The sequence below is a fragment of the Aegilops tauschii genome, chromosome 3, assembly GCF_002575655.3.
Source record: "Aegilops tauschii subsp. strangulata cultivar AL8/78 chromosome 3, Aet v6.0, whole genome shotgun sequence".
NCBI lineage: Eukaryota > Viridiplantae > Streptophyta > Magnoliopsida > Poales > Poaceae > Aegilops > Aegilops tauschii.
The window spans coordinates 36,578,893-36,723,071 of NC_053037.3; the positions used below are offsets into that span (position 1 = coordinate 36,578,893).

The window sequence follows — 144,179 nt, forward strand, 5'->3', positions numbered from 1 at the left end:
CGGCCAAATGTGTCTTTGGTGTACTGGCAGGCAAGCTCTTGGGCTTTCTGGTGTCTAACAGAGGCATTGAAGCTAACCCGGAGAAAATCAAGGCTATAACTTCTTTGGCTAAACCAAAGTGTATCAATGATGTGCAACGCCTGGCAGGCCGGATTGCCGCCTTGAGCCGGTTTATCAGTCGCCTTGGTGAGAAGGCTATCCCTTTATATCAGATGCTGAAGAAGACGGATGACTTCATCTGGAGTGATGCCACTAATGAAGCATTTGAGGACTTAAAGCGGCAGCTGGCTAATGCGCTGGTCCTTGCTGCTCCTGTTGATAAAGAGCCCCTGTTGTTATATGTGGCTGCTAATGCCCGGGTTGTTAGCGTGGCTATTGTGGTGGAGCGCAAGGAGGCTGGAAAAGAGTATCCGGTTCAACGGCCGGTTTATTATATCAGTGAGGTACTTATTGAGTCCAAGCAAAGGTACCCGCATTGGCAGAAGCTGGTGTATGGAGTTTTTATGGCGAGCCGGAAGCTTAAGCAATATTTCCAGGGTCATCCAATCACTGTGGTCAGCTCTGCTCCTTTGGGGGATATAATCCAGAATAGGGAAGCGACTGGCCAGATAGCCAAGTGGGCTATTGAGCTTGGGCCTCATGGATTAAAGTATATGCCTCGGACGGCGAACAAGTCCCAAGCGTTGGTGGATTTCATCAATGACTGGACAGAGTTACAAGCGCCAGAAGAGAAGTCGGATCATACTTATTGGACTATTCACTTTGATGGGTCCAGGCAATTGGAGGGCTCGGGGGCTGGAGTCGTATTAACTTCCCACGAGGTGATAAGTTTTGTTATGTTCTCCGTTTAATGTTCCCTTGCACTAACAATGCAGCTGAATATGAGGCTTTACTCCATGGTCTTCGGATGGCTAAGGAGATGAATCTAAGCCGAGTTAAGTGCTTCAGTGACTCGGACCTAGTGGCTCAACAAGTGTCTGGTACTTGGGATCCCAAGGACCCACTCATGGCAGCATATCGTCGAGAGGTGGATATTGTTGCAGGTCACTTCAAAGGTTATCAGGTCGATCATGTGGACCGGCGGAAGAACGAAGCGGTGGACGCTTTAAGTCACTTGGGTTCCCAACGTAAACCGGTTCCACCCAACGTCTTTTTGGATGTGCTACATAATCCGTCGGTCAAGCTCCCAACAGAGGAAGATTTGGCTGTTCCTGATCCGGAGGCTCAGTTGGTGGCGGCTATTCATGGCATCCCAGACTGGACGGTCCCATATTTGGCGTATATGAACCGGGGCGAGTTACCGGAGGATGAAACTTTGGCCCGGCAGATAATCCGGCGGTCCAAGTCTATGACTATTATCAATGGAGAGTTGCATCATTGCAGCGTGACAGGGGTGTTTTAGCGTTGCGTATCTCCTGAAGAAGGATGTGAGATTCTATGTGAGATTCACGAAGGGGATTGTGGTCATCACGCCGGTTCAAAATCCCTGGTGGCTAAAGCTTTTCGTCATGGCTTCTATTGGCTGACGGCTCATGTTGATGTAGAAGACTTGGTGAAAAAGTGCGACGGTTGTCAGAAGTTTTCACGCCGAGCTCATGTTTCGGCCCAGGAATTGAGGATGATTCAAATCACTTGGCCGTTTGCAACTTGGGGGCTGGATATGGTTGGGCCCTTTAAGCGATCCAAGGACAAGAAGACCCACCTTTTGGTAGCGGTTGATAAGTTCACTAAGTGGGTGGAGGCAGAGCCAGTCAGTAAGTGTGATGCAGCTACGGCGGTTCAATTCATCAAGAAGGTGATTTTCCGGTTTGGCTTCCCACATAGCATTATAACTGATAATGGTACCAATCTGTCCAAAGGTGCTATGGAGGAGTTCTGTCAACGTGAGCACATCTGGCTTGACGTATCATCAGTGGCTCACCCCCAGTCTAATGGTCAAGCGGAGATAGCCAATCAAGAGATCTTGAGAGGCGTCAAGCCCCGGCTTATGGTTCCTTTGCAATGGACGCCGAGTTGTTGGGTGGAGGAGTTGCCTTCTGTGTTATGGAGCATCAATACCACGCCCAACAGATCCATGGGTTACACGCCTTTTTTCATGGTTTATGGAGTGGAGGCGGTTCTCCCTAGTGACATCCGTCATGACTCGCCTCGTGTGGCGGCGTATGTTGAAGCTGACAATGAGAAGGCGCGACAGGAAGCACTTGACCTATTAGATGAGGAGCGTGACATTGCAGCAGCTCGTTCGACGATTTACCAGCAAGATCTGCGTCATTATCACATCCGCCGGGTTAGAACCGGAACTTTTCAAGAAGGCGATCTGGTGCTCCGACTCATCCAGGATCAGACTGATATGCATAAGTTATCCCCGCCTTGGGAAGGACCCTTTGTGGTCAGCAAGAATCTGCATAACGGGTCATACTACCTTATAGATGTTCGAGAGCACAAAGACTCACGTAAATCGGAGGAGGAGACCCGTCGGCCGTGGAATATCGCTCATCTTCGGCCTTACTATACTTGAGCCACAGGCTCTGCTCATGTACATAGTTATGACAATGTATATATTATGATCAATATAATAAACCGGAGCCTCAGCTAAAGTGGGGTATCTGTTGTTTTTCTTACATCATGTGTGGTTACATGGGGGCTTCTGTTTATAAAGCAGCGTCTGGTTTACCCCTTGATTCAGCTTATAAAGCCTTATATAAAAATCACTTGGGGGTTTGGTCGTACCCGAACCATAGCTACACCTCTTGATCGGCGCAAGGCCACCAGAAAAATCACTTGGGGGCTTGGTCGTGTCCGAACCATAGCTACACCAGAAAACTACTTAGGGGCCAAAGAGAGTGTTGCAAAAGAACAACTCAAACATAGGCACCCACTGAGCACAGCTCAAAATATTGCCTGGGGATTCTTTGCTATCGCAATGAACAAAGAATCTACACTTGTAATAGGCTATCAAGCCACGACTTGGAAGCCTGGTGTATACACCTAAAACCCCGGGTTAGCCTGCCTTTTTTAAGTAATTCACTCCGTCCAGGTAAACCTGGTATGACCCGCCGAACTTTGACAAGTCAACCTCATAAGACCCTGAACTTGTCAAGGTAAAAACGACAATTGGTTAAAGATTGAGGTCCATCTTAAAAGGCTTTGTGAAATGGTTTAACTCAGTGGCCTGGCAGCCCATGAAAAGCCTCGAATTTGGGGCCTGGCAGCCCGTGAAAAGCCTTGACTACAAGTTTTCATATGCTTTTATTTGCCAAGTTTTTTCTCTTTTGATGACATTTATAATGTTTTTGATAAACCGACGTTCATTAACCCGGCTTGGCTTTCAACTACAAGTTGTCAGTTCATGATCAGTTATAATCCGGCGCTTATTAACCCAGTGTGGTTTTGACTATAAGTCACCAGTGTAATATATGAACAATCCGGTGTTTATCACAACTCGGTACGGTTTTATCATAAACTGGCACAATATGGAAGGAGTTATCAGTACTCATGATTCCGGGTATCGCCCTTACTACAAAAGTTGGTCAACCAACGATGTGATTCAATGTCACAGGTATCATTTATTTTCACATTTGATTATCTTTTTACAGCCTGGGTTATAAACCATGGCTATATAGTTGGGCATCATGACCCTTCCGGCGGTAAACCGCCAGGATACTTTCAACTTCTTGTATGCAGGAGCAGCTACGGATTATGAATATCATATATCTTAAGCATAGCGGATTAACAAGTGTCAGGCAAAATAAATATGCACGATGGCATAGCAGACCAAGTGTTTTAACTAGCCTATTACAAGGCGTTTCAGTGCCCAAAAGAATAATTTTTTTTCGGCGAGCATTGCAGTACGCGGAAGGCTAAACCGGCCTCTGGATCATGATTCGTCACCAGGTTGACTTGACGGCTGCGGATCATCTTGCACCGGTTCATCCTCCTCCTCTCTACCCAGTGGATGGAAGTCAATGGTTGCCCAGTCGATCCCAGTTAAGGCTTGGAATACAGCTTCATCGCTTATAAGGGTGGACGGTTCAATGTCAGGGGCATAGGTGTGCTTACAGATTGGCGGGATAAGATTTTGAGCTTCAGGAGTTGGTGCAGCGACCCGTTTGTTGTTGACGTCATAACTCGCCTGGTAATATGAAAAATCATCTTCTTCAGCCAATTGGCAAGCCAGTGGACGTACTTCCTGGTTTATGGCTCGGAGGTCATCATTGCTAAATTCTGATCCGTCTTCTTTTAAGCTTGGATAGCCTTTACCCACATCCACCGGATCAAGATCAGGCACCCATGCTTTTGCCCGGGTTAGTGCGGTCAAAGCACCAGCCCTTGCAGCAGATCTTTAGCTCTTCTACCCGGCCAGGCAGCATCGACAACCTTTCTAAGGTATCTTTGATTAAAGTTGGGGGCGGCTTGTTGTGAGAAGCGGTGCAGATGATCCGTTGTGCGCCGGTATATAACTGCTCTATAAGAGTATAGGCAGCCTTCAGCTTCTTCTGCACATCAGAGCCCAGATGACTAATGCAAGTTCCCGCATCATTACAAACATCAATAAACCGGCAATGTATGGGATGATATGTTGACAATTTAAAGCCAGGATATTTTACCAAACACAGCAGCAGTCATGGCATGTATTTGCCGCTTTACACCAGTCAGCTTGTCTACCACCGGTTTAAGAGCTGCTTTTGCGTCCTCGGCTCTTTTTTGCAATGCGGATTTTTCTGTGGCCCAATCCGCCCGCTCCTTGTTGAAACTCTCCTTCAGCTTTTCCATAGCGGCTAAGGCACTGGTCAGCTCATCTTTGGCTTTGGAGGTTTCTACTTGCTGGGACTTGATGTTTTCTTGCAGATCAGCATTTTGAGTTTCCTTTTTGCTCAGCTCGGCCTATAAGAGACAGACATATATTGAGTTGGCAGTACATATTTGAAGTACCAAGCACATAACAAGTTATGCACCTGATACTTGGGGGCTAATGCATATTTGCTCATTATCAGAAATTTCTACAAGTCCCAAGCGCAATACAAGTATTACTCTTGGCACTTGGGGGCTAATGTATGTTGGCTCCAAGTAAGGTTATGGGTATTCTTCCAAAAAGTCCCGGTTCATCTTCATAAGTTAAACCGGCCCTTGGAGGATAAGCATGCAAAGTTGAGATATTACAAAGTCCCACTTTAGATGAGTATCATAAACCGGCACTTGGGAGCTACTGGAGATGATATTTGAATTGGACACAAGAGAAAAATAGTTATGCAGTTACCTCATATCGCTCCTTCATCAGATTCACTAAACCGGCTTCAAAGTTGCGGCTGGTATACAGACGGTTTAAGAAACCAGAATGGATGTCTTGGGCGTTGAGGTGGGCATAGGTTGACAAATCTGTGCTCCATTTGCCTGTGCTCATAGCAGAAAGCTCGTCTTTGGCACTATGCTTCGATAAAGCAACAGGGTTGCCAGGAGTGGTGTGGCCGACGCCAGTAATCATAATGTCATCCTCTTTATCACCAACAGTTTTCACCGGAGACGATGGTTTATCAGCAGCCTTAGCCGGACTTGCCGGTTTATCATCAGTTTGGACCGGGCTTGTCGGGTTATCAGTGTGGCCTGTGGTGTCCACTTCTACTTGTTCAACAATGAAGTCGTAATCTTGAGGTGGCGGGTCATCATGAATAACATCAGTATTTGTTCCTTCCAGATCTGGAGTCTTCTCCGGTTCGATAACCACATTATCATCAGCCGGTTTAGTTAACCGAGCCTTCTTGCTGGGTCTAGGCTTGGCACTGAGAAGAACAAACATAAAGGTTAATATGACAGGTGAACATAAGGTATTAAGAGTAAATTTAAGGAATAGCTCACCCAGGAACTGTGTTGAGGGTTGGAAGTTGTGTGGCTGTTGACTCGCCAGAGGATGAGTGAGGTGTTCCCTGATAATTCGAATCAGACAGATTAAGAGGCTGTCGGAAACAACCCGCCTTGGGGCAAGAAGTGTCAAGAGTATAAGAGACCTCTGATCGACGTTTCCGAACCGGAGTGTTCAGTAAACCGGCGGAGGTAACTACCTGGCCGCTGTGCCGGGTTGTGCGGCGAGCTTCGTGTTGCTGCTTCTTCAAAAGAAAGTTTGGGTCCAAGTGAGCTAGGGGGCGAGAAAATTCTATTTTCCGGTTTGCTTAACGGATTTTCTGGGTTGGCAGAGGATCTAAACCGTAGGAAAGGATAATTACCTCTACGTCGTTAGCTTGGCTGCCTTCAGCGTCGTCTTGATAATAGTCATTGTCAATGAGGTGTATGAAAAATGAACCAAGAGAGTCAAGTTCTACCTCTGAATCCGGATTAGCCAAGTCAGCATCAGCATTTGGTTTGGAAGACTCAGTGGTCCTCTTCTTGGCAGGTTTTTTGATAACCTTGGTCTTGGGGCGAGGTGTCTTGGCCGGTTTATCCTGTGGTTTCTTCTTCCAGAATGGGTCATCGCCCTGTCAAAGATGGTCAAAGTTTTGAGAGAATATCTAAAAAAGGAGCAAGTTAAAACAAAAAGAGTTGTGATTCTTACAGTTGGCGGTTTATTGAAGACACAGAAAGGACTTAAACCGGTCTGGCTGCAGACAGCTTCCGATTCATTCAGTATTTTCTTGACAGACTTGGTAACTTCATCCTCTGTTAGCTGAATATCAACATGTCGTTGAGGATCTTTCAAGCTCCCTGTGTACTCACACATTAAACCGGGGCGCCGGCTTAAGGGCAAAATGCTCCAGGTTATCCAGCAGCGAGCAAAATCAACACCTGTCAAACCGTTCGCCACAAAGGCTCTGAGCTTTGACATTTGTGGTGCGTAGTTGGATCTTTCCTTCGCAGTTAATCTCTGAGGAAAGGGATGTGTATTGCTAAGACAATGAGGACGGTAACCCGGCAGAGGATTTTCATCAGTTGGAGATGTATCTTTGCAATAAAACCAAGTCTGATTCCAGTCCTTGGGGTGACTGTGAAGCTTGGCGTGAGGGAAGCTGACATCTTTCCTCTTTTGAATCGCCATGCCGCCAAGTTCAGTGTTGGGTCCGTCTGTAAACTCTGTACGACGGTTTAAGTAGAAGAAATCCCTAAACAGTTCAACTGTGGGCTCCTCTTGAAGATAAGCTTCGCAAAATACCTGGGAATGACAAACATTGGACACAGAGTTTGGCCCAATGTCCCGAGGGTGGAGTTGGAAGCTAGCAAGTACATCTCGGAAGAATTTTGGTCCGGGAGGGCTAAACCCTCGACTCAGGTGATCAACAAATACAACTACTTCTCCATCCTTGGGCTCAGGAGGATTTTCTGGACCGGGGACTCTCCACTGAATAACTTCTTTCTTCGCTAAAGCGCCAGTCGCAACACATCCTTCTAGTTGCACTTCCGTAACCCGTGAAGGGACCTAGTTACAAGCATAAAATTGCTTGGCCATTTTCAAGGAAAAGCTGGAAAAAGATCAATGCCGGTTTAAGATTTATGACAGACAAATATAAGGCGATGCAAGGTCAGAAACAGAAACAGAGGCATGTACACTTGTTAATCCGGAGTCTGATATTTGTTAAACCGGAGTCTGATATTGGAGGAGTTACAAAGATAAATGCCTTGGCGGTTTAAGAGGGGACTAATGGTACCCACCGGATTATCACTTTTTACAAAGATAAACCGCATGTATTTGTATGAAAGGTACAGATCTAAAGTAACTAAGTAAAGGGACAAACATTTTTCACAGACTGGTATGGTAAATTCAGATCCGCGGCGTGTCAGAAAATCAAATTATAATCAGACCTAAAGTACAGGTGCTTCAACAGTTCATCAGATTCAGATGAGTTTTTTCTATGCGAAGGGGATGCTATAATGAGGAAAAAGGAGACTATGATTACAGCCGCACAAGAAATATCAGATCCAAACTAGCTACTAAGGAGAGCAGGGAAGAACATCGTCGGAACTTCAACGAACTCCGATGAACACTGAAACCCTAGTGTTGGATCTTGGGCAAGGACAGAAGAAACTTACTGATGCTAATGGAGCAGCGGAGGAGCGCCGCATTTCTCTGGTGCGTTTAGGTTGATGCAGCGGCCGGAGTTGAGGTCGAGGTCGGAGTTTGATGACGGCGGCCGCGCATGAGGGTTAGATCGGCGCGAGGAGGAAGAAGAAGCGAAGAGGCACAGGGGGGAATGGAAAGGACCCCTGGTCTTATTTATAAAGGCGAAGGGATAAGTGGCAGGCGCGAAAATCGAGGAGCCCAAAATTTGGATATGTGACAGAGTTGTCGCCTCGATTGTCGGAGGCTCATTAATAAAGGTGAGTTATATGCAATTTTTAATAACAGGTGACGTCATGGCGGTTTATCATGATACTGGAAGATGACGTCATGGCGGTTTACAAGATTTATGCGAAGATGCCGAAGGAAGAATTTTTCTCAAGTGTTGAAGATTGACATGAACCAGTTCAAATCAATCTGGGGCCTAACGTTGGGGATATTACTACTGGGTATAAACCGGCCAGGAGAGGCCGGGTTATCCCCATGATGAGTTATTCATATGTGAATCCCATGAATACAAGGAGTGTGGCGCTTTACGAAGGCCCAAGGCCTAGAGGCGGGTTATGGCCTGTAGACATAAACCGCCATATCATATGTAACTTGTGTTGTAAGATAAGCAAGGTAGAAACCGAGCCGGACACGTTTATGAGCCGGCCTCGGGATTCTGTAAATCGCCGGGCGCCAACCTGTGTATATAAAGGGACAACCCGATGGCGGTTTAGGGACAACAAAAAATAACTCGAGAGCCAGGCATAGCGAATTCACTCCCTGGTCATCGAAACTCTAGCAATTCCACAACAACTGGATTAGGCCTTTACCTTCACCGCAAGGGGCCGAACCAGTATAAACTCTCTGCGTCCTTTGTCCACTTTAACCCCTTTAAGCTAACCCATCGCGATGGCTCCACGACTAAGTCCTTTCACTAGGACATCTGCCGTGACAAAACCACGACAATGTCTGTACATGCTAGGCTCGTCAAGTTTAACCCAAGTATTCTACATGTGTAAAACTGTCTTACACCCGTTGTATGTGAACCTAGAGTCTATCACACCCGATCATCACGTGATGTCTCAAAACAATGAACTGTATCAACGGTGCATACTCTGGGAGAATACTTTTATCTTGAAATTAAGTGAAGGGATCATCTTATAATGCTACCACCATTCTAAGCAAAATAAGATGCATAAAGGATAAACATCACATGCAATCAAAATATGTGACATGATATGGCCATCATCATCTTGTGCCTTTGATCTCCATCTCCAAAGCATCATCATGATCTCCATCGTCACCGGCTCGACACTTTGATCTCCATCGTATCGTCGTTGCGTCGAGGTCGTCACGCCAACTATTGCTTCTACAACTATCACTAACGCATAGTGATAAAGTAAAGCAATTACATGGCGCTTGCACTTCATACAATAAAGAGAAAACCCTAAGGCTCCTTCCGGTTGTCGATATTACAAAACATGATCATCTCATACATCAACATATATGAAATCATATCTTGACCATATCACATCACAACATGCCCTACAAAAACAAGTTAGACGTCCTCTATTTTGTTGTTGCAAGTTTTACGTGGCTGCTACGGGCTTCTAGCAAGAACCGTTCTTACCTACGCATAAAACCACAACGGTGATTCATCAAGTTTGATGTTTTAACCTTCTTCAAGGACTGGCCACAATCAAATTCGACTCAACTAAAGTAGGAGAAACAGACACCCGCTAGCCACCTTTATGCAAAACTAATTGCATCTCAGTCGGTGGAACCGATCTCATGTGCGTGGGCATGTAAGGTTGGTCCGGGCCGCTTCATCCCACAATACCGCCGAATCAAAATAAGACATTGGTGGTTAGCAGTATGACTATCACCGCCCATAACTCTTTGTGTTCTACTCGTGCATATCATCTACGCATAGACCTTGCTCGAATGCCACTTTTGGGAATCGTTGCATGGAAAACAAAAAATATTTCTACGCACACGTAATGATCTATCCTTGGAGATTCATAGCAACGAGGGGGAGAGTGTGTCTACGTACCCTCGTAGACCGTAAGCGGAAGCGTTTCACAACACGGTTGATGTAGTCGAACTTTCTTCGCGATCCAACCGATCGAGCACCGAACGTACGGCACCTCCACGTGATGTCCGCGTCTTCTAGATACAGCAAGATGGTGAGGTAGTTGATGAGTTCCGACAGCACGATGGCGTGGTGACGGTGATGGTGAAGCTATCTCCGTAGGGCTTCGCCTAAGCACTACGAAAATATGACCAGGGGTGTAAATGGTGGAGGGGGGCACTGCACACGGCTAGGCATTTGTCTGTTGTGTGCTAGGCGCCCTCTCCCACATATATATATAGGTGGGAGGGAGGGAGGGAGGAGCAGCCATTGGAGGCGCCCAAGTAGGAGGAATCCTACTTGGAGTCCCTCCCAAGCCGTGCCCCCCTGCCATATATAACCGAGGGGGAAGGAAAGAGGGAGGGAGAGGGAAGGAAGTGGGAATCCTAATCCACACTTTCCTTTCCCTTCTCCCCTTTCCTTCTCCTCCTTACGCCGGCCCATACGGGGGGTGCACCAGCCCCTTGTGGCTGGTGCGTTTCCCCTCTTGGCCCATAAGGCCCATATCTTTTGCCGGGGGTGCCCGGAATCCCTTCTGGTGACCCGATAAGTACTCGGTACTCCCCGAAACACTTCCGGTGTCCGAATACCATTGTCCTATATATCAATCTTTACCTCTCGACCATTTCAAGACTCCTCGTCACGTCCGTGATCTCATCCGGGACTCCGAACAACATTCCGTCACCAAATCATATAACTCATATAACACTATATCGTCAACGAGCGTTAAGCGTGCGGACCCTACGGGTTCGAGAACTATGTAGACATGACCGAGACACCTCGCAGGTCAATAACCAATAGTGGAACCTGGATGCCCATATTGGCTCCTACATATTCTACGAAGATCTTTATCGGTCGAACCGTTATGACAACATACGCAATTCCCTTTGTCCATCGGTATGTTTCTTGGCCGAGATTCGATCGTCAGTATCTTTATACCTATTTCAATCTCGTTACCGACAAGTCTCTTTACTCGTTCCGTAATACATCATCTCGTAACTAACTCCTTAGTCACTTTGCTTGGAACGCTTCTTATGATGTGTTATTACCGAGAGGGCCCAGAGATACCTCTCCGATACTCGGAGTGACAAATCCTAATCTCGATCTACGCCAACTCAACAAACACCTTCGGAGATACCTGTAGAGCATCTTTATGATCACCCAGCTACGTTGTGACATTTAATAGCACATAAGATATTTCTCCGGTATTCGGGAGTTGCATAATCTCATAGTCGAAGGAATATGTATTTGACATGAAGAAAGCAATAGCAATAAACTGAACGATCATTACGCTAAGCTAATGGGTGGGTCTTGTCCATCACATCATTCTCCTAATGATGTGATCCCGTTATCAAATGACAACACATGTCTATGGTTAGGAAACGTTAACCATCTTTGATCAACGAGCTAGTCTAGTAGAGGCTTACTAGGGACATGGTATTTGTTTATGTATTCACAAATGTAATTAGATTTCCGATCAATACAATTCTAGCATGAATAATAAACCTTTATCATGAATAAGGAAATATAAAATAACAACTTTATTATTGCCTCTAGGGCATATTTCCTTCAGGAGGACATGATCCGTTCCTGAAAATTTTGTTGGACATTCGAGATCTAGTCGAATTTGAGACCTTGTTGTACTAGACTTAATTTGCATGTTATGTGTGGATGATTTGTGCTATTTTCTATCCGAACTTTAATGAGCATTAGCCGGTTTGCATGAATTTCATCTGGTTTCAAATATATGCGGCTAGCGTTGAATGTCTGCCTCTGCATCCATATCCGTGGACTGGTCCATCAGTCTGCGGATACGGATGCGGAAGGTTTTTTGCGGGTTACCATTAGAGATGCCCTGAACGATCTTACGGGAGTAGGTTGTTTTGAAAGTTGAAACATACTACATGCTTCGGCACGAGACTCGACTTCTGAACACGATTCGTGATCTTGTTGGACCGAGGTGTGCACTGCAATTTTGCGCGCGGAAGAGGAATACTGGCGACGCAGGGGTGGAGTCAAATGGGTCACGAAAGGAGACGCAAACACAGGATATTTCCATGCCTACGCGAACGGGAGGAAAAGGAAATGCACCATTCTGCGTCTCCAATCAGACCAAGGTGTCCTGTTGGCGCAGGACCAAATCGTGGCTCATATCTACGAGTTTTTCATAGGCCTTTTGGGGACGGCCGTTGAAAAACCTTTACGCTTGCGCGGTGATTTGTGGGATACCGCGGAGCGTGTCTCGCAGGAAGAGAACGATAGGTTAGCCCTTGCTTTCCTTCCTGAGGAAATAGACCAGGCCTTACACGGCATGAAAACGAGCACGGCGCCTGGGCCGAACGGTTGGCCGGTAGAGTTCTTTAAGAAGTTTTGGCCCTGCCTTAAGCACTTGTTTTACGATATTGTCAATGGCTTCGCTTTAGGCACGACGGACCTTTCCCGGTTGAACTATGGAGCCATTAGCCTAATTCCTAAGGTGAAAGGGGCGGATAACATTAAGCTTTTTAGACCCATTACCTTGATCAACGTCCCGTTCAAAATTTGTGCGAAAGCTTATGCCTCACGCTTGGCTCCGGTCGCTCAACGAGTGATTAGCTCTAGTCAAACGGGTTTCCTCAAACACCACAACATCCTCGAGGGACCAATTGCGTTACAAGAGATCGTTCACGAGTTGAAAAGGACCAAGGCACAGGGAGTGCTACTCAAATTAGATTTCGAGAAAACGTACGATCGCGTTAAGGGAGTTCGTGCGAGAAGTCCTCCTCAAAAAGGGTTTTGAGGCAGGATTCGTACATCGCATCATGCACCTCGTGTGTAGTGGGCACACGGCGGTCAATATCAATGGCACAATGGGCAAGTTCTTTCGTAACAAGCGTGGTCTCCGTCAGGGAGACCCAAGCTCCCCGCTCATCTTTAACTTTGTTGCGGATGCCCTGGCGGCCATGATTAATAAAGCAAGGGCAGCGGGACACATTAAAGGGATCGTAGCTCATCTTATTCCGGGTGGGGTCACGCATCTGCAATACGCAGACGATACGATGCTCTTATTCGAACCCGACGACCACAGCATCGCTACCACCAAGCTACTTCTACTTGCGTTCGAGATCTTATCAGGGCTTAAGATCAACTTTCTGAAGAGCGAAGTGATCACCATTGGGATGGATGATCTAGCTAGCTCGCGGGTTGCGAATCTACTTAATTGCAAGCTAGGGAGCTTTCCGATTAAATACTTGGGCCTCCCGATATCGACCAAGAAACTTACCATAGCGGAATGGGAACCGCTGTATGGGAAGGTCGCTAACAGAGTGAGCCCTTGGAGGGGTAGGTTTATGTCCTCGGCGGCGAGGCTCATCCTAACCAACTCGAGCTTATCTTCCCTTCCTATATTCACAATGGGGATGTTCCTACTGGCGGATGGGGTTCACGCTAGACTCGATACTCCTCGTTCCCGGTTCTTTTGGGAAGGAGCTGGGACCAAGCGCAAGTACCACTTAGTGAAATGGGCAGCGGCGTGTAGGCCAAAAAAATTTGGCGGCCTAGGTATTACAAATTCTAAACTCATGAACGTGGCCCTGCTAACTAAGTGGTGGTGGCGTCTTGCCCAAAACGAGTCGGGGCTCTGGGCAGATATCCTCCGAGCTAAATATTTCCCGGAGGGGAATTTGTTCAAGGCTAAAATCAACGGCTCGGCCTTTTGGAACGGGATCCAAGCGGTTCGACCGGCGTTTTCAGTGGGTGCGCAGTTCCGGGTAAACAACGGCAAGTCCACACATTTCTGGCTCGACCACTGGTGGGGTCAGGAGCCGTTATGGCAATCACATCCGGAACTGTACCAATTGGCAACGGACACCAACATTATGGTGGCCGATGCTTTGCGCGTCCAACCTCCAGCCATCTCTTTCATTAGGAATCTAGAGACTAGGGAGGCCGCTAGCTGGGACGCTTTGTCAACTAACTTGGGAGGGCTGACCCGTAGTAATGGGGCGGACACAATCTCGTGGAAGTTGACCGCTTCAAGAGATTTACGGTCAAGTCCCTATATGACAAGCTATCTGAGGGTACTACGCTAGATATAGCTAGGGGGCTATGGAAGGCTGACATTCCTCTCAAAATCAAGATTTTCCTATGGCAAATGTTTCGCAACCGCTTACCTACGTCGGATAACGTTGCCAAACGAAATGGGCCAGCGGACGGCACGTGCACCACTTGCGGTTTAGGGGAAAACGCGAACCATGTGTTCTTTGGCTGTGTGCTCGCTAGATTTGCGTGGAGTGCGGTGAGAGATGCCTTCAATCAAAATTGGAACCCACAGTCTAGCCACGACATGCTGTCTATCTTAACGTCGCAAAGAGGGGCCAATGCTAGGATTGTTTGGAGATGCGTTGGGGCGCTACTTTGGTCCCTCTGGACGGTTCGAAACAAAATTACGATTGAACACAAATTCCCGGCCCACCCCGCTGATATTATCTTCAAATGTCATATTTTCCTTCAGGTTTGGGCACCGCTGGGGAAGAAGCGTGACATCGAGCACATGAAAGAGACTATGGAGCTGATCAAGACAACCATGGTGAAGGCGCGGCAAGGGATGATGGCTGCACCATGAACCTCCTCGTTTTGCTAGCTTTGGCCTTGATGTTTCGCATTTGTGATATCGAACTTGTGGCTGCGATCTCCTTAGCTATATCTTGAGCCATGTGCTCGTTTGACTGTCTTTATTTGGCTTGTAAGACTCTATGTGGATTCTGCCTGGTGGCTTTATTAAGTTAAAGCCGGACGCTGCTAGCGTCTATGTTCCAAAAAAAAGGTGTGCACTGCATGATTAGGAGGGAATCTATCAGCACATACGCATGCAGGCAAAAGCAAGCGGCAAGAGGTGGGCAGAGAGCAAACACGTATATGACCTGCAACATACTATATACCATTGTCCCTTTGTGCCTGTAGCTAGCATCCCTGCATCTGCATGATCATCATCGATCCATATGTCACGTCGTTTGGCAGGACAGACCCACCCGTCGATAGGCTAGCGTTCGCGCCGTGCGGACCATGCAATGATCATATGGCACACACATGTGCCAGAAAGAGAACATTTGCAACAACGTTTATGCATAGGAGGAAAGGCACAAATCCGACCGATCTTCGGACCAACCAGTACCTTGCTTGGTGAGAACTTTTCAGCAGCAGGTTGCATATGTGGGCAGGCTGCCATGCCATGCATGATAAAAGCATCTTACAATCCTGTACATGCATGCATGCCTTTGCTGGGCTTGCCAGCACAATGCCCTAATTTGTTTGCATGTGCAGCTAGAACCCTAGCAGCACTGTGTACATGTCATGCATGGAAAAACCTACTGTCCGCGAGGCTCTGGTATATAGTGCGTGCGTGCAAACAGTAGTACATACAAGGTGACAATGGAATGTCCAAGAAACAGAATGCTTCCAAGCATGCATCATGTGGACGTGGTAAGAGTAATACTACTCTATACATATACTGCTACAGGTTGGCATGCATATGGTTTTCATATATTTGCAAAGCTTGATTGACATCTAACAGATCCATATGCATAATATACTATAGCATATAAAGTTGTAAACACACGAGCGGCGATCCCATGTTCCTCACCTCTGCGGTTCATCTCCCCTCGCCGCCGCCGTCGAGAAAATATGTTGTACATATAATTACACACACCGATCAAAATAAATTTCTTCCTCAATCATTGCCCTTGTACACTCCTAAATTACGGGTGATTTGTTTGTATGGCATGTATGACTACGACTCTACGAGCGACTTAGGCAGGTTCATGCATATCAGGGAGCATAATTGCTACAGAGAGTATGGATACAAAACGACACACCGACTTGTGGATTAAACTGTGCTCTCATGAGTCACATATCCTGTGACTCATCACAAATTAATTAGTATATAATCCACCATTGGTTGTGTTGTGTGGAACCTATAGCTAGCTGACGCATGTACAAATTAAGGTTTATTGAAAAGTATATGTAGGAACTAGGAAGCATCCTCTGTACATAAATGTATATGTCCCTCCAGATCTGCACGTCACATGCAATCGTATTTTACTCGGAAATATTGAAGGAGAATACACCTTGTCCTTTATGGTCACATGAATAGCCCACCTACCTGCCCAACAAAACAGAAAACCTAAGGGCAACCACCACCTTTAAAAAAAACTAAGGGCACCCACCAGCTCCCCAAAGATTGATCACGCCAAATTTCATGGTCCCACCTGTTCCTCTCTCTCCACCCCCTGTTCTACACACACTGAAAAGTTAGGCATGCATATATGGATCTCATAAATTCTAAAAAATGTAGGAACGTTATGTTTTTCTGTAATTCCCCTAAGATAACTACGATAATTTGTACGAGAAACTAAGAGCGTCCTAATAAACCTAGTAATCACTAAAGATTCGAGTTATGGCGAGAATTTTCCCATCTAGTGTAGAGCACGTAAAGAATAGAAGCATAGCGTTACAAAAATAAGCAAAGAACAAAGACATTGAAAAATTCTTATGATTATAACCCATGTTGAAAATATTTCCAAAATTTACCACTCTCCCGAAATCCTTTGAAGAAATTTTATATCAAAGAGTATAATAATACAAACACAAATGATATGTTGTTCTTGAGTAAATAGGGAACAAATCAATATAATGACATAGGGAGACTAAGGACAATTATGGACCGATAACTTTCTTCAGGAAGTTTATAGCAAGAACGATGTATAGATACAACGAGAAATGAAGATTCAGTTAATAATAAGAAATAGAGCGCATCTTTTATGAAATCAATTGAAAAAGATAATACATTAATTTCTCTGTTTTACCATGTCTTAAGATCACCACTTGCATAGACAAAGGAAGCACTAAATATAAGAAAAATAAATATGGACCAAACATGCGCGACCCTATCACATGTGTTAACCATTCACAAAGCATTATTGTAGAGTTGGAGCAATCCAATTGTTACATTCTTGGTTTTTCGGTAGACAGTGAGTGTATCCAGTAGAGCAGTAGCAAACTAACAATACATTCCATCACGTAGAGCAAAATATGTTTAAGATTATTAGGAAACTACGCTTATCTTTATCTAGTCACTTTTTTTCCCACTGGTTGCTTGGTGACCTAATGATAACATTAGCAAATAAGGCTGATCGTAATGGGAGTATCATAGGTAGTATCCTGTATGCCAATTAGACAAATTTGATGAGGTGACATAGGATTAAATGAAGAAAGAGAGGGTTGAGTATCATATCATGATACCGTATTATATTAAATGTTGTGCTACTATGTGTCATGCATGCTAATAAATGAAGTCATCTATGATACGAACATATGATACTATGCACTACGGATGTAGTATCATAAAATAGTATCGTATGCATGATACTAGTATATGATACGTGCCATTACGACCAGCCTAAAGGCGTGAATCAATGAAAGAGAGTGTCCTCTAGCGAAGTGTAGCTCAATTGGTCAAGTTGCTTGTGGTGGATTTATTTCAGTATTTAATGCCTTTATTCTTTTATTTGTAAGCGAGGTGCCTGTAATAAATTTGTCAATCTCCAAACTTACCGTTTAGAATAGCCACAATGGGTAGTAACATAGACTAGTAATATGCACATGTTACTAGTCTATGTTACTACCTCTATAGTGGGGAGTAACATATGTGTGTTAACATGCAACACTTCATTAGGCTATACTCATTTTGCCTTAATATGTGTGATGTTACTCATACTACTAGTAACTAGCTATGTTACCATTTTCCTCCATTTCTTCATTTATTGCTTGCCACATCATATATTTTATCTAGATATGTGTGATGTTACTACCTATGTTAGACTACGCACAGTGGGAGTAACATAGGTAGTAACATCACACAACATAGGTAGTAACATCACACATATCTAGGTTAAATAGATGATGTGGCATGCAATAAATAAAGAAATAGATGAAAGTGGTAACATAGCTAGTTACTACTAGTATGAGTAACATCACACATATCAAGGCAAGATGTGTCTATAGCCTAATAAATAAAGTGCTCCATGTTACCGTACATATGTTACTGTCCACTATAGAGGTAGTAACATAGACTAGTAACATGCCCATGTTACTAGTCTATGTTACTACCCATTATGACTAGTCTTACTTCCACTGTGGATAGTCTTAAGTCTCTTGATGCTGCTTACAGGAGCAGGGTGTGTGTCTGTATATACGTGTTTGTGAGCTCTGCGTCTGAACTGTATTTATTTAAAAGAAAAAAGAGTAGCCTCTCTAACTTCCAAAAAAAGTGTAGCCTCTAACTATAAGTATACAGGACGCTCCATTTATGCCCCTTCCCCCCTTGGCTTCCCTACCATCAATCCTCGTTTCTCCTTTCAAGAAAACTCTCCCTGGTCAATTATCATAGCTTTGAGAGCATCTCCCAGCTAGCCAACAAGCTAGGTTCTCCATGGACCAGCACAACCACGGCCAAGCTCCCGCACACCGTGGCGGCCGCAGCAGCGAGGGGGGCGAGCCGACCACGGCACGGTCCCGGTGGGCGCCCAAGCCGGAGCAGATCCTGATCCTGGAGTCCATCTTCAACAGCGGTATGGTGAACCCGGCCAAGGACGAGACGGCGCGCATCCGGCTCCTCCTCGAGCGCTTCGGCGCCGTCCGTGATGCCAACGTGTTCTACTGGTTCCAGAACCGCCGCTCCCGCTCCCGCCGCCGTGCACGCCAGCTCCAGCAGTCCTGCGGCGGCAGCGGGGACGCGGACCAGCTCCCCTCCAACGCAGTCGTGGCTGGCCACGGCTGCCACGGCATTGGCACCTCTCCCTACAACACCATGCAGTACGGGCAGCTGTGCGGCGGCGTGTCGGCGGCCGCGGCCGCGGTCACCGGGGCTCCCCGTTTCTCGGTAGACGACGCCGACGGCGGAGACGATCTTTTCGCCATCCCCCGGCAAATGGGCCTCATGTCACGCGGTGGCGAAAACCAGTATGGCTACACGGCTACCGACGCATCGCAACTAAGCTACCAAGCAACTGGTTAGTAGTAGTTTTAGTTGTTGTACATTGCTACTTTGCTAGTATAGCCCGTATCCATCAAACAAAACCATGCATTGCTACCTTGCTAGTATAGCCCGTAGCCACCAAGCAAATACATATAACCGATGATCATATGTGTGCTAAATTGCTTATGCAAATGATGTGTGGGCATGGCTTCCAGTTCCTGGGACGACGATGCCGGTGTTCATCAATGGCACGGTGTACGAGGTGCCGAGCACCGGTGTGTTGGACGTGGCAGGCACATTCGGGAGTGATGTGATTCTGGTGCACTCCTCCGGCGAGATCCTCCCGGTGAACGAGCGCGGCGTCCTCATGAAGAGCCTGCAAATGGGGGAATGTTATTACCTGGTAATTAATCACTTCTTGTCTAACCAAGGTTAATTGGTAATCTTGTATTCGTTCTCTCCAAGTCTCTAAAACGCTTTATATTTATGTAGAGAGGCAGTATTTCATTAAGTAAATCGACATGACTATTTACTCTCGTTCCTCTGTGTGTTTGTAGGTATTCAGGTCGATCTGATTAATCAGCTCCTATCTAGCAGATTAGAAGAATCAAGGTCGCGGTATATGTATGCAAGGAAGATGCTATAATCAAGCTTCAATGAGAGCGATCTTGTTGTCAAGATCGTATCAGGGCGTTTACTAATGTTGTTCTTGCATATCAGTTTATGTTACTATCTCTGTAGAAATGGTTCCCTTGAGAGTTCATTCTTTCAGTGTTGGCGATGTTGTAGCAGCTTAAATTACTGGAAGAAATAAGTTACCAAATAGTTCTGCGAGAATCTGTTTGGTTCTATTGCATTGCATTAGAGCACCTTCAACAGCAGCTCTATAATAGGGCAGCAGCCAAAATACCAGTTTTTTGGGGCATTTTGACCCAAAAACCACATATCCAATAACAACCATATATGTAAATTTTGTCGCAAAATTTTTTGGGCAGCCCAAAAAAAAGGCAGCTGCGGCTGCAAATACATAGCACTCGGGGTTTTTACTTGGAAAAGACAATGTTTCATACTAAAGGATTCGGGTCCATAACCACGAGTTCCACACGACTGCCGGAAAGCCAAAACTAAGCCGCCTGCAGCCGCTTCCCCTCCCGCGCTGCCCCGCCACCGGATCCGGCCACCACCTCCACCGTCACTGGATCCGCCGTCCCGTGTCTTCCAATCGACTGCAACCACCACAACGCCACCGGCCCGCCGCTGCAGCACCCCATTCGGCAACCACCGCCACCGCCGTCACGGCGACCGAATCCGGCCACCACTTCACTACCGCATCGCCCCATCGCCGGATCTGTTGTCCCTCATCTTCCGGCCGAGCGGCAAAGTGGGTAGTCAAGCATCTAATATTGAAATGCATCTCATTACTGAAGTATATGATATTATGTGAAATTCGTAGGGATGTTATTACTGAAATATATGATATATAAAATTGTAAAGCATCTGGTAACAAAGTGCTTTGATAATTGAAGTGCATCCGGTAATTGTGTGTCACATCCCTAGCTTTACCTTGCACTAGGCTAGCACATGTCTGTTGCAGCATGTTTAAATTTTATTTAAAGCTGAAATGGGGATTGATCAAACCCTAGCACCAGAAAGAACTCAAATAGGTTCAAATAAAATCTTTTTCAAAGAACCCAAAATGCCTTTGAAAATGTTCATGATTTCTGATAAAGGTGAAAACCTCTGCCAAAAATGATGAGCATATTTCTTGGCCATTTATGGATTTTTAGTTAAATCATATTGTATTTGAATTGAAGCATTTAATGCCTATAAATATTTTAAATGCTTCAATACTTATGAAAGCAATTGGGGGCAGTTGGAAATAATTCTAATAGTGCCCACAATTATTTTCAGGATTTTACAAAATGAGTTAGTATTTCTACTAATTCAAAACAAATCAAAATAATTAGAAAACAGAAAATAAAAGAGAGGGAGAGAAAGAACTGGGCACTTACCTGGCGGCCCAGCAGAGGCCCAGCCCAGTGGCCTCTGCCAGTCATCACTTACCTCCCGCCAGGAGGACAGCGCGTGTGGCCGCCGCGCGTGAGCACACGCCTCGCCACCTCCTGCTTGCCGCCGAGCCCCTGGACGCGTGGATGAACGCCCCGGTGTCGTCCCGATCCGCCCGACCTCTCTCACTCTCCCCCTGCTCTCTCCATCGCCGTTCCCCACCTCACTGAACGCGTCGCCGCCGTGCTTCGCTCGCGTGGCCGCCGTCGTCCCCAAGCGCCACCGCCCTTCCCAGAGCTCCACCGTCTCGCGCTACCCTCTCTCGTCGACGCACGCAAGGCAGGGAGCAGCAGAACGTCGCCCCCATCGTCCCCATCGCCGCCTCTACTTCGTCCCCGCCATCGTCGATTCGTCGGCCACAGCGCTTCCTCGGCCTCTTCTTCGACTCCACTCGAACTGTGGTGAGCTCGCGAACGAAACCCCTCTCTCGCCCCGGCCTCGCACGTCCTCTAGTCGCCGTTTCCGCAAGCTCCCGAGCTCGCCACCGCTGGCCATGGCGCCGCCGCGGCTAGAGCTGCTGCAACCTGCGTCCGGGCCCGCCAACGAGCTCCGCACCCTCCCAGGAGACGAACACCACCACCAGCTCTTCCTCCCGTACACCACAACGCCATTCCCGAGCGCGCCGTACTCCGGGCACCACCGTTGTGCTCGCCGTCGTCGCCTCCGGGCCCCTCAGGCCCGGCCTCGACCACCAATCGATGCGGACGGGTCCCCTCGTCCCGCATATGGCCTCGGCCATCGTTTTGGTCGCCGGAGAAAGAATCCCGAGCGCCACCGCCGCATATGACATCGCCGGCGTCAAGCCGCCGGCCTGTTTGACCCTGTTGACCAGAGGTTTGACCTCCCCTGGGTCGCTGACAAGTGGGCCCCAGCCCCAGCTAATCCTAGTTTCGTTTTTAATTAAGTTTAATTAACTCCACTGACATTTTTAGTTAGTAGTAGTTTAACACTAATTAACTTACACTATAGGAATCAGCTATTTTGCCGTCTGCCACGGCGGACGGCAAAGACCTTTGCCGTCAGCCGCGGACGGCAAAAGGCTTCGGCAAAGTAGGCTACGGTAAACAGCTACTTTGCCGTCTGCTTCCTGGCGGCTGACGGCAAAGGCCCTTTGCCGTCTGCCGCGGACGGCAAAGAGAGCGGACGGCAATAATTGCGCTGTCAGTCCGTTAAGTGGCTAACGGCAGGCCTTTGCCGTCCGCCGCTGACGGCAATAACAGTTTGTTTGTTTTTTTTTTCAAGCCAAATTACCTAAACAACACTAAAAAAACTACTCGGCGTCACTATCGAGGTCAATCACGGTCGGGCCGTTGCCGCCGTCATCGTCGCTGCTGGACCGGTTCGCGACGTCGTCCCAGTCCACCGGGACGTCGTCCGAATCCTCTTCCTCCTCCGCCATCGCCGCCTGCGGCACCGCCATCGCCTCGGCCGCCTGGATTGCGGCCGCAATCTCGGAGGCTTCCTCGGCCTCCCGCGCCGCCGCGCGGCGGCTTCTTCCGATGAACACGCTAGGGCCGCGAGCAGTCCGGGCGTGTCCTCCGGATCGCCGTCCTGTCGGAGCGCCGCCACCTCCGGCGGGATCACGGCCTCGGCCGGGGCTGGTGGGGCGGGGCCAGGAGGCGGGGCGCGCCCGCGCCCGCGCAGGCTGGAGGGCCCGGCTTCGCCTGTGATGTCGCCGACGGGGAGCCCACGGGCGGCGCGCTTGAAGGCGCCGATAACGTCGTTGAACCGCTTGCCCTTCCAAAATCGGCGGCGGTTCTTACGGTTGAACCGCCCACCGGGGTGCGCGCTCAGCTCGGCATTCGTAGCCGGCGGGCCCTGCGTGGGGTAGCCGTCGGCGGAGATCCTCCATGGCCGCGGCACCTTCGCCGTCGGCGGCACGAACAGCCCGAACCGGAAGAGATCTTCTGTCTGCCCTTGTGTCAGGCTCGAAGGCCAGACGCCGCCCGGTGCCGCGCCGTCGGAGTCCGAGTCGCTGGACGCCATCCCGCGCAGATCGGTGAAGAGAACGCGCGTGTGAAGAGGGAGAGGAGGGATGGACGGGCGGTGTGACCAAACTCGCCGCGCAGGGGCGGGTTTTATAGCGCCGGGAATTAATGCGCGGCAGGTGAGGCGCCGTGGCGGGGCGGAGCGGGGCATTAAACTGCGGCAGGGAGGCGACGTGCGGCAGCGGCGCGGTCTCCGACTGTGGCAGCGGCGCAAGATGGGACGGGGCGGCGCGCGGAAGACGAGATCCCATGCAGTCGCGTTGACCGCGAGCTGCCGCGTTGACTGTGAGCTGCCGCGTTGATCGCGGGCGAGTGGATAGACCACGATGGTAGGCATGTGCGCAGTGGCCGGCCGGGTCGGTTGGACTACTAAATATCTACGCGTGGGCAGGCGGGTTGACCAGACGAAAAAACTAAACTAAAAGTAATCTAAACTAAAAAACAGAAAAAACAGAAAAAAAGGAGAAGAGGGGTGGGGCTCACCTGCGGCAGGGGTGGGGCACTCGCCGACGGAGGGGCACTCGCCGATGGAGGGGCGGCGGGGTGGCGCTCGCCGACGGAGGGGCGGCGGGGTGGCGCTGGCCGGGCGGAGGGGTGGGGGGCGACAGGGCGGAGGGGGCGATGGGGCGGCGCCGGGCGGCGGGTGGGGGGGCGACGGGGCGGAGGAGGCGACGGGGCGGCGGCGGGTGGGGGGGCGACGGGTGGCGGGGCGACGGCGGGCGGCGGCGGCGGCGGTGGGGTGGGATGTGGTGGCGGGGCGCGTCGGGGAGGAGAGAGAGGGAGAGAACAGAGAGTAACGGGCGGGGGGTCCGGGCCGTTAGGTACTCTCCTCTTTGCCGTCCGCCAGTCTTTGCCGTCCGCCTTTTTGCCTCTTTGCCAGACGGCAAAGAGGTGGGGCGTTAAGTTTTTTCCAAATGGGCGGGGGGTGGGGGCCACCTCTCTCTTTGCCGTCTGCCAGCGGACGGCAAAGAGCTCGCAGATGGCAAAGAGCTTCTTTGCCGTCTGCCATTTCTTTGCCGTCTGCTTTTAGGCAGCTGATGGCAAAGAGCTTTTTTGCCGTCAGCTAGCAGACGGCAAAGAGCTGGCAGATGGCAAATTAGCTGATTCCAGTAGTGTTAGATTAGTTAGTTAGTCACTGACGTGTGGACCCCACTCGTCAGGTTTGACCTGGACCGGCCCTGTTGACCACTGACATCATAGTGACGTCATGCTGACGCAGTAATTCCTTTCTGGAATTTAAATAAATCTTAAATAGTTTATTTATTTCAGAAAATGTTATAAACTTCTAAAAATCATAGAAATTAATCTGTAGCTCCAAATGAAAAGATTTATATATGAAAAATGATCAGAAAAATCCAATCTATCCATCTGTACTGGTTTCATGCATGTTTAAACAATTTAACCTTGCTGTTTAGATCAAAACATGATAATGCACTTTATAAGTTCTTAGTTTGAATTTGAATTTGAACCTTTGGTTCAAATCAACTCAAACCCTTCTGTTCTTAGCTGCATTAGCTCAAATCACAGCATATTGACATGTCATGATCATGCATCATATTGTGCATTGCATTGATTGTGTTCTTTCTGTGTTTGCCGGTGTTGTCCCCTCTCGATAGACGTGGTTCCGACGATGAGTTCGATGACACGGATGAAGAGCTATATGATCTTCGGAAGTGCCAGGCAAGCGAAACCCCCTTGCTCATTCCGATACAATCCCACTCTCTCGCTCCTGCTCTCTTTTACTGCATTAGGACAACAACGATTCATCTGTTACTTGCTGCGGTAGCTGAACCCCTTTATCCTCTGCATGACCTGCCATTGCCACAGTAAATAGATGAAACCCACTAGCATGAGTAGGAGTTGTTTGAGCCCTGATGTGCCTACTCATTCATTCCTGTTTGTCATGCCTGCTATTGCTTAGAGTTGTGTCAGGTCTGATTCATCGGGAATGAATTGGAAAGTTGTGAACATGTCCTACTATGTGAGAGCTAAGTGTGTAAACACGATTTGGTAAAGGTAGCGGTGAGAGGCCATGTAGGAGTACATGGTGGGTTGTCTCATTGAAACCATCCTCAGGAACTGAGTTCTGTGTTTGTGATCCATGAACAGTTACTACCACACATTGGGCTCCGGGCGCTCCAAGCTCTCTCGACTTATTAATCAACCTGATCTCTGTCCAGGAGTTGCAACTAGTTTCTGGTGTTTGTAGGTAGTGTTAGTAGTCTACCAAGTGGTACCCGGTACAGGTGGGCTTGGGACAGACTAGGCACCGTGGCACGGTGTACCAAGCGTAGATCCATCCGTCGATGTGGGCTTGGGAACCCTGCACACATCGTTTGAGGCCGTGAGCGACACCCCGGCCGGATCTCCTTGCGGATGGAACCCGAATAGGTGATAAACCTGGACGAGAGACTTGTGTGGTTAGTTAGGTCGTGGCCGACTCCCTCGCCAGGCTTCCGCTTGAAGGTTGCCGAGGTACACGACGTGTACATGGTGGTAAGTGGCGAGAGTGTGTGTGACGAAGTACACCCCTGCAGGGTTAACATCATCTATTCGAATAGCCGTGTCCGCGGTAAAGGACTTCTGGGTTGCCTATACAGTTCATGGACAAGTGAAAGTGGATACTTTAAAATGCGCAAGATAAGCGTGAGTGCTATGGATGACGTTCTCGTAGGGAGACGGGAGCGGATCCAGAGTGGTGTATTGATATGGTGAATATGTGGACTCGTGTGCGCCACCTCAAAAGAGTTTCTTGCTGTCGTAGTTCAGGTTAGCCCCTGAGTCAAAGCTGGCTTGCTGCAGTTAAACTCCACCACCCCTTTTGTTGATACCGATGCATATGTAGATAGTTCTGATGTAAGTCTTGCTGGGTACAATTGTACTCACGTTTGCCTATTTTATGTTTTGCAGAGAGACGTCAGTCTTGCTAGTAGTTCCGTGTGGACTTCGACGTTTAGCTTGATACCTCAGCTACGATCTTGTGCCCTCGGCAGGATCTGGTAGATAGTCAGGCTTCGCAGCCTTTTTCTTTTGTAGATGTCTGTACTCAGACATGTTAAGCTTCCGCATGTGTTTGACTTGTATGCTCTGAATGTTGGGTCATGAGACCCATGTTTGTAATATCTGGCTCTTCGGAGCCTAATGAATAAATACTATGAGTCGTAGAGTCTTGTTGTGATGCCATGTTGTATTTGCACATATCGAGCATATTGTGTGTATGATTGAAATGCTTGGTATGTGCGGGATCTGACAACCTAGTTGTTTATCCTTGGTAGCCTCTCTTATGGGGAAATGTAGTCTTGTGCTTCCATGAGCCATAGTAGTCCGCTACAGCCCGGTTCACACGAGTCCTGCTAGCCCAGCACTACTGCTCCGGAACACTTGAGTGGCCGGCATGTGATTCACTTCGTTCCTGTGTCTGTCCCTTCAGGGAAATGTCACGCGGTGACATCCGGAGTCCTGCCTAGCCTGCTACAGCCCGGGATCCCGGAGTCCTGTTAGCCCAGAGCTTCAGCCCGGATTCGCAAGCTGCTGACCAACATGCGCGATGTTGATTCATGTATGCCTGTCCCCGTAAGTTAGTGCCACTTTGAGTTCACGACTATTCATGTCGGCCCGGGTTCTCTGTCATATGGATGCTAGCGACACTATCATATACGTGAGCCAAAAGGCGCAAACGGTCCCGGGCCATGGTAAGGCGACACCCGTGGGAATACCGTGTGTGAGGCCACAAAGTGATATGAGGTGTTACCGGCTAGATCGATGTGACTTGGAATCGGGGTCCCGACATTGTGTTATTGAAATGTATGACATAAAGTGATATATGGATTTCATTTTAATTTTGATTTTTTTAAATTTGTTACACTCATTTCAATTCCAATCAATTTGTGAAGCAACAATATTTGAATGAGTTTAAAATGTATCCAATACAGGTCTTGTTTGAAAGGTCTTATCATTAGAATTTCAAATATATAAAAAAATAAAAAATGGAATTCTGGTTTAGAAGATGTGAAGCATCTAAGGAAAACACTAAGAAAAGAATGCTAGTATTTTCCATGGGAGATGGGATGGAGAATGGTAGAGCCATGCATGCATGTTGTATCCTTTTCTCAAAAAACTTTGTGGAGCACACGAACCCAATGATGTGACTTAAACTTGCTATACTCGGTGACAAGCAAAGCAAGTACTCCCTCCGTTCTAAATATAAGTATTTTAGAGATCCTATTATATGGACTACATATGGATGCGGAGCACAATTAATGAGTGAATCTATACTCTAAAATATGTCTATATACATCCGTATGTAGTTCATACCGAAATATCTAAAAAGACTTATATTTAGAAAAGAAGGGAGTACATGGAACACCACATGCATGTGAGTCCAAAATGCTCGAATTTTGGCGAAAATGGATGATGGATTCGAGCATGGTACATACATTTCCTGCTAGAAAGAACTTTGGCATCATATTATCCATTCAGCTTTAATCAATGTGTCACAACATTCAAACGTAAGCAAGATGTAAACAAAGCAGGGATACAATTTAATGAACATAACGGGAACACATACAATTGTACGGATATGTAGACCACACACTAAATCTTTCATTTACAAGTTCGGAGACAGCACATTTAAAAAAAAAGGTTCGGAGACAGCAACGATAATTGCATCCAAACAAGCTCCAAATTTATTGCGTGCGTAGTAGTCCCTTTCCTCAGTGGTAGCCGATCGGCGCAGCTACCTCTCGCAGTGCATGCCCCTGGCAATGTATGTCCTGCACACATGCACTCATTTCAGTACAAAGAAGACTGCAATTGATGTCAGCTTGGCAAATTTGACGGAGGCGACGCTTACAGAGGCGTAGTGGTTGACGTCCCGGTGGTGCGCCTCGTCGGCGCGGACAACCCTGACGACATCTTTCAGGGTCGCGCCGGCCGGGAGGCGCCAGTAGTCGATGGCGATGGCCGGCGCGGGCACGTCGTCGATCTTGCCGGCCTCGAGGTCACGGAGGAACTCGGTGTAGGAGTGCACGGCCTCCTCCTCCAGGTACCCCACCATGCGGTGCGCGACCTTTGGGGAGGCGAGGTAGGTGGCGAGGTACGCGTGGAAGAAGACGCCCTGGACGGCGACGACGAGCGCGCGCTCGTACCACCGCGGCTGGGACACCTCCATGAAGGTCATCAGGTGCATGCGCTCGTTCTCGGCCTCCTCCAGCAGTGCACGGATCCACCCGCCGCTCTGTTCGAAGCGCCGGAGCGACCGGAGGTGGAGCACCGCGCCAGCCACCATGCCGGGGACTGCGGCCACCGTCTCCAGCATCATGGCGCGGCAACCGTACCTCCTCTGCGTGCGTGCGTACATAAGCAAAGAAGAACTATGAGCAAGTCAAGTGTACAATTCTTTTTTCTTTTAGCTGTGGCAAGTCGATGGAAAATGTACACAAATTGTTCCGATTGAACATATGTTTTTTTTGCAATCGATCCACTGCAAGTAGCGTAAAAACATGAGTTCTAATCGTCTCACTTCGAATTTGATATGAAAATTCAGGTTGGTCGGTGGAGAGTTGTATCAAATAGGTGGTTAAACCCGCTCCACGCATCACAAGATCACCCACTTAGGTTTAATTTGTTAAAGTTAACAGATTTATGGAAAAATATTAATAAAAGATTAAATAATGGAAGTACTATATATTTGCAAAAAAGGAAAAACTATCATTTAAATAATCGTGTCAAAAAACCAGTTTCAAAAATGGGGAAAACTTATATTGCGTAAAATAACAAAATGTTCACATATTCAGATAAAAATGTTAATATGTACTCCCTTCGTAAAGAAATATAAGAGTGTTTAGATCCCTACTTTAGTGATCTAAACGTTCTTATATTTCTTACGGAGGGGTATGAACTAAAATATTCATTTCATATTTTAAAAAGTATACAAACAATTTTATTCTTGTATTAAATTAGTTATAAAATTCCCAAAAAAATCATCGGCTAAAAAATGTTCATTTATATGAATAAAATATTATTGCATAGCACCAAATTATTCATGTATAAATAAAATTAGTTTCAGTAGAAAAAAATTATATTTTTAAAAAAAATCATGTTTTGTTAATATGTCCTGCATATGAAAAAATATCACATAATTAAAAAACCTCCATATGCAATAATATTTTAAAAAACCTCTATATAATTTTTATGTAATTTTAGAAACATTAATAATTTTTAAAACTGATCATGTATGTGAAATGAAATGTTTAATCGCATATTTAGAAATGTTTCATGCATGCAAAAATTATTACATGCTCAAAAAAGTTTAGCTAACTTTCTATAAATCATAGGAAAAAGACTTAAAGAAAGAAACAAAAAAGGATAAAAAACCAAATAAGAATAAGAATAATGGAAGAAAAATAACAAAGAAAGAAAAATAAAAAAAGATAGAGGACCTGTAGAAACTGAAATGCAAAAGGAAAAAACATAAAATGTCACAAAGGTATTATTATTAAACCAGAAAAAATGAAGAAGAGACAAAAAAACACGAGCTGAGTAGGTCGGCCTGCATGTTTGGTCGTTTGACGCGGTGAGCATCGTATAGGATTTTCTGCTTAGTTAGTCGGAACTCGTCCACCTCAACTCAGTGGACGGTCCAGATCGTCCGCTGCCAAGCGCCCACGGATTCAGGGAATACAGCTTTGACTTGTCAGTATATAATAACCAAATGGAAATACATTTAAGACAGAAAACTGTGCTAATCAAAACGAAGAATGAGGAAGTACTACCTGGAAGAAGAGGTCGGTGGGCCAGCGCATCGCCTTGACCGTCCACAAGGCCACCTTGTCCCCGAGCGTGGCCGGCCGGTGGTGCTTCGTCAGATCGATGGACACGTCAGCCTCGTACGCATCCCACGGCTGCAGATGCGCCATTCACCCATGCATGCAGCTCAGTCGACAAGCCATAATAAGTGACGCCATGAATAATCAGGCAACAAGCTCACGGGCGAGTACGCACCCTGAAGCACGACCACTTCCACTCGGTGCCGTCCTCCTTGACGAGCCTCGCCGGCGCCACGCCCCAGTAGCTCGCCGCCTCCTTCTCCCCTTGCTTTAACGTGGCAGCCGTGCGCGCGGCGCCGACGCCGAGCGCCGCCGGTGAGCGGCCGGCCACGGAGAAGAAGCGCGCCCCACCGCCCTCGCGCCGCGCCGCGCTACCGACTGCACCATGGCCATTTCTTGCCGAGCCTGGACAAGGACACTAGTGTTGGTGTATATTTGGGGCCTATGGGTATGGGTTTTGGTGTAGATCAGAAACGGTGTGTACGGTGATGGGTCTTATATACATACGCGGAGAGGGGAGAGAAGAGACGTAGGTAGTTGCCCTTGTGCTTCCTAGCTGCTGACCCTGCATGCAGTGCATGCCAAGTTGGCAACTTTTTTTTTTTTGAGGTAACTTGAAGAGCATGCATGCATGCATGCGAGCGAGTGTGTACCACGCTGTTTCTCCTTTTGCATGCATGTGCTCGCATCCTCTGTGGACCAGAGATTGTGCGATGTTACTTCGTGTACCAACTCGTCACAGTGCCAAGCTGCATGAGATCGAATGGTGCTCTGAGTTGCGATGAAAATTTGAGATAAAATTGAGTTACATCGCCAGCTTTTAGTTGGCAAGAAAATCGCCATGGCAAACACGTCAAGAATCTCGATCTCTTAAGAGAAAATGAGACGTGGTTTCTTTTTTCTTAGCAGATCCAAGATATAGCTTGCGATGCTGTTATTGCGTGGAAATGCATCTCGTACGGAATGACTTGCCTAATCCTATTGTCTCCCGTCCGATGCGGCTGACATCAGCAATGACAATTGTAAGAGCACTCCGGACAAATTATATATTTCTTTTATAAGGCTCTGTACTGGTATGGTAAGTCCAAATGCAACATGAGACATAAAAAAGCGAACAAGCGGAATGGAATATAAGTTGCACAGTTAAGTTCACACTAGGTGGATGCATGCCAAAGTGGGACGTACTCGCCATCAGTGGGGCATACATCGCATCTCATACACTAGGCTATCTAGTACCCCTGCGTCCTATAATACACGACATTTTTGCAAGCTAAAATAAATTGCAAAAACTTATATTATAAGACAGAGAGAGTAGTGTATACATTTCTGCCAAAACTCTCAAGTTTTCATATTATTTAGACCTTTGCTAAATATATTTTACTGCTTTATATTTAGCGTAGGTGATACATCAGTTAAATCAATATCATGATTAGTAGCATTCATCCTTCAAAATTTACCTTTTTATCATCTACATGCTCGAGGACGAGTATGGATTAAGCTTGGGATGCTAATTCGTCTCAAACGTATCAACATTTTAGTATAATTTCTATTATAGTGCTATCAATTATAAACACTCCATGCATAATTTTTTAAAATTTTATTGAAGTAAGATATTAATCCAGTGCCTAGTGCTAGTTTTTGTTTTAGGTATTTTTGTATTTCAAAAAAATTACCTAAAAAAAATCTGAGGAAAATAAAACAAAAATAGTTTTGGAAGTTTAAAGGAACCAAAAGACCATGGAGGCTTGGCCTCACAACAGGTGGGCCCCACGTTCCTTAGGCGCCCCTAGGAGTCCTAGGGCTGAGGGCACCTAAAGGCTGTGGGGCCCCGTTTGGCCTATGGTGCCCCATGGCTTTTAGACCATTTGCACCTCCAATTCGAGTATTTCCACCGCGGCTACATCATGTTTCCGAGTTGATCTTCGTTTTCATCCATAATCTGAAACTTTGTCGGAGGTTGAAATCATTTTCATCACTACCAACCTCAATTGTCGCGTCTCAAGATGAGTTGTGAGACTGGCCAATAGTAGGGGCCCACATATGTTCACATGGCCGTACGCAAGAAAATGCCTCCATTTTTTAAAAAAAGTCACAATAGTCAATTCTGCCATTGTTGACTTTCAATAAATCTAACAATTGTTGTGCTTCTTATATCTCTCATCTTCTTCCTTCTCCAACCACCCAAACCAGTGCCGGCTGGTCTGCCTGCCCCGTCTCTCGCAGCGTTGGCAGGGCCACCTACTACCGTCTCTCGCAGTCGGCAGCGCTTCCGTGCACACCTCACCGCCCCAATCTACCTTAAACCTCTGGCTCGGCCATCCCTCTAACCCTGCACAACCCCTGTTATTCCCCGGCGGCGACAGCCCCACCCCGCACCGGAATCAGTTAACTCTTTTATTCCCCTCTGCCTAGGATTTCACCGTCGTGTCCTCCCGGGATCCGGTTCGTTACTGTCCAAGGCCTCACCATCCCCTCCTTGATGGCCTCACCATCCCCTCCTTGATGTGCTCGCTACAGCGCCGTCATCTGCCGTTGTCAACGTGGTCAACAAACAAGATCTGTCGGAAAAGGACTGTATATGGAGAGACTGATAGTCGGTATCCACCAGGTTCATGGCCGTATCTAAGCAAGTTTCTCCTTATTACGGACAAAAAAGTGCTTCTTCCCAATGGGATTCTGACATATGGGATCCACAGGGTTCAAGCCTATTTGTCCGGCCAATCGTGTACTTACATAGTCTCGAACGATGAGCCATAGACGAGTTTGGAGCGATACGTGTCATACTAATCGTATAGTGTACACTTGGAAAAATAATGCACACACGAAATATAAAGAGTACGCATTCAACTACTCTCCGTTCCTAAATATTTGTCTTTTTAGAATTCAAATGGACTATCACATACGGATGTATATAGACATATTTTGAAGTGTAGATTCACTCATTTTGCTCCGTATGTAGTCACTTGTTGAATTTTTTAAAAAAAGACAAATATTTAGGAACGGAGGGAGTAGTAATTAACACGGTCAAACCGACCGAGAGAGATCGAGAGACTACTAACACAACTTGTAGAGCCTATCTTGCCATGGATAAGCACGTATATAAGGCTAATGCCATGAGAATAGGGCAAAGGCAACATTTAGTTTAAGAAATTTGCCCCAGACTGAGTCTAAACCATGTACACGTACAACCATGTTGCAAGAAAGAGATGCAGGCCAACTAGTACATACATACGGCCGACTATTATGTGCATATCGGGCTATTGTACATCGGGAGGCAACACTCGGTGGCAAGCAACGGCTGGCCGACTAGGTGGGGGTATGCAGCAACGGAGCACTGTATCGAGAAGCAACATACGGCTGCAGAGGTGGGGGCCGTGCTACGTAGCCAGCAATGGGGAGTCGCCGGCTGGAACTGGGCACTGCACGTCGAGAGTCAACTGCTTTGGGGTGGGGGGTACCCTGCTACATCCAAAACATGGAGGCTGAGATATATGGTGACTCTGAGTTTGCAAGTTGCTTGCCTAGCCTCCAAATGCATATGGAGCATATATGAGAGTAAGTAGTATAAAACTACCACTTTTCGTGTTATGGTTTCAAAAAACTATCGAAAATTTGTTTGTGACTGATAACTACCACTTTTGACGTCGGCTGTTTCAAAAAACCCAAAACGCCTGTTGCTAAAAAATTAAACCGGTTTATGACAGGTCGGGCCCGCACCTAAACTAACCGTCAGTTTGACCGTTAGCTGACATGTGTGGCCCACATGTCAGTGTCTCTTCCTCATTTCCTTCACTCCTCTCTGCCTTCCTTCTCCTTCTTCGACGCTTTCTGGCTCACTCCCCATCGGTGAAAGACCCCGAAGCTCACCGGAGATAGCAACGCGGCCATGGGCACCGGCCACACTGTTGGCCCACGTGCACGACCGCATCCACCCGCACAACGACGTTCTTGCGGACGGCAGCGTCCAGCATGGCGACGGAGCACCAACCGCCTCTCCTTCCACCAGCGCCAGCCGCCCCTTCCTCCACCTCGCCGGCGCCGGCCGGCCACTCCTCCGCCTCCACTACTGCCTCCTCTCCCCGAATCCTCTTCTCCCCCTGTAGTCTGCATCTTGACGCGCCGTCCTCTACGGCCTGGAGCTATGGCGCCAACGCCAGAGGCACTGCCCCGCATTGCCGGCGAGCCCCAGCAGCCACCGCTCGTGCAAGTTCCAGGCGTGGGTGGGGCGCGACTGCGGGTGGCATGGGCGGCTAACTCCGGCGGGAGGCCTCCCTGGATGCGGTTCTCCATGGCGGCGTCCAGAAGGGCGACGGAGCCGTCCACCCACACCCTGCGCGTACTGGACGAGGACGAGCGACGGGAGGGAGCTCCACGGCGGCGCTTTGGTTGCTGGCCGGCGAGCTCCTCACGGCGGCTGCTTGCCGGCGAGCATGGCTGCGGGCACACGGGCATGGAGGGACCCGATTGCTTTTTTCAAAAGATTACATGACCTAATTGCTTTTTTATGAGGAAGAGACACTGACATGTGGGCCACACATGTAGCTAACGGTCAAACTAACGGTTAGTTTAGGTGCGGGCCCGACCTGTCACAAACCGGTTTAATTTCTTAGCAACGGGCGTTTTTTTTTTTAAACAGTCGACGTCAAAAGTGGTAGTTATCAGTCACAAACAAATTTTCGGTAGTTTTTTGAAACCATAACACGAAAAGTGGTAGTTTTACGCTATTCACTCCATATATGACGACCCTACTAGACTTGCTTTTAGCATGTCCAACTCCAAGGTCTTGCGGTCGCCTAAATGTCCCATGAGGTCGCCTCCCTTGATATTCTTGCAAAAGGGGCAAAAATGTAAACGTGAGGACGACTTTGGATGCAGAGAAGTGAATGGATGAACCCGGGTACATAAGAACCCACTTTGAAAAACACATTTCTAAATGCTAAAAAAATCTGAAAAAAAGTTGCACAGGTACGTCTCCATGTTCTATGTGCATGCATAAAGTTTCATGAAAAAATAATTTTTTTACGGCCTGTGCAAAAAAGACAAAAAATTATGTCGTGGAACACTATTTAGAAGAACTGAAATTTTTTGCAGAGACAAAACAAAAATATATTTTTTTCACAAAACTTTGTATCACGTACACACATTTGCTTGCGAACATGTATGCATGATATTTTCTTTTGAATATTTTGACATTTTAAAACGTGCTTAAAATGCATTTTTTTTTTAAAAAAAAGTGGGTGCATATGCCCATGGGTTCAGGGGGTGCCCTCTCTGTGATGCATAGTTAGTTTGTTAGCTCAAAAATAAAACCTTCTTGCACATAATAGTTTTCCCAAACTTTACCTTCTTTATAATGAGAAAAAGGAGTTGCAAACTAAAGATCATGAGAATATAACCTTCCCATGTTCAAGACCCAGCCCATAAATATCAAGTTTGTTTAGAAGCATGACTTTGTGGGAAATAGCATCCACAACAACAGTGGGAGGGCAATGAGCTTAGTTCCTGGCCATGTGGTCGGCTGGTCGCTGTGCCGTTATAGTTCTCTGTTTCCTCTGGTGTTTAACTGCTTTGTATCATGAATTAATCCCACCACTGCATTAAGCAGCAAACTTCCTTTGCGTAATTTGTCTTATGGCTGCAACTTTGTCATTAATTTACTAAATAAGCGGATTAGGTTTCATCGAACGCTTAGGGGCAAGACTCTGGACATCCAGTTAAACAAACGTTCGGTATTCTTTTAAGAGATAACACCTCAGCTTTGAATCGATCTGTGATAGACTCCCAACTTTTTGCTCAAGGCGATTCAGAGCACTAGGTAGGGTTCAGGCGACATACAAACAGATCCAGCAGCTCACATGATCTTGAATACCTGGAAAAAGAATGTGGCAAGTGTTAACGCTCTGAATCATATGTACCAGTGCGTCTTCTTTAACAAGAACAGGCTGATAGAGAGATTTTCACACCTAGGAAATTATTATCAAGGAAAATAAGAGGAGTACTTCATACGAAACAGTAATTTGTCCAATGTTATTTTCAAGGGCCAAGAAGGCAATCGTCTAATCATGGAGCACAAGAGAAGTTACTTTAATTAGCATCGAACCGCTATGTAAAACATCATCTATACACAACCATCAGTTTGCTTTGACTACAAAAGTTGTACTCCCTCCATCCGGAAATACTTGTCATCAAAATGGATAAAAAGGGATGTATCTAGACGTATTTTAGTTCGAGATACATCTCCCTTTATCCATTTTGATGACAAGTATTTTCGGACGGAGTGAGTACATGGTTGGCTGGTGTTGCCATTGGACCAGCATGTCCATCAGTCAGAAGTTTTCAAGCAAAATTACCTAACTACTGTGGATTCTATCTGGAGTAACAATGCAGAATATAGACAAAGCCAAGTCAGAGAACGTTTTCGAGTCCCAAAATTCAAGATAATCTCTAGAGTATATAAGCCATCACAGAAAGCAGACATGTGGATGTGTACCCCAGATAACATAACTATAAAGTCGAATATTTTAGCAAGTGTGGAAAAAGGAAAAACATGAACAAAAAATTAGAGAGCGTATGCAATGAAGATCTAAAAAAGGATAGTTCCTTCATGAGTGGTATGCCATGTGTCAGTAAATAGTATACAATGTTGCCATCGGTCCGGTCTGGACCATTGTCTCAGTAAATAGTATAAAATGCTAAACCATACACTTCGTAAAGACATTAGATTCTCACTAAATGGCGAGCCGCATTTTGAGCCAACGTCCTACATAAAATTTAGTTCTCAAAGCATTGTCAAAAGGTAACATGGGCAACCAATTATTGTGTTAAAACATCTTTAGTTGAAATTAGTTGTTACATATGACTTTCTCCCAAAAATCAGCCTGACAACTTAAACTTATTTTCCCTATTCCAGTTCGTCCTATATACCACGAAAATGAGGAAATTTATTGGAACCTGTACCACAGACCATAGCCATGCATCTGATTGTTTATTGTTTACTTTCTTAAATAATGCCAATGCTTACAACCCAACTCTATGTGATAGTTCAAAGTTTATTTAAGTGAGCATCTCTCTTTCGCAAATAACATGTACAGATGTGGGTCCTGCCCATTTATCCTACAGCCCAGTAGGTATTTCCAGTAGGACAAATGGCTCCAAACCATTACATCCGAACCAAGTAAAGTCGTACTAATTTAGCATAACTTAAGTGAACTCACTTCCAGAGACTTTCAATAGCTGATAGCTGAAAGACTACATCTATAATTAGTTAGCTAACTAGAGCAAAAGTGGATTGCTGTGAATCTGCATATGAGCAAACCTAAATTATTTTTAGATCAAACAACAACTGAAAATAAGATTAAGCCAGAGACAGGTTAATTGATACTCCTAAATACGAATCACTAAAACCAGGAGGCAACATCCCCTCCAGTTGCTCTCAGAAAAGAGTATTTACCTAAATAAGATCCTCCAATTATCCACTATGAATTGCAAAAACATGAATAGAACATTAGGAGTTCATTACCCACAATGAAGGAGACCTTACCTTGGCTCATCGGGGCTGTTTGGATGCCGCCCGTACCAGATTTGCCAAATCAGGGCTCGCCAAAAAATTAGTGCACTATTTTGCCGCGTGGATACTACAACAACCTGATGCTAGAACTAAACGAGCAACCAAAACTTTGGCGCATAACCAAAAACTCTGCTTCCAACCAAAGGCCAACAAGCCAGTCAATACCCAAATATTTTTCGTAAGGCTGTTGCTGGCTGGATGCAAACAGGCCCATTGTCTCAAACTCTTAATGCACCAGCAACTAACTTGAAAACTGAAATTTTAATTTGCATTGCAGAATGGCTTCATCTCACACTTTCTTAGTTCCAATACGTGTGTTTGAAATCATTAATGCGGACGAAGAAGTTCATAACGAAGCCATGGTTTCTTCTCAACTGAATGATGGCACTACATATCAGGATTCAGAAACAAACTATCAGTTTCATCACACGTTAGCAACGACTAGCCCAGGATATCTAGCAGACATACATCAACGGACAACCAACACACAGTTAGGAATTTTCATAACCCGCTCATGGCTCATGTGAATCTGAAATTAGTCGGCATTTCCCCTTTGCAAGCGGCATCATAGTCTTTCGTGAGGTGCGGCGCAGCTTCCTTATGAGGGCATATGAACTTCCCATGAATACCTTCTCTGCCAGCATGACTGCATTATAGTAGTCTCGGTCATGATCAAGCAATCCATTTTCCTTAAGAAACTTTAGAACATAGTACCGGGGTTTGATCCGGCCCTCCATGCTGTACAAGAGCAATGCCGGCCGATGAGCGATGTATGCTGGTTCCAACCCCGCCTCAGAGATTAGGAACTCTGACTTGCTCTGCAGCATCTGGTTAGAACTTATCAGCACAAATGGATACTTGGACACAACAATGCGGACCTCAGCATCTGACCACCTAAACGTCGTCTTCAGGTAATCCACTTTGGCGGCGATCTTCCCCTCGCTGAGGCGTGCAACAGCGTTCAATGCATGTCTGAACATCCTACATCCACGAGACACACCTATACCTTCGGCAAGTGCCACCACTTCCCGAACGGGCTCCAAGTTGGAGGCGAGCAGCCATGGCTGCGCGACGCACAACTTGGCAATGTCGGAGTCGCCTAGCCCGCACTCCCGCAGGAGCGACATTGGGCTTGACCACCGTCTCGAGGTTGGCCAAGAGAAGGCATAAGCCACGGCTGACAGCACGGAGGAGGTTCTCGAAGGAGCCGAGCAAGCGCAGGTAGTACTGCACATTGGAGACGGTGGACACACGGCGGAATCTGTGACGGGAGAGCGAGACGAGGCGCGCGATCTCGGAGCGCGACAGGCCGAGGCCGGTGAGCCCCGCGACGACGGGGGCCAGGGTCCTCTCCACTTTGGCGCAGAGGAACAGCGGGTCCTTGGCGACGACGGAGGCGACGTCGGCGCCGGAGAGGCCGAGGCCGGCGAGGAAGGCGAGGACGGCGTCGGGGTTGGCGGGGGACTTGAGGTGGGAGAGCTTGGCGGAGGCCTCGAGCGCCTGGGGTCGGGCGAGGCCGCAGGTTTCCACGAGGTAGTCCTCTACGGCGAAGCTGGTAGGGTTCGGGGAGATGGCGGGCGCTGCGGCGGAGATGGGGCGGCGGAGATGGGAGGCGGGAGACTGGGGTGGAGAAGAGATGAGCTGAGTGAGGACGCAGCACCGGAGCCGGAGCATGGCGGCGGCGGCGGCGGCGGCAAGGGGATGGGGAAACGAGCGGCGGCGGCGAGCGAGCGAGACTCTAGTTGCGTGGTCTGGTCGAACCGGAAAATGTGAGCGTACTGGGCCTTTTTGGTAGTGGGCCTTGAAGCCTTGCCACTCCAAAAAATGGAACCCTTGCCGTCTCAGGGACGGTTGGTTAGCGCCCATTCAACTTGTACCCCTAAAAAAAATCGAAAAATGATTAGAATCATCCCGCCGATTCTACGCTCTGCGTCCGCCTCGTCGAGAGTCAACCACATGTCGGTTCAGTCTCAGGCATCGCAAGTCTTAAGATTTTGCAACATCGTTCATGTTTCCGAAACATGGGGAATGTTGCCGTGGCAACTCGACGCTGGAGATGATTTTTTTTGCAGCAGAACCTCTGTTGTAAAAAAAATCTCAAACATAATCTCTATTGCAAACTTTTTTTCTACAACGCAATCTTTGTTACAAATATTTTCTGCAATATGATCTCTGTTGCAAAATAGTTTTGTGAGGCTCGTGAGAAAAGATCCGTCGGCCGACGCTTAGCACTCCCAAAAAAATCTAGTCAACTTGTACCCCTAAAAAAAATCTATTCAACTTGTCCTGGTACTTTATATACAGCTCACGTACCTCAAACTCAAAGTGATATATTGGAGAATCATCAATAGGCACACGACTATCATTATTCACTCAATCCAAAATCTAATGAAATTAGAGTGCAACCTTGTTTTTCCTCTGTAGGTGGCCCAACATGGTACTTGTCTGAACTCTGAACCCTTCACGAAAAGCAACACATAGAAAGCAACAACTTTGCACTCCAGCATTCAACAACAGAAACAAACCTCCCATTGTCCGACTCCGATCAAAAGGCTCCGTTGCGCTTCAAGATATGGTGAAGGATGAGCTGTTGGTCCTGCAAATATCATGTCGGTGATTCTCATCTAATCTTTTAAGCATCTGCATCACTGAGAAAAATATCTTCAGTGTTACCGACTTACCTTTATCTCTTTGTTAATATGTGGCACTCTTGTGCTGTAAGAAGAGTAACCGGTTTCGCGTAGGATGGTAAGAATGAAAAGAACTTTAAGTGGTTTTCCAACAAAACACGTGGATTTTCATAAAAGGGCTAAAACCCAGAATTGTTTACAGCATTATATGAGGGTTAGGGGGGCAACAGTAGGTGGAGCACCAACATACATACAAACAGAGAGAAAGACCAAGGACAGGCGAAGGTCAAGCTGCAAGGTGCGCGGCCGCCTACGGGGTCTCGAGGGCACGAAGACAAACGTCAATGTGGGCAGCGCAGATCCACCTTGCACCTCCCATATGACAACGACGGGTCATCCCAGCAACACTTGAGGACATGGAGTAGGGAAGGAGAGAGGCCATGGAACAACGCAGCATTCCTATGTTTCCACAGGTGCCAGTAGCAAAGCAGCACAAAGGCGGAGGGAGAAGCATCGCAGACGGTGGTACAGACGTCAAGTAGGTGGAGCTCCCGCACAGACGCACTGATGACGGGCACCCCAGCTTAGCCCGGAAAGCAAGGGTGAAGGGGCAGCCGAACATGAGGTGCTCTACCATCTCAAGGGGCTCCGATCACACAGGACAGCCAGCCTCAGCAGCGGTGACGGTCGTCTTCCTGAGTAGCACAAACCAAAATATTATCAATAGCAAGCTTTAAATCAGAAGCACTTTCAGCATTTAAAGAACAGATGCAGCAGAAATAGAGTAACTTTTTCTAAGCTATTTTGCTCCCTCACCTGCCTAATTATAGAGGGATTCATCCGGGAAGATATTCCGGCCATCTGCACCAATCGTTGCAACATGGACTAGGACGCCTTGTTCTTCTGAGAGGCACTTCCTGAACTCTTGCTCGCGTGGGCAGTCGACCATGTACAAGTGCCTCAATGAGAATAGGTTCTTTGCCTGATCCAGTGCTGGGCAGTCCTGAGCAAGCAAGTCCTGAAGCTTACAGAGATTGGAGATTGTCTTCAAACATGTGTTGTTCTTCACTTTGAGCCACACGACTGCGGGAAGGTCGACAACTTCTCGCAGCTTGTGAGCACCTTCAATGTGGATTCTCTTCAAGTGAACAATCTTGGACATGTCTTGAGGGAGAGCTCTCAGTTTTGGGCAATCAAGAAGCAACAGACGCTTAAGGCAAGGCATCAGAGAGATATGATGAGCGCTATCGCTGGGATTCCCAGAGTTGAGGGACTGAACATGCCAATGACCTGAAGCACTTCAAGCTTTGGGAAAAAGGCTGCTGGACTTCCCACTCCTTTTCCCAGGAGTTCTTCGCCAATGGTTTCTATGGCATCTGCACCTTTAATCTTAAGAAATTGCAGTTGAGGTATCTGACCTGCTGGTGGAAGCTCTGAACATGACATGCACTCATCAAGGTGCATCTGACGCAAACTTGGCATGTTAAGCTCCGGTTTCAATCGTAGCCATTCTGGAAACATAGTACCCGGGAACCCAACAAGAAAAATATATTCTAGGCTTGGCGACGGGACGAGCATATCATAGACTTGCTGAATTTTCTGAACCTTGTCGTGCTCATAGCGCGTTCTATCATGAGCACCCATCTTCATTGTGCAGCGTAGTCCCAGTTCTTTAAGATTACGACTGTTCTTCAGTACAAGTTCGCCCCCTGGCATCACTTCCTCTAGCTTACTAACCCAGAGACGTTGGATATTGGGGAGGCATCGCAATTCATTCAACCTGAATCCAGTACCGCTCTCAAAAACTCCTCTTAGGTTGTAGAGCTGCTGAAACTTTGAGATCCCTTTTGGAACATGATCAATTGAAGTCCGCTCTAGGTGCAAAAAACTTATCTTGGACAGTCTCATCAGACCAGCTGGCAGGCTATCCAATTGACTGCAACCAAGCAAAGAGAGGTATTCAAGACTGATGAGGCTTCCTGCCGACTCTGGAAGTTTGTTAATTTCTGTATAGCTCAGATCTAGCAACCTCAATAGCACCAAATTTCCCACTGAATCCGGTATGTCCTTGATGCTTGTTCCACTGAGAACCAAGACACGGATATGCTCAAGCTTCCTGAAAATATCCTTGTGCATTGATTTGAAATTCTTGTTATTAAAAAGTAGGAGGCTCCTCAAGCACCTGTGCTCTTCTAGAATGGGTATTTCTTCTACAACATGACTGATGCCTAAGCGGCGGAGGTTCGACATATCACCGATTCTTTCCACATTCATGCACAGGGAGTGATCCTTTGTCAAATACTGTCCAAGTGACCTCAACAGATCATGCATCGTTGACGCAGCCTTGTCTACATACTCCGGTACAGGTTGAAGAAGATTCCTCCGAACTAGCTCAAGGTAATATTCTTCAGCAATTTCATGTATCGAGAATCCATGCTCCTTCCTCACTAAACCTTCAGCAACCCACCAGTAAGCTACAGAATCACGATGGATTTCAAAATTAGGAGGCAGCAACGCACACCAGAGAAAGCACTCCTTAAGTTGAGGGGGTAAGTTGCTGTAACTTAAATACAGGGGGCCTCCAAGTTCTTTGGGGAGTCCATGAATGGACCATTTGCTATCTCGGATACTCTTCCATTCCGCAGTTGTTCTTTTTGTAGATAGGACACCTGCAACAACCTTGATGGCAAGGGGAAGACCGTCACATTTCTTTACAATTTCATACCCAACATTCTCGAATTCGCTTATTTGCTCGTGCGGCTGGAGGGACTTCTTCATAAGCAGCTCTATACCATCATGATAATTCATTGTGTTTACTTGGTGAGTATATGTTGCATGCATTTCTGCCAATACATCCAGGTTTCTTGTGGTGACAACGACATGGAAATTCAAGGCTCTCCTGAAAGGCGATAGAAGAAGATCAATCCAGACATCAGATTTCCACACATCATCCAGCACAAGAAGAACACTCTTTCCTTTGATGGAGTCCACTAGAAGTGGAAGAAGCTCGGTCTTGGTCTCTAATTGATCACACTTTTCTCCCGCCATTCGTATTGCCTGCTTTATCAACCCGGTCTCTGTGTAGCTCTGTGAAATGCACAACCATATACGAACTTGGAATTTCTCTCTTACCAATGGCTCATTGTAAATCTTCTGAGCTAATGTTGTCTTACCAATGCCTCCCATCCCTTGAATCCCAAAAACACTTGACCTATTCTCACGACAGCCACTGACAATCATTTGTACCATGTCCTCAACTGCCTGTTTGATTTCTGTTCCAACAACCTCTAGTTCATCTACAGGAGATGTCTGCTTTCTATCCACAATTGTTACTTGGAATTGTTGACGTGTGGTTCTGTCCAAGTTGAACATCTTTGTGTTCATTTTAATCTCATCAAGCTTTTCATTTATGTCCTTAATTCTTCTAGCCACCCTGTGATCAAATGAAAGCTTTCCAAAACAAGAGACCATGGACTGATTGCAACATACTGATCTAGGTGTCAGCAAAAGCTTTTCCGAATGAACCATAACAAGATCTATGATGACATCAACATCAAACATTACATTGCTCATGTTCTTCCACCATGCCTCTATCCGTTTATCTTCCATGGCCAGAGCTTCAGCATCCTCCCGAATTGCGCTAAAATGTTCCAGATTATTCTTTAGCCTCTTGATATCCTTCTTCACACTTAATGTCATCACAACCTCATTCTCGATAACCTGACCCAGCTATGTCAAGAATTTGAACGTGAGAGCATCCAAAATTGTGCCCATATTACCCAAACATATGAAATCTGACCAAGATGCAAGTATGCCTGCTTAATGTTTTGCGGGCCTTGTTATGGCGTGTGAGCACTGCTCTCAGTTGTTCCTCACAAGTTAATCGCCAACACGATGCATTTCTCTGCACAAGTCAGTGACAGTTCATTTCATCAAAACGAGCTCAAGAAGCTCCTAAAGATATTAACTATTAGAAGCAAAAACACTGGGAATTTCTGTAGTTTTTTCAGAAAAAAATACCATTAACATTCCAAACAGAGGCTCTGTAATCTACAACTTCAGGTGTTTCTAAATCGATAACAAATACTCCCTCCGTATTAAAATATAAGACGTTTTAAGGCTAAACTAGCCTACAAAAACGTCTTCTATTTTGGTCCAGAGGTAGAAAGAGAATAAATTTGTAGATCTCATGATCTGACAGCACAACACCTGGAGCATCTAAACTAGAGCTTGGAATGACAGGGAACAAAGCAAAACTAAAGGTTGTACCTTTATACTCTGCCTGACAGATGTGCGAAGGAGCTGAGTAGGAGGTGACGGAACGGTCTAGGACAGTGGCCGAAGCGCGACGAGGCTAGCAAGAGGGCATCTGGATCAATGAACAATGAATGGTTATCTCAAGCCTGGACCATGTAAGAAGTCAGATGTGCAACTCCGGCACAGAGGGGGAGAAGAGGCTGTCATACCTCACTGGTGGCCCTGTTCTCGCTGCGAAGTGGAAGGGGAATCTTGTGGCTAGCTTGCCTCGTTGGATGCTTGCTCACACCTCAAGGTTGTTTCATTTACTTGGAAAGGTGGGAAAACAAGACCAGTCAATTTGGCTGTCATCAAGACTGACTTAAGACCAGTCCGTTCCTGTCATGACCACCAAACCAAACACGCCTTTCTTGTAATTAAACACGACTTTTTCTTCCCACCTTCCTCGTTGTAAATTATCACTACTTCTATATAATAAAGAAAAAGGACAATCTGCAGATTTGCCGGTATAAAATATGAGCAATGTAGGGAGCCCCTTTTTCTTGACTCCATCCCGCTTTCAGACCTGTAAGTTGGAAGCTCTTTCTGCCTACGAGGCTACGGCAACCGGCTACAGTCAGGAACCACAGGAGTCTACTAGGAGCAAATATATTCCCCTTTTCAAAAAAAAAAAGGAGCAAACATATCGTAGGAATGATACACGTCAGGGTGGACACGGTCCGGGCCGGTCCGGTCCCGGTCCGAGCCGTCGATTGGACCGGCCGCCGGCGGTCCGGTCCGGACCGGACCGAGCAGGGAAGCGGTCCAGATTTCAGGGACCGGACCGGCGGACGAGAAGCTCGGTGCGGACCGGCGGTCCTCACGGTCCGGCGACGTCCAGTCACTGCATGTGGGCCCAGGATGTCGGAGAGGTTGTCGGAGAAGCAGCACGGTGGCCGGAGCCGGAGAAGACGCACCTGTTGACGGCGCGGCGGCGTGAGGGAGAGGCACAAGAGAGAGAGAGAGAGGGAGCGGCGCGGCCGCGCGGGGGAGAGGGGGAACAGCCACGCGAGGGAGCGGCGGCGCTGGGGAGAGGAAGGCGAGCAAGAGGGGGCGGCGCGACGGTTAGCCTCGAGCGTCCGCAAGTATATTTTTAGCAGTTTTTTCCATTGCATGCAAGTAATTTAGCGCGTGCATGGACCCATGATTTTCCTTGTATGAGCCTTGCCGTGATTGGTGGATTAATTCTGACGTGAAGATAGTCGTGGGATGACACCGTGATTGTCGGATCCAACCATTTTTTCTCTGTTGTTCCTTCTATTTTCTGCATGTTCGTCTGAATAAGAGGAAACCGCGTCATGGGATGGCGCCTGATTATCCGATCGAACTTATTTCTCTCATTACTAGCAAATAAAAGGAACAACAGCAAGGAGTTGTCGTGGGAAGCGCCTAAATTATCGGATCGAATCATGTTTATCTCATTCTCTCTTTATATTTTCTGTCGACTGACTAAAAGGAAAAACCAAACGGTAGGGCGTGACTGCCTCTTGCCCCTGTGTGACTCTCAGATAATCACGGGTGCGATGGCGTGTTCTTTCTATTTTCTGTTCTCTTCTACCTCACGCGCGACTTGAGTTTTCTTCTTTGTTCGACTCAATAAACGGAAACAAATCAAAGAGGGGCGCGCCCACGCGGGAGAGGGACGGCGGGGCGTGGTCGTCGGTCACCCAGCGCGCGGATCTCGCCGGCCAGAGCGTGTGGTGGCCGCGATGACGAGGAACGGCCTGCAGCGCGCTTCGGTCCGCTCGGTCGGCTCGGTCAAAGACCGGACCGGACCAACAAAATATCGGGCCCAAATTCTGTAACCGGACCGTATAATTTCTTCAACGGGCCAGGACCGAACGGTCCGGTCCCGAACGGGCCACGAGCGGGCCGAAAAGCCCACTCGCTCCGTCCAGCCTGAGATACACGCATGATTCCCTGGGCTGGGCATTTCATCAAACAGTTGATATGCATCTACTCACTTGTTTAAATAGTGCTAAATCTCCAAGAAGATTTCAGTCAAGGAGTATCCAATCATTTTAGTTACTCTAATTGCTCCTCGGCGAGTCAGTCAATGTTAGACGATGGAAACAGACAGTTGAGGCTTACTTACTGCAGCCTATTTGTAACACCCACGATGCGGCTATATTTTCTCACGTGTCGAGGCACGATTTAGAGGCATAACCGCATTGTAGGTTTTGTCGTAAGAAGGGTCATCTTCACACAATCCCATGTAATGAACAAGAATGGGATAAAGAGTTGGCTTACAATCGCCACTTCACACAATACATAAATAAAACATACATCATTCAGAGTACACACATAGTCCGACTACGGACAAATCCAAATAAAAAGAAGATAACCCAACTGCTAGATCCCGATCTTCCCCAACTGGGCATCACTACTGATCAACATGAAAAGAAACATAGAAACGACCAAGTCTCTCGTCGAAACCCCACTTGAGTTCGGCAGCATCACCTGCGCTGGTATCCTCGGCACCTGCAACTGTTTTTGTAGTAATCTGTGAGCCACGAGGACTCAGCAATCCCATTACCATGGGTAACAAGACTAGCAAAGCTTAATGGGAAAGGAAGGGGTAAAGTGGTGAGGTTGCAGCAGCGGCTAAGCAAGTATGGTGGCTATCATACGCAAATAAGAGCGAGAAGAGAAGCAATGGAACGGTCGTCAACTAGTAATGAACAAGAAGTGATCCTGAACTCCTACTTACGCCAAGCATAACCCAAGGACCGTGTTCTCCTCTCGAACAACCCCGAAAGAGAGATAATCACGGTTACGCACGCAGTTGGTGTATTTTAGAAGAGTTTACTTCAAGTTTACTACAACCGGATATTAACAAATTCCCATCTGCCACATAACCGCGGGCACGGCTTTCGAAAGTTCAAAACCCTGCAGGGGTGTCCCAACTTAGCCCATGATAAGCTCTCACGGTCAACGAAGGATATTCCTTCTCTCGGGAAGACCCGATCAATCTCGGAATCCCAGTTACAAGACATTTTGACAAGTTAAAACAAGACCAGCAAAGCCGCCCGGCGTGTCGACACCCTGATAGAAGCCGCACGTATCTCGTTCTCAGTGTTGGAAATATGCCCTAGAGGCAATAATAAAATGGTTATTATTATATTTCCTTGTTCATGATAATTGTCTGTTGTTCATGCTATAATTGTGTTATCCGGAAATCGTAATACATGTGTGAATACATAGACCACAACATGTCCCTAGTGAGCCTCTAGTTGACTAGCTCGTTGATCAACAGATAGTCATGGTTTCCTGACTATGGACATTGGATGTCATTGATGACGGGATCACATCATTAAGAGAATGATGTGATGGACAAGACCCAGTCCTAAGCATAGCGCAAGATCGTGTAGTTCGTTTGCTAAAACTTTTCCAATGTCAAGTATCATTTCCTTAGACCATGAGATCGTGTAACTCCCGGATGCCGTAGGAGTGCTTTGGGTGTACCAAACGTCACAACGTAACTGGGTGACTATAAAGGTACACTACAGGTATCCCCGAAAGTATCTGTTGGGTTGACACGGATCAAGACTTGGGATTTGTCACTCCGTATGACGGAGAGGTATCTCTTGGGCCCACTCGGTAATGCATCATCATAATGAGCTCAATGTGACCAAGTGCTTGGTCACGGGATCATGCATTATGTTACGAGTAAAGTGACTTGCCGGTAACGAGATTGAACGAGGTATTGGGATACCGACGATCGAATCTCGGGCAAGTAATGTACCGATTGACAAAGGGAATTGTATACGGGATTGATTGAATCCTCAACATCGTGGTTCATCCGATGAGATCATCGAGGATCATGTGGGAGCCAACATGGGTATCCAGATCCCGCTGTTGGTTATTGACCGGAGAGTCGTCTCGGTCATGTCTGCATGTCTCCCGAACCTGTAGGGTCTACACACTTAAGGTTCGGTGACGCTAGGGTTGTATAGATATTGGTATGCAGTAACCCGAAAGTTGTTCGGAGTCCCGGATGAGATCCCGGACGTCACGAGGAGTTCCGGAATGGTCCGGAGGTAAAGAATTGTATATGGGAAGTCAAGTTTCGGCCATCGGGAAGGTTTCGGGGGTCACCGGTATTGTACCGGGACCACCGGAAGGGTCCCGGGGGTCCACCGGGTGGGGCCACCTATCCCAGAGGGCCCCATGGGCTGAAGTGGGAGGGGAACCAGCCCCTAGTGGGCTGGGGCGCCCCCCCATGGGCCTTCCCCCTGCGCCTAGGGTTGGAAACCCTAGGGGTGGGGGCGCCCCCCACCTGACTTGGGGGGCAAGCCCCCCTTGGCCGCCGCCCCCCGGGAGATCCATCTCCAGGGCCGGCGCCCCCCTTGGGGGTCCTATACAAAGGGGGGAGGGCAGCAACACCTAAGCTTTGGCGCCTCCCTCTCCCACCCCAACATCTCTCCTCCTCCGTAAGCGCTTGACGAAGCCCTGCTGGAGTACTGCTGCTCCACCATCACCACGCCGTCGTGCTGCTGGAGTCATCTTCATCAACCTCTCCTTCCCCTTGCTGGATCAAGAAGGAGGAGACGTCTCTCCCAAACCGTACGTGTGTTGACCGCGGAGGTGCCGTCCGTTCGGCGCTAGGATCATCGGTGATTTGGATCACGGCGAGTACGACTCCATCAACCCCGTTCTCTTGAACGCTTCCGTGCGCGATCTACATCAAGGGTATGTAGATGCTCTCTTATCCCTCTCGTTTCTAGAATACTCCTAGATAGATATTGGTGATGCGTAGAAAATTTTAAAATTCTGCTACGTTCCCCAACACTCAGGACACGACCGGATGAGTCAAGCTACGAGTAAAACCAGCCCTCAAGTTTCCCCGAGGTGGCCCCGCAGGTTGCTCGGTTCGGACCAGCACTTAGAGAAGCACTGGCCGGGGGGGCTAAATAAAGATGACCCTTGAGTCTGCAGAACCCAAGGGAAAGGTATAGGTGGTAGGTAGGCAAATGGTAAAACCAAAGTTGGGCCTTGCTGGAGGAGTTTTATTCAAGGCGAACTGTCAAGGGGGTCCCATAAATCACCCAACCGTGTTAGGGACGCAAAAATCCGGGAACATAATACCGATATGACGGAAACTAGGGTGGCAAGAGTGGAACAAAACACCAGGCAAAAGGCCGAGCCTTCCACCCTTTACCAAGTATATAGATGCATTAATAATATAAGAGATATTGTAATATCCCAACATAAACATAAACCAACATGGAGCAAACTTCATCTTCACCTGCAACTAGCAACGCTATAAGAGGGGCTGAGCAAAAGCGGTAACATAGCCAAACAACGGTTTGCTAGGACGGGTGAAAAAGGTTAGAGGTTCATGGCAATTTGGGAGGCTTGATAAGCAAGTGGTAGGTAACGCGGCATAGCGATAGAACGAAGCAACTAGTATAGCAATGATAGTAATGAGATCCAAGGTGACGGTCATCTTGTCTGAAACCCCGCTAGGAAGAAGAACGAGTCCATGAAGCAGACAAACGGGCGGAGTCGAACGAATCCTCACAACTCCGGAACGAAACCGAAGCTAACGAGAGAAGCAAACCGGAAAGGAGCAAACAACATAGTAAACAATCATCACATAAACATGGCATGATGCACAATAAAGTATGATGCATGTCCGGTTTAAGGAGGCATGGCATGACAAAGTGCACAAAACAAAACTACAAATTAAGTGGAGCTCAATATGCAACGAGTTGCATATTGCCGAAACACCACATTCAAGTTATTTAGTTCGCTCTTGGTTATGTACCCAACAATACTAAAAGTTAATTAAACATGGCAAGGGGTGAAGCATAATAAATCTATCTATTTAAGCAAGTTTAAATGAGGCCGGAAATAACAAACAACAAGTCCGGTAAATCCTCATGTGCATATTTTTGATTTGGTACTGTTCTGCCCTAAATCATATTTTAATGTTGTTAAACAGTAAAACAAAGTGAATCTATGCATTTTTCCACCCCATTTACATATAAAGTTTATTAAAATCGGAGTTACGGTTATTTAGTTATGAAATAAATCATTTTTCATGGCAATTTGAGCAAATTTAAACAAACAACATTTTAAGCATTTTAAACATGGATGAAAGCAACATATTATGAAACTAGATGAAATTCTAAGCATTTTACATATATAATTCATTTTAATATGATGCACGGATGTGGAGTTATTAATGCATGAACATTAAGGGGTTTTCTGAAAAACTGCAGTTCCTGGGAAAATAGCTAAAATCGCAACAGAGGAAAAAAACGCATCGGGCCGAATCTGGGACGGACTGGGTGCAGGACTGTGGGTGGCTCACCATGGGCCAAGCCCAGTTCGGTGGGGAGGAGGATGGGCAGGCCGCGAAGGGGCGCGCTGGGCCTTGGCGCGGAGGAGGCCGACCCGTGGTTGCAGCCCATGTGAGCAGCCGAATCGGTCAACAGGCGAAGGGGCGGGCAAGCTGCTGCTGCTCATTTTCGAAGAACAGAACCAACAGCAGGTTCAGGGCGACGGACGGTGAGATGGTGGGGTCGGCAGGCGCGAGAAGCGGCGGGTCGGCGAGGCAACCGGCGACGGGGAGAGCTTGGCCGGATCCGAACAAGGAGGCAGGCCGGCGACAGGGCAAACGGCGGCGGCTTGGCGAGGGACTTGGCGCTGGAGCTTCAGACGAAGCAGGGCGCGACAGCAGCAGCACGAGGGCGCGAAACAGAGGCAACGGCAGCGGCTTGGCGAGGGACTCGGTGCGACGATGACGAAATTGGCGCGGCGGAGCTTGCTGCTGGCGATGCGGGCGATGCGGGGCGACGGCCGCGATCAACGCGAGACGCGGGCGAGCGGGCGCCTCGTCCTCTACTCGTCAGGAAGCAGAGCAGCGGCGACGTCTTGGCGCGGCTCCACGTCGGCGCCGGGGACGGGGAAACGGGCGAAGGTGGCCGGAGGAGCGCGAAACGGCGAATCCACGTCGGATCCAGGCGGTGGAGGTGGCTGACAGCAAAGCTTCAAGGCGACGGAGCTTCGTCCTGGGGCAGAGAGGAAAAGAGAGAGTTGAGAGAGGGGAATGCAGGGAGGAAACGAAAGGTGAAGAAAAAGGGAGGTGGCCTGCGCTCATCTGGTTGGCTGCTGGTTCGCTCGCCGGCGGGGAGGTTGGCGGTGACGCGGGGCTCCGGGCGAGCACCTGCTCGGGAGGGGATCGAGGAGGCAGCGGGTGAGGTGGAGTTGGATTGAGGGTTGCTCTGGTTGGCCGGGCGGATCGAGGGGAGGCCTCGAGTGCTGGTTGGGTGAGAAGGGGATCTGGGAGGATCCCGAGGAAGAAGATGGGTGATGAGACAGGGGCGGCGGCTGGGAGGATGGGACAAGGCTCCTAAATTTTAGGGTTAGGCAGGTAGGTGGTCTATTTATAGATAGAGGAGAAGGTTTAGGGTCTCACTAATTTAGATCCGACGGTCAGAAAATTAGGTTAGGGAAAATTAAATAAGAAACTGAAGATATTTTAGGACTATTTGGAGATGATCCGAACCTAGCGACAGCCCGGGTCGGGTTTGGGTAAGTTTCAGACGAGCAAGCGAGGGGTCAAAGCACTGTGCAAGGAGGGGTTAGGTGGTTTGACAAGAGGGAATCGAAAACACGGTTGGTCTAGGAACGGTCAACGAAGGCAAGGGGGACGCGGCAACTATGAGCAGATGCAAGTTTTAGAAAACATGTGATGCAATGCTCATGATGACATGATGAATGCAACAAACAAAATAAAACACACGGCGAACACGAAAAACATGGAGGGCGTCTGAAGCGTCGGTCTCAGGGCGTTACAACACTCCACCACAACAAGAGGATCTCATCCCGAGATCTAGGGATGGCACCGGAGAGAAACGGAAGTGGAAGAGGTTAAACAAATTGCTTCTTTGACAAATGAGTCAAACCAAAGAACCTTCGAGGTTGAACAAATTTAAAGAAGGAATAAAACGAAGGTGAACAAAGTTGAAAACACTCCGTTAGAAAAAAAAGAACAAGGAACAATACGGGAACCTTGTAGGTTGAAAGACATAAGAAAAAGGGTTGCAATGGCCAAGAAGTGCATGCAAGCACTCCGGTTGAAACGAGATGTACAAGGAACGATAAAGATCAATTACGACAACACTCCGGTACAAGATAGAGAAGGAATAAGAGTGATATAATTTGGACAGCACTCCGACTGTAAATGGAAGGAATTGAACATGAACTTGACAAGACGAGGCGATGGGTGAAAGAGAGCAACATCACCATGCCTCGGGAAGAGATGAAAGAATGGAATGGAATGAACGGAGAGAAACAAGATCTTGAAAGAGCACACTTACAAGAAATGCTAGAACGGAGTTGTTGGATTATCAACAACGAAAGGATAAGCTTGTTGTGGGCTTATGGAAAACAACTCAAAACTATGAGGTGAAGACCAACCACTAACAGAATCAATTAATTGCTTGAGAGCAACACGGAGATGAAAACTCTTTCACCGAGAAGAGAAGGAGAAACTTGGATCATTGACGAGCACCACAAGTAGCAACATTCCCAAAGGAAGGCTTTAGGTGAAATCTTTACAAAGAATACTCCAATGGAGAAACGATGGGTTTAAATATCTCATGCTCGAAAACTTGTGAATCATGAAACACAAAGAAATTGTCAAAAATGACATAACACCACCTCAAATGATAAGGTAGAACGAATTGCACTTCGGAATGCAAGATGAAGAATACTTGAACTCCTCAAAACAAGACATGTGTTGAACACCATGTTTGTTTAGAGTATAGCTTTGCGGATCATAACTTCGAGAGAAATCTTGAAGAACAATTGAAGAATGAAAGGAATCCTTGACGAACCACCATGTCGAGCCTCCATGAATAACTCTGGTAATGAAAAGATGATGAAAAGAAAGAGAAGTTGAGAACACAAGGAGAAACCTTGCGATGATTTAGATGGAGCTTCGCGATGAGATAATGCGGAAAGCTTGAAACTCCGGAAAGAAAGATGAACAATTGAAACCAAGAATTTTTTGATGAACTTCCGGAATAAGGAATTGAATCACCTTGAGGAAAACAAGAATAAGGTTTATTGTATGTTTATCCTCCATCAACTTAAATTGATGACAAACAATGGATTTTTGGCATACTACTCATTCTCATTGAAAAAAACTTGAAGAGAGATATTGCTCAACTTGGGAAATTCTTCAACGATCCGCCAGTAGGATTTGGAAAGAACGAATGAATTGATATGATAACCAAGAAAGAGAACTCTTGAATGAACGACCGTAAGAATTGGAAATGAGAGTAGCAAAGGCACAATTCACCGGAAGAATTAGAAAACGAATAAAGATACTTGACAGAATTTAGATACAAGTGAACGAAGAGATCACGAGTTGATTAGAGAATACTTGAACGATGCACCGGTAAGATTTGGAGATCGAGAGCTGAAAACTGAGAATGAATAAACCCGAAATGATGGCCTTCGTAGGAATAAAATGGAAAGAATTCACGAAATGCTCCGGGTTGTAAGAAAATAATTGTCACAATCAAAAACAATTATGAGGATGGCAACAAGCTAGAACCATGAATCTTTGGAAGAACGGGTAAGGATTTAAGAGGAACTCTTCTTCGGTCTTCAAATCCGAAAATGACGACGAGAAACACCACCATGAATTGTTGAGGCACTCCGGAATAAAAATTAGAAAGCTTGAACCAGCGATGAAAAGAATTTGGAAGATCTTGGAGAAAGACATTTGACTGATGAGAATTCATTCTTACGTCAAACTTCGAAATTAATTGAGAATAACACCGGAAAAGTTAGAAGAGTTAGGTAAGATCCTGGGAAAAGACCTGTGGGTTAGGGCCCACTCAAAGAAACACCTTTCGAAAATTTTGCTTGAAAGATATTGCACCGGTTGAATTAAATGCCTTGAATGAGATATCAACCTCGAAATAGCTTGAACAAATTAGGAATGGAAATGTGAATCTTCTGAGATAACTTTAAGCACTCCAGAGAAGAAATAGAGGGAGGTGAATAATTAAGAGGTGCACCCACATGACAAAGCAATTGACACGAGGGAAGGAATATGATCAACACTGAAAGCTTGAATTGAATCCACCGAAGAAGAAGATGAGAACGAAGACGGATGAACTTGAAGCTCCTAAGCATCTTCTTGAGAATCACCGGCTAAGAACATTGACGGAAAAGAATGGGGAGACTTCTCATCAATAAAAGGATACTTGATTAAATTTTTTGTCTCCATGAAGAAAAAGGGTGGGAGGGTGGGAAAAACAAAGACAACTTGGGACGAATGGAACAAACACCGTTGAGAAGAACTGAAATTTGATCTCGCGAATGTTGAAAATGATCGGATCCACTTGAAGAGAAAGCACACCGGTTGGAAAAGAATTGACATGACACTCTCGATGATAAAGAAGGATTAGCACTCCCATAGAAATATGAGAGCACCGTTTCGAATAAGGTATGGAATCAACACTTGACATCGAAGCAACACGAATACCACAACAAAAACAAAACAAGGATTTGGTTCGCAGAATAAGCCGGAAACAAACATATGATAGAGATTTCGTCCGAAGTTTTCGTGGTGGGGCCCACACGGGCTCGATCGTACATCACCATCATGTACAAGGCAGTACACATGACATACGAAGCGTCCCCGAGTCAGCATAGCCAAGGACTCTTTAAGACACAACGAGACCACTGTAAAACCAACCGTGGATAGGCGGACCACTAGACGTCGAACCCCAATCTCATATCATGCATCTGTCGAAAAGATATCCTAGGGGCTACTTGAATTCCCACCTATAAACTCCCGAAACTTTCTGGTTATGCAATCTGGTGTTGGGGATACAGGGGAAGCAATATATATCTCACCCAAACTAACAATTCCTACATCCAGCTATATCCATCCGTCAACACATAACCAAGAAAACTCCGGAAATCGTGTACCTCAACCTTCGAAAAGCATCCGTTATACAAGTTATGGCAATACTCCCGAACTCCCGCCCCAGTACTGGATGGCGTCGAGATTATCTCACCAACAACTGCATAAAAGAGATTTTCGATGTCGACGAAAAAAAACTCAGGTATTCCAGAACTGCAACGATAAAATTGTGACGACAACACCTCGGAGCTCAACTCCCCGGGACATTGCCACAACCCCTAAATGTCAGGAGGCACCAAGAACAATGTTCTCGTCACAAAACCATCGGAACGATTCCAAGATACCCGCGTGATCCTAAATTTTTTTAGTGAAATTTGAGGAGAGGAAAGTCAAAACATCTACGTCAGGAGGCCTCACCAGAGCGACGAAGGGACTGAGGAGTAAAAAGAATCCTACTCTCCGATATATATAATCCTAAGACTCAAAACATTTTTGTTCTAGACTCAACAACGCCAGCGATTCAATCAAGCAGGGGCTCCTAAGTCGGGGATGGCTCTGATACCAACTTGTAACACCCACGATGCGGCTATATCTCTCACGTGTCGAGACACGACTTAGAGGCATAACCGCATTGTAGGTTTTGTCGCAAGAAGGGTCATCTTCACACAATCCCATGTAATGAACAAGAATGGGATAAAGAGTTGGCTTACAATCGCCACTTCACACAATACATAAATAAAACATACATCATTCAGAGTACACACATAGTCCGACTACGGACAAATCCAAATAAAAAGAAGATAACCCAACTGCTAGATCCCGATCTTCCGCAACTGGGCATCACTACTGATCAACATGAAAAGAAACATAGAAACGACCAAGTCTGTCGTCGAAACCCCACTTGAGTTCGGCAGCATCACCTACGCTGGTATCCTCGGCACCTGCAACTATTTTTGTAGTAATATGTGAGCCACAAGGACTCAGCAATCCCATTACCATGGGTAACAAGACTAGCAAAGCTTAATGGGAAAGGAAGGGGTAAAGTGGTGAGGTTGCAGCAGCGGCTAAGCAAGTATGGTGGCTATCATACGCAAATAAGAGCGAGAAGAGAAGCAATGGAACGGTCGTCAACTAGTAATGAACAAGAAGTGATCCTGAACTCCTATTTACGCCAAGCATAACCCAAGGACCGTGTTCTCGTCTCGAACAACCCCGAAAGAGAGACAATCACGGTTACGCACACGGTTGGTGTATTTTAAAAAAGTTTACTTCAAGTTTACTACAACCGGATATTAACAAATTCCCATCTGCCACATAACCGCGGGCACGGCTTTCGAAAGTTCAAAACCCTGCAGGGGTGTCCCAACTTAGCCCATGATAAGCTCTCACGATCAACGAAGGATATTCCTTCTCCCGGGAAGACCCGATCAATCTCGGAATCCTGGTTACAAGACATTTCGACAAGTTAAAATAAGACCAGCAAAGCCGCCCGGTGTGTCGACACCCTGATAGAAGCCGCACGTATCTCGTTCTCAGGACACGACCGGATGAGTCAAGCTACGAGTAAAACCAGCCCTCAAGTTTCCCCGAGGTGGCCCCGCAGGTTGCTCGGTTCGGACCAGCACTTAGAGAAGCACTGGCCGGGGGGGGGGGGGGCTAAATAAAGATGACCCTTGAGTCTGCAGAACCCAAGGGAAAGGTATAGGTGGTAGGTAGGCAAATGGTAAAACCAAAGTTGGGCCTTGCTGGAGGAGTTTTATTCAAGGCGAACTGTCAAGGGGGTCCCATAAATCACCCAACCGTGTTAGGGACGCAAAAATCTGGGAACATAATACCGATATGACGGAAACTAGGGTGGCAAGAGTGGAACAAAATACTAGGCAAAAGGCCGAGCCTTCCACCCTTTACCTAGTATATAGATGCATTAATAATATAAGAGATATTGTGATATCCCAACATAAACATAAACCAACATGGAGCAAACTTCATCTTCACCTGCAACTAGCAACGCTATAAGAGGGGCTGAGCAAAAGCGGTAACATGGCCAAACAACGGTTTGCTAGGACGGGTGAAAAAGGTTAGAGGTTCATGGCAATTTGGGAGGCTTGATAAGCAAGTGGTAGGTAACGCGGCATAGTGATAGAACGAAGCAACTAGTATAGCAATGATAGTAATGAGATCCAAGGTGACGGTCATCTTGCCTGAAATCCCGCTAGGAAGAAGAACGAGTCCATGAAGCAGACAAACGGGCGGAGTCGAACGAATCCTCACAACTCCGGAACGAAACCGTAGCTAACAAGAGAAGCAAACCGGAAAGGAGCAAACAACATAGTAAACAATCATCACATAAACATGGCATGATGCACAATCAAGTATGATGCATGTCCGGTTTAAGGAGGCATGGCATGACAAAGTGCACAAAACAAAACTACAAATTAAGTGGAGCTCAATATGCAACGAGTTGCATATTGCCGAAACACCACATTCAAGTTATTTAGTTCGCTCTTGGTTATGTACCCAACAATATTAAAAGTTATTAAGCATGGCAAGGGGTGAAGCATAATAAATCTATCTATTTAAGCAAGTTTAAATGAGGCCGGAAATAACAAACAACAAGTCCGATAAATCCTCATGTGCATATTTTTGATTTGGTACTGTTCTGCCCTAAATCATATTTTAATGTTGTTAAACAGTAAAACAAAGTGAATCTATGCATTTTCCACCCCATTTACATATAAAGTTTATTAAAATCGGAGTTACGGTTATTTAGTTATGAAATAAATCATTTTCATGGCAATTTGAGCAAATTTAAACAAACAGCATTTTAAGCATTTTAAACATGGATGAAAGCAACATATTATGAAACTAGATGAAATTCTAAGCATTTTACATATATAATTCATTTTAATATGATGCACGGATGTGGAGTTATTAATGCATGAACATTAAGGGGTTTTCTGAAAAACTGCAGTTCCTGGGAAAATAGCTAAAATCGCAACAGAGGAAAAAAACGCATCGGGCCGAATCTGGGACGGACTGGGTGCAGGACTGTGGGTGGCTCACCATGGGCCAAGCCCAGTTCGGTGGGGAGGAGGATGGGCAGGCCGCGAAGGGGCGCGCTGGGCCTTGGCGCGGAGGAGGCCGACCCGTGGTTGCAGCCCATGTGAGCAGCCGAATCGGTCAACAGGCGAAGGGGCGGGCGAGCTGCTGCTGCTCATCTCTGAAGAACAGAACCAACAGCAGGTTCAGGGCGACGGACGGCGAGATGGTGGGGTCGACAGGCGCGAGAAGCGGCGGGTCGGCGAGGCAACCGGCGACGGGGAGAGCTTGGCCGGATCCGAACAAGGAGGCAGGCCGGCGGCAGGGCAAACGGCGGCGGCTTGGCGAGGGACTTGGCGCTGGAGCTTCAGACGAAGCAGGGCGCGACAGCAGCAACACGAGGGCGCGAAACAGAGGCAACGGCGGCGGCTTGGCGAGGGACTCGGCGCGACGACGGCGAACTTGGCGCGGCGGAGCTTGCTGCTGGCGATGCGGGGCGACGGCCGCGATCAACGCGAGACGCGGGCGAGCGGGCGCCTCGTCCTCTGCTCGCCAGGAAGCAGAGCAGTGGCGGCGTCTTGGCACGACTCCACGTCGGCGCCGGGGACGGGGAAACGGGCGGAGGTGGCCGGAGGAGCGCGAAACGGCGAATCCACGTCGGATCCAGGCGGTGGAGGTGGCTGACAGCAAAGCTTCAAGGCGACGGAGCTTCGTCCTGGGGCAGAGAGGAAAAGAGAGAGTTGAGAGAGGGGAAACGCAGGGAGGAAACGGAAGGTGAAGAAAAAGGGAGGTGGCCGGCGCTCATCTGGTTGGCTGCTGGTTCGCTCGCCGGCGGGGAGGTTGGCGGTGACGCGGGGCTCCGGGCGAGCACCTGCTCGGGAGGGGATCGAGGAGGCAGCGGGTGAGGTGGAGTTGGATCGAGGGTTGCTCTGGCCGGGCGGATCGAGGGGAGGCCTCGAGTGCTGGTTGGGTGAGAAGGGGATCTGGGAGGATCCCGAGGAAGAAGATGGGTGATGAGACAGGGGCGGCGGCTGGGAGGATGGGACAAGGCTCCTAAATTTTAGGGTTAGGCAGGTAGGTGGTCTATTTATAGATAGAGGAGAAGGTTTAGGGTCTCACTAATTTAGATCCGACGGTCAGAAAATTAGGTTAGGAAAAATTAAATAAGAAACTGAAGATATTTTAGGAATATTTGGAGATGATCCGAACCTAGCGACAGCCAGGGTCGGGTTCGGGTAAGTTTCAGATGAGCAAGCGAGGGGTCAAAGCGCTGTGCAAGGAGGGGTTAGGTGGTTTGACAAGAGGGAATCGAAAACACGATTGGTCTAGGAACGGTCAACGAAGGCAAGGGGGACACGACAATTACAAGCGGATGCAAGTTTTAGAAAACATGTGATGCAATGCTCATGATGACATGATGAATGCAACAAACAAAATAAAACATACGGCGAACACGAAAAATATGAAGGGCGTTTGAAACGTCGGTGTCGTGGCGTTACACCGTTGTTGCAGGAGAAGGGGCCTGCTTACACAGCTTACTGCTTACGTGGTTGGTTGAAGCAGCAGCAACCGGCGGCAGACGAACGATGCGGAGCTCGCCCTTTTCCGCGGTGCCCGCGACGCTCAAGGTCTCGCTCGGTGCGGTACGTAGGCGACGCCGTTCTTGGAGCGGGCGGCGGCTGAGGGGCAGGGCACCGCCGGCAGGCCTGTCGTGCGCCATCTCCCAGGCCTCCCCTTCTCCTGCTGGTGCACGGAAGCGGAGAAGGAGAGGAGGATGTGGGATCCAACCATGGCTTAGGCGGCGAGCACGGGGAGGAGGGTGGGGAGCCGTCGCTGTGTCAGGACCCTGCCTGAAGAGAAGGACGACCAACTGCAGGCTCATGACCGAAGAACTCGACACTGAAGCGAGAGGTGCCGTTTTCCAGTTCAGTTGGCGTACGGCGAAGGTGGAAGCGGACGAGCAAGTCAACGGCCCGGATTGAGTTCACTTGCTTTTTGCTATCAATGGAGATGCAATTGAGGTTGTAAGAAAATGCTCTCATTCCCTTTCCATTTCCTCCCAACCCTAGGCGTCGACGATTTCGCCAAAGCTTCCCTACCCAGCGCAGCCTCGGCCCCCCTCCTCTTCACTGTCCAGCGGCCTCGTTGACGATAAAAAGAGTGGGGACCCGTCTGTCTTGTTTTGTGTTTCTTAGGTATTTGTTTCCTCGGCAGCCAGTGGCGGAGCTCGGCCCAAATATCTGGGCGGGCTAGCTGAAAGAAATAAGTACTGGGCTAGTTTTATATGACCCAAAAATAGGCTAACATAAGAGTAAATTTTTTAGGCTGGGCCGGCCACAGCCCACTCGTCCTTGCTGTAACTCCGCCACTGCTGGCAGCATCGACGAGGTGGTGGTGATGATGGTGTGATAGAATTAGGTCTCTTCAGTCTCTCCCCATGTCGACGATGTCTGGCCCGACGCTGACGAAGGGCCTATGAGAGTTTGTGTCCCAGATCTATCGTTTCCCTTCAGATCTTGAAAGTTGGTGTGTTTTTAAGGAGAGCTATTCGTTGACAATTTGTGTAGCGACTTTGACATATCTTTTCATGTTGTTTTGTGGCATGATCCAGTTTCTCCAGCCTTTAATCTGGTGGTGATGGATTGCAGGTGATGCTGCACTAACATATTTCTCTCAGCATGTAGTCACCTAGCACATCGTGTTTGAATTCAGTGTTACTTAATTAAGAAATTGCTTATATGTGAGATTAGGCATGCTCGGGAAGCCGCCATAGTTGAGGGACAATACAACTACCCGCGACTTACTATTATATGGGCCCAAGTTAGCCATGGGTCAAAACATGTGCTCACCACTCTCGGTTACAACAATAGTGGGCTTTAGTGGTCCCTGACACTCCTCAATTATGTTGGTATTTTGGTTTTCTGTCCTTTTATATTTTAGTGTATTATGTTTTTATGACCATGGTATTCTATGAAAAATGGTTTGAAGTTTATAGATTTCATTATTTGCTATGCTTTAGACATTTAATTAATAACTTTATATTTAATTAAAAAAATCAAATTTGAACTATAAATACGTTTAAAATTTTGTAATATTGGAAAAAAGATCCTAATAAGTTAGTTAGCATATATTTAGGGACGCGGATTTGGTGAACATGGGTGCGCGCGCACCCTTTATAAATAGTAATTTCAAAAAAATGCTAGAAAAAATCAAAAAAATCTGAATTTATTTTTGAAATATACATAGTCAACCGGTATACTCGCATATGAAGTTTCATAAAAAAATCACATCCGTGGTAATCTGGGCAAAAATGACAAAATCAAAGCTAATCGAAGCTATATTAAAAAGCACTGTTTAATGAATAGTATAATCGCATTTGTATTTTCTTCACTAAGAATACCATGGGTGTTAATACATCATGAAACTTCACACGATGAGTAGAATGATCGACTAAGATTCATACCGCGAAATTTCAGAATTTTTTTGTTTTTTATGAATTTACTATTCACATGGGTGCGCGCGCACCCATGTTCACCTTTGTATTTTCGTATATTTAGGTCTTATGAAACAAAACTCTGGTACTTTCAAATATGTATATGTGAAATCAAATACACATACTTAATTATGTAAAATTGTTTTTGAATTTTCAGAAAAGATTAATGGTGTCTAAAACCTATGAAACTAGCATATATGACCTAATAAATAAATACTCAAGAACTTTAACGGTACGTTTCACCAAAATTTAGGCATTTTTTAATGTAAATTTAGATTTGATTCTTGTCCATTAAATAAATACAAATGCATTGCGCAGAACAACGTCGCCTGAGGAGCCTTGCCGGGAGTGCGGTATCAAAGACACTGTTAGCCTGTTTTGTAGTAGTGGTTTACTTGTTACTATGAAACATTAGAATGCACATCTTCTTTATAATCAATATCTAGCTCATTTTCTATTCCGTACGAGCCAAATTTCCAATATTTAGTATTGTGTAAACATGAAGATCATCATGATATGCGCGAAACTGAGACAAACATCCCTATAAAAGATGTTTTCTCTGATACAAAAGTGTTTTTTATAGAAATATTGAAGAATTACAGTATTTGTTTTTTTTCTTATGTTAGTCATTTGATTTATACAATTGAATCATGTAGGAATTTTTACCAAGGGGTTATTTAGACTATATTTCAAAATAGAACTTCTATCACAGGAACCTCTTGGAAGAATTTTTAAAATGTAGTGCAAATGAATCTTGAGAAAAAAAATTCTAGAAGGTTCAATCCAAAAAACAGACAAACAATGTAAAATTTGTTTTTCTTTAGAATTCAAATCCACTAAAATTCATACAACTTGTTTTTGAATCGAAGAGGTCTAAGTAGCTACAAAATCAAAATAATACCAGTAGTATTTTGGATCATGATAAATTTTCACTCCAAAGATAATAACCACAAGTCCCAAACAAAATTCAGATGAGTGCCTGCCCAAAAACAAGAATTAAAAAGGTGCAGCTCCAGGCTTAAGCAAACAGGTTAAGCAGACATCTATCCAACTTTCCATGACATTTTATACTCACGTTCCTCAAAGTAACAGTACAAAAAACACACGAGAACCAACCATAGTTACACCATTATTATTACTCGATCAATCCAGAAACCAATGAACCAAAAGAATTTAAAAAAACAATGAAATTGTCCTTCAGAGCACAACTTGCTATAGTAATAACAATGCAGCAATGACAGTTGGCTATAATCTGCTTCAAGTTTGTCATGCCGTTTTTGCTGTCAACCACACCAAAAGGAGAAAAGGTAGAAAAAGCAACAACATTACACTCCAGCATTTGACGAACAGATACCTCCCATTGCCCTGCTCCGATCAAAGAGCTCCATTGCGCTTCAACAAAATCTTCGAGTATTTTCAGCTAACCATCACGTCTTCATTACGCCCCGCTCTTGTACTGTAAGCCTGTGAGAAGAGCAACATGTTGAAGGTCACTTTGGTTGGTATTAATGAAATGAATTTCAGAATAATAAAGCAGTAGAAACAGGGCAAGTTTTTCTTAGCTATTTCACTGACCTGTCTAGTTATAGAGAGTTTCATCCGGGAAGATATTACGCCCATCTGCTGCAACATGGACTAGGATGCCTTGTTCTTCTTCTGCGAGACAATTCCTGAACTCTTGGGCGTGTTGGCAGTCAATCATGTACACCCTATTCAGTGCGTACAGGTTCTCTGCCTGATCCAGCATTGGGCAGTCCTGTGCAAACAGGTCCTGCAGCTTACAAAGGTTAGAAATCCTCCTTAAACACGCGTTGTTCTTCACCTTGAGCCACACAACAGCAGGAAGATTGACAACTTCATGAAGCTCGTGAGCACCTTCAATGTGGATTCTCTTCAAATTGAAAATCATGTACATGTCTCGAGGCAGAGCTCTCAGTTTGGGGCAATCAAGAAGCAGCACACGCTTAAGGCAAGGCATCAGAGAGAACTGCTGAGAGTTGTCCTCCATGTCATCGCACATATTTCTTATGTACAGTGACCATTTTTCCAAATTACACATGCCAATGATGTGAAGCAGTTCAAGTTTTGGGAAGAAAGCCGCTGCACTTCTCACACCTTTCCCCAGGAGTTCTGTGCCAATAGTTACAACTTTATCTGCTCCTTTAATCTGAAGAACTAGCAATTCTGGCATCTGACCTGCTGGTGGAAGCTCTGAACATGATATGCAGTCATTGAGGTGCATATGACACAAACTTGGCATATTAAGCTCTGGTTCTGAGCATAGCCATTCTGGGAACCTTACGCCCGGGAATCCATCAAGATAAATATATACTAGGCTTGGTGATGGAATAAGCATGTCATAGACTTGCTGAATTCTCTCAACCACACCAGTCTGGTAACGAGTTCTCTCTTTGGTACTGGCCATTGTGCAACGCAGTCTCAGTTCCCTAAGATTATGACTGTTCTTCAGTACAAGTTCACCCACTGGTGCCGCTTTCTCTAGCTTCTCAACCCACAGACGTTGGATATTGGGGAGGCATCGCAATTCGTCTAATCTGAATCCAGTCCCACTCTCGAAAACTCCTTTTAGGTTATAGAGCTGCTGAAACTTTGCAATTCCTTTTGGAACATGATCAACTGCAGTCTGCTCTAGCTGCAAAAAACTTATATTGGACAGTCTCATGAGACCAGCTGGCAGGCTATCTAATTGATTGCAACCAAGCAAAGAGAGGTATTCAAGGCTGATGAGCCTTCCCATGGACTCCGGAAGTTTGTTAATCTCGGTATAGCTCAGATCTAGCAACCTCAACAACACCAAGTTTCCCACTGAGTCTGGTATGTCCTTGATGCTTGTCCCACTGAGAACCAAGACGCGGATATGCTCAAGCTTTCTGAAAATATCTTTGCGAATTGACTTGAAGTTCTTGTTATTAAAAAGTAGGAGGCTCCTCAAGCACTTGTGTTCTTCTAGAGGGGGGATTTCTTCTATAGCATGGCTGATACCTAAGCGGCGCAGATTCGGCATGGAATTGTTACTTTCCACATTCATGAATAGGGAGTGATCCTTTGTCAGATATTGCCCAAGTGACCTCAATAAATCATGCATTGTTGACTCACCTTTATCTACAAACAGAGGTATCGGTTGCAGAAGATTCCTCCTGATTAGCTCAAGGTAATACTCTTCAGCAGTTTCATGTATTGAGTGGTCATGCTCTTTCCTCACAAAACCTTCGGCAACCCACCAGTAAGCAACATCATCACGACCTATTGCAAAATTAGGAGGCAACAAAGCACACCAGAGAAAGCACTGCTTGAGTTGAGGGGGTAAGTTGCTGTAACTTAAATACAGGGGACCTCCAAGTTCTTTGGGGAGTCCATGAATGGACCATTTACTATCTCGGATGCTCTTCCATTCGGCAACTGTTCTTCTGGTGGATAGGACACCAGCAACAACCTTGATGGCAAGAGGAAGACCATCACATTTCTTTACAATGTCATGGCCAATATTCTTGAATTCACATATTTGCTCGGATGATTGAAAGGACTTCTTCATAAGCAATTCTAAGCCATCACTGTAATTCATTTTGTTTACTCGGTGGATATATGTTGCATGCATTTCTGACAAAACATCCAGGTCTCTTGTGGTGACAAGGATCTGGAAGTTCGAAGCTCTCATGAAAGGTGATAGAAGAAGATCAATCCAGACATCAGACTTCCACACATCATCCAGCACAAGAAAAACACTCTTTCCTTTGATAGTGTCCACTAAAAGTGGTAGAAGCTCGGTTTTGGTCTCTAGCTGATCACACTTTTCTCCAGCCATCCGTATTGCCTGCTTTATCAACCCGGTCTCTGTGTAGCTCTGCGAAATGCACAGCCATATATGAACTTGAAATTTCTCTCTTATCATCTGATGATTATACATCTTCTGAGCTAACGTTGTCTTACCAATGCCTCCCATTCCTTGAATCCCCAGAACACTTGTATTATTCTCATGGCAGCCACTGACAATTATTTGTACCATGTCATCAACCGATTGCTTGATCTCTCTTCCAACAACCTCTAGTTCATCTATAGGAGATGTCTGATTTCTGTCCACACTTGTTACCTGGAACTGTTGACGAAGGGATCTATCCAAGCTGAACATCTCTGTGTTCATTTTAATCTCATCAAGCTTTTCATTTATGTCCTTAATTCTTCTAGCCACCTTGTTATCAAATAAAATCTTTTCAAAACAAGAGACCATAGGCTGATTGAAACAGAGCGATCTAGCTGGCAGCAAAAATTTCTGTGAATGAACCATAACAAGATCTATGATGACATCAACATCAAACATAACATCACTCATGTTCTTCCACCATGCCTCTATGCGTCTATCTTCCATGGCCAGAGCTTCCGCATCCTCACGAACTGCGCTGAAGTGTTCCAGATTTTTCTTCAGCCTTTTGATGTCCTTTTTCACGCTTAGTGTCATGACAATCTCATCTTCAATAAGCCGACCCAGCCTTGTCACAAATTTCGAAGTGAGAGCATCCAAAACTGTGCCCATGGTGCCCAAACCAGTGGTTTCTGACTTTGATGCAAGTGTGCCTGCTTTGATGTTTTGCGGGCCTTGTGCTGTGTAAGTTCTACCCTCCTCCGTTCATCACAGGATTATTGTCCAAACAATGCTCTTCTCTGCATAAGTCAGTGATAATTTATGTCAGCACAACAAGCTCAAGAACCCCCCTCCCCCCCAGCGAAGACATAAATTCGTACAAGAAAAACAATGGGCAATACTCTAGTTGAAAAATCAGGATGTTCAAAGAAGCAACACAGAAGTTTGCAGTGACAGAAAATGAAGGTAAACTTAAGATTGTACCTTTCTCCTCTATTGACAGATGAACAAAGGAGCACAGCACATGACGGCGGCACTTCCTGGGATTTTGTGGTTGAAGCCACGATCAGTTGTGGTCTTGTGTAGACATCTGGATAAATAAATGATGAATGGTTGCCCCAAGCCAGGACCATAAAAGAGGCCATATGTACAATTCAAGCACGGGGGATAAAAGAAGCAGTCATACCTCAGTATAGAGGAGCAGCTTTGACCCTGCTCCAGAAGGAGAATCTCCTGCCTAGCTGAGATCTTGCTTGGCTGCACACACTAGCTTCTTGGATGCTTGCTCCCACCTCATGGCTGCTTCATTTATTTGGAAGGTGGGAAGACCAGCCGGTCAGTCTCTTGTCAAGCTTGTCTTAGGACCGATCCGTCCCTGTCATAGCCACAATCAAAAACATCTTTGTTTCATTTTCCATCCCGCCGTCCCACTTGCAAGGTGAAGACCTTTTCAGTATCTATCCTTTTCTTGATTTTATTGAGGTTCCATATCTGCAAGTTTGAAGCTCTTTCTCTGAACCATACGCCAGAGACTTCAACCAGGAGCAAATATGTTGCAAAAAATTCACACATGTTTACTTGGACATTTCAGCAAACAATTCATAAGCAAAGGCATAGAAAGCGTGGAACCCAGATATAGTACTGCATTTTTAATGAAAGAAGGTCATACCTTTCGATTGTAACAACAAGATGTGAGAAGGAGCAGAGGAAAAGGCGGCAGCGCAGTGGTGGTCTCTTGCTGGGATGAACAGCCAAAGGATTCTTGCAAGTCAGGAGCCCAGGACGATGTAGCATATGAAATTCAGGGTAAGAAAGAAGATCCGGCCTCGGTGTAGACAAGCGGTGGCGGCAGCCCTGCTCCAGCTGGGAAGTGGTAGAGGGGGTCTCTTGCTCAGGTGAGATCAAACAGCTCTTGTTGGATGGTCGCTCATCAGAACGTCAAATGCAGAATCGGTCACCTAATCAATTTCTTACAATATTTGCATCGGATTCATTTAATATGAAATTAGCCAGGAAAGGACAATCATTGCTGCACTTGAAGTCGTTCAGTCCGTTTATTTTATTGATCCATAATATAGTATGGTTGTCCTCATCTACTTGCACTGGCAAGGCTTCAGTTTAGGTGTAGAATCATTATATAGCAAGTGCCAACTTGGCTTGTCTCCTAGCACAAGGTTGCAAGATTTTGATTAGGACGACGACTTTTTAACGCAGCAAACACGTAGCGGCGGGTGAGATTAGGAAACACACCTGAGCATTTTGTCGAACAGCTCGCATCGCATGCATCCACTGAGTTTTTGTCTCAAGCAAATATTCAACGGAATGCTGGTATCCAACCATTTCCGTTCCTGCTCTCCCTGTGTCTCTCTCACGAGTCACCAAAGCAATCAGGGAGGCAATCAAAGTTAGTCATAAGAAAACGATGGAAGTAATATGCTAGAAGGGGCTTACAGTCAGCAACCACCGGGCGGCGGGCAAGGGCAAGCAAGCCGGCGAGGCCGGTCAAGGATTGGAAATTGTGATGTGCGATCATATCTTCGTACGAAGCTGCAAGATTTTGATTAGCACAGCGAATTTTGTTTAAACCAAGAAACAGAGGAGCAGCTAGCTAGTGAGATTAGGAAGCGCAGGTGAGCATTTCGTCAAACAGCTCGTATGCATCCGCTCATTTGTTGTCCCGAGCATTTGTATTCAGTGGAATGAATGGTAGAAGGGGCTTGTACATTGTTAAAGCAGCAACCACCGGGCGGTGGGCAAGCCAGCCGACGACACCGACCAAGGAGGGGGTTCCGAATCCGCCTCCGCAGCCGCTTAAACTCCCACAATCACATGGCGGTTGGTCCTTCTCCCATGAACGAACGGGCAGGGCAGAGCAGAGCAGATGGGAGGCGGCGAGAGCAGTTTGGAGCCGGCCAGCCGGGGACCGGGGATGCCGACGCCGACAACCCACCGCGGCGAGGTTTAGCCCTGCCAAAAAATTTGTGTTGATTAACTAAGTAACCCTGCCACCGCAATATACTTTCTTGGAGAAACAGTAAAAACTTCTGCCACAAAGATGTGACAAGAAAACGCTACCGCTATACAAAGTTCTCGCGGATGGCCGTATTGGCATATCATTCGTTAGTGAATCACAAAATCTTATTATTATTTTGGCTTAAACGACCGAGTTTCTTACGGCTGATTTTTGTTTCTTGCTCAAGGAGGATCAAAGTTTAAGCTTAGAAAGGTTGATGAGTCATATTTTTGCACTCATCCCACCATTGTTTAAACCGGATAATTCTGAAAAATTTGTGAGGATTACTTCGATATTACCACTAATCACTAATGAATATAAGAAATTGTGAAAACCTTTGTTTAATATGTTTATGTAGGAAAAAAAGAGACAAGTCTTTTTGTTTTCGGGCAGTAATAGGAGCAGGACCGCCTCTCGCGTCGCCCCCATCACGGGCGACACCGGAGGTCTCAGCTGCCGTCTAGTCCTCCCCCAGCGCTCACCTCCCCCTCCGCCGCTGCCAGCGGTCAGCGCAGGGCAAAGCCCGTGCATGCGATGGCGGCGGCGGAGGGCCTCTCCTCCCTTCCTCGGATCCGCAGACAGAGCGTGCGTCCAGATCCCCCACTTCATCGCGTCGTGACCACATCGTAACAGGTGTAGAAAAGAAAGGAACTTCATGCAGTCCAAAACATATCTCAAAGGGTCGTCATCCGGCAGTATTCAGTTGCTCCACACTACTACAACAACAAACTCATCATCCTACGGGCGCAAGCAATCACCAATGCATCGGCTGAAAAGAAAAGGCACAAATATTTTACCTCTTCGACATTTCATTGACCACTTGGCGGCCACAAACCTCAGCGACGCCTGCAGCGGTCGAACGCGCCGGAAGGGGGGGGGGGGGTACGAGCAGCCGGACAAGGACGAGGTGCCGAACTCGCCTTCTTCTTTGCCTCCGCCCCGGCGAGCACCTTCATGACCGTCGTTGGCTTCATCGCCTGCTTGCCACCGACCGGATCAAGGTGAATGTGGCCTGTCGTCGCCGGGGCTGCTGTGGCCTTGCCACCGCCCTTGCTTCCAGCCTTGGTTGACGATGTGGCGGCCCGAAGCAAGTTTTTGCTCCCCAACCTCTTCCTTCGTGCGTGCGGTGGCGTCGCGCTAGCAGTGGCGGCCCTGGCAGAAGGTTGTGGAAGGGGCTTTGAGGTTACATTCCAGAAGGAATCGGGGGCAGCGGTGACGAGAATGGGCGGCGGCGAGAAGTGGTGGTCGGTCGAGTGGGACGGGAGGCCTGACATTTTTTTTTTACTCTAGGAGCCGTCGCTTGAGTATATTTGAGAGAGTTGGGCTGCTTTTTGGGGCCGACTCTTATAATATTTACTCCTCCAAGGGTTTGAGAGGTCGGCTAGGTGCGGTCAAAGGTTTTTAAGAGATCAGTTAGAGATTCTCTTCATGAACGTTTTTTTAATGAGGGTTTCGTTGTTCCAACAGTACAAATAGGTTTATACAAAGGATTTTTATAGAAATATTTGAAGAATAGGACCTTTTTTGGATTTTTTATGTTAGTTGTTTAATTTGTACGATTATGTCATGTAGGAAATTTTCCTAAGTTTTTTTAGACTATATTTCATAGGAAAACTTTGAAACTCTTGAAAATAATACTTTTGAAATGTAGTGCCAATAAATCCGAAGACTTTTTTTTCCAAGGTTCATTCCAACAGATCCAACAACCAAAATAATTTATTTTCTTCTTCCTAGAATTCCTATTCGATCTTTTGAATCAAAGAGGTCTAAGTAGCTACAAAGCCAAAAATACTATCTCTATTCCTAATGTCTCAGTTGGTAGTCTCCGTTCCAGGTTTATTTTCGTCCCACCTCACCCGGTTTTTTTTGGTACCTACTCCCACCTCAGGCTGACCCGCCACGAACCGAAAAAACCACGTATCGAGTCCTCCACCAGCCCCCGCGCTCTTCAGGTCGTAACAGCCGATCGCGCCCGAGACAAGCGTCGAAGAAAAAATCTACGACGATTAACCAGCGATAAAAAAACCTACGAAAATTAACCAGCGAAAAAAAACTCGCACGTACAAGCGACGTCACATGCCCTCGAGCGAGAACGACTCGCACGAGATCCCTTGGTCGCCGCCCTCGCACCCGCATCCTTCGCCGCCGCCCTCGCACATCAAGCCGCCGTCGATCCCTGCGCTACTACGGGAGCCGCCGCCGATCCCATCGAGGAGCCGCCGCCGATGACGGGAGACGCCGCCTATCCCGTTGAGGAGCCGCCGCCGATGACGGGAGACGCCGCACGCTGACCTACCCCCTCCCCAATCCCTAGCATCGCACCTCTTCCCGTCTGGCGCCTCCTACCTCGGCAGGGCGGTGGCCTCGAGTGCCTCTTCTTCCCCAATGCGGCCTCAACCAACGACGCTGCACCCCGGTGATGACTCCGCCCCACGATTCCCATCGGTCGGCGCCTCGCCAGCAGTGACCTCCCCCTCCATGTATCCTGTGATCCGGTCGTGCGCCACCGCCTCTCCAGGCGCTTAGATCCAGGCTTCCAGCAGGGGATAGGGGTGGAGGCGGCAGCGGAGGGGACAGGGATGTGGACCGGAGAAACTACATGGTGGAGGCACAACAAAGCGTTCAAGCACGGCACCCCATCGCATGCAGCTGCAGGTAACTACTTCCCTGAGTCTCCTTCGTAGGTGTGGTCACTATATTTCCTACTTGTGCAGATCCTAACTGGTTGTAACTCCGTTCATTCTCTTTCTAACAGTAGTTCATCAGCCACATTGGACTAATCTAATGCATTCGAATTGCCTTGGTGTATGAAAATAACGATATAGGCTTGATGTGTACAAGCGCATAGCTCCTTATCTAGCCTAATCTGAATGTAGCTTATATTTTTAATCTTTTTATGCACACTATTTTAGCCAGCGGCAGGTGTTGGGCACTTTGAGGTATGCAAACCTTCTCAGAGCAAGGGGAGCAAGAGTACCGGTACTGCATTTCTTATCTTCATCACTCAAAATTCCCAGAACTAATCGTGAGCTCTTGCTTTGATACAGAACTAATCTTGAAGGTCATAGCCCTGTTTCTTCCCTGTTTTAGATCAATCGTTCTTCTTTCTTCCTTGGAGCTCCACTGTTTTGGATGAACTGGACTAACCCTAGGTAATTGATTAATTTCTCATGAAAATAGAATTTAGATGAGAGTGAAATTGAACTGGAGGGTGCTTAATTCGCCATTTGTTTCTGGATGGAGGCTGCATTATTTTCTTTAGGAGAGAACCCCTTTTCCGTACTATACTCTGTACTTCATAAGGACCTAAATCCCTCTCAATAGTCTTGCAAGGTGAACTCAATTTTTTTTTTGTGCTTAATTGTGTAGAAGGGATGAAGGTCATCCACGAGGTGTCTCAAGGTGAACCCCGTGGTACCCGACCAAGTGGCTGGAGGGAATGGTGTATGCTCACAAGGTACGTGATTTAGCTGTGCTTCTGACTATATGTGTGCTCATGGCCTCATGGGTTCTGATATAGCTGTGCTGGCTATATTTCAGTTTGTACAGACCAATTTGTTTCACTCGGACAAGAATCCCACGAACCTTAATGTGGCCTTTAAGTTTCAGGTACAACATTCTCTTCTGCTCTGTTGCGTCGCGTGCTCCACCCCTGTACCTTATGATTCATGAGTTTCCGGTGACAAAATGTGTTATATTTGTAGAGTCGATGCTTTAGGAGAGGGAAAAGCAGCTGCCCACGCAATGGTTTTCCAGTTCTACTCTTTAAAGAATTTGTAGGACGATCCATTGATTTAAAAACACATGGAAAGCATCCAGTTTAGTAAATATTGTATATACCCTTCCCCTGAAAAGTTTGACGTTGTTACTTGGGAAAAAGGAAAATGCCCATAGATCAAATCCTTTGATACATTGATTACTTTTTAGTTATGCAAAGTTTAAACTTCAGTCATGCTTTATTGGTCGTTTTTCCCCAATAAATATCTACCAACTGCAGGTCCTTGGGGTTGGATGCGGCAACTCGCGGCTCGAAGACAATCTTTTGTGGTGGGGCGTCGCCGCCGCCGGCGGCTCCTGCATAGACCGTATCGCTGGGAACGAAGAGACGCTCCCCTGATTTGGAGCTGTAGAAAGGAAGTGGTTGCAGACACAAAGTGGGGACACACAACTCCCAGTCATAATATTCTTTATCTTGGCTCGTTGTTTGGGGATGGACGCATCAATCTGATGGCGCTCTCCTCCATGCCAAACGGATCCTTGGTTCGGAGGCGCGCGGCGCCGACGATGACAACCTTTCTATCGACGCAAGGGCAGCAGGAGCTCATGACGCTGTTGATGCCACCACCATGCATGGGGTTGATGCAAGGTGGGACAAGTATGTATACCAGGCAAAGTACTCAATCTGTTTGGCATTTAGCTTTTTGATTCTGTTTTTAGTGAGCTTGATTCAGATAATTTGTTTACCTGATGCCTTCACTCCAGGTAATCTGTTTGTCTGACATTTTGCTTTTTGATTCAGTGCGATCACTAATGGGGAGAACATAAAACTTCAATTGAGGGCACTGTAATTCTCTAGCTACATGTATCATGTAAGTAACGTCTTTCCATGAATCTTCTATTCATTATATAACCTCTCAGGCCCTTACAAAAGTATCTCTGTTGACTCGATTTCTTTCTGCTGATTCTTATAGGGTCACCAACCACACATGTAAAAACCATGTCTCCCTACTGTAATTTGATGATTTATTTACATGTGGCACAGAATAGTTCAGAGTTCACTCCGAGAAAGAATTGCTTTGCATGTACATTTGCTAAAAGACGGATGTGCTGAACTTTCGACTGTTCCGATTGGTCGCTGACATAACCTTTCCTCTTTTCATTGATAGGTCCAAAAGAGATCCTTATTTCACCTTTGTTTATAGGTATTCAACGTGAGGAATTTTATACTTTTGGAGTGGAGCTATCAAATATATATTATGAGTTTCTAAAACATCTATTATAAGGTAAAATCATTATATACATATTATTTTATTTATGTTTCATGTGAGCCGAATCAACCGCAGCCATATGAAAGTTTTGGAAGGCACAGCTTATTGCATGATCACGAAGAAATTATTGGATAGTTCATCATTTTTATGTTTGTATGAACAAGGATTTTTGGTTGTTTGGTCTCACAAAGGTTTTTTGTTGAGTAGGAGTTGAACAGAGCTTCCTCTGCCCCGGCAGATTCAGAGAAAACCAACCAGCAGAGAACATGAACAAATATAGTGACGAGAAAGGGTGGAGCTGAGTACACCACACATGGATATGATGGTCTCCCCTATGTTCTTTTTGGCAATCCACTTAATCACTGACTCAACTTTGTATGGGTGAGCTAACAAGCCCGTGTTATGTCTTCCCTCTTTCTTTGTAAGTGGATGATTTCAGATTGCTCGTCATTATTCAACAACTATACTTGTGATAGAAAAATGTGCTAAACTATAGTACTCCCTCCATCCCATGATAAGTTTCGCTATACTTGTGAAAGATTAATGTATATTCTTCTAAAGTTATAATACATTCATAGTCTGTGTATATCATTTGTATGTTGCAAACCTGAGTCGGGCAGGCAGCAACTGATTTCTTCATTTGCTATCTTTATATTCTTCAAAGCAATAAAAGTGCATGCGCATTTGGTGAGATTAGGGGAATGTACTGACAAGTGACAAGCATATTTCCTTGCGTGTCGTCCTCGATGCTGCTTCCTTAGTTCACACAGTACATTTCTTAATCACTTTTGTCGCAGATGTTTGACACATCCAACTACCATGTTGATTTTCTGATCATTCTTTGGTCTGGACTATATATGATATATGTATTATATCATCAGCACAATGTGATTCTTCTTCTTCTTGCAGGGCGCTTCCGATGCACAAATGGTGGCGGTGAAGCAGCAGGCCCGAGAGAGCGTGCAGGGGAGGAAGGAGTTCCTGGTGGAGGTGCTGATACTGGCGGTGCTCAGCCACCCTAACTTCGTCAGCCTGATCGGCTTCTGCGCGCAGGGGACAAGCGCTGCTGTTGTACGAGTACATGCCCTTCGGCAGCCTGGAGAGTCATCTCTTTGGTAATACTTCTAAAAATTATTTAGACTTGCTAATAGAGCATTCGATGTTTGGCTTCTGCCAATCTGTACATTCCGTTCTTAGATTTATTTTCCCTCAATACCTTGTTTAGTACAAGGAAGTACTGATATTATTCCCCAGCCAGGGTCGTTGATTATTATTTATTTTATCATAGTTCAATGTTTTGCATCTGAAAATAGATTCAAATGTGTACAGAGTAAGGGTCGTTAAATTTTTATCTATAGTCCTTCATCACCATCATCGAGCCGCTGGAAGGTGGGAAGCAGAGAGGATGTGTCATAGGAGGATTCCATCAGATTAGTTAGAAATTAGAATGCCGCTCAACCTAGCATTAAGGTTGGTTGAGCCTGATGCACTAGCACATTGGATTAGTTGGAAATCAGAATGTACGATTAATTATTAGAGAACTATACATGCAGATTACTCATGTGTGTCTCGGTACCATGATTGCATAGGAAACACGTTAATTATGTAAGAGACGATAGGAGTAATGACATCATAGCTCGGGCGTCTTGGGAGGAAAGTGGCGTCGGTGGTGCTGAGCCAGAACAAGTTCACTGGCTCTCCTTCTACCTGCTGGAGCATATGGACGTGTCACGGAAGCCCTTCGTCGGGCCGTTCCTGTTGGCGCTACTGTCTGTCCAGTACCTGAGCATAGCCGGCAACAGGTTCACCCAGGCGCTATCCGACAAGGGTCCTGCTGGGACAACCTCCAGCTTGTCGACCTGATGGGGAGCATCCCCCCCCCCCACACTATCACCATCCTATCCAACCAGCCGCCAAGCATCTACTACTGCTCCCACTGGATATGTAACCCATCTGACTCCCTTCGCTTCCTGTTCTTCCCTTGATATTATCAATTTGTGTGCAAATGCTCTTTTTCAGTAACTTAGTTACGGACTCTGATTTTATTCTTGTTTCATGTAGGCACTTATATATGAATAGCGTGCATACATCTGCACAACTGCATAACAGTCACAAATGATTGTTTTGTGAATCTGCAGAGAATCTAATTATCCATGTACGGCAATAGCCAGATTAATTTGTTTACCCAAAATTATCAAGGTGAATTCCTTGTTCTTGTTTTCTCAAGTCGATGATGCATGCCAAATATCCTACCACTTTACATTCGCTCTCTTTAAATCATTCATCTATTTGATCAGGAAGCATCTTGCTATGATCAATAAAGACGGAAAAACAGTGCACACAATAGACGAGTGGCGGAGTACAATGAGCTTCTTTTATAGTCATGGATTATTCATGTGTTAAACAAGTTCTGCTCATCGATTAGTTATTATCAAACCTGTGGATTATGTTTTTACTATAATTTATGATTTAATTTGTACCTTGCAAACTCGGCAAGTAAAAATATCACTTATTTAAGAGCCGAGAGAGTGTTGTTAAAATGTGTCTGATTACCTTTTAAATGTTTTACAAGATTCAGCGATATATGAGTATACTTCCATGTCTACTTGATTTCTATACAGAATATGGAACCAGATGTAGCGAAATGTTTGCATACCATGTCTGGATTCAACAAGCTATTTACTGATGGCTGATTTTTAAGGATGTCTTATGAAGTTGTGATTCTGCGAGGAAAAGCTCGTGCGTGGAATTATTCAGTATGGTGCTTGTGATGTTTCTTTCATAGCTCTTTTACAATCAGCCATTCCTCTATTATTATTCGTAAATGGTCCTCTAAATCCTAAATACAAAATAGATTTTTTGTTGCATTCATATGTGTGTTACAATCTATTTCTTTCATATTTTTTCAGCGGTTCCATTATATATATTCACTTTGGAAGGCAAAAATTATATGTTGGCTGGTTGCCCGAGAAATCAAAAAGGCTAAATCTTGAGTTGTATGGAGCATGGTCATTTGCTTGAAGTTTCCAATGGACTGTATATACCATTGAATGAGAGGAATTATTCCATGAGTGTGGACAAATTGAGCTGATCGATTGATTGAGAAAATATTGTGTGGATGTTCTCAGATCTCCTTGCTCCACTACTCCTTGGATTATTACCTTTGTCCATATATTTTGGTTTATCTGAGCTGAAGGTAACCTTCTTAAACTATCCATAAAAATAGTTCAAATTGTTAATTAATTGTTTGCTTAATTGTGTTGTCTATCTATCTTTTGCACATAGAAGATATAACCTGCAAATCTGCACATGCTTTTGCCAATGTATCCATCCTGATATTTCTTATAATGTGGAAGTTATCAGAGCCCTTTTTTAAGCATCCACTTTGAGTTCACCGGTGGCAGGTAGCTTGTACAATACTGAATTTTCAAGGTAACAAAATCGGTTATGCGTTGCAGCAAAATCGAATGTGGTAGAGAAAATATTCAGGCTTCGTAGCGAAACAATGCCTCTGTTAGGATAGTACATCCAGATCCCCGATGCATTTGGTTTATTATGATGTATTGATACTGAAGTTTGTACCACATCTTGAATTATGATTTCAGCAGTGATAATATACTCTAGATAAAAGGATGGACACATAAGCTTGGGACATGATTGTGGCCGCTGTACTTCAAGAAGGTGCGGAGCTACGGTGAGCAACAGGTTGCATCGTCATGGTGGTCGCCCTAGACCACGATGGTGTGCACACCTTGGCACCAGGAATTGGCTTGGGACCCCGTGGAGGGAGAGAGAAGGGGGGCGGGCAATGTTGTCGAAGGGGCCGGGGGCGGGGTGACTGTGAGAGTAAGGTGTGGGCTGAATGTCGTGGTGTAGAGGGGGGGGGGGGGGCTGTAAGAAGCCGCGGCGGGGATAGCAAGCCGGGAGATGAGATGTGAGTGTCAGCACTATGTCATGTGGCGAGAGAGTAAGATGGTGAATTGCATTTTTAAGATAAGAATAAAAGGTGTTTACTTTTTTTTTTTGGAAAAAACGATGGTTTGCTATGAGAGAAATGTCACATACTTCTTTATACAGTAAAAAATATCACAAACCTAACAAGTTATTTCTTGAGAATAATTACTAACAAGTGATTTACAGATGAGTCTACATGTTATTAAAATTGGGATGCGACTCACCCTACTAAAAGCGGTCACCTGCTTGCATGTAGCAGCTGACCGAATAAATATATACTCCCTCCGTCCCAAAATTCTTGTCTTAGATTTGTCTAGATACGGATGTATCAAGAATTTTGGGACGGAGGGAGTATTATATATGAGCTTTTTAAAGATATGTATATGTTCACTTTTGTACATCAGAGATAAAAGTCAATGGATGCGGATGATGCTACTGTTGATCGACAAAGTCACTGACGTAATTATGATTGACTAGACTGAAAACTCATCAAACTTTACAAAATCAGAAGAGATGTATACAAATTATGGTTCTTCTTTGTATATAAACTACACACAATAATACAAAAGGTGTATTTCTCTCTCTCTCTCTCTCTCTCTCTATATATATATATATATATATATATATATATATATATATATATATATATATATATATTCTTTTTTGTAGATTACGATAGCGATGGAGATGAATTATGTCGAAGTTCAAATGAATCCATCAAGAAGGGTCCCAACGACGTCGTTGGAAGGGGTAAAAAAGTCACCAAGTCTTATACAACAATACAAAAAGTCATCAGAAAAAAAGTTAAAAGGCTCGTAGCAACACAAGGGAATACATTGAATCCAGAAATCCCGGATCCCACTTATTTTTATTGATCTGATTCTGAAGCCCACCTCTTTCTTGCGGCGGAGAGGCGCCATACTTAACGCAGGTGATGGCAATAGATCTCAAGTTTGCATGCCAATGATATTTATCGGACTCGAAAGACGATGCATCCATTCAAATTGGGCGTCGCTTCTACATGGCATTCGGTGTAACCTACCAAATATCTCCCAGGCATAAATGGTTATTATTTTTAAGTATGGCACCCAAATAATTCATCCATGACATGTCTTGAAATTAATTTATTCTATTGATTATTCAGAACATGAGTGTTAGATTTTGTAGTCCAAAAAGATGATAATGAAGTTGAGAGAAGAGAGTATGCCTAGGATCTATGAACATGATGTGTGACAAGAGATGGTATGACTTCTTCAGAGAACCATCTTGATCCTTCTTTTTTCTTCATATATGGCCAACCATTGATTATTGTGGTGCGGAAGGTCGTGAGCGCTAGAGATTGTGGCACTATTTAGAGGGTTGGGCGACAACTCAGGTAGAGGGAGGTAGTGCGTGACAACATTTGCTGACTGTTGATGGTGGTGGCAAGTGGTTTCGTAGGTAGAGGTGGGCGGGTCAATAGACTGGACGGAGAAAAAGGTATGCAGAGGGAGGAAGAAGAGTAGTAGCAGCAGCGGGTGTTGGCGGCGGAGGAGAGGCAAGGGGTTAGCGGTCTCGAGTGCGGGGTGCGGGAGGTCGTGGGCACCAAAATGGTGGTAGGTTTTAGAGGAACGACTGGTGTCAGCGTTGACTGAGGTGGTGACTTCAGCAAGTGGCGACGTGTGGCAACACTCACCGGCTGTAGGGTGGCGGTGGCAGGTGCTTAGGCAGGGAGAGGCGGGCGGGTTGACAAAGTGGTCGAATAAAAAATCTGCGGCTACGGGAGGAAAACGAAGAATTAAAGGCGGGTCATCGTTGGATGAGAAGGGGCAGGGGATTAACGGATTTGAAGGCGGGGTACAGGATATCTCATGTGGCGGAGATGGTGGTGGTGTTTAGAGGGATAGCCGACACATCATGTTACAGCATTTCGTTTGCACCATCCATCCCGAACAATCACGGAAAATAGAGAAATTGGTGGAACTATGTTAGAAAGATCTATTTGGGTGAAGAGATGAGGAATAATGTAGTTCATGACAGTCATTTTCATCGTCTACATATTGTCAGCTTTGTCGGCACAGGAACACATAGAGTGAGGGGTGCGTGGAGTGAAAGAGTGAGAGGGCTGGTTGTGGTGAGAGAGTGGCTGAGGTCAGAATAAGGCTAGGCAGATAAGCTAAAAAAACTGGATAGACAACATTCTTGATTGTGAGATAATTTCTTAAGTGCATCAAGTAAATTTTAATTTGTAACATATTTTTAGTTAGATAATCGCTCTATATGCATAGATCGTCAAATTGTTTTTTAATCAATTTACATTGCGAGTGAAGTGGACTTCAATTATTACCCAATTATGCCCACGCTATCTTTTCTCTACATGTGAAATTTAACTTGTGTTATATTTATATAACTTCAGTAAAATATTTTAAAAGCCCGTGGCAATGCACGGGCATTATACTAGTTATTACTAGTAGTTTAGATCGCCTTAAATTTTCACTCCCAAGAGAAGAACCACAACTCCAAACATATACCAGATGAGTGCCTGCCTAATTTCATGCACACATTGACAAGCATAACAAAGGTGCAGCTCCATGCTTAAGCAGTTAAGCTAAGCAGACATCTGTTTAACTTTCCTTGATACCATATAGTCACGTTCCTCAAAGTGCTAGTACAAAAGCCATTTGAAAATCAACCATAGGTACACCATTATCATTATTCAATCAATCCAAAAACTAATGAGCTTCTGACGCCGTTTTTGTAGGCAGCCCAGGTGAAATACTCACCTGAACTCCACAAGAACACAATAGAAGAACAAATGTTACAGAGAAAAAGCAACAACATTTCACTCCAGAACTCAACAAACAGGGACCTCCCATCGTCCGCCTCCAATCGAAGAGCTCCATAGAACTTCAAGGCTTGAAGATATGATGAATAACCAATCTGATATTTTGAGCGGCCATGTAAAACAGAGAAAAGGCAACAACACTGCACTCCAGCATTCGACAAACAGAGACCTCCCATTGCCTGTCTCCGATCAAAGAGCTCCTTGCACTTCAAGGCTTCACAAAATTTTGAGTATTTACAACTAACCATCATGTCTTCAATACGAACCGATCTTGTAAGCCTCTAAGAAGGAAAATAATAAAAATAATTTCAAGTGAGTGTCCACAGTCTCGGAACCAAAAAATAAGAATAATAAAGTAGTAGAACTAGAGCAAGTTTTTCTTAGCTATTTCACTCACCTATTTAATTATAGAGAGATTCATCCGGGAAGATATTATGCCCATCTGTCGCAACATGGACTAGGATGCCTTGTTCTTCTTCCGCTAGACAATTCCTGAACACTTGGGCATGCAGGCAGTCAATCATGTACACACGTTTCATCGAGCACAGGTTCTCCGTGTGATCCAGCATTGGGCAGTCCTGTGCAAACAGATCCTGCAGCTTACAAAGGTTAGAAATCCTCCTCAAACAAGCGTTGTTCTTCACCTTGAGCCACAGAACGGCAGGAAGATTGACAACTTCTTGAAGCTTGTGAGCACCTTCAATGTGGATTCTCTTCAAATTAACAATCATGGACATGTCTTGAGGCAGAGCTCTCAGTTTGGGGCAATCAAGAAGCAGCAGACGCTTAAGGCAAGGCATCAGAGAGAGCTGTTGAGAGTTGTCCTCTATGTCATCACACATATTTCTGTTCAGTGACCATTTCTCCAAATTGCACATGCCAATGATGTGAAGCAGTTCGAGTTTTGGGAAAAAAGCCGCTGCACTTCTCACACCTTTCCCCAGGAGTTCTGTGCCAATAGTTACAACTTCATCTGCACCTTTAATCTGAAGAACTAGCAATTCTGGCATCTGACCTGCTGGTGGGAGCTCTGAACATGATACACACTCATTGAGGTGCATATGACACAAACTTGGCATATTAAGCTCCGGTTCTGAGAGTAGCCATTCTGGGAACCTTATACCCAGGAACCCTTCCAGAAAAATATATACAAGGCTTGGTGATGGAATAAGCATATCATAGACTTGCTGAATTCTCTCAACCTCATCAGTCCGGTAACGAGTTCTCTCTTGCGTACTGGCCACTGTGCAGCGCAGTCCCAGTTCTCTAAGATTATGACTGTTCTTCAGTACAAGTTCAGCCCCTGGTGCCGCTGTCTCTAGCTTCTCGACCCACAGACGTTGGATATTGGGGAGGCGTCTCAATTCATCTAATCTGAATCCAGTACCACTCTCGAAAACTCCTCTTAGGTTGTAGAGCTGCTGAAACTTTGCAATCCCTTTTGGAACATGATCAACTGCAGTCTGTTCTAATTGCAAAAAACTTATGTTGGACAGTCTCATGAGACCAGCTGGCAGGCTATCCAGATGATGGCAACCAAGCAAAGAGAGATATTCAAGGCTGATGAGGCTACCTGTGGACTCTGGAAGTTTGTTAATCTCAGTATAGCTCAGATCTAGCAACCTCAATAGCACCAAGTTCCCCGACTCTGGTATGTTTTGGATGCTTGTCCCGCTGAGAACTAAAATACGGATATGCTCGAGCTTTCTGAAAATCTCCTTGTGAATCAACTTGAAGTTCTTGTTATTAAAAAGTAGGAGGCTCCTCAAACACTTATGCTCTTCTAGAGCGGGTATTTTTTCTACAGCATGGCTGATGCCTATGCGGCGCAGATTCGACATGGCATTGTTATTTTCCGCATTCATGAATAGGGAGTGATCCTTTGTCAGATATTGTCCAAGTGACCTCAATAAATCATGCATTGTTGACACAGCCTTGTCGACATACTTTGGTATTGGTTGAATAAGATTCCTCCGAACTAGCTCAAGATAATACTCTTCAGCAATTTCATGTACTGAGAACTCATGTTCTTTCCTCACAAAACCTTCTGCAACCCACCAGTAAGCTACAGCGTCACGGTGGATTCCAAAATTAGGAGGCAACAAAGCACACCAGAGAAAGCACTGCTTGAGTTGAGGGGGCAAATTGTTGTAACTTAAATACAGTGGGCCTCCAAGTTCTTTGGGGAGTCCATGAATGGACCATTTGCTATCTCGGATGCTCTTCCATTCGGCAACTGTTTTTTTGGTAGATAGGACACCTGCAACGACCTTTATGGCAAGAGGAAGGCCATCACATTTCTTTACAATTTCATACCCCATATTCTTGAATTCACTTATTTGCTCGGACGACTGAAAGGACTTCTTCATAAGCAGTTCTAAGCCATCATTGTAATTCATCTTGTTTACTCGGTGGGTATATATTGCATGCATTTCTGACAAAACATCCAGGTCTCTTGTGGTGACAAGGACATGGAAATTAAAGGCTCTCATGAAAGGCGATAGAAGAAGATCAATCCAGACATCAGATTTCCACACATCATCCAGGACAAGAAAAACACTCTTTCCTTTGATAGTGTCCACTAAAAGTGGAAGAAGCTCGGTCTTGGTCTCTAGTTGATCACACTTTTCTCCAGCCATTCGTATTGCCTGCTTTATCAACCCGGTCTCTGTGTAGCTCTGCGAAATGCACAACCATATATGAACTTGGAATTTCTCTCTTATCATCTGCTCATTATATATCTTCTGGGCTAACGTTGTCTTACCAATGCCTCCCATTCCTTGAATCCCCAGAACACTTCTACTATTCTCATGGCAGCCACTGACAATCATTTGTACTATGTTACCAACAGATTGTTTGATCTCTCTTCCAACAACCTCTAGTTCATCTATAGGGGATGTCTGATTTCTATCCACGGTTGTTACCTGGAACTGTTGACGAATGGTTCTATCCAAGCTGACCATCTCTGTGTTCGTTTTAATCTCATCAAGCTTTTCATTTATGTCCTTAATTCTTCTAGCCACCTTATGATCAAATGAAAGCTTTCCAAAACAAGAAACCATAGACTGATTGCAACATACCATTCTAGGTGGTAGCAGAAGCTTCTGTGAATGAACCATAACAAGATCTATGATGACATCAACATCAAACATAACATCAGTCATGCTCTTCCACCATGCCTCTATCCGTCTATCTTTCATGGCCAGAGCTTCCGTGTCCTCACGAACAGCGCTGAAGTATTCCAGATTTTTCTTCAGCCTCTTGATATCCTTTTTCACGCTTAGTGTCATCACAACCTCATCTTCGATAAGCTGACCCAGCTTTGTCAAAAATTTCGAAGTGAGAGCATCCAAAATTGTGCCCATAGTGGGCAAACCAATGGACTCTGACTTCGATGCAAGTGCGCCTGCCTTGATGTTTTGTGGGCCTTGTGCTGTGCAAATTGTCCACACAATGTTCTTCTCTGCACAAGTGAGTGATAATTTATTTTTATTTCATTACAACAAGCTCAAGAACCTTCGAGACTTAAATTCCTACAGGAAAAACTGTGGGATACTCTTTACTTTTTTTATGAATAAAATACCCTGGTCGCATTCCAAACAAATCCTGTGTAATCTACAAAGTGAAATTTATGTTTCCAGACCACTAATAAATAAGATATCAAATTTGAAAAAGTCAGGATCTTAGAGCAGCAACACATGAGCTTGCAGTGACAGAGAATGACGCGAAACTAAAGGCTGTACCTTTCTACTCTTTGATAATGAAAGGAGTCAAGGACGTGGCGGCAGAACTGTCTAGGATTTACTGGTTGAAGCCATGATCAGTGGATGCTGAGACATCTGCATCAATAACTGATGAATGGTTACCCAATGCCAGGATCATATAACTATAAGAGGCCATATGTGCAATTCAAGTACGGGGGATAGAAGAAGCAGCCATACCACTGTATAGACGAGCGGCTTTCGCCATACTCCTGTGCTCCAGAAGGAAAATCTCCTGCCTAGGTGAGATTTAGCTTGGCCACACAAACTAGCCTGTTGGATGCTTGCTCACACCTCATGGTTACTTCATTACATGGAAGGTATAGGAAGACCAGCTGACTGGTTTCTTGTCAAACTTGCCATAGGACCTGTCCGTCCCTGTCACAGACACACAATCAAGCACACCTTTCTTGTCATCAAACACGTCCTTGTTCGCATTTTTCTTCCCACCTTCCTCATTGTAAATTCCCACTAATGACGAAATAAAAAATGGACAAGTGTTGTTGCAGAATTACAAGGTGAAGGCCCTTTCAGTAATTATATTTTTCCATACATCCACTTGCTAGTAAAATATATGAACAATGATGCCCCTTTTCTTGATCCTAGTCAGATTCCAGACATGCAAGTTCGAAGCACTTTCTTCTTACGACAACCAGCTACAGGAACCACATGCCATAGACTTTAACTAGGAGCATATATATTGTAAAAAGTGCACAGATGATTATTTGGGCATTTCATCAAACGATATTTATTTTGACTATATTTCATCAAACAATTCATAAGCAAAACTAAAGAGCATGGAACCAAGATATGATACTCAATTTTAAAGGAATAACGCCATACCTTTCGATATTAACGGCAGATGCGGGAAGGAGTAGAGACAAAGGCGGGGGTCCAGTGGTGGTCTCTTGCTGGGATAGACAACGAAAGGATTCTCCGCAAGCCAGGAGCCCAAAATGTAGCATATGCAATTCAGGCTCGCGAGAAAGAAAAACCGGCTGACAAGAAAGGAATTGGTCACCATGCCTAGGTGTAGACGAGCAGCGGCGAGCCTGCTCCTGCTGGGAGGTGGTAGAAGAGGAATCTCTTGCTTAGGTGAGATCAAACTAGCTCTTGTTGGATGATTATTGCTCATAGAGTCACAAGCTAAGCCACTCCTTCTGCCTACACAGTCAATTCGTCAACCCAGCAGCTGGAAGAAGAGAACCTACCAATCCTCCAAAGTCAAATGCAGAATGGCTACCTAATCAATTTCTTGTAATATTGCATCAGATTCGTTTAACATGAAATTATCCAGAAAAGGACAATCATTGATGCACTTGAAGTCTTTCAGTCCGTTTATCTTAATCAGCCAATGACATTTCAGCCATAATAATAATATAATATACTAGTATGGTTGTCCACTTGTCCTCATCTACCTTGCACCGGCAAGGCGGCAAGACCTCGGTCAGGTGTAGAATCGTTACATAGCAAGTGCCAACTTGGCTTGTCTCCTGCGAAGTTGCAAGATTTTGATTAGGATAGCGATTTTTTTTAACCCAGAAACAGAGGAGAGGTCAGGAAGCGCACATGAGCATTTCGTCGAACAGCTCGTATGCATCCACTGATTCTCAAACAAACATTCAATGGAACGCCTGCCATTTTCGTTAATGCTCTCTCCTTGTGCCTCAAGGCCAGGGCTGACGAGTCACCAAAGCAACCAGGGAGGCGGTCTAAGTTAGTCAACACAAAACGATGGGAGTGGATACTAGAACGGGGCATAGAGCAACTCCAGCCGCGTCTCCAACAGACCCTCCCCAAACGTTTTTGCCGTGCCGGTGCCCAAAAATCGGCTCAGTCGCGTTCCCAGGAGCCCGTTTTTCGGCGGTTTGGGCCGAAATTAGCGCCGGCGGACCCAGGCCGAACCCGGCGCGCTGGAGGCACCCGAGGGCGCCGGGGTGAGACGTTTTGGCGCGAAAGCGGATGGGCCCGCCGAGTCAGCGACACGCCGCTTCGTCACCCCCATCGCCTCGGTTCCCGCAGGAATCAATGCGAAGGCTACCGCGTTGCCGCGCCGGTCAGCCTCCGTTGATGCCTCACGGGCGGCGCAGTGAACGCGCCGCGACGCGCGTCCAGCCACGCATCGCCCGGCATGTAGCCCGACGCCGCCCAGCTACGGCTATAAAAGGCGACCTCCTCGCCGGTGCACGCCACAGCTCTCATTTCCCCCCTCTCCGGAGCAGAAAGCATCACTCTCTCCTCTTCCCGCCGACAAGAAAGATGGCCGAGAGGTACCCAGGCGACGGCGGGCGGCGAACGGCTTCGGCCGCCGCCACCTCCAAGAGGCGGAGGCACATCTGCTGTACGAGGCGGAGTACCCGGCGCCCCCGGACATGTGGGTGGCGGGGACGTGGAGGCTGAGCGCCGGCAGCGTCCCGGTGCCACCGGTGCCCGAAGGGGCGGCGCGGCGCGCCGAGATCGCCCGCATTCGCTCGTCCATGACGGAGGAGCAGCGGAACGAGCCGCGCTACGCCGCCGACATCCATCACCTCTGGACGATGTACTTCGAGCGCCGCCGCGAGGAGCAGATCGCCTCCACCAATGGCGTCATCCCGCGGGGCCGCCACAACGCCGACGGGCGGCACGAGTGGTGGGGCGTTCCGGGCCGCACCCTCGAGGCCGTCCTCGACCACGTCGAGACCGGTAACACGCCGCGCCTCGAGTACCCGCCGCGGCCGTCCTTCTCTCGCCGCCGCGGTAGCTCCTGGACGCCGCGGCGGATGGAGCCGGGGTCGTCCTCGTCGTCGGGCTCCGGCTCGCCGGCCGCGCTCCGCCCCGTCAAACCCGAGCCGAAGGAGACGCCGCTCCGGCGCTGCACCCGCAGCGGCGCCCTCGTCATCAACGAGGCCGCCCGATCCTCCCCGCGCGGATCCTACCGCCTGGTCCGGCAGAAGCCAGAGCCGGGGCTGCTCCCGGTGAAGCTGGAGCACGTCGAGATGGCGGCCCCCGACGACGAGTCCGCCCTCAAGTGGGCGAAGGAGGACTACGTCCGGGAGCAGGTACGCCACCAGCGCCGGGCGTACGAGGAGCTCCAGGCCCGTCGCCGCGGTCTCGAGGAAGGCGGCGTCATCGTCCTCGACAGCGACGATGAGGGCGAGGCCGGGTCGTCCAGCGCACCACTGCGCCTCGGCGACCCGGGCCAGGGCTGCAGTAGGGACGGCGCCGGCCCAAGCCAGCCGCGCGACGACGATGACGACGGCGGCGACTACACCCGGTTCTACAGGCTCCTTGGCATGTAGACGACGGCGACGGCGACGGCGGTGGCGGCTAGGTGTAGTTTGCATGCGTTTTGTGTTTTTTGTACAAATTTCAATGAAATTTCGCCGAGTTTGTGCAAAAGACACCAAGTTTTCGTATATTTTGTACGGACGGCGCCGAACCCGGGCGACCCGTGGGCCGACGACTGGGAGCTAGGTCGTTCTCAGAGGTCAATCTAGCGCCGGCTCGCCCCAAACAACTTTTTTTCGGTGCCCTGGAGGGCCGAACGGCTGCTCTTACAGTCAGGAACCACCGGGCGGTGGGCAAACCAGCCGGCGAGAACGATCAGGGAGGGGGGTTGCGATTTGCAAATCCGCGTCCGCCGCCGCTTAACTCCCACAATCACATGGCAGTTGGTCCTTCTCCCTTGAACCGGACGCCGAACGAACGAGCAGAGCAGAGCAGAGCAGCTGGCCCGGAACAATGAGCCAGCTAGTCGAGGCAGCGAGCTGCTCGTACTCGATCGGATTGGTGCGGCACCGGGAGATGGGCGGCGACGAGAGCAGTTTGGGGCGGGGGGCTGGGGACGCCGACGCCGACGCCGAGAATCCACCGCGGCGACATGCCGCGCTTGGCGTGGGTCGGCGGCGTGTGTCGTCCTGCAACTCTGATTGCAAACACAAGCCATGTTCTACTGTATCTGTCTCTAATGATGTCTGATGGGGTGAACTCAGTTTGGACAACAATACACCACATAACAATGTTTGGTCATCTCCAAGGAGACCATCAAAACTCCCACGTTCGATCAGACATTTTGTTCACTTTTGCAATTCAATGCGGTTCTGCAATGAAGTGGTCCGGACGTCTGTTTTTTGATAAAATGCACACAAACGTGGAAGCTATACCAGAGTCATCCACTTGACCAATCAAAACACTCTGCATGGTCCTTCTCTCTTCTCTCTAGCCGCACATGCATGGTCTCCCTCTCCTCTCTTTCCCCTCAACCGGACACCATACCACAATGCATGGTCCTCTCCTACTTTCTCTCCTCTCAACCGGATATTTTGTGAATAGCATTGGATGGTCCTCTCAATCCGGGAACCACGTCCTGACATAAAATGGACATTTACCGAAGCTATTTGCGGGTCTGCGTTGGAGATGCCCTTACGAGATTGAGCTTTTTTCGAAAAGGGGCGCTTTATTACTTAAAAGATTTAAGCATTACACCCGGCCTCTGCATAACTAAGATGCACACAACCAACAAAGTTCTCACACCAAGGCAAAATAAAAGAATAAGGCGATATACAAGGAAAATGAAATCTGTATAACGCCTAAACAGAAGGTGGCCCAATCCTAAGATCATGCTGCTACCCACGTTGGATAAAAATATCCCTCGCCGAAGCCTCCAATCGTGTACACACCTCCATAAACAGGTCTTGATTCTCCACTCGTTGTAGAGAGGACCATAAACGAAGAGTCCCGGTACATCTGTAGATAACCTGCATAAGAGAAGTACTTTTATCACTAAAAACCTTATCATTTCTACATAGCCAAAGCGACCAAATCACGGCAAGCGCTCCCACCCTGATAAGAGTTCTAAACTTGTGATCAATCCCATATAGCCAGTGGCCAAATATATTAGCAACACTACAAGGAGGATACAAGCCAGACGCTATTTGGATGACTGACCATATAGAACGAGCCAATTTACATTGGAAGAATAAATGTATTATTGTCTCATCATGCGGACAAAAGACACATTGTGTACTTCGATGCCAATTTCTCTTAATAAGGTTATCTTTAGTAAGAATGACTCCCCGACGAAGATACCATGCAAAGATTTTATTCTTAAGAGGTATCTTCATCTTCCAGATCTTATTATTATCAACTGGCACGTCAGACTGGATCAAAGCTCCATACATAGAATCCACTGAGAATTTCCCATTTCCATGTAGGTTCCAACGAAATACATCGGACCCTTGTGACAACTGTACCGTGGCTAACCGCTCGAGTAGTATGTTCCACGATTGGAGTCTAGGTCCAATTAAATCCCTTCTGAACGTCACATTTGGCGAAAATGATTCCAAAACCTTGGCGATAGTATCACCCTTGTGACGCATAATATTGTATAGAGCTGGATATTGTTCACGGAGTGTAGCATTACCTAGCCACTTATCCTCCCAGAATCTAATTTCCGAGCCATCCTTAATCAAGAAGGACCCATAGCGGAAGAAATGTTTCTTCGTTGCCATTAGTCCCGCCCAAAAATGGGAGTCCCCAGGCTTCCAGTATACTTGTGATACCGCCTTTGAACCCACATATTTTCTTCTAAGGAGAGTTTGCCATACACCATCTTCCGTCAATAACTTAAACAACCATTTGCCGAGAAGGGCCCTATTATTAACCTCAAGGTCATGAATGCCCAACCCGCCTTGGTCCTTGGGACGGCAAACCACACTCCATTTAGCCAGTCGATATTTCTTTCTCTCGCTATCTCCTTGCCAAAAGAATCTTGATCGGAAGTAATCCAATCTATGTAATACTCCTTTCGGCAACTGGAAGAAGGAAATCATATATAGTACCATATTACTTAGTACTGAATTTATGAGGACCAACCTTCCACCCAGAGATAGCAGTTTACCTTTTCAACTGCTAAGTCTTTTTTGTAGTCTCTCCTCGACGTATTTCCATTCAGCATTTGTGATTCTCCGATAATGTATCAGTATCCCCAAATAAGTGATCGGAAACTGGCCCAACCCGCATCCGAATAGGTCAGCATACAGATGGGCCTCGTCTTGAGCCTCGCCAAAACAAAACAATTCACTTTTATGGAAATTGATCTTAAGCCCTGAGAGTTGCTCGAATGCTGATAAAATTAATTTCAGATTTCTTGCTTTCTCGAGGTCATGATCCATAAAGAGAATTGTATCGTCAGCATATTGAAGGATGGAGAGACCACCATCAAGTAGATGATTCACCACCCCATCAATTTGGCCATCAACCTTAGCACGCTCAATCATGACCGCTAGCATATCTGCCACTATATTGAATAGCATGGGCGATGCTGGGTCACCTTGTCGCAATCCTTTCTTCGTTTGGAAATAGTTACCAATGTCATCATTGACTTTAATGAAAACACTACCTCCAGTCACGAAGCTATGGATCATTGCGCGCCACTCTGCAGAAAATCCTTTTATTCTGAGAATCTGTTGAAGAAAAGACCACTTGACTTTGTCATAAGCTTTTTCAAAGTCGATTTTAAGAACAACCCATTCAGTTTTTTTCGATGCAATTCGTGGACTGTTTCATGAAGGACAACAACCCCATCTAGGATGTTTCTGCCTTGCATGAAAGCAGTTTGAGAAGGACGAACCACATGTTCAGCAACCAAATGTAGTCTAATTGTCGCAACCTTCGTGAAGATTTTAAAACTGACATTAAGGAGGCAGATTGGCCGATACTGTTGTATCCTTTCAGCCTTATTAACCTTAGGTAATAAAACAATTTCACCGAAGTTTAATCGAAACAACTCTAGTTGGCCAACGTGAAGGCAGCCAAACAAGAGTAGGAGATCATGTTTGATGACATCCCAAAAGTTTTGGTAGAACTCAGCGGGAAAACCATCTGGACCCGGAGCTTTGTTGTGCTCCAATAGGAAAACCGCCTTTCTAACTTCCTCCTCAGAAAATGGAGCTGTTAGAAGGCTATTTTCTGCATCAGAAACTTGTGGGATGTCATCTTTTCGAGACTCATCCATCGAGAAGTTTCCTTCCTCAGGGGTTCCGAATAGATTTTTGTAATAATTAGTTATATAAGACTTAAGTTGCTCATGCCCTTCAATCGTGCCCTCCTCCTGATGTAGGGAATGAATAAGTTTCTTCCGGTGTCTACCATTGGCGACACCATGGAAATATCTCGTATTCGAATCACCTTTCAGGATAAACTGAGAGTTTGAATGCTGGTACCACTTAAGTTCCTCCTCACGTAGCATGCGAGCTAACTGGGCATTTGATTGACTCTTGATCTCTATTTCATGCTCAGAGAGAGGTCTAATATCTGCCAAAGCTTCTAAAGCATCAATAATAGATGAAATACGAAGCTTTTCTTTTTTTGAGGATACCTGCAGTGTGTCTAGCCCAACCACGAAGGAACTTATGTAAAGCACGCATTTTGTTGTTCCATTTGTGAATTGGGGTAAGTCCGGCAACCGGTTTATCCCACACCTCCTTGACCATGTCTTGGAATCCACCCCGATGCAACCAACCCAGTTCGAACTTGAACTTGCGTCTGTGCTGCGGTCGTGGCAATCCAGTAGATAAAAGGATGGGTGCATGGTCTGAGATAGCCTCTATACGAGGTAGAGCGCGAACAGAGACCATTGGGAATTTGGATTCCCAGTCGGTATCCATTAACACGCAATCTAGTTTCTCATATGTCGGCTCCGGGAGACTGTTCGCCCAAGTGAACTGTCTTCCAGTCATGGAAACCTTTCGCAGATCTAGACTGTCTATGACATCGTTGAAAAGGAAAGGCCAATGATTATCAAACCTACCACGACTTTTCTCATTTGGAAATCGTAGCAAATTAAAATCCCCACCAATAAGAATGGGATAGGGATTATCTTTCGCCAGATTAACCAATTCACGGAGAAAAGCAGCCTTGAACTCATCCTGGGCTGCCCCATAAACGGCGACGAGGGACCATGTGAAGTTGTCAGCTTTGTTTCGGATATGGAGTTTAATGTGAAACTCACCCTCCGAAGAAGCCAGAACATCCATAGTCCCTGTGTTAACGCCAAGTAAAATGCCCCCAGTACGACCTCGAGGTGGCCGTGAAATCCAATTATAGTCTATCCCACCAGAAAGACGGTTAAGAAGACTTACTGAGAAATCACGTCTCCCCATTTCAGATAAGGCCAAAAAGTCTAAATTATACTCCCTATTATATCCTGCAATGAATAGATGTTTAGCCAAGTCACCAAGACCTCTGCTATTAAAGAACATGCCATTCATGAGGAAACAATAAGAGATTTAGAAACTTTCACCCTCTTAGAGGGTTTATGACCTCTTTTCGAACGGTCAGACTTGGATTTACGACCGGAAGCTGTAAGCTCAATCAATGAACTAAGCCCGGGCTCCTCCAAGCCCACGTCCGAAACCTCCCCTACTACATGAGCGAGTAGTTGACCATCTGATGTGGCATGCAGCTCCTCGTCATCTGGATGTGAGAAGAAAGATTTGCTCGAAACTCGTGGTTTAACCTTTAAACGGTCATATTCCAAATGTCTCAAAGTGTTTGCAGAAACAGAAATATCATTCTCATTATTTCCTAGACTAACACCCACTTTATTCAACTTAGAAACTATGGATATAGTAGAAAAGGATAAAAATGATTTGGGTGATGACGAAGTACCTTGGTTGTCGAGGTTCTGCGCTGGTTTACGCCGCATAGCCTTGGTCAAAGAGTCCTCGTCAGTGGCCATCCTATCATCATCGGCCACCAAATGATGGCCACTCCGGCGTGTGGGTGTCACCTTCGATGAAGAACGTCGCGCAAGCACCGCTGCCGGAGGAGGGGATGAGGGTGGAGTAGCAACCCCCTCCCCGGCAGTCTCGATCGCCGGTTCACACGACGCAGCCAGTAAAGATGGCGTGTCAGTACACGGGACCACGGGAGGAGCTTGGAAAGGAGAGGTGGACACGTCCGGCTCCGTCTGATGCTGAGGAGCAGCTTCCGAAGCGTCCTGCTCCACAGGAGTCCGAAGAGCCGCCGAGCTTGCAGCACTGCATGGATGCACGCCCGTCGATGCACTACATGGCTTAATACCCGAGGTAATACTGCATGGCTGTACATACGTGAGTAGTCCTTCATGTTCCAGCCCTCCTGTAGTATGCATGCGCTGCTCCAACTGCGCTGCTTGCTGGACGGCCTCATCCCCAGCCTCTGGATGCCAGCTCTTCAAACGCGCACCGGGGCGCCCCGCAGTACCTCCGGCTCCCTGCACCTGCTTGGGTACAGCCAGCTTCGACGGCGCCGTCCGTGTCGTCGACGGCGGCTGCGACGCCACCACAGCAACTCTTTGTACATTATCAGAAGGAGAGACCGAGTGCCCTGCCGAGCCGCCGGTGTCCTGCATCGCCTGGAGGGCAGCGGACGGCGACGTAGCTGCCCGAGAAGGCGGCGACGGCTGTGATACATATATTGCCCGTGGTGTATGAGGCAATGGTGACTCCTGCCGGTGCACTCGTGAGGATTTATGAAGACCCGCGGCATGCTCCATGCCTCTCGGCGTCTGCGACGAGGAGTTAAATGGAGTGACAGCCAAGAGCACAGAACCACCTCCCGTCGCACCACCAGAACCCCCACTCGACAGACCATGAGACACATTAATGTTATTCGCCGGAGCAGCACTAGACGACGGATGGTTGGATGAGTGTTCTGAGGTGTCCATCTCATCGTCCTTCTCCTTGGCGCCGCTCTCATCGTCAGCATCATCACCCTTGCGTTTCCAGATATACGGGACAAAGTCAGGATCCGGAATGTATCCTGCTAGCTCCCTCCTGAACGTGAAGGCGTAGCCCTTGAGCTTAACCAGCACATCTGTTGCAACAAAAGGCCCCGCATCATCTTTGTCTTTAGACAAAATCTGAGAGTTGGTCATAGCCACGAGAATCCGGACAACACCACGGCGTCGAAGGCTAATGAGATCCACATCTAAGGTCTTGCCCATCAAAGTACCAACGGCCCAAAGCCCCCAAAAATGGCGCACTGTATGAGGAACACCCTCAACATGGAGCCAAATCTGTTGAAGCTCCAGCTTATGTGGGACCTCCTGTGATCTCCATGCTGTGACAGTCATCTGGGCATTAACCGACGGCACGTTCATCTGAATTCCATCGACCCTGTACAAATCCTCGAAGGACGGAAAGCTAACAAGGTAAGCATCAGATCCATATTGAATAGCCTCCCACTTTCATTGATCATGTACCGGGCATCTCCTTCCGATCTGGCTCTCGACAACGCTAGCCGGTACCATCAACCCACTAACCTGAACACGAGCGATCGGTGTCTGTGTCGGCGCCAAATGATCCTTCACCACATTGTCAGGAAGTTGGGCAAAATAAGTCTCCTCGGCGCCAACTCCTGAGACAAAAGCATTGGGCTTAGAGAATTTCAGAATCAGGCAACGTAACGTTGGATGAGCGGTTTTGCCCATTTTGTCACAAATATAACAGTAATGCTGCACTATGCAATCCTTCGCAGCATGCGTATCCACCGCGCACTTCCAGCATCGGACCCCTTTCTTGGTCTTGCTCTTGGGCACCGTAGGATCCATCTGTGCATCAGACACGGGTGGAGTGACATCAACAACAGTATACCTCTGTGGCAACTGTGGCAGGTGAGGATTTTGTGGCTGCACAACCTGCTGATAATGCCCCTGCTGATGTGGCTGCACCTGCTGCTGCGGTACAGGTTGGTGCGGGAACTGCTGTTGAATCTGCATATGCGGAGGGGGTGGGTAAAAACCATGTTGTGAAGCTCCACCGGCAAACTGTTGCGGATGAAACTGTGGAGGGACTGACACCCCGGTTGGCAGAGCCCCATACATGGGAGCAGCCCCTCCGGCGACGGTCGGACCATATGGCGAGATGTACTGCCCAGCATGGCCAAGTCCAGGGGGCTGGTTCCCACCATAGCTGTAGACCGGCGCAGGTCCTCGTTGATGTTGAAGTGCTACACCGGAGAAGCCCGGCATCTGAGCCGGAGGACGCGAAGGAGCGGAGGCCGGCCCTACAACCGGAGGAGCACGAGGATTCGTCCCCCCCGGTGGCGGAGGCAGCACACGCCGAAGGAGGCACGCCCGCCATGGGGCCTGAGGCGCCGCCGCGACTGCCGCGTAGGAACGAACAGCTCCGTCGCCGGAAGAAAGTTCTGAAGTAGGTTGCGGCGTCGGCGAGATCGAAGACTTGGTGGCGGCGATCGGAGACTGCGTGATAGAAGACGAAGACGACAGCGCTCTGGGCGATGGTGTGGCGTTCAGCGACTGCGTAGGGCATCTCCAAAGAGCCCACACACGCCTTCTAAGAAAGGCCCACGAGAATTCCAGGCGCTGAACCTTCTGTGCATGCATGGGCCCATTCCCCGAGGTCGAAGGATTTTGAATCTCCGTGGAATTCGCCACTGAACCCGATGCCCGATCTACGTCAGTTCCCGGTGATCCTTCCGGCGCCGGCGAGCCTCTCCGACCTGCCGAGGCCGAATCCCTCTTGGCCGAGTCTGTTACGGCCCAGCCTACAACCCCTACCGCACCAGCCCACACCAGCGGTCAGGCCCAAGAGAAGAACGGACGAGCCCGCAAGCCCAGCAAGCGGTACGGAGGCCTAGAATGGACGACCTAGCTACTTAGGCCAGCAGGGGAACCGAGCAGAGGCAGGCAGGAACGAGACACTGGCGGCGGCGGCTTTCTCTCCCGATCCCCTTCCTTCCTGTATCCCATGAACCCTAGATCGAAAACCTCCAATTCCTCTGTACTCCGCTTGTAATTGAGTTGAATTGCCTAGTGGGAGCGTAACATTTGGTATCAGCAGCCTTTTCACCCACCACCTCAACCCTGGCCGGTCGATTTCCTTCGATCATCCAAACCCGTCGCGGCAAGACCATAGCCATGGAGGAGACCAACAAGGCCCTGGCCGATCTGACGGCGGCGATCAGTGGCATATCGTCCCAGATCGGCGAGATCCACCCCATCGTCCTCGAGCTCCAAGGGTGGCGACCAGCCGTCGAGCGCTCGGTCGAGGACCTGCGTTCGGAGGTGGGCGAACTGCGACAGCTGCTCAAGGAGGTGCGGCCGGAAACCGCGCCGGTGCTTGATCCGATTCGTCTCACGGATCTGCCTCCACTCCTTCCGTCGTCAACCGCACCGCCGCTCAAGCCCTCCCCGATCGCGGACGCGCGTCTTCCTCAACCCAGCGAGCGCCTCTTGCCTCGCAGTGGCGACGTCCACGGGCCCGTTGGCCACAGCAGGACTCAAGATCACCGGGGGTTGTCGCCGGGGAACGGACCCCGCGGGCACCTCCGGTCACGGGTATGGCCGATTTCCACCCCTTTGCTGCAGAGAGTTCGTTTATGGGAGAGCGTCAGTTCGGATTCAGTCGATTTCCACCTCCCCCACGTTTTGAATTTCCTCTGTTAGATGGCGATGGCCCACGAGCATGGCGTCTGAAGTGTGAGGCGTATTTCAGAGTCTGTACACTTAGTCCTGACACTTGGGTGAGTTGTGCCGCGATGTATTTCATTGAGGGGGCACTGTCTTGGTTGCAGTCCACCAGGGCGCACCTGATCTATACAGATTGGGGTGCATTTGCAGAGGCAGTGTGTGCACAGTTTGGGAGAGAGGAATTCCAGTCTCTGTTGCGACAATTCAATCGTCTGCAGCAGAGTGGTTCCGTGACTGAATATGCAGAGAAGTTCACCCAGCTCATGCACAATTTAGTGGCCCATCATGAATCGTGGGAGCCATCTTATTTCATTACGCATTTTATTGATGGGTTACAGAAAGATATACGTGCTGCTGTAGTTTTACATCGACCCAAGACTCTCGATACTGCCGTAGATCTTGCTTGTTTACAGGAGGAAGTGCTGGAAGCTATGCGCAAAGAAGATAGGAGGGAGGATCGTCGGCACTCGGCACCGGCTACGTTCCGAGGCGTGCCACGCACAGCCCTTCCTCTGCCACCACCACCAGCAGCTGCGCCGACCAAGCCAGCGCTACCAATGGAGGGGCGCAGCGCGGATCGTCGCGCACTGGAAGCGGCGCACCCTCAACCAACAGAAGACAAGATTGCAGCCCTCCGTGCGTACCGACGCGCCCGCGGGCTCTGTTTCACCTGTGGCGAGCGCTGGGGGCGCGATCATCGCTGTGGGCCAACCGTCCAGCTGCACGTGGTTGAGGAGCTTCTCGCCATGATGCACAGCGAATCGGTGGACATCAGTGAACTAAGCGCGTGTGACGACGCAGTCAGCGATCGGAGCGCGGACTGCTGCGTCATCTCCAAGGAGGCACTCGACGGAGGGGAATCCCCCACCACCATGCGTCTGCACGGCTGGGTGCAAGGGCGCGAGGTTTTGATGCTCGTCGACTCTGGCTCGTCCCACAGTTTCATCTGTGAGTCGCTCGCCACACAACTGCAAGGCGTGGTCAAGGCCAAGCATCCTCTGACGGTGCGCGTGGCCAACGGAGGCGTCATGCGATGCGACCAGGAGCTGCCGGCGTGCCCATGGCAAACCCACGGGGTCACCTTCGACACCAACCTTAAGGTGCTTCCGTTGGGTTGCTACGACGTCATCCTTGGCATCGATTGGCTTGCACAGCATAGCCCAATGAAGGTGCATTGGCTCGAGAAGACGATGGACTTTGACTACAAGGGCGACACGGTCCACCTCCAAGGTGCTCGAGCAAATATCAGCCAGTGCCACCAGCTATCAAGCGACGAGCTCACTGAGTTGTTGCAGCGCTCGGGTGTCGCGCGCATGGTTCAATTGTACGCTGCAGAGCAAGGGGAGCCAATCATCACCGAAGTGCCGGTGCCTGCTGAAGTTGAGGCCCTGATCAGCGAGTTTGGACACCTGTTTGAGGAACCTAAAGGACTACCACCACAGCGCTCTTTCGATCACACAATTCCTCTCCTGCCCGGGGCGAAACCTGTCAACGTGCGCCCATATCGATACAGCCCGGCCCAGAAGGATGAGATTGAGAAACAGGTTGCAAACATGCTTGCCCAAGGTATCATCACGCCCAGCTCCAGCCCCTTTGCTTCACCAGTGCTGCTCGTTCAGAAGAAGGATTTGTCTTGGCATTTCTGCGTGGACTACTGACAACTCAATGCAGTGACAGTCAAGAACCGCTATCCTCTGCCTGTCATCGATGAGCTACTGGACGAGCTGGCTGGTTCCACGCTGTTCACCAGTCTAGATCTCCGAGCCGGATATCATCAGATTCGTATGAAGCCTGAAGATGAACACAAGACCGCTTTCAAGACCCACCATGGCCACTTTGAGTTCAAGGTTTTGGCGTACGGCCTTACGGGGGGACCGGCAACTTTCCAAGGAGGAATGAACAATGTTGGCTCCAGTGAACCGCAAGGGAGTACTGGTCTTTATTGACAACATCCTCGTGCATAGCGCCACATTGAAGCAACACTGTGAGCGGCTGAGAGAAGTGTTCCAGCTACTCGACGAGCACCAGCTGAAGATCAAGATGAGCAAGTGCACCTTTGCCAGGCCCAGTCTGCTGTACTTGGGGCATGAAATCAGTGGAGATGGAGTCCGCACTGACCATAAAAACGTGGCGGCAGTAGCAAAATGGCCGACACCAACCACCGTCAAGGAGGTACGCGGTTTCCTCGGTCTCGCGGGGTATTATCGCAAGTTTGTGAGGAACTTTGGCATCACCAGCCGGCCATTAACAGACCTGCTCAAGAAGAACACAATATTTCGATGGACTAAGTTGGAGGAAACAACTTTCCAGGAACTTAAAACAGCACTGATAACTGCGCCAGTGTTAGCACTTCCAGATTTCAAGGTCCAATTTGAACTGGAAACAGATGCGTCGGACAAAGGCATCGGTGCCATCCTGAAACAAGGCAAACACCCGGTTAACAGCGCATTGTCCACATATGAGAAGGAAGGGCTGGCGATCCTATTGGCGGTCGAGCATTGGCGGCAGTACTTGCAGAACGACGAGTTCCTGATCCATACTGACCAGCGAAGCTTAGTGCACCTTGAAGACCAACGGTTGGCGACACCTTGGCAGCAAAAGATCATGTCCAAGCTCCTCGGCCTGCGCTACCGCATAGTCTACAAAAGAGGTGTGGACAATCGCGTGGCAGATGCTTTATCCCGACGCCCGGGACCTCCACAAGGAGATCTGGCATCGATCACGGTGACGGTGCCGGCTTGGTTAGACTCCGTTCAGCAGGGTTACAATGAAGACCCTATGGCACAAAGGTGGCTGGCTCGTCTAGCTACAGGGGCAACCAACAAGGACGGCTTTACTTTGGACTCAGGTATCATCAAGCAGCATGGACGGGTATGGTTAGGTAACAATGTGCCTGTTCAGAAACAAGTGTTGTCAGCCTTGCATGCGAGTGCGATTGGAGGGCACTCTGGTTTCAACGTCACATACAAGCGAGTGCGGCGGCTGTTCACTTGGCCAGGGATGAAACAACACGTCAGACTGTTCGTCGAAGACTGCCAGATTTGCAAGCAAGCCAAGCCGGAACGAGTCAGGTACCCGGGACTCCTAGAACCCTTACCCGTACCTACACAAGCCTGGGAGGTCACCACTATGGATTTTGTTGAAGGTTTGCCGCAATCAGCCAGATACAACAGCATATTAGTGGTGGTGGACAAGTTCTCGCGACTAGCCCATTTCATTCCATTGTCGCACCCGTTCACTGCATTCCAAGTGGCTCAGGCTTTTGTCAACAACATCTACAAGCTCCACGGATTGCCAGCAGCGATTGTCTCCGACCGTGACCCTATCTTCACAAGCATCCTGTGGAAGGAGCTGTTTCGCCTGACGCACACTGAACTACGCATGAGCACAGCTCGCCACCCGCAGACGGATGGGCAGTCAGAACGAGTAAACCAGTGTCTGGAGACATACTTGAGGTGTTTTGTCCATGCATGCCCAACCAAGTGGTCCCAATGGCTGCCTCTAGCTGCGTTCTGGTACAATACCTCACCACACTCTGCCTTGGGGACGTCCCCTTTTGAGGCTCTGTACGGGCATGCGCCAAGGTTCTTTGGCATCGATGACCCACTGTCCTGCGCTGCACCGGATCTAGAGGACTGGCTGCAAGACCGAGCGCAGATGGAGGCCTTGCTTCGTCAGCACCTGCTTCGAGCGCGGCAACAGATGAAAGACTCTGCAGACAAGAAAAGATCAGTGCGCGTGTTCACGGTGGATGATTGGGTGTTTCTGAAGATCCAACCCTACATCCAACGGTCGCTGGCCACGAGAGCTAACCAAAAACTTTCCTTCAAATATTTTGGTCCGTTTCAGGTGGTGCAACGGGTCGGCCAAGTCGCCTACAAACTTCAACTTCCCGCCTCGTGCAGCATTCATCCAGTTTTCCATGTATCTCAACTGCGGCGAGCACTTCCTCCATCAGAGCAGGCGCTGGAGGAGCTACCAGCTGAAGCAGCACCCAGTCCCGAGCCCGTGGAAGTTCTGGGCACTCGTCTCCACCGCCGTGGCAAGAACCAAGTCCCGCAAGTTCTCATCCGCTGGACTGATCAACCAGCGTCCCTGGCGACCTGGGAGGACCGTGACGAGTTGCAACATCATTACCCAGAAGCTCCAGCTTGGGGACAAGCTGGTTCTCAAGAAGGGGAGACTGTTACGGCCCAGCCTACAACCCCTACCGCACCAGCCCACACCAGCGGTCAGGCCCAAGAGAAGAACGGACGAGCCCGCAAGCCCAGCAAGCAGTACGGAGGCCCAGAATGGACGACCTAGCTACTTAGGCCAGCAGGGGAACCGAGCAGAGGCAGGCAGGAACGAGACACTGGCGGCGGCGGCTTTCTCTCCCGATCCCCTTCCTTCCTGTATCCCATGAACCCTAGATCGAAAACCTTCAATTTCTCTGTACTCCGCTTGTAATTGAGTTGAATTGCCTAGTGGGAGCGTAACAGAGTCGATGAACATCCCAAGCACTGGAGGAGGCGTCACTCTGCACGGCGGCAGGGGGCCTCGCCAGGATCCCATACGCGGCGGACGGGCCATCCTCAGCCCGGTTGGTGACGTTGAGGTCTTCCGGCTGGGGTGCTCCATAGGCACCTGTTCTGGCAGCGCCACCGATCCATCGAGCCTCGATCCCACCTTCTCCATGGCGTTATCCTGCTCCCGGCGCAAGAGGTTGAGCTATGATGCTTTAGCTCCCTCTGTCCCAAAGTAAATGTCGTTGATTTAGTACAATTAAAAAGTAAAATCCAAAAATAAAAATAATGTTAATGTCAACGTCACCTAGGATATACTCCCTTCGTTTCTAAATATAAGTCTTTTTAGAGATTCCAACAAATGACTACATACGGAGTAAAATGAGTGAATCTACACTCTAGAATATATCTACATACATCCGTATGTTCCATTTGAAATGTTTAAAAAGACTTATATTTTAAAACAGAGGGAGTAAAAAAGAGTGAGCACAGAAAATACAAAAGAGAGCTTGTAGAAAAAAACTTATAGAAAAATCGGGTAAAAGACTAAGAACAGTTCAGTTCAACCATGACCAAAATATAAAAGGACTACACAGTTCTTGAACATTATAAGCATGTCTTAGTTGTCAGTGATGATGTCATAGTTGAACATTATAAGATCATTCTTTCATATTACCTCACGTAAAGAGTATTTCATATCTTACACTAGTGGTATACTAGCCATACACGCGTGGTGGCACGCCGCGCCCTGTTGATGCGTTTCGGTGAAAATTTGTTTCAGGTTTTAGTTGTGATGTTGTGTGAGCTGCTGTTGAGTTGACATTCTTCTTAAGAAAAGCTATTGTAATTAATGTAAAATATATGTGTATGAAATTGTGTAGTCATAATCAGGCAAGTAATGATGCACTGTTAGTAATTTGCCTTCATATTCCACATAGCATTTGCGGAATGTCCTCATTTATTACAGTTTAAACTGAAAAGAAAAAAAACTTGAACAAATGTTCAATAGAAAACTATTGTCAAATCCGAAGTTAATTCATTGAGGCCTGATTTCTCTGTTTGCAAAGAGTATGATAAGGTGTTACATGCTGACTGATTTCTCTGTTCGCCTGTTCGCTTATTCTCATCATAATTGCATGATTTTTCTTCAGATTATTTGAATCATGGAAGAAAACAACATGTTTCGAATCATTTGTTTAGACCTTCCAAACTTGCCTTGCCGGCAAAGAATATATGAAGCTGAATTTCAATAAACTCATACCAGAGCCTTGCTGATCTCTCTGTGTACTTGTTGTTCCTCTGTAAAACTCTCGATGCCTTTTGGCCCTTTGAATACAAAATTCAGGTAGGGAACCTCTCCCCCCAGGTGAAAATTCAAAGAAAAAAAAGTTAAGCAGGAAACCAGGGAGGATGCTGCAAGGGGATGCCTACCTATGCCTACTGTTGCTCTAGTTCATGGTATGTTTGTTGATCGCGTCGTTCGATCGTCCGCATTTCCTCATCAAAGGTTGGAATCTTTAATGAATACTCCCTCTGTAAACAAATACTCGCTCTTATATTTCTTTATGGAGGGAGTACATTTCTATGCAGCTCATGGCTTTCTTTTGTACAGGACTACAAATAGTTAGAGAAAAGGAAGCTACATTCTGTGATCTCCCTCTGTACAAACTGCTTCCCTATGATGTCCAGAATTGCCTTTCTATGATACCAGTGAGCCTGCTTACCTAGCATGTTGTTTTCGTTAACCATCATCGTGGTTGCACCAGGTTTGTGCAGTCAGCACCCCAGACCTATATATGGATCAAACGTGCAGTTGATGTGCTCCTCTGTTAGACAAATAAACCGTGGCTCGGCCAGGGCGAGTCAGGCGCGCGTGCGTGCGGGTGCCAGACGAGCCGGGCATAGTCAGGGCCGTAGCTGCGTGTGTGTAGCAGCACGTGTACGTGCGCGTGTGTGAGCTTGTTGCCGATGGAGCCGGAGGAGAACGCGTCCAGGGCTGTTGGTGGCCGCGTCGTCCGCGTACGGGCGCGACGGGAGCGCAGGCCAGGTATGGCGTGGGACGCGGGATGTGGGCGACTGGGAGCGCCGTATGGAGCAGCGTGGCGTGCGTACGTATAAAGGCTCGCTAGCCTCTGTGTATCGGCAGGTGGTTTTGCAGCTGAGTTCGTGCTCAGGAAAGAAACTAAGTGGCCGTTCGTGCGGCCGGCGGCGTTCGTGCGCCGGGCAAAATCCTGCTGTGTCCTTCTCGTTCTTCTTTCTTCTACCTCCGTCCAGCTGTGAGAGAGAGCTAGCTAGGGCTGCGCCAACACTTGGTATACAGAGCTTCGGTTCGGGCGATCACCGGCGACCATGGCGCTCGTCCCACATGGCGGAGGCGCGGGCGGATCGGCGTCGATGGCGATGCCGATGCTCACGGTGGACAACTACACCGTCTGGGCGATCAAGGCGCAGGCCATCCTCGACGTGCACACCGTGTGGGAGGCGGTGGCGCCGGGCGATGCGGCGGTGAACGCGCGGAAGGACAAGACGGCGCGCGCGTTGCTGCTCGGAGCGCTACTGGAGGACGTGTTGCTGTAGGTGTCGACCAAGCTCACCGCCAAGGAGGTATGGGACTCCTTGAAGGTGAGGTTCGTCGGCGCCGATCGGGTCCGCGCGGCGAGGCTGGCGACGCTGCGCGGCGAATTCGACCCCCTGAAGATGGCGGATGGCGAGGAGCTCGACGTGTACGGCGGGAGGCTCGCGGCGATGGCGGCGAGGTACGCCAACCTCGGGGAGACGCTGGGCGACGCAGCACTTGTCAAGAAGTTGCTGGATACGGTGCCGGATCGCCTCTTCCCCGTCGTCGCCGGCATCGAGCAATTCCACGACGTGACGACGATGGCGTTCGACGAGGCGCTCGGGCGGCTGCGCGCGTTCGACGAGCGTGTTCGGCGCCGTGGACAAGACGGCGGCGAGCGCGGCGGGGAGAAGCTTCTCATGACGGCGGCGCAGTGGGCAGCGTGGGAGCGTCGGCACGGCGGAGCTCGGGACGACGACGACATGCGGAGCCGGGCGTCGGGCTTCGGCGGCAATCGGCGCGGGCGCTGTTACAAGTGCGGCGAGCGCGGGCACTTCAAGCGCGATTGCCCCCAGCTGCGGAGGGAACCGGCGGCGGAGCGCGCGCTGCTGGCGGACGTCGTTGGGGTCGAAGACGGCGGACTCCTCTGAGCCACGGCTTAGGGGGTGAATGTTAGACAAATAAACCGTGGCTCGGCCAGGGCGAGTCAGGCGCGCGTGCGTGCGGGTGCCAGACGAGCCGGGCATAGTCAGGGCCGTAGCTGCGTGTGTGTAGCAGCACGTGTACGTGCGCGTGTGTGAGCTTGTTGCCGATGGAGCCGGAGGAGAACGCGTCCAGGGCTGTTGGTGGCCGCGTCGTCCGCGTACGGGCGCGACGGGAGCGCAGGCCAGGTATGGCGTGGGACGCGGGATGTGGGCGACTGGGAGCGCCGTATGGAGCGGCGTGGCGTGCGTACGAGCGCACGTATAAAGGCTCGCTAGCCTCTGTGTATCGGCAGTTGGTTTTGCAGCTGAGTTCGTGCTCAGGAAAGAAACTAAGTGGCCGTTCGTGCGGCCGGCGGCGTTCGTGCGCCGGGCAAAATCCTGCTGTGTCCTTCTCGTTCTTCTTTCTTCTACCTCCGTCCAGCTGTGAGAGAGAGCTAGCTAGGGCTGCGCCAACATCCTCCCCTGTACAAAAATATACACTGCGTCTCGTCTCCCCTCTCCTGCCAACGGATGTTATAGCAGCTCGATGCAATTTGCAGATTGGTTGACATTCGGCGGTCACTTCTTTCTTCTCTCTTGTTATTCGCGCCGATTCCCAATATCTTTCAAACCTTGCACTACTTTAGCTTTCAGCCTATGCTGAAAAATATTTCCTTGCAAAGATGTTGACCTGCCAAATAGAAGCCCAAAAAGGCTGGGTTCAAGTTACTAATTAGCAGCTATTAAAGTTCTCAAGAAAATCTAGTCTGGCTAATTCTAAGTGGTTTCACGTGGATGCTCAAACTAAATAATAAAGACTGAATCTGATTTCCTTCAGCTCTTCGTCAAGCTCCTGTTCTGATTCTTTTATCTGCATAACCATAACAGAACAAAACTTGTGATTTTGCTTTGTATACAGAACAATGAAAGGAATCTTTTAAGATGCTAAAGTATCATATAAAATACAGAAAATGAGAAGTGTGACTGAACATTCGCCCCTAAAACTCCCAACTCTCCATAACAGAACAAAACAAAACGTTTCAGATCACATCATTAAATATCTTTAAGGATAGAAAGAAAAAAAAAGCACAATGTAGTCTGCTGATTTTCTAGTATCAATCATCAGCAAGAATGCTATTTCATTTTACAACAAAAGAAAGCAGCTACAGGTAGCTAGATGCATTGACCCAATAAATGGACAAACTGAAATGAAGACTACCTTGTGATCCTTCCAAAATTCTTTCACAATCCAAACCATGAAATAAAGTACTTCAGGGTTCTTACAGAAGATTACAAACTTGCAACTAAATTATCAGTAATGATATGCGCATTCCTTTTCAGAGCTTTAGCAAGGAGAGAGAAGAGCAGCGGCTATCCGAGGTAGAGGAAAACCAGGGCCAAACGGAGTGGTACCTGTAAGTGCATCTAGTGCCTTTTAGTGATTTTGGTGTATTGAAGACTTATAGGTTAAGGGACTGATGCGTTTGTGAGTGTACACATGTCTATAAGTCTATGAGGAGTTTGATGTTTACAGAGAAAGTCGACCCCTAAAAATGAATGTCTTCGTCTGAAGACTTTGGATTTCTGAAGACTTTCTGAAGACTTTGAAAGTGAAGAAATTGGTGTGACCATGAAGACTTGATATTCATACGAGGAACATGAACGGTGAAGACTTTTGTTTTCGTAGTTTCATTTTCTCTTTCTTGAATCATAGGAAACACCATACTGTTAAAGGGGGTCGAAGAAAAACTAAGGAAAAGTTTCCAAGTGATGCTCATCTCAAAATCCTACACCTACCAATCCCTTCGAGTGGAGCCATTGGAAATCTCATACAGTTCAGTCAATTTCTTTAGTGACAGAGACGAAGTTCTTCTGGTCTCTGAGGAATTTGTTCTGACCGAGGAGTTGGGAATTCGCCAGTGCGAATTGCCTACAAGTGAGGAACATGATAGCCCTGAGGAATTTGATAGTCAAATTTTCCGACCGTTGCTGTGCTATGCGCCAGCTGTCCCAAAATATCTATTCACCTAACGGTCATATCATTGAAGGGCATTTATGTCTTATCATGTCGGGCTGCTCCCTAGGCTATAAATAGCTGCCCCCTACAACCACTAGCTGGTTGGCTGCTCCGAGAGAAACTGACACTTGTCATTGAGAGCATCCCATCCTCCGAGGACTTTGAGCGAAAATCATCAAGTGAGGAAAACCCAAACCCAAACACCTACAAACCCAAAGTGATTGAGCATCACTGAAGAAATTGTTCATGTGTGGATCCGACGCTTGTTACCTTTGAAGACTGTGCATCTTCCAGACGGTTAGGCGTCATGGTCTAGAGCATCCAAGAGGGAATTGTGGATCGCCGAGTGACCGAGTTTGTGAAGGTTTGGAAGTCACCTGAAGACTTACCACTAGTGATTGGGCGAGGTTTGTGTGACCTTAGCTCAAGGAGAATACGGTGAGGACTGACTGTGTGTCCTGAGGTTTAAATACCTAGCCGCTCCAACCAGACATACAACTGTCACAACAGTTGGAACTAGTCTAACAAATCATTGTCTTCACCAAGCCTACTGGTTCTATTTGCTCAACCCTTCCATTTCCTCATTACCGTGTTGTGTGCTTGTTCATATCTGTTTGAAAACTTTGACTGAAGACTTTCTCAAATTTCTCAGTTCAATTTCTTCAGTCTGTTTGTCTTCATCCTGTTTATCCTGTGCTTACGCTTTCTGTACTCTGTGCTTGTTTTCATTTCATCATGACGAATGTTCTTATGTTCTGTTATGTTTGCATCTGAGTACTTATTCCGCTGCAAGTAGTTCTTCGCTAAGGAATTTCCTCACCCACAAATTCCTCAGTGAAGAATTCATAAAAATCACCAATTCACCCCCCTCTAGTCGACTTAACGCACCTTCAATTGGTATCTGAGCGAGATACTCCCTTGTTTTGTGTGATTTTGGTTTAACCGCCTGGAGTTTTAGTTATGTCGACTGCACGTATGATCAAGGTCTACCCCTACTGGAAGAATAAGATACGAATGCATCTTGAGGCAATTGATAACGATCTCTGGTATGTTGTGGAGAATGGTGTCCCCTCTGTCACTCCTACCATCAACGCTGCTGACGTGAAGAGATTCAAGCAACTCGAATCTCAAGCGAAGGACATCATATGTGGCCATCTGAGCAAAGGGCAGTATGGTAGAGTGAGTGCTTTGGAAACTGCTAAGTGACACATCCATTTTGTATCATGCTTTTATATCGATATTTATTCCATTATGGGCTGTTATTACACATTATGTCACAATACTTATGCCTATTCTCTCTTATTTTACAAGGTTTACATGAAGAGGGAGAATGCCGGCAGCTGGAATTCTGGGCTGGAAAAGGAGAAAATATTAGAGACCTATTCTGCACAACTCCAAAAGTCCTGAAATTCCACGGAAGTCAGTTTTGGAATATATTAAAAATATTGGGTGAACAAAGCACTAGAGGGGGCCACACCTTGTCCACGAGGGTTGGGGCGCGCCCCCTGCCTCGTGGGCCCCCTGGCAGGCCTCCGGTGCCCATCTTTTGCTATATGAAGTCTTTCGCCCTGGAAAAAATCAGAAGGAAGCTTTCGGGACGAAGCGCCGCCGTCTCGAGGTGAAACCTTGGCGGAACCGATCTAGGGCTCCGGCGGAGCTGTTCTGCCGGGGAAACATCCCTCTAGGAGGGGGAAATCATCACCATCGTCATCACCATCGATCCTCTCATCGGGAGGGGGTCAATCTCCATCAACATCTTCACCAGCACCATCTCATCTCAAACCCTAGTTCATCTCTTGTATCCAATCTTTGTCTCAAAACCTCAGATTGGTACCTGTGGGCTGCTAGTAGTGTTGATTACTCCTTGTAGTTGATGCTAGTTGTTTTATTTGGTGGAAGATCATATGTTCAGATCCTTTATGCATATTAATACCCCTCTGATTATGAACATGAATATGATTTGTGAGTAGTTACGTTTGTTCCTGAGGACATGGGAGAAGTCTTGCTATAAGTAGTCATGTGAATTTGGTATTTGTTCGATATTTTGATGAGATGTATGTTGTCTTTCCTCTAGTGGTTTTATGTGAACTTCGACTACATGACACTTCACCATTATTTGGGCCTAGGGGAAGGCATTGGGAAGTAATAAGTAGATGATGGGTTGCTAGAGTGACAGAAGCTTAAACCCTAGTTTATGCGTTGCTTCGTAAGGGGCTGATTTGGATCCATATGTTTCATGCTATGGTTAGGTTTACCTTAATACTTCTTTTGTAGTTGCGGATGCTTGCAAGAGGGGTTAATTGTTAGGTTGTTATTACTGTAGTTCCTAATGATAAAGATGAATTGATCCCACAAAGAATTGTTACAGGTTATAGAATGGTAATTGATTTCCTAATGATACATATTAGGTTTACCTTAATATGTCCATTGTGTCCCTAAGAAGGGAGGTATTACTGTAGTTCCTAATGATAAAGATGAATTGATCCCACAAAGAATTGTTACAGGTTATAGAATGGTAATTGATTTCCGTAAACTAAATAAAGCTACTAAAAAGGATCATTACCATTTACCTTTTATTGATCAAATGCTAGAAAGATTATCCAAACATACACATTTTTGCTTTCTAGACGGTTATTCTGGTTTCTCTCAAATACCTGTGTAAAAGAGGATCAAGAAAAGACCACCTTTACTTGCCCTTTTGGTACCTTTGCTTATAGACGTATGCCTTTTGGTTTATGCAATGCACCCGCTACCTTGCAAAGATGTATGACTTCTATATTCTCTGAATTTTGTGAAAAGATTGTTGAGGTTTTCATGGATGATTTCTCCATATATGGAACTTCTTTTGATGATTTCTTAAGTAACCTTGATCGAGTTTTGCAGAGATGTGAAGAAACTAATCTTGTATTGAATTGGGAGAAGTGCCTGTTTATGGTTAATGAAGGTATTGTCTTGGGGCATAAAATTTCTGAAAGAGGTATTGAAGTTGATAAAGCTAAAGTTGATGCTATTGAAAAGATGTCGTGTCCTAAGGACATCAAAGGTATAAGAAGTTTTCTTGGTCATGTCGGTTTCTATAGGAGGTTCATTAAAGACTTCTCTAAAATTTCTAGGCCTCTGACTTAAGAAAGCCTTGATTTTTGCACCTATTGTTCCACCTGATTGGAATTTACCCTTTGAAATTATGTGTGATGCTAGTGATTATGCTGTAGGTGCTGTTCTAGGACAAAGAGTTGATAAGAAATTAAATGTTATCCAATATGCTAGTAAAACTCTAGACAGTGCCCAGAGAAATTATGCCACTACTGAAAAGGAATTTTTAGCAGTTGTATTTGCTTGTGATAAGTTCAGACCTTACATTGTTGATTCTAAAGTAACTATTCACACCGATCATGCTGCTATTAAATATCTTATGGAAAAGAAAGATGCTAAACCTAGACTTATTAGATGGGTTCTCCTACTACAAGAATTTGATTTGCATATTATAGATAGAAAGGGAGCTGAGAACCCCGTTGCAGACAACTTATCTAGGTTAGAGAATGTTCTTGATGACTCACTACCTATTGATGATAGCGTTCCTGATGAACAATTAGCTGTCATAAATGCTTCTCGTACTGCTCCATGGTATGCTGATTATGCTAATTACATTGTTGCTAAATTTATACCACCTAGTTTCACATACCAGCAAAAGAAAAAGTTTTGCTATGATTTAATACATTACTTCTGGGATGACCCACACCTTTATAAAGGAGTAGATGGTGTTATTAGACGTTGTGTACCTGAGCATGAACAGGAACAGATCCTACGCAAGTGTCACTCTGAGGCTTATGGAGGACACCATGCTAGAGATAGAACTGCGCATAAGGTATTGCAATCCAGTTTTTATTGGCCTACTCTTTTCAAAGATGCCCATAAGTTTGTCTTGTATTGTGATGAATGTCAAAGAATTGGTAATATTAGTAGACGTCAAGAAATGCCTATGAACTATTCACTTGTTATTGAACCATTTGATGTTTGGGGCTTTGACTATATGATATGTCTCCAACGTATCTATAATTTTTGATTGTTCCATGCTATTATATTATCAATCTTGAATGTTTTATATGCATTTGTATGCTATTTTATATGATTTTTGGGACTAACCTATTAACCCAGAGCCCAGTGCCAGTTTCTGTTTTTTTCCTTGTTTTTGAGTATCGCCGAAAAGGAAAACCAAACAGAGTCCAATTGACCTGAAATTTCACGGAGATTATTTTTGGACCAGAAGAAGCCCATGGAGCATCGGAGATGGGCCAGAAGAGTCTTGAGGCACCCACGAGGGTGGGGGGCGCGCCCTACCCCCTACCTCATGGCCGCCTCGGAGACCCCCCTGACTTGTTCCCGACGCCAAAACCTCTTATATATACAGAAACCCCAGAACATAACCTAGAACGAGAGTTCCGCCACCGCAAGCCTCTGTAGCCACTAAAAACCAATCGGGACCTTGTTCTGGCACGCTGCCGGAGGGGGGATCCATCACCGGTGGCCATCTTCATCATCCCGACGCTCTCCATGACGAGGAGGGAGCAGTTCACCCTTGGGACTAAGGGTATGTACCAGTAGCTATGTGTTTGGTCTCTCTCTCTCTCTCTCTCTCTCTCTCGTGTTCTTGATTCGGCACGATCTTGATGTATCCCGAGCTTTGTTATTATAGTTGGATCTTATGATGTTTCTCCCCCTCTACTCTCTTGTAATGGATTGAGTTTTCCCTTTGAAGTTATCTTATCGGATTGAGTCTTTAAGGATTTGAGAACACTTGATGTATGTCTTGCATGTGCTTATCTGTGGTAACAATTGGATATTCACGTGATCTACTTGATGTATGTTTTGGTGATCAACTTGCGAGTTCCGTAACCTCGTGAACTTATGCATAGGGGTTGGCACACGTTTTCGTCTTGACTCTCCGGTAGAAACTTTGGGGCACTCTTTGAAGTTCTATGTGTTGGTTGAATAGATGAATCTGAGATTGTGTGATGCATATTGTATAATCATACCCACGGATACTTGAGGTGACATTGGAGTATCTAGGTGACATTAGGGTTTTGGTTGATTTGTGTCTTAAGGTGTTATTCTAGTACGGACTCTATGATAGATCGGACGGAAAGAATAGCTTCGTGTTATTTTACTACGGACTCTTGAATAGATTTATCAGAAAGAATAACTTTGAGGTGGTTTCGTACGCTACAATAATCTCTTCGTTTGTTCTCCGCTATTAGTGACTTTGGAGTGACTCTTTGTTGCATGTTGAGCGATAGTTATATGATCCTATTATGTTATTATTGTTGAGAGAACTTGCACTAGTGAAAGTATGAACCCTAGGCCTTGTTTCCTAGCATTGCAATACCGTTTGTGCTCACTTTTATCATTAGTTACCTTGCTGTTTTTATATTTTCAGATTACAAAAACCTATATATATCATCCATATTGCACTTGTATCACCATCTCTTCGCCGAACTAGTGCACCTATACAATTTACCATTGTATTGGGTGTGTTGGGGACACAAGAGACTCTTTGTTATTTGGTTGCAGGGTTGCTTGAGAGAGACCATCTTCATCCTACGCCTCCCACAGATTGATAAACCTTAGATTATCCACTTGAGGGAAATTTTCTACTGTCCTACAAACCTCTTCACTTGGAGGCCCAACAACGTCTACAAGAAGAAGGTTGTGTAGTAGACATCAAGCTCTTTTCTGGCGCCGTTGCCGGCGAGGGGAGTGCTTGAAGGTATATCTTTAGATCTTGCAATCGAATCTTTTAGTTTCTTGTTTTATCACTAGTTTAGTTTATAAAAGAAAACTACAAAAAAAAATGGAATTTAGGGTGCCCCATATGCTTCATCTTTCTAATGTCTTATGTGAAAATAAGGATTCCGATAATTGTGCCAAAGTGTTAGAAGAAGAATGCATTAAAATGTTTCACACTAAATCTTTGAATGATGAGCATGATTGCAATGTTTTTAGTATGAATTCTTTGAATATCCATGATGCTAATGATATGCAAAGCCACAAGCTTGGGGATGCTATGTTTGATGAAGATGATATTTTTAGTCCCCCAAGTTTTGATGTGCAAATTTATTTTGATGAAAGCATGCCTCCTATCTATGATGATTATTGTGATGACATGTATGCTATAAAGAATAATGATAACCATGAAACTTTTCATCTTGATTTCAATTTTCAATCCCATGATAGTTATTTTCTTGAATTTGCTCCCACTATTCCGAATAGGAAGAATTTTGCTTATGTGGAGAGTAATAAAAATTCTATGCTTGTGGCTCATGAAAATAATGCTTTATGTGATAGTTATATTGTTGAATTCATTCATGATGCTACTGAAAATTATTATGAGGGAGGAATATATGCTTGTAGGAATTGCAATAATATCAAGTTTCCTCTCTATGTGCTTAAAGTTTTAAAGTTATGCTTGTTTTGCCTTCCTATGCTAGTTGATTATTGTTCCCATAAATTGTTTGCTCACAAAATCCCTATGCATAGGAAGTGGGTTAGACTTAAATGTGCTTGCCAAGTGTTTCATGATGCTCTCTTTATGTTTCAATTCTTATCTTTTATGTGAGCATCATTGAAATCATCATGCCTAGCTAGCGGCGTTAAACGTTAGCGCTTGTTGGGAGGCAACCCAATTTTGTTTTTGTTCTTTACTTTTTGCTCCTTTTTAGTAATAAATAATTCATCTAGACTCTGTTTAGATGTGCTTTTATGTTTTAATTAGTGTTTGTGCCAAGTAGAACCTTTGGGAAGACTTGGGTGAAGTCTTTATGATCTTGCTGTAAAAAGCAGAAACTTTAGCGCTCACGAGATTAGCTGCCATTTTTTACTGGAGAGTGATTTTAGGTTGATTCTTTTTGAAGAAGATTAATAGACAAATTCCTCAGGTCCACCAACTTATTTTAGAATTTTTGGAGTTACATAAGTATGGAAAGTTACCAGATTACTACAGACTGTTCTGTTTTTGACAGATTCTGTTTTCTATGTGTTGTTTGCATATTTTGATGAATCTATGAGTAGTATCGGAGGGTATGAACCATAGAGAAGTTGGAATACATTAGATATTACACCAATATAAATAAAGTATGAGTTCACAACAGTACCTAAGTGGTGATTTATTTTCTTATACTAACGGAGCTTACGAGTTTTCTGTTAAGTTTTGTGTTGTGAAGTTTTCAAGTTTTGGGTAAAGATTCGATGGACTATGGAATAAGGAGTGGCAAGAGCCTAAGCTTGGGGATTACCAAGGCACCCCAAGGTAATATTCAAGGACAACCAAGAGCCTAAGCTTGGGGATGCCCCGGATGGCATCCCCTCTTTCGTCTTCGTTCATCGGTAACTTTACTTGGAGCTATATTTTTATTCACCACATGATATGTGTTTTGCTTGGAGCATCATTTTATTTTATTTTGTTTTGCTTGATGTTTGAATAAAATACCAAGATCTGAAATTCTTAAATGTTAGAGAGTCTTCACATAGTTGCATAATTATTTGACTACTCATTCATCTTCACTTATATCTTTCGGAGTAGTTTGTCATTTGCTCTAGTGCTTCACTTATATTTTCTTAGAGCATGGCGGTAGTTTTATTTTGAAGAAATTGTTGATCTCTCATGCTTCACTTATATTATTTTGAGAGTCTTTAGAACAGCATGGTTATTTGCTTTGGTTATGAATTTAGTCCTAATATGATGGACATCCAAGAGGGATATAATAAAAACTTTCATATAAAATGCATTGAATACTATGAGAAGTTTGATTCCTTATGATTGTTTTGAGATATGAAGATGGTGATATTAGAGTCATGCTAGTTGAGTAGTTGTGAATTTGAGAGATACTTGTGTTAAAGTTGGTGATTCCCGTAGCATGCACGTATGGTGAACCGTTATGTGATGAAGTCGGAGCATGATTTATTTTTTGATTGTCTTCCTTATGAGTGGCGGTCGGGGACGAGTGATGGTCTTTTCCTACCAATCTATCCCCCTAGGAGCATGCGCGTAGTACTTCCTTTCGATAACTAATAGATTTTTGCAATAAGTATGTGAGTTCTTTATGACTAATGTTGAGTCCATGGATTATACGCACTCTCACCCTTCCACCATTGCTAGACTCTCTAACACCGTGCACCTTTCGCCGGTATCATACACCCACCATATACCTTCCTCAAAACATCCACCATACCTACCTATTATGGCATTTCCATAGCCATTCCGAGATATATTGCCATGCAACTTACCACCGTTCCGTTTATTATGACACGCTCCATCATTGTCATATTGCTTTGCATGATCATGTAGTTGACATCGTATTTGTGGCAAAGCAACCTTTATAATTCTTTCATACATGTCACTCTTGATTCATTGCATATCCCGGTACACCGCCGGAGGCGTTCACATAGATTCATATTTTTTTTTCTAAATATTGAGTTGTAAGTAAATAAAAGTGTGATGATCATCATTATTAGAGCATTGTCCCAAGTGAGGAAAGGATGATGGAGACTATGATTCCCCCACAAGTCGGGATGAGACTCTAGACTAAAAATATAAAAATAAAAGAAAAAAAGCGGCCATAAAAAAGAGAGAAAGGCCCAAACAAAAAAAACAGAAAAATGAGAGAAAAAGAGAGAAGGGGCAATGCTACTATCCTTTTACCACACTTGTGCTTCAAAGTAGTACCATGATCTTCATGATAGAGAGTCTCCTATGTTGTCACTTTCATATACTAGTGGGAATTTTACATTATAGAACTTGGCTTGTATATTCCAATGATGGGCTTCCTCAAAATGCTCTAGGTCTTCGTGAGCAAGCGAGTTGGATGCACACCCACTTAGTTTCTTTTGTTGAGCTTTCATACACTCATAGCTCTAGTGCATCCGTTGCATGGCAATCCCTACTCACTCACATTGATATCTATTGATGGACATCTCCATAGCCCGTTGATATGCCTAGTTGATGTGATACTATCTTCTCCCTTTTGTATTCTCCACAACCACCATTCTATTCCACCTATAGTCCTATGTCCATGGCTCAGGCTCATGTATTGCGTGAAGATTGGAAAAGTTTGAGAACATCAAAAGTATGAAACAATTGCTTGGCTTGTCATCGGGGTTGTGCATGATTTAAATATTTTGTGTGATGAAGATAGAGCATAGTCAGACTATATGATTTTGTAGGGATAGCTTGCTTTGGCCATGTTATTTTGAGAAGACATGATTGCTTTGTTAGTATGCTTGAAGTATTATTGTTTTCATGTCAATATTAAGCTTTTGTTCTGAATCTTATGGATCTGAATATTCTTGCCACAATAAAGAAGATTACATTGATAAATATGTTAGGTAGCATTCCACATCAAAAATTCTGTTTTTATCATTTACCTACTCGAGGACGAGCAGGAATTAAGCTTGGGGATGCTTGATACGTCTCCAACGTATCTATAATATTTGATTGTTCCATGCTATTATATTATCAATCTTGGATGTTTTATATGCATTTGTATGCTATTTTATATGATTTTTGGGACTAACCTATTAACCCCGAGCCTAGTGTCAGTTTCTGTTTTTTCCTCATTTTTGAGTATCGTAGAAAAGGAAAACCAAACGGAGTCCAATTGACCTGAAATTTCACGGAGGTTATTTTTGGACCAGAAGAAGCCCACGGAGCATCGGAGATGGGCCAGAAGAGTCTCAAGGCACCCACGAGGGTGGGGCCGCGTCCTACCCCCCTGGGCGCGCCCCTACCTCGTGGCCGCCTCGGAGACCCTCCTGACTTGTTCCCGACGCCAAAACCTCTTATATATATAGAAACCCCCAGAACATAACCTAGATCGGGAGTTCCCCCGCCGCAAGCCTCTGTAGCCACTAAAAACCAATCGGGACCCTATTCCGGCACCCTGCCGAAGGGGGGATCCATCACCGGTGGCCATCTTCATCATCCCGGCGCTCTCCATGACGAGGAGGGACTAGTTCACCCTCGGGGCTGAGGGTATGTACCAGTAGCTATGTGTTTGATCTCTCTCTCGTGTTCTTAATTCGGCACGATCTTGATGTATCGCGAGCTTTGCTATTATAGTTGGATCTTATGATGTTTCTCCCCCTCTACTCTCTTGTAATGGATTGAGTTTTCCCTTTGAAGTTATCTTATCAGATTGAGTCTTTAAGGATTTGAGAACACTTGATGTATGTCGTGCATGTGCTTATCTGTGGTGACAATGGGATATTCACGTGATCTACTTGATGTATGTTTTGGTGATCAACTTGCGAGTTTCGTAACCTCGTGAACTTATGCATAGGGGTTGGCACACGTTTTCGTCTTGACTCTCCGGCAGAAACTTTGGGGCACTCTTTGAAGTTCTATGTGTTGGTTGAATAGATGAATCTGAGATTGTGTGATGCATATCGTATAATCATACGCACGGATACTTGAGGTGACATTGGAGTATCTAGCTGACATTAGGGTTTTGGTTGATTTGTGTCTTAAGGTGTTATTCTAGTACGAACTCTATGATAGATCAAATGGAAAGAATAGCTTTGTGTTATTTTACTATGGACTCTTGAATAGATTGATCAGAAAGAATAACTTTGAGGTGTTTTCGTACCCTACAATAATCTCTTCGTTTGTTCTCTGCTATTAGTGACTTTGGAGTGACTCTTGTTGCATGTTGAGGGATAGTTATATGATCCTATTATGTTATTATTGTTGAGAGAACTTGCACTAGTGAAAGTATGAACCCTAGGCCTTGTTTCCTAGCATTGCAATACCGTTTGTGATCACTTTTATCATTAGTTACCTTGCTGTTTTTATATTTTGAGATTACAAAAACCTATATCTATCATCCATATTGCACTTGTATCACCATCTCTTCGTCGAACTAGTGCACCTATACAATTTACCATTGTAGTGGGTGTGTTTGGGACACAAGAGACTCTTTGTTATTTGGTTGCAGGGTTGCTTGAGAGAGACCACCTTCATCCTACGCCTCCCACGGATTGATAAACCTTAGGTCATCCACTTGAGGGAAATTTGCTACTGTCCTACAAACCTCTGCACTTGGAGGCCCAACAACGTCTACAAGAAGAAGGTTGTGTAGTAGACATCACTATAAGTGACCGTTTCCTTCGTCTAATGGGTATACACATATTTTAGTTGCTGTTGATTACGTTACTAAGTGGGTAGAAGCTATTCCAACTAGTAGTGCTGATCATAACACCTCTATTAAAATGCTTAAAGAAGTTATTTTTCCGAGGTTTGGAGTCCCTAGATACTTAATGACTGATGGTGGTTCACATTTTATTCATGGTGCTTTTCATAAAATGCTTGCTAAGTATGACGTTAATCATAGAATTGCATCTCCATACCACCCACAGTCTAGTGGTCAAGTAGAACTAAGTAATAGAGAAACTAAATTAATTTTTGCAAAAGACTGTTAATAGATCTCGAAAGAATTTGTTCAAGAAACTTGATGATGCATTATGCGCCAATAGAACTGCATATAAAAATCCTATGGGTATGTCTCCGTATAAAATGGTTTATGGAAAAGCATGTCACTTACATCTCAAACTAGAACATAAGGCATATTGGGCCATTAAAGAGCTCAACTATGATTTCAAACTTGCCGGTGAGAAGAGACTATTTGACATCAGCTCACTTGATGAGTGGAGAACCCAAGCCTATGAGAATGCTAAACTGTTTAAAGAAAAAGTTAAAAGATGGCATGACAAAAGGATACAAAAGCGTGAGTTTAATGTAGGTGATTATGTTTTGCTATACAACTCTCGGTTAAGATTTTTTGCAGGAAAACTCCTCTCTAAATGGGAAGGTCCTTACGTTATCGAGGAGGTCTATCGTTCTGGTGCCATAAAAATCAACAACTTCGAAGGCACAATCCGAAGGTGGTGAACGGTCAAAGAATCAAACATTATATCTCAGGTAATCCCATAAATGTTGAAACCAATGTTATTGACACCGTAACCCCGGAGGAGTATATAAGGGACACTTTCCAGAACGTTTCAGACTCCGAAAAGGAATAGGTATGTGGTACGGTAAGTAAACCGACTCCAAAACAATTCTAATAGCAATTTTTCTCCGTTTTGGAATATTTAAGAAAATAGGAAAATAAGAAGTAGTTCAGGAAGGACACGAGGCATCCACGAGGGTGGAAGGCGCGTCCTACCCCCCTGGGCGCGCCCCCTGCCTCGTGGGTACCTCGTGTGCCCTTCCGGACTCCGTTTTCTTGCACGATACTTCTTTTGGTCGGTAAAAATTCATTTTATAATCTCCCGAAGGTTTTGACCATCGTACCATGCAAATATCCTCTGTTTTTGTGTCAAGCTGTTTTCTGCCAGAGTTGTCAAGGCCAGGCATCATGTCGTCCCCCTCCTCCAACAATGAGGGCAACGATGCTTGGCTAATGAAGATAGAGCTGAAGAGAGAAGAACCCGGGGAGATCAACAAGGACGATAGGATCAAGAAGGCCACGGAGGATCAAGCTCCGGCAGCAGAAGAAGACATCCTTCAACCTCATTACAATCTTCTCACCCCAACTGAGATCGAAGCTTTCAAGATGATTGAGTTAGCTCGCATACAAAACAAGTATCTCACACGTGAAAATATTTTGTTGAAGGAGCATATCACCGCACTCAAGGGCATTATCCACAAACTGGAGGATCTCCTACGCTCGATGTGCGACACTACATCATCAACAACTCCATCATCACCACCTCCGAAGAAAGAGACATAATCACATGGGCATGGGCACTCTCCTTGGCAACTGCCAAGCTTGGGGGAGGTGCCCCGGTATCGTATCACCATCACACTCCTATCTTTACCGTTTTTCTTAGTTCGATCCTTTTGGTAATATCTTGATCCAGTAGAATAAAGTTTAGTATGATCTAGCTTTGAGTTTTTGTTATGATCCTTCTATGTAATCGAGTCCTTGAGCTATATATAATAAAGATTAGTTTTAAGTCAAGGGCTTTGCTATCTTGCTATGATGTTGAGGGAATAATAGTAAAAAGAAAGAATAAAAATAAATAAAGAGATCATATTGATCTTATGGAGAGTAATGACTTCACATATATAGGGTATGATGAATAAAAGTTGTTGAGAGTTGACAAACATAGTTTTGGTCATCGTTGCAATTAATAGGAAGTAATAAAGAAAGAGAGGTTTTCACATATAAATATACTATCTTGGACATCTTTTATGATTGTGAGCACTCAATAAAATATGACATGCTAAAAATTGATGTTGGACAAGGAAGACAACGTAATGTGTTATGTTTTCTTATATCTGAAATAAAGTATATTGTCATGGATCATCCAACATGTTGAGTTTGCCTTTCCCCCTCATGCTAGCCAATTCTCTGCACCTAGAAATACTACTTGTGCTTCCGAGTATCCTTAAACCCAGTTTTGCCATGAGTGTCCACCATACCTACCTATGGATTGACTAAGATCCTTCAAGTAAGTTGTCATTGTTGCAAGCAATAAAAATTGCTCTTTAAATATGTATGATTTATTAATGTGGAGAAAATAAGCTTTATACGATCTTGTGATGTGAAAGAAATAAAAGCGACAGAGTGCATAATAAAGGTCCCTATCACAAGTAGCAATATAAAGGGACGCTCTTTCGCATTAAGATTTTGTGCATCCAACCATAAAGCACATGACAACCTCTGCTTCCCTCTGCGAAGGGCCTATCTTTTATTTTTGTCTTATGTCTTATGCAAGAGTCGCGGTGTTCTTCACCTTTCCTTTTTACACTTTATCCTTTGGCAAGCACATTGTGTTGGAAAGATCCTGATATATATATATCCAATTGGATGTAAGTTATCATAAATTATTATTGTTGACATTACCCTTGAGGTAAAAGGTTGGGAGGCAACACTATAGGCCCCTATCTTTCTCTGTGTCCGATTAAAACTCCATACCCATAAGTATTTCGTCAGTGTTAGCAATTGTGAAAGACTAAATGATAGTTGAGTATGTGGACTTGCTGAAAAGCTCTTATATTGACTCTTTCCAATGTTATGATAAATTGCAATTGCTTCAATGACCGAGATCATAGTTTGTTAGTTTTCAATGAAGTATTTGATTCATACTTGACATTGTGAATAGATTGTTACTTTATCATAAGAAATCATATGACAATATATATATATATATATATATATATATATATATATATATATATATATATATATATATGTTGCTGTTATAAGAATGATCATGATGCCCTCATGTCCATATTTTATTTTATCGACACCTCTATCTCTAAACATGTGGACATATTTTTCGTTATCGGCTTTCGCTTGAGGACAAGCGAGGTCTAAGCTTGGGGGAGTTGATACGTCCATTTTGCATCATGCTTTTATATTGATATTTATTGCATTATGGGTTGTTATGACACATTACGTCACAATACTTATGCCTATTCTCTCTTATTTTACAAGGTTAACATGAAGAGGGAGAATACTGGCAGCTAGAATTCTAGGCTGGAAAAGGAGCAAATATTAGAGACCTATTCTGCACAACTCCAAAAGTCCCGAAATTCCACGGAAGTCAGTTTTGGAATATATTAAAAATATTGGGCGAAGAAGCACCAGAGGGTGGCCACACCCTGTCCACGAGGGTGGGGGGCGCGCCCCCCTTCCTCGTGGGCCCCCTGGCAGGCCTCCGGTGCCCATCTTTTGCTATATGAAGGCTTTCGCCCTGGAAAAAATCAGAAGGAAGCTTTCGGAACGAAGCGCCGTCGTCTCGAGGCGGAACCTTGGCGGAACCAATCTAGGGCTCTGGCGGAGCTGTTCTGCCGGGCAAACATCCCTCCGGGAGGGGGAAATCATCACCATCGTCATCACCATCGATCCTCTCATCGGGAGGGGGTCAATCTCCATCAACATCTTCACCAGCACCATCTCATCTCAAACCCTAGTTCATCTCTTGTATCCAATCTTTGTCTCAAAACCTCAGATTGGTACCTGTGGGTTGCTAGTAGTGTTGATTACTCCTTGTAGTTGATGCTAGTTGGTTTATTTGGTGGAAGATCATATGTTCAGATCCTTTATGCATATTAATACCCCTCTGATTATGAACATGAATATGATTTGTGAGTAGTTACGTTTGTTCCTGAGGACATGGGAGAAGTCTTGCTATAAGTAGTCATGTGAATTTGGTATTCGTTCGATATTTTGATGAGATGTATGTTGTCTTTCCTCTAGTGGTGTTATGTGAACGTCGACTACATGACACTTCACCATTATTTGGGCCTAGGGGAAGGCATTGGGAAGTAACATGTAGATGATGGATTGCTAGAGTAACAGAAGCTTAAACCCTAGTTTATGCGTTGCTTCGTAAGGGGCTGATTTGGATCCATATGTTTCATGCTATGGTTAGGTTTACCTTAATACTTCTTTTGTAGTTGCGGATGCTTGCAAGAGGGGTTAATCATAAGTGGGATGCTTGTCCAAGGAAGGGCAGTACCCAAGCACTGGTCCACCCACATATCAAATTATCAAAGTAACGAACGCGAATCATATGAGAGTGATGAAAACTAGCTTGACGATAATTCCCATGTGTCCTCGGGAGCGTTTTCCTTTGTATAAGAGTTTGTCCAGGCTTGTCCTTTGCTACAAAAAGGATTGGGCCACCTTGCTGCACCTTGTTTACTTTTGTTACTTGTTACCCGTTCCGAATTACTTTATCACAAAACTATCTGTTAACGATAATTTCAGTGCTTGCACAGAATACCTTACTGAAAACCGCTTGTCATTTCCTTCTGCTCCTCGTTGGGTTCGACACTCTTACTTATAGAAAGGACTACGATAGATCCCCTATACTTGTGGGTCATCAAGACTCTTTTCTGGTGCCGTTGCTGGGGAGTGAAGCGCCTTTGGTAAGTGGAATTTGGTAAGGAAAAATTTATATAGTGTGCTGAAATTTACTGTCACTTGTTACTATGGAAAGTATTCCTTTGAGGGGCCTGTTCGGGGTATCTTCACCCCGACCAGTAGAGCAAAGAGTTGCTCCTCAACCTACTAAACCTACTGAAAATGTTTACTTTGAAATTCCTTCGGGTATGATAGAGAAACTGCTAGCTAATCCTTTTACAGGAGATGGAACATTACATCCCGATTTGCACCTAATCTATGTGGATGAAGTTTGTGGATTATTTAAGCTTGCAGGTATGCCCGAGGGTGTTATCAAGAAGAAGGTCTTCCCTTTATCTTTGAAGGGAAAGGCATTGACATGGTTTAGGCTATGTGATGATATTGGATCATGGAACTACAACCGATTGAAATTGGAATTTAGTCAGAAGTTTTATCCTATGCATCTTGTTCATCGTGATCGCAATTTTATATATATATATATATATATATATATATATATATATATATATATATATATATATATATAATTTTTGGCCTTGTGAAGGAGAAAGCATCGCTCAAGCTTGGGGGAGGCTTAAGTCAATGTTATATTCATGCCCCAATCATGAGCTCTCAAGAGAAATTATTATTCAAATTTTTTATGCTCGGCTTTCTCTCAATAATCGCTCTATGCTCGATACTTTGTGTATTGGTTCTTTTATGATGAAGACTATTGAATTCAAATGGGATTTATTGGAAATAATTAAACGCAACTTTGAAGATTAGGAACTCGACGAAGGTAAGGAGTCAGGTATAACACCTAAGTTTGATTGTGTTAAGTCTTTTATGGATACCGATGTTTTTCTTGAATTTAGCACTAAATATGGACTTGACTCTGAGATAGTAGCTTCTTTCTGTGAATCATTTGCTACTCATGTTGATCTTCCTAAGGACAAGTGGTTTAAATATCATCCTCCCATTGAAGTAAAAGTAGTTGAACCTATTAAAGTTGAAGAAAAGACTATCACTTATAATGTTGATCCTATTGTTCCTACCACTTATATTGAGAAACCACCTTTCCTTGTTAGAATAAAGGATCATGCTAAAACTTCAACTGTGGTCAACAAAAGTAATATTAGAACACCCAAACCCTCTGAGAAAATTAAAGTTGAACCTAGTATTGCTATGGTTAAAGATATCTTGGTTGATAATATTGATGGGCATGTTATTTACTTCTGTGATGAAGCTGCTAGAATTGCTAGACCCGATACTAAAAATAAACATAGACCTATTGTAGGCATGCCTGTTATTTCTGTTAAAATAGGAGATCAATGCTATCATGGCTTATGTGATATGGGTGCTAGTGCGAGTGCAATACCTCATTCTTTATACGAAGAAATTATGCATGATATTGCACCTGCTGCGTTAGAAGGTATTGATGTTACAATTAAGCTTGCCAATAGAGATACTATTTCACCAATTGGGATTTTTAGAGATGTTGAAGTCTTGTGTGGGAAAGTTAAATATCCTACTGATTTTCTTGTTCTTGGTTCCCCACAAGATGATTTTTGTCCCATTATATTTGCCAGACCCTTCTTGAAAACTGTTAATGCTAAGATAGATTGCAAAAAGGATGTTGTTACTATTGGTTTAGGGGATATGTCTCATGATTTTAATTTTGCTAAATTTCATGGACAACCCCATGATAAAGAATTCCCTAGTAAATATGAAATTAGTGGTCTTGCTTCTATTGCCGTGCCTCCTAATGATCCTTTAGAACAATATTTGCTAGACCATGAAAATGATATGTTGATGAATGAAAGAAGGGAAATAGATGAAGTATTCTTTAAACAGGGACCTATTTTGAAACACAACTTTCAAGAGGGGTTAATCATAAGTGGGATGCTTGTCCAAGGAAGGGCAGTACCCAAGCACTGGTCCACCCACATATCAAATTATAAAAGTAATGAACGCGAATCATATGAGCGTGATGAAAACTAGCTTGACGATAATTCCCATGTGTTCTTGGGAGCGTTTTCCTTTATATAAGAGTTTGTCCAGGCTTGTCCTTTGCTACAAAAAGGATTGGGCCACCTTGTTGCACCTTGTTTACTTTTGTTACTTGTTACCCGTTCCGAATTACTTTATCACAAAACTATCTGTTACCGATAATTTTAGTGCTTGTACAGAATACCTTACTTAAAACCGCTTGTCATTTCCTCCTGCTCCTCGTTGGGTTCGACACTCTTACTTATTGAAAGGACTACGATAGATCCCCTATACTTGTGGGTCATCACTAAGCTTATCTGGGATAGGCTGTCCAAGGTCAATGAGGGAGTCTCAACACAGCGTGACTCTCGAGTTGACATTCTTTGTAATCTCTTCAACCGCTTTAAAAGAATTGACAATGAAAATGTTCAGCAAACCTTCGATCGCCTCACTGACATATCAAATGAGCTTCAAGCACTTGGTGCCACTGACATCACCGACCATGAGGTGGTGAAGAAATTGCTGAGATCGCTTGATTCCTCATTTGACACTCTGTCACTGATGATACAAGAACGTGGTGATTACAAGTCACTTGATCCTGCTGATATCCTCGAGAGGCTAAACACTCATGAGTTCCAGCTTGCTGAAAAGAGAGATCTCTATGGATCGAGCTATGGCAGATCACGCGCTCTGAAGACCAAGGTAGTGTCCGAATATGAAGGTGAAGATTCTGGTAGCAGCCTTGGTGATCCTGAAGAACTGAGCCAGGAGCTAGCAATGCTCGTGAAGAAATTCCAGAAGTTCTCAAGATTTTGTCGCTTCGGAAAATCCTCAAGAAATGATGATTCCTCATCCCGTGGCTACAAGAAGAGACTGTGCCACAAGTGCAAGAAACCTGGTCACTACATTCAAGACTGTCCTTAGTGGGAAAAGGAATCAAAGACGAAGAAATAGAAGGATTACAGTTCTGATGACTCAAAGAAGAAGAAGAAATCTTCAAAGTCTTCATCATCAAAATCCTCGAAGTCTTCATCTGACAAGAAGAGCAGCTCTAAGAAGGCACGGGCATTCATTGGCAAGAAAATGGACTCTGAAGCTGAATCTGAGGAACATGAGGAAGAGGAGGCATCTGAGGAGTCAGAATCTGGTGTGGCAAGCCTAGCCCTCGCCACTGCATTCGTCAGCAAGTCCATCTTCAACTCTGAGGAGAATGACTTCCACAATAAGGCTGACGATGGCGATGATGACTACGCTCCCACCTATTGCTTCATGGCAAAGGGTGCCAAGGTACTCAAATATCCCTCCTCTAAATCAAGTGAGGATGAATCTGATGAAAACCTCAAGCCTAGCTACTCTAAACTTGCTAAGATTGCTGTGAAACAACAAAAGGCTTTTGAAAAGGTTCAAAACATGCTAGACAAGAGCGATGATATGTTGGGTGAAGAAATGGATCACACTAAAACCTTGACTGAAAATCTTCAGAGACTTCAGTCCAAGTTTGACAATCTTCAAAGTCATCATAACACTCTCTTATCTGATCATGAGAAGCTTTCTTATGAATTTCTTCAAAGAAAGCAAGATCTTGAGAAGCTAAGGGAGAGTTATGAAGATCTTCAGAAGGAGCGTGATTCATTACTTGCTCAACAAATCAGTGCTGCTCAGGAAGGATTTATTCCTCCATGTTTGAAGTGCAATGGACGTGAATCTGCTAATTCTTCACCTGAATGTTCAAATGCTTCTACTGCTACAAATTCTTCACCTGTCTTTGCTATCACTAATTCCTCATCTGAGGATATTGCTAGTATCACTGACAATGTAGGGCTGAAGGAATTGTATATGACAGGCATGTACAAAAGCCTCAAAGGGCATCAGGCTCTTTGTGATGTGCTTAAAAAGCAGATTCTCAACAGGAACCCTAGGAAAGAGGGTATTGCCTTTGAGAGGAAACTCAATGCTGATGGAACATACTGGAAGCCTGAGCAGTATCCCAAAACCTCATGGGTTGTTGCGAAGGGACCACCAGTAGATCCATCTACTTTATCTGGCTTTACATGTGAATCTCCTCATTCTTCTGATGAGTCATTTGACTCCAACTATAAACTATTCAAAAATTAGAATGGTGAAGTATTTGCTAGATATGTTGGCACTAACTGCAAGAACGGTTCCCCTATGAAGAAAATCTGGGTTCCCAAAAGGTGCCTTGAAAGTCTTCAGGTGAATGTCATCATGACACCACCTGTGAAGAATAGGAACCCCAGATCAAATTCTTCATAAGGACCAAATTCTTCATATGGATCCAAGTCCTCATATGGACCAAATTCCTCACATGGATCAAATCCCTCAAAAGGATGAAAGTACTCATATGAACATCATCATGCTAACACTTCTGTTTCGCGGGGAAGATCTAAGGGCTATGAATATGAGCATTATTCTTCTAACCGTTATGTTCATAAGTCCTCAAAGAATTTCTCTGCTTATTCATATGCTTACCCTAACTCCTCTTATGTGAAACGAAGTGGACTAGCTTCTATGCCACCGTTCTCTTATGGAGCTCACAGAATGATGAACTCTTTGCCACCCCTTCAGATGTGGGTGGTGAAGAAAAAGAACTAATCTCTTATGTAGGGTCAGGTCTCCAGACGTACTTAAACGTCTGAAGAATGTGCTGGAGACCTGAATTTTCTTGAAAGCACGCAAGCTAAACATGAAGAAATGAATTTTCATTTCTCACGTCCACATACTGCTTTATCTGTTCTATTGCTTGATGAAATTGATCTGATGAAATTGATGTCATATTCTTCACTGATGAAGTATATGAGTTCGTAAGTTGCACTAATTCATCTGCAGGATGATCAACCCAAAGCCACTGAGTGGGTCCTCGATAGTGGATGTACAAATCACATGACTGGTGACAAGAATCTATTGATGGATGCTCCCTTATCTCCATCGCATCTGAAGCATATCACCTACGCCGACAAAGGCAAAAGCAAGGTATTGGGTCTAGGTAAGTTTGCGATCTCAAAGGATCGACACATGGACAAAGTCATGCTTGTCGAGTCCTTAGGATTCAACCTCATGTTAGTCTCAATGCTTTGTGATCTTGATATGGTTGTTATCTTTGGCAAGTATCGTTGTGTTGTGATCATGGAAGCTGACCATTCCAAAGTCTTCGAAGTCTTTAGGAGAGGAGATCTATATATTGTTGATTTCTCTACAGGACCACAACCCGCTATATGTCTACTTGCAAAAGCTTCAGAAGGCTGGCTATGACATCGACGACTTGGTCATGCTGGCATGAGGAACTTGCACACGCTCGCAAAGAAGAAGCATGTCATTGGCATTCAGAATGTAAAATTCCTCAAGGATCACTTGTGCGGAGCCTGTGAAGCTGGAAAGATGACTAAGGCCAAGCATCCAGCAAAGACTATCATGACTACCACTCGACCATTTGAATTGCTTCACATGGATCTCTTTGGTCCTAACCATTATTCTGCATTCACTAATGAAGCATCTCTATATGGCTTTGTTATTGTTGATGATTACTCTCGTTACACATGGGTGCATATTGTTACTTACAAACGTGAAGTGCGGGAAGTCTTCAAACGATTTTCCTCGAGGGCTTCAACCAACTTTGGTGTGAAGATCAAGCACATCAGAAGTGATAATGGAACTGAGTTCAAGAATACGGGTCTTGATGACTATCTTGATGAACTTGGTATTACTCATGAGTTATCTGCTCCTTATACTCCTCAGCAGAATGGCATCATGGAGCGCAAGAACAGGACTCTTGTTGAGATGGCTCGCACTATGCTTGATGAATACAAGATGCCTCATCATTTCTGGATTGAGGCAATTGATACTGCGTGCCACATCATCAACAAGGTATATCTTCACAAATTCTTCAAGAAGACTGCATATGAACTCCTCACTAACAAGAAACCCAATGTGAGTTATTTCAAAGTCTTCGGTGCTAAATGTTGGATGAGAGATCCTCATCACAATTCTAAATTTGCACCTAAGGCACATGAAGGTTTTAAGCTTGGTTACGGAAAGGACTCGCACACCTACAGAGTCTTCAACAACGTTCACCACAAGGTTGTTGAAACTGTAGATGTGCAGTTCGATGAAACTAATCGCTCACAAAGAGAGCACCTACCTCCTGTGCTAGATGAACAGTCTCCTGAGGAAACCATCAAGTTCAAGGCTACCGAGGATGTCATTCCTACCAAAGAATCCGCTGAAGAAGTCATTCCAGATTGTGGAGAACATCATGCTGGTGCACCTGAGGAAAATGGCTCTGAAGAGAATGCTGATCCAATTCCTCGTCGCCAACCCGCTCATCCTCGAGTTGCAAATGAAGTGCAGATTGAGAAAATCATCAGCGACATCAATGCACCAGGTCCTCTCACACGCTCAAAAGCTTCACATTTGTCTAACTTTTGTCGGCACTTTGCTTTTGTCTCTATCACAGAGCCCACTAAGGTAGATGAAGCATTTCTGGAGCCCGAGTGGATTCAAGCTATGCAAGAGGAATTACATCAATTCGAGCTCAGCAACATCTGGGAACTGGTCAAACGTCCAGACCCTCGCAAGCACAATATCATCGGCACAAAGTGGATCTACCGCAACAATCAAGATGAAAATGGCCTTGTGGTGAGGAATAAGGCACGGCTTGTAGCTCAAGGCTACACACAGGTTGAAGGAATTGATTTTGATGAAACTTTTGCACCTGTTGCTAGACTTGAGGCTATTCGCATATTACTTACTTATGCTAACCATCATGATATCATCTTATATCAAATGGATGTGAAAAGTGCATTCCTCAAATGGTAAACTTGAGGAAGAAGTATATGTTGCTCAACCCCCAGGTTTTGAAAATCCAATGCATCCTGACAAAGTCTTCAGACTCAATAAGGCCCTCTATGGCCTCAAGCAGGCCCCTCGGGCGTGGTATGATACTTTGAAGGAATTCTTCATGAATAAAGGCTTCAAACCCGGTTCACTTGACCTAACTCTTTTCACTAAATCTTATAATGGTGAATTATTTGTGTGCCAAATATATGTTGATGATATTATCTTTGGCTGTACTGACCAACGTTACACTGATGAATTTGGTTATATGATGAGGGAGGAATATGAAATGTCTATGATGGGAGAATTGAAATTCTTCTTAGGTACAAATTCGTCAACAGCGCAATGGCATGTTCATATCTCAGGAGAAATACCTCAAGGATGTATTGAGGAAATTCGGCATGCAAGATTGCAAAGGCGTCAAAATACCTATGCCCACAAATGGCCATCTATGCACTGATGAAAATGGTATTGACTTAGATAAAAAGGTATACCGCTCCATGATTGGTTCTTTATTGTATTTATGTGCATCTAGGCCAAATATTATGCTTAGTGTTTGCATGTATGCCCGCTTTCAAGCTACACCGAAGGAATCACACCATAAGGCTGTGAAGCATATTCTTCGATATCTAGCTCACACTCCAACACTTGGATTATGGTATCCCAAGGGCTCGACTTTTGATCTCATTGGATATTCAGACTCTGACTATGCTGGTGATCGTGTGGACCGCAAGTCAACATCAGGAACATGCCATTTCCTCGGACGATCCTTAGTCTGTTGGTTCTCGAAGAAACGAAACTGCGTATCACTGTCTATTGTTGAAGCTGAGTACATTGCTGCTGGATCATGTTGTGCTCAATTGCTATGGATGAAGCGAACCCTCAAGGACTACGGCGTCAGCGTGAAGAATGTGCCTCTCTACTGTGACAATGAGAGTGCCATCAAGATTGCTCATAACCCAGTTCAGCACTCGAAGACAAAGCACATTCAGATTCTTCATCATTTTCTTCGTGATCATGTGTTGAAGGGCGACATCTCTATCGAGCACGTGAAGACTGAAGAACAGCTAGCCGATATCTTCACAAAGCCCTTGGATGAGAAGAGATTTAGCAAGTTGCGGTGTGAGTTAAATATCTTAGAATCTTCGAATGCCCTTTGAAAAGGAAACACATCCTAACACTTCTGCAAAATTGATGACTTAGATGTGCAACACAGGAAGTAACTCTTTTTCTTCAATAAATGAAGACTAACACTCTAAGTGTGAAGAAATTAATGAAGAACTTGATTCTCAGAGCCCTACGACAATTGTACGCGGTGTCTGAAATCATCATTCTTATACGGTGGGTCTCACCACCAACAAAAGTTGAAAATCTTCAATTTGAGTTTTTCTTCATTTTGAATTTCCTCAGTTATTCAATTTCTTCAACTTTGCATTATCTTCACTGTTTCCGTCGTTGTTCTTCTTTGGACCCTACAACATTCACTTATTGTTATTTCTTCAAGTTGCCTTTTTCTGCTAAGTGAATGTGATCGGACCCTTCCCCCTCTATGCTAAACTCAAGTCTGTTCACAAATTCTTCATGTGCGTTCTATTTGGAAACCGTTCAAAATCTTCACTGTGTCCTTGTCAGCTGAAGAATTTGCGAACGAAACTTTAAAATTTGTATATCTGAATTTTCGGCTGTTGCCGCTCAAACCGTTCCACATTCCACGATATATTATCCTTTTCACCCACGATCTCACACGATCTCCACCTCTCTGTATGTGGGTGACACATGTCGCACGAATGAGAAGGGTCAGGGGCACGTTCGTCCATTTTCCTCGGGCGAGAGGTTTTTCACCTCGGCTATAAATTCCCCTCACCCTCCTCACTTCGTTTTTACTCCGCTCGACCTCACTCCCTCGCTCGAGCTCTCAAAACCTAGCGCCGCCGCTACTTCCATTGTCGCCGGTGAGGAAGAGCTTCACTGCCTTGACCTCGTCGCCGTCGTACTCGCGCTGGCCGCGGATTTCTTCACTCCGCCGCCGCCGTAGCTGTTTTCCTCAGCCAAGTTAGGGCGTGGAAGATCTGAAGTGACGAGATTCAAATCTACTATTCATAGTTCATCGTGTTCTTCATCAAGGGTAATTAAAAAATCACTTTTACTGCCCTTGTTGATTCCAGTGATTTCTACAAAATCTTCAAAAGGTGTTTATTCTTCAATCTTCACACTCTAAACACCTATCACAATCATCTGTTCTTGATCAGTTTCCCTAAGCAACATTTTTATTCAAGATTCCTCAATTGTGTGGATTTTCAATCTATACAACTCTAGAACCTAAGTCAAAGAACACTTAGTGAAATTCTTCAAGACACATATGGTCAAATTCCTCAAACTTGTTCTTTTTGCAAAAACTTGTGAGAACGCATATGACCTCTCCAAATTCTTCGCACCTATACTCTGTTCACAGGTACTCATGTTCGCTGCTGAATCACTAGGTTCTCATCAACTTAACTCATTTGCAGCGTTCCTCGAAGAAAAGTTGCATCCCTCTTCAGAGAACTCAATAATTCAGAATCCTCAGCTGAAGAAAATGGCAGATGGCAAGAAACCTCAGAAGGGAGGGAAGAAATTGGAAGTCAACACAGCGTTTGAAATCCCTGAGGATATCTACGATGAATATTGCACTCCTGATGAGGCCAAACATGGCAAGGAGACCAAAAATCAGCACAAGGTGCATCCAAAAGATAGAGAGGAGATGGGCCAGAGAATGGAGGGAATATCGCTATGTCACTCCCAAGTACATGAAGAAATTCGCTGTACACCCTCCATGCCCAAGACCTCCATTGGAACCAGGCCAAGAAGCTGATCCCTCTAGCATCAGAAGAGGTGACGAATTTCCCAAGGAATGGGCCAAGCGTCAAGCCAAGTTGGCTAAAATGGCAAAAGAGGCAGTGCAGAAATTTAATGAAGATTCTGCTGCTGCCACTGCTGAGGCCTCTACTAGCAAGCCTAAGAAGGCTATGCCCAAGAAGCCTGCTCACAAGCCCAGTGCTTCTGCTTCAATGCCCTCACGGCCAAGCTCCTCAGCAATGCCCTCACAGCCCAGCTCTTCGAAGCCCTCACGGCCAATTCCTCAAGCTGCTCCAGCTCCTCCAAACTCCTCAGCACCTGTGCATCCCGCCTCGTGACAAAGGACAACTGGCATCTCAATTGCCTCAGGAGCCTCTGCAAGTTCTTCAGCTCCTCCACATTCCTCAACAGGCCCAACTCTGCTGAAGACCAAGGCCACTGCTGGACGAGGCACTAGACCAAGTCCTCACAAAAAGCAGGTAGCCTTTCAAGTGCCGTCTGATGAAGACGAAGCTGATGATGAGAAACTTGCTGAAATCATCAGAGATCGACAGCAAAGGGCCGCTAGAGCCGAAGGCACTAATGTGCCTCTGCTTTTGGATCCAAAGTTGATCCTTGATTTTATTGACCTATGGCACAAGGACCCCAACACTCCTATGTCTGACTTCAATCTTACTCCTGGCCAAAGTCACATGCTGACCGCCTTCATAGGCAAAGAAAAATGGAAATTTGAGAAGGCCAGGCAGTTGAAGAAAGCGCAGTACAAACAGGAGCACATCTGAAGAAAAACGTTGTCAGAATGACAACTGATGAACTTGTGGCTGTTCAGTCCGACATCAAGAATCTGAGTGATGAATTTGATCGCTATTATGCTGACTGGCTTGGAGCCCAAAGTCAAATTCATCAATCTGACAAAGGGATTCACCTCCAATGTTGCTGCCCCAACGCAACATGAATCTCCTCAGGCTGAGGCATCTGCTCAGCCTACTGAAGATCATGCCAGCACCGCTGATGAAAATCAGGCTGCTGATGAAACAGAGAGTACCAGGGCTGATGACTGCATTCCAGCCGCTGATGAAATTGCCAGGGCAACCACTAGTGTTGCGCCTGAGGATCAAGCCAGGCCAGCTGAGGCATCAACCGCTGAGCCTGAAAAATCTGAACCAACCAGGCAAACTGAAACAGTTGTGCCTGAGGAAAATGTACCAATTTCCTCTGCTCCTCCCGCACCAACACCAAGTCCAGTTCTTCCTTCTGCATCAGAAGCGAAGAAAACAAAGGCTGCAGAGCGAGCAACAGTGAAGAAGAGGAAAGCATCTGCTTCATTAGAATCTTCAGCTCCGAAGAAGATGAAGATATGGACAAGCTCTTTTGAGAACCCAATTGATGTTGTTCCTGTCTCAAGCATACCATCAAAGGAACTCATTCCTTTTGGTGAAGATTATGAGATCCCAAGCGGATCTGATGAAGATATTCCTTCTGCTGCTTATTCAGAGCAGTTGGATGAAGAAATTGAAGTGGATAATATCCCTTCAACCCCAGTTGTCTCATCGCCTAAGCCTCAATTCACAGCTGAAGAGGCAGGCGTTGAAGAATTAAGTGAAGAAGATGAAGACGTGGACATTGGGAGCCCCATGCCTGTGATGAATGATGACTTTTGGGAAAGTCGGCACCCCAACTCTCCTTTGTTCACGCCACTGCAACAAATCCCTCAGTCCCCTGTGCACACTGAAGTTCAAATGGGCTCTGAAGAACCTCGCACCACTCCGTCCATTCCTGAAGAAATTCCAGCCACTAGTGCCGATGAAAATGCGGCTGAAGAAATGAAGACCCAGGCTGCAACTGAAGCTGAAACTGAAATTCCTCAGCCTGTGGTTCCTGAGAATATGATTCTTGAGGTTGTGATGCTATTGACTGATACTCCTCAGCCCAAGCCGAAGAACCCCTGCTCTAAGAAGCAAACCTTCAAGGCTGATGACTTCTTCCATGAGCATGTGTTCTTCACAGATTACAACCCATATGACTCTGCTCGTCTTAGAAGGAAGCGTTTCTGGACTGCCAACCAAGCAAACTTCTATTCTTCACTGCTTTGTGATAAGGACAAAGTCTTCGACCATGAGCATATTCCTCACGTGGACATGGAATCACTACCTTGCTTCACGCCAGTCCTCAGTGTTCTTGACGATGCTGGACTGCTGAACTTCTGCACAAATATATGTGATTGGAATGAAGAAGTAATTCTTCAGTTCTATGCAACGTGCACATCACAGGAAATGCTGAAGATGTGAACTCTTGGGTGTTGGACTGGATGACAGAGAACACTCATTTCAAAGCACCGGCCTCTGAATTGCTTCATGCCCTACCTGTCAGTCCTCCCCTTGAAGGTTCTCGCTGTATATATCATGAACCTAAACTTACTGACCACTATATGCAAGTGTTGATGAAGCCGCTGAAGCCCGGTCAAGCCCCATGGACCAAATTCCTCATGAAGGAATTGTTGTATGTGCCACGGACTGTCTATCGCATCTTGATGAAGACTTTGAGTCCAATCAAGGGCCACGACCCTAATGAAGAAGAGGTCGTTGGTATCATGAAGAATCTGCTATTCAATATCATTCATGGCGTTCCTGTCAACTACCATGATTTCTTCATGATGACTCTGGCCAATGTTGCATTGTCTCCTTTTGAATTGAAGCCTTACGCTCCCTGGATTATGAGATTCCTCAGATCAAGGTGTTAAATCAATTACAAGGCTGATACACTCAACCATGGCAGCTACTTGCCCCCCATTGAAGTCCTCAAGCGGACATTTTCCTCAGCTGATGAAAAGGGCAAGGCCACTGCTGTTATTGATGAAGGCATTCGTCCATTGGATGGTCAGTTCTGCAAAGCTGCATCTTACTCCACCAATGATGACTCTGCCACTCATGACTTTGCCGCAAATTCCTCAAAGCAAAATCCTCAAGGCACAGCTCCAAGGGTGATGACTGATCGTGAGCTTCTCCTCAGTCTTCACCAGAAGGTCGATCGCAACCACAAATGGGTTAAGCGTCAGTTTGGTTCAATTCTTCACAACATGACTGCTACACACAATGCAGTGAAGAAAAACCATTACTTCCTCCATGAAGTCTTCGATCGCACCTGGGCTGTTCTATCTCATCTTTGTGGTGAAGAAGATCTGAAGCAAATGGGCTTCAAGCAGGAATTTGACCGGTCTCAACCACCAGCGAAGAAATTCAAGAAAGTCAAAGTTCCTTCCTTGGTGGCCATCTCATATTCTTCATCGCGCGACATTGATAAGCATGAAGATTTGGACGACACTGCGGCAGGCCCTACTTCAACAACCGACCCCAACAATGCTGGTGCTCCTCCATCAACATGATATTCTTCAGGGGCGTTAGTCCTCATTGTTCATCCCTTTTGGTCATTCGATGACAAAGGGGGAGAAATTGGAGTTAGCCTTCAAGCGGGTCTATATATGGGCGTTCTTTTGCTAAGTTACAACTCTCATTCTTTTGAAGACTTTGTTGGATCGAGTTGTAAACTTAAACCCGATGGTGGTCTGATACTTTCGCTATGTTTTTCTGCATGCTATTTCCTCAGTTATGTTAATACACGCATGCTGAATTACATCAGTCACCATATTTCATCTTGCATTTCAAATTCTTCATATCATATGTTAAATGTGTGTATGAATTACAAGATATAGGGGGAGATCTCCATGATTCTTCTCTTCAAATGTGCATTGCTTCAAAAGCAAATTCCTCACTATGCACATCTTCAGGGGGAGTTCTTCTATATCTTGCAATCAAATTCCTCAATATCTGTATTTACACTTCATATGTTTATCCCCGTTAAAACTTAACCTATATTGTCATCAATCACCAAAAAGGGGGAGATTGTAAGTGCATCTAGTGCCCCTTAGTGATTTTGGTGTATTGAAGACTTATAGGTTAAGGGACTGATGCGTTTGTGAGTGTACACAGGTTTATAAGTCTATGAGGAGTTTGATGTTTACAGAGAAAGTCGACCCCTAAAAATGAATGTCTTCGACTGAAGACTTTGGATTTCTGAAGACTTTTAAAGTGAAGAAATTGGTGTGACCATGAAGACTTGATATTCATACGAGGAACATGAAGCGTGAAGACTTTTGTTTTCGTAGTTTCATTTTCTTTTTCGTGAGTCATAGGAAACACCGTACTATTAAAGGGGGTCAAGGAAAAACTAAGGAAAAGTTTCCAAGTGATGCTCATCTCAAAATCCTACACCTACCAATCCCTTCGAGTGAAGCCATTGGAAATCTCATACAGTTCAGTCAATTTCTTTAGTGACAGAGACGAAGTTCTTCTGGTCTCTGAGGAATTTGTTCTGACTGAGGAGTTAGGAATTCGCCAGTGCAGATTGCCTACAAGTGAGGAACATGATAGCCCTGAGGAATTTGATAGTCAAATTTCCGACCGTTGCTGTGCTATGCGCCAGCTGTCGCAAAGTATCTATTCACCTAACGATCATATCATTCAAGGGCATTTATGTCTTATCATGTCGGGCTGCTCCCTAGGCTATAAATAGCCGCCCCCTACAACCACTAGCTGGTTGGCTGCTCTGAGAGAAACTAACACTTGTCATCGAGAGCATCCCATCCTCCGAGGACTTTGAGCGAAAATCATCAAGTGAGGAAAACCCAAACCCAAACACCTACAAACCCAAAGTGATTGAGCATCACTGAAGAAATTGTTCCTGTGTGGATCCGATGCTTGTTACCTTTGAAGACTGTGCATCTTCCAGACGGTTAGCCGTCATGGTCTAGAGCATCCAAGAGGAAATTGTGGATCGTCGAGTGACCGAGTTTGTGAAGGTTTGGAAGTCACCTGAAGAATTACCACGAGTGATTGGGCGAGGTCTGTGTGACCTTAGCTCAAGGAGAATACAGTGAGGACTGTGTGTCCAGGACTGTGTGTCCTCAGGTTTAAATACCTAGCCGCTCCAACCAGACGTACAACTGTCACAGCAGTTGGAACTGGTCTACCAAATCATTGTCTTCACCAAGCCTACTGGTTCTATTTCCTCAACCCTTCCATTTCCTCATTATTGTGTTGTGTGCTTGTTTATATCTGTTTGAAAACTTTGACTGAAGACTTTCTCAATTTCCTCAGTTCAATTTCTTCAGTCTGTTTGTCTTCATCCTATTTATCCTGTGCTTACGCTTTCTATACTCTATGCTTGTTTTCATTTCATCATGAAGACTGTTCTTATGTTCTGTTATGTTTGCATCTGAGTACTTATTCCGCTGCAAGTATGTCGGAGTAAATGATCACGGGTAGCCTAACAGACTCCCCCTGGCTCTTTAAAAATTATCGGGCCGATCAAGCCTTCAAGCACCCAAAGCACAGGGCCGCCTTCCCCTAGCCGGCTATCTCACAGGCCGACTACTGGAAGGCGACCCAGCCCTAAAAACCCTCCCGAAGAGAGCCACAAGAAGGCCGACTCCAAGAAGCCGGCCACAAGAGGACCGACTCACAGAAGCCGGCCACAAGAAGACCGGCTCCACGATGCCGGCCACAAGAGGGCTGGCTCCCGGCAAGCGGCCAAGATTGCACCCTCGAGGACTGCAACCACATAACGGTGACGAGACGGGGCATGGCTACAGTGAAGCCTGCCACCCCCAAATCCCCGAGCACGCATGGCCATAGTGCGTCGTACGGGTCGGCCATCCCCCGTCCGGCACGACACTGTTGCCATGTTGACCATGACGCCACCCACGACAGGCCGTCAGTATGGCCCGCGGGCGGCGGGCCCCTTCAGCTAGAGAGATGCTCAAAGACGGCCAAGCCTCCACCAGTCGGCCTGGGGTGTAGCCGTCTCCCAATAGCCGGCTACCTCCCTTCCTTGAAGTATGTGCCTCATTAAGGAGACAAGACGAGGTAAGTCTACAGTGAGAGCCCGCCAGACGGCGACACTGTAGCCGTGCTTACCTCGGCCAACCCCTCGTCATCAGGGGCGAGGCTACAGTAACCAGCCGCCGGAAAGAACCCCAGGTAGTGGGCCTGGCCTTTCGGCCAAGGGGCCGGCAGCCGGCGGGACCCACCAGTCGGCGGGCCCCAGCGCCCGGCGGAGAAGCAGGCGAATACAGAGACTGACGGCTAGGACCCGCGTCCAGCCGGATTACCATTGTACCCCGGGGGGTAGACCTATATAAACCCCCCGGGGCACCCATGCAAAGGGTTGATCTCTTAGAGTTTTAGACACCACATAGAGAGAAGAGGAGAGCTAGCCTTGCCCTTCTTCTTCCTCTAGCCAAACAGCTCAAGGAGCCACTTGTAGCCACTTGTGTTGATCTAGTGATCATGCGGAGACCCCGCAGAGCAGGACAAGGGGTGTTATCTCCACGGAGAGCCCCGAACCTGGGTAAGATTCGTCGGCGTGCATGTCTTCACCTTATCCCGTTTCCAGGCACCGGCGATGTCTTACTGGCTCCCATAATGATAAGCCACCCGTTGGCATATGTCGCACCTACCACCCGACATTTGGCGCCCACCATGGGGCCAGGTGCACTGTCGTCCGGAGACCTGTTCTGGACGGGAACCCTTTTCTTTCCCAGCGAGCGTAGCCAGCCTGACACGCCCGATGGCGCTTGCCCCGACGCGCTACAAGGCGTTGATGACGCCTGCGCTGCGAGCTGCCTCACCGATCTTCTTGGCGAGGCTCGCATCTCCGACGAGCCTGCGTCCGACGCGGGCACAAACTGCCCCGAGAGCCGCCTCGTCAGCCTGCTCGACCAGCTTCACGTCTCCGGCGAGCCTGCTGCGGACTTGGAGTCGGTCGGCTCCACTGACCCGATGCTTCTCGACTCCGACACGGCATCGCTTGACGCCTTCCCCACCAACATGGTGATCATCGACGACCCTCTTCCTCGAGCCGACAGTGGCAGCAGTGCTATCACCGAGGTGCTAGTCATCAGCCACGGCGCCGCCTCAGGCGAGAACGCCCACGACGCCCTACAAGCGGCGCTACACGACTTGTCCGCCCCCATCCCGGCCGACGCCGAGACACTGGAGGCACGCCGCCTCGCCCTCATCGCGGAGGGCCAGAAGATAGCATCCATGAGACGCCTCACTGAGGCTCACCAGCGTGAAGTCGACCGCGCCGCCTTTGGTATGCCGCCTCCTGGCAGGCCGATCCGAGCCGGCATCGTCAAGAAGCGCGGCGCGGCCATCGCCAGCATGCTGGGAGTAGACTGCCCAGTCTACGCCACACCACTCGAGAAGTTGCTTTCCGTTCAGGCTGCCGTAGACGAGCTGAACGGGCTGGGGGCCGACGAGCTCCCCTACATGACTAGACGCATCCAGCAGCTGGTCGACGCGGCTGCAGAGCGGCATGAAGCCAGCGCCCGTGCTGAAAGTCCTCCCCCACGCCGAGGGCACGGCGCGACATCCCGGAAGCCGACTACAGACGGTGCCCGTGCGAGAAAAGACAAGGAGCCGGCTGCTAGCCGCAGTCGTACTCGGCTTACCATCGAGCGCGAGGCAGAAGGCCGCCCCCGAGCTGTGGCACGACGAGGCAATCCGCCTCCTCCCCCGCCTCGTGGGAAGAGATATCCCACCCTGCCGCCTGTTACGCATCCGACTCTCAGCGGCAGACTAGGCCACCGCGAAGGAGTCGGCGAGAATGACCCCCGCCACCGGATCGACCGCCTAGCGCGATCCCTGGCGCTAGAAGAAGAAGATGATGTCGGCCCGCCTTGCTTTGGCCCCCGCATCCGCGACGAATCATTCCCCAAAGGGTTCTCACTCCCAAGAGACACGCCAAAATACAACGGCTCCATGAAGCCGGAAGACTGGCTGATCAATTACTCCACCGCAGTCCGCATAGCGAACGGCAACAGGCGCGTTGCCGTGAAGTACGTCCCGCTCATGCTTCACGGCACGACACACACTTGGTTGAACAACCTCAAGCCCTACAACATCAACAACTGGCTAGACTTCACGGAAGTCTTCATCCGCAATTTCACCAGCACGTACAAGCGGCCTCCCAAGCCCCGCCAGCTCTCCTTGTGCGTCCAAGGGCCCAGCGAATCAAGTCGCGACTACCTCACGCGTTGGACCGAGCTCCGCAACTCCAGGGAAGGGGTGCACGAGGTTCAAGCCATAGAGTACTTCACCGCCGGGTGCCGAGAGGGCACCCTCCTCAAGCACCGGCTCCTCTGCGACGAGCCGACTACCCTCGACGAGCTGCTGATCATAGAAGACAAGTACGCCACGGCCGACTCTTCAATGAAGACCGAGCTTCGAGTGGATGCCTCTAGAAAGGTGCTCGCTCCGGCTCCCAAGACGCCGGCTGGTGACTCCAATCGACGCCCTTACCAGAACGACAACAAGCGCAAGGCCCCTATGCCGCCTTCCACACTAAAAAAAAAACACTTCCGTGATGATACGTGTTTGTCACAGTAGGTTGCATTTTTTGTCATGCATGTATATCCATGACAAATTTATGACAGAATCAAGATAGTCATAACTGTGCTGTCGTAGAAGTGTTCCATGACATTACCAAAATTATCATCACGGAAGTGTCCACTTCCATGACGATAAATCGCGCGTCACAGAAGTGCTTTCGTCAAGGGTGACCGACACGTGGCATCCACCGTAACGGAACGCCGTTAAGCTATCGGGTCGGGTTTTGGATTCGATAACTCGTTAACAGCCCTGACCAATGGGGATTTTCCACGTGTAAAATCATCATTGGCTGGAGGAAACACGTGTCGGCTCATCGTTGGGACAGATGTCATCCACTCATTGGACAGAAGGCGCCTATGATACTTCGACACGTGGCACGGCCAAACAGAGGCCCATTCCTGTGAAAAGGCCGGCCCGTTTGACTTGGTCAAAAGGTGGCGGGCCGGCCCATGTAAAGCCTGTTAATGGCCTGTTCGCATATAGCCCATTTACAGCCCGCTAACCCAAGGCCCGTTACGCCCTATCCAAATTAGGCCCAGTAGCGTCATCTGGGCCACCCAATATGATTTCAGCCCATTTTCACTTCTGGCCCATGTATGGCCCATGATGTCTTTCGGCCCATATGAGGCCCTATGTAACTCTTGGCCTATTAACGGCCCGTGGTGAAACTGGCCCGTAATGAATAGTGTATCACTTTACACCCATTAATGGCCTGTGGTGAAACTGGCCCGTAATGAACAGTGTATCACTTTATACCCATTAACGGCCCGTTATTCCGTTGGGCCGTTTCCAGCCCATGTTATCTTTCGGCCTTCTCAGAGCCCATTTATTCTTGGGCTCATTTCCAGCATTCGTTTACTTACGGCCCGTTACTATCATTTTTTGCTTGTGGGCCAAATTCAGCCCGTGGTTACAGTCGGCCCATTTGTGGTCCGTTAATACGTTGGGCCGTTTTCATAGCGTCATCAAATACGGCCTATTAATGATGGACCATTATGGTCGGCCCATGAATGGACGATTCCAACTCTAGCCCGTTTACGGCCATAATGCGGCCTGTTATTGGCCCATGTTTGGCCAATCGATCATACTACCCGTATAAGGCCCATTGATGATACGACCCGTAGAAGGCCCATTGTTTCTACGGCCTGTAGAAGGCCCACTGTTTCTACGGCCCGTAGAAGGCCCACTGTTTCTACGGCCCGTAGGAGGCCCAGTGTCACTACAGTAAATATTAGCCCATGGTTATTGTGGCCTAGTTTTAAAAAATAGGTTATTGCAGCCACTAGTAAACCGCGGAAAAAGAACTACAATGACTACAAGCAAACAAATAAACAAGACAACAAGGAAATAAATAAGCAAGCAACTTACGCTAGGCTATCACGGCTATCACACATATTACATCCACTGGGCATCAAAGTTCGCCACCAGTGCAAATAAACGCGCCGACAAAAGAATATACAAAACTGAGAGCACTTCAGAAGGCACTAGGCCTGGCCACGTCGGGCCCCCCAAACAGCTGAAGAAGCTGAGTAGACCTCAGTTGTGTCAACGATAGATGCACCAACACTAAATTTAAGGCATGATGGTGCGCACAGCAGTCCTCTGACATCTTCATTGCATCTTTGACTTCAAGTCAGAGCTGAGCTAAAGCAAGCCTTTCCGCTTTAAGTTGAGACTGAAGAAGTCGAACTGATTGAGGCAGCGACTGCACAGAGGTTGTCTCACACCTGCTGGTGAGTAGCTTCAACTCACTGTCTTCATCAGGACAGGACCTTGGGGTCATCTCACTGTCCTCAAGATGGTTTGGCTCACTATCTTCCCTAAGTTCTGCCTGGCGTAAGAGATACGAGTCTGAAAGAGAAACAAGGAGACACGTAGCAGGTTTCACAATTATATAAGAAAATAAATGGATCTGTTCTGCATAAGGAACATGATTTTACAACTACAATTTGAAACTAGTAGTTGTTGCAAACATCCAATCAGATGTAAACAACAAAGTAAACAGGAGTGGAGGAAATGATGCCTATCCAAATCTATACTAGAACAAAGTTTGAAGGCTTGAGAAGGATGAACTTACATTACATGTTAACACGGGCTGGACAAAGCCCTTCTCCATGTTGATGGAAGGATAATTCAATAAATTCCTCAAAGAAAATTCTTTATAAGCGTTGCCATTATTCTACATTTTGCAAAGAGTAAATATAGATCAAATAATATTGGAAGAAACAGAGGATAATGAAGCTCAGGTGCAGACTGATGATACATAATCAAATAGCAATTAATTAAGTACAGCGTTACAAGGCAAAAGGGAGAGAGGTACTCACAAGCGCAATGCAGAGCCCATTATTGTTTTGAGATCGTATGATCCTTTGAGCAAGGAGATTCATCTGAAATTAGTTTTCATACAAGAGAGAAGGTAAGGCACAAGCAGAAATTTAGGAGTTCAAATTTTGAATTGATATCATAGACAGTACCTGACGCTGGGCTCCCAGCAGTTCTAATAGGGGTTTGGCCACTGGAGTAGGGGTAAAGTGTGGTACAGTTGGGCCTGTATTTTCTATGGCTGCTGATCTATCTGATTTAACATGTATCACTACCTTTTCCAAATACCTAGTTTGTACTCCTTGAGGATGTGCACTCACCCTCTTCCTTTTGGACATCTATTACGAAAGAACAACATTTGACTGGAAAAACATAGTGTGACGACACATGGAATAGGTACAGAAAATGGATAGGTATGGCATATACTCATATATGATGCTTAAACTAAGCAGATGGTGTAACAAAGTAGAAGTAATGCAAGAGGTCAGATGCAAAATATGTGCGACCAATACAACTTTGCAAAGTTAGAGCAAGCACCTTGATGGGTGAATAAGATAGGCCATCCTCCACCATGCCAAGTTTGTTAGCCAGTGGATCGTTCCGCAATATTCCTCTCGTGCGCCCATTCTCATATTCATTTTGATAATGTTCAATATCTGACATGCATGAAAACATAAAAACAAGTGAGATTTTCTTTGTAATGCAGAAGTGATTCTAATCCAATACTGCCTCCCTGTAAACCCCTTTGTGCTATCTCTGCAATTCTTTTAAAAGATGCCATGCATGCTATAATTTGTTGTGTGCATTAATATAATTTGGCCTACTACTCAAAATATGAGAGCTCCAGAAGTGATGACACTTCGCAGATGATAGCTTCAACATATAGTAAAGAAGAACAAGTCGACCTGACCTGACAGATTCAAAATATACTAAGGGAGAACAACTCGACCTGACCAGTCGACCGCAAGAGAAGAGTATCATCATAAAGAAGAGCAGAAGAGCAAGCAGATTGAAGATATTACAAGTCTTTCGATACAATGTCGGTTGGCCACCCATGATGAACCAGAGCGCACAGAGAAATACTATTCTTTCCGGTCTCTCCATATGTGGCTCACATGCATTTCGAAACTATGTAGGAACATTTAGCTAACCAATTAAACATCTCTTAGTTTTACTAATATCAGCAATAATATCATATATGAATTTGTACAACTAAG

The 144,179-nt window shown here is 46.1% G+C and overlaps 4 protein-coding genes, 2 long non-coding RNA genes and 3 pseudogenes across 10 annotated transcripts; 3 read left to right on the top strand and 6 right to left on the bottom strand.

Moving 5' to 3' along the window:
• The first annotated feature begins 18,517 nt into the window (after positions 1 to 18,517).
• Positions 18,518 to 20,010, top strand: LOC109786051 (WUSCHEL-related homeobox 10). The gene is made up of 3 exons (XM_020344627.4): positions 18,518 to 19,207; positions 19,389 to 19,576; positions 19,731 to 20,010. The coding sequence occupies exons 1-3, from the start codon at positions 18,628 to 18,630 to the stop codon at positions 19,746 to 19,748; spliced, it is 786 nt and encodes a 261-aa protein (XP_020200216.1). The 5' UTR covers positions 18,518 to 18,627; the 3' UTR covers positions 19,749 to 20,010.
• Positions 20,011 to 27,750: 7,740 nt separating this feature from the next.
• LOC109786050 (ubiquinol oxidase 2, mitochondrial) lies at positions 27,751 to 34,507 on the bottom strand. The gene is made up of 5 exons (XM_020344626.4): positions 34,288 to 34,507; positions 30,231 to 30,460; positions 30,002 to 30,130; positions 28,081 to 28,569; positions 27,751 to 28,000 (listed from the first exon to the last, which is right to left on the bottom strand). Exons 1-5 carry the CDS (start codon positions 34,505 to 34,507, stop codon positions 27,941 to 27,943), a joined length of 1,128 nt encoding a protein of 375 aa, XP_020200215.1. The 3' UTR covers positions 27,751 to 27,940.
• A 3,410-nt stretch (positions 34,508 to 37,917) lies between these two features.
• LOC109786049 (transcription termination factor MTERF8, chloroplastic-like) lies at positions 37,918 to 39,395 on the bottom strand (annotated as a pseudogene).
• A 1,421-nt stretch (positions 39,396 to 40,816) lies between these two features.
• LOC109786046 (putative disease resistance protein RGA4) lies at positions 40,817 to 44,805 on the bottom strand (annotated as a pseudogene).
• A 1,977-nt stretch (positions 44,806 to 46,782) lies between these two features.
• Positions 46,783 to 59,643, bottom strand: LOC141042242 (uncharacterized). Of its 2 annotated transcripts, XR_012204124.1 has the most exons (4): positions 58,509 to 59,643; positions 57,647 to 57,737; positions 50,868 to 56,392; positions 47,677 to 50,093 (listed from the first exon to the last, which is right to left on the bottom strand). It is a non-coding gene; the product is annotated as an uncharacterized lncRNA (long non-coding RNA). The 2 variants fall into 2 exon arrangements; XR_012204123.1 differs by lacking the exons at positions 47,677 to 50,093; positions 50,868 to 56,392 and adding an exon at positions 46,783 to 47,035 and having other exon boundaries at positions 58,509 to 59,555.
• Positions 59,644 to 62,995: 3,352 nt separating this feature from the next.
• Positions 62,996 to 68,862, bottom strand: LOC109786048 (putative disease resistance protein RGA3). Of its 2 annotated transcripts, XM_020344624.4 has the most exons (6): positions 68,105 to 68,807; positions 67,524 to 67,812; positions 67,041 to 67,386; positions 66,839 to 66,944; positions 63,553 to 66,654; positions 62,996 to 63,441 (listed from the first exon to the last, which is right to left on the bottom strand). In XM_020344624.4, the coding sequence occupies exon 5, from the start codon at positions 66,524 to 66,526 to the stop codon at positions 63,557 to 63,559; it is 2,970 nt and encodes a 989-aa protein (XP_020200213.1). In that variant the 5' UTR covers positions 66,527 to 66,654; positions 66,839 to 66,944; positions 67,041 to 67,386; positions 67,524 to 67,812; positions 68,105 to 68,807; the 3' UTR covers positions 62,996 to 63,441; positions 63,553 to 63,556. The 2 variants fall into 2 exon arrangements, with proteins under 2 accessions (XP_020200213.1, XP_045090547.1); XM_045234612.2 differs by having other exon boundaries at positions 67,041 to 68,018; positions 68,105 to 68,862.
• A 1,561-nt stretch (positions 68,863 to 70,423) lies between these two features.
• On the top strand, positions 70,424 to 77,558 carry LOC109786044 (uncharacterized). 2 transcript variants are annotated; one of them, XR_012204125.1, is made up of 10 exons: positions 70,424 to 71,522; positions 72,237 to 72,324; positions 72,408 to 72,476; positions 72,865 to 73,233; positions 73,387 to 73,456; positions 73,754 to 73,870; positions 74,063 to 74,236; positions 74,765 to 74,970; positions 76,765 to 77,051; positions 77,461 to 77,558. It is a non-coding gene; the product is annotated as an uncharacterized lncRNA (long non-coding RNA). The 2 variants fall into 2 exon arrangements; XR_006671687.2 differs by lacking the exons at positions 76,765 to 77,051; positions 77,461 to 77,558 and adding exons at positions 71,780 to 72,019; positions 73,559 to 73,575 and having other exon boundaries at positions 70,441 to 71,522; positions 72,865 to 73,242; positions 74,765 to 74,912.
• A 2,833-nt stretch (positions 77,559 to 80,391) lies between these two features.
• LOC109786047 (putative disease resistance protein RGA3) lies at positions 80,392 to 84,772 on the bottom strand. 2 transcript variants are annotated; one of them, XR_012204126.1, is made up of 5 exons: positions 84,575 to 84,772; positions 84,377 to 84,472; positions 81,031 to 84,096; positions 80,780 to 80,912; positions 80,392 to 80,728 (listed from the first exon to the last, which is right to left on the bottom strand). XR_012204126.1 is itself a non-coding variant. In XM_020344622.4 (2 exons), exon 1 carries the CDS (start codon positions 83,996 to 83,998, stop codon positions 81,035 to 81,037), a length of 2,964 nt encoding a protein of 987 aa, XP_020200211.1. In that variant the 5' UTR covers positions 83,999 to 84,150; the 3' UTR covers positions 80,392 to 80,912; positions 81,031 to 81,034. The 2 variants fall into 2 exon arrangements, 1 of the variants encoding a protein (XP_020200211.1); XM_020344622.4 differs by lacking the exons at positions 84,377 to 84,472; positions 84,575 to 84,772 and having other exon boundaries at positions 80,392 to 80,912; positions 81,031 to 84,150.
• Positions 84,773 to 103,952: 19,180 nt separating this feature from the next.
• On the top strand, positions 103,953 to 105,691 carry LOC141020910 (uncharacterized; annotated as a pseudogene).
• Positions 105,692 to 144,179: the final 38,488 nt, after the last annotated feature.

Excerpts from the sequence above, each read along its gene's own strand:
- LOC109786051 (XM_020344627.4), top strand. The coding sequence starts at position 18,628 with ATGGACCAGCACAACCACGGCCAAGCTCCCGCACACCGTGGCGGCCGC. Across the intron at positions 19,208-19,388 it reads ACTAAGCTACCAAGCAACTG|TTCCTGGGACGACGATGCCG; the intron begins GTTAGTAGTAGT and ends CATGGCTTCCAG.
- LOC109786050 (XM_020344626.4), bottom strand. The coding sequence starts at position 34,507 with ATGCCCGTGTGCCCGCAGCCATGCTCGCCGGCAAGCAGCCGCCGTGAG. Across the intron at positions 30,131-30,230 it reads GGAAGTGGTCGTGCTTCAGG|CCGTGGGATGCGTACGAGGC; the intron begins GTGCGTACTCGC and ends GCGCATCTGCAG. Across the intron at positions 28,570-30,001 it reads CCACCGACCTCTTCTTCCAG|AGGAGGTACGGTTGCCGCGC; the intron begins GTAGTACTTCCT and ends GCACGCACGCAG.
- LOC109786048 (XM_045234612.2), bottom strand. The coding sequence starts at position 66,526 with ATGGGCACAGTTTTGGATGCTCTCACTTCGAAATTTGTGACAAGGCTG.
- LOC109786047 (XM_020344622.4), bottom strand. The coding sequence starts at position 83,998 with ATGGGCACAATTTTGGATGCTCTCACTTCGAAATTTTTGACAAAGCTG.